The 106,345-nt window shown below is 35.0% G+C and overlaps 2 protein-coding genes across 3 annotated transcripts; both read right to left on the bottom strand.

Moving 5' to 3' along the window:
• Positions 1 to 2,707: 2,707 nt before the first annotated feature.
• On the bottom strand, positions 2,708 to 4,057 carry LOC117333952 (putative protein FAM47C). Its single transcript, XM_033893371.1, has one exon. It carries the CDS (start codon positions 4,055 to 4,057, stop codon positions 2,708 to 2,710), a length of 1,350 nt encoding a protein of 449 aa, XP_033749262.1.
• A 7,250-nt stretch (positions 4,058 to 11,307) lies between these two features.
• Positions 11,308 to 103,674, bottom strand: LOC117334350 (potassium/sodium hyperpolarization-activated cyclic nucleotide-gated channel 3-like). 2 transcript variants are annotated; one of them, XM_033893908.1, is made up of 10 exons: positions 103,259 to 103,674; positions 66,101 to 66,924; positions 35,652 to 35,815; positions 28,435 to 28,641; positions 25,459 to 25,556; positions 21,087 to 21,236; positions 19,904 to 20,122; positions 18,165 to 18,311; positions 16,567 to 16,810; positions 11,308 to 16,146 (listed from the first exon to the last, which is right to left on the bottom strand). In XM_033893908.1, the coding sequence occupies exons 1-10, from the start codon at positions 103,346 to 103,348 to the stop codon at positions 15,119 to 15,121; spliced, it is 3,171 nt and encodes a 1,056-aa protein (XP_033749799.1). In that variant the 5' UTR covers positions 103,349 to 103,674; the 3' UTR covers positions 11,308 to 15,118. The 2 variants fall into 2 exon arrangements, with proteins under 2 accessions (XP_033749799.1, XP_033749800.1); XM_033893909.1 differs by having other exon boundaries at positions 28,474 to 28,641; positions 103,259 to 103,673.
• Between the last annotated feature and the right edge of the window lie 2,671 nt (positions 103,675 to 106,345).

The following is a 106,345-nucleotide window of genomic DNA, read 5'->3' as shown; positions in this document are numbered from 1 at the left end:
ACATTTTAAATAACACTTATAAACATGAACCCAGAATTCCATGGAGTACAAGTCGAACAATGGATATCTTAATATAAGCTTATGTTAGACTCGAAAAGCCAAGAGGATGTCATATTCTTGTGTAAATTTAATAAAAAGATGTGCCATGCTCAAATCTTCAACAATATTATTTGTATTGAAGTAATTATTGTGCAAAATAAATAAATGTTTATGTTCTAGAACCTTTTTTTCTGAGTAAAAAGTAGTTGCTTGTACATATTTAAATTTTTAGGTCAACAAAGTCTCTAGTGAACTATTCTTATCGCCTTTTGTCCTCGTCGTGCGTGGTCCGTCGTCCCTCCGTAAACAATTTACATTTTCGACTTCTTCTCCAAAACCACTTAACCAAATTTAATGAAATTTGGCAGAAAGCTTCTATGGCTGAAGGTTAATCAAAACTGTGAATGATATGGTCCCCACCCCCAAGGGCCTGAGGGTTGGTGCCAAAAAGGGTCAAATTGACTAAAACTTCAAAAATCTTCTTCTCTACTCTCAGATGAGGTGGAATCAAACACTCTTCATAGATGGAAGGGTCTTATGGTGCTTTACCAAAATTGTGATTTTCATGACCCAGGGGTCTCACGTTCGCCCCTGGGGAGGGGGTAAACTTTACTATAGTTTATATAGAGAAATCACATTTTTGACTATTAAATATTTGTTGGATTTGTATTGGAACTCATTCTAACCTGGTTAACATTATCAACATGGGATAACAGTTTGATGGTAAGCACATGTTGGCCCTGACTGACCCCTTGGACTAATGGAAGGGGCCAAAAAGGGTCAATTAGATTAACTGAAATATTTCAAATCTCAGGTGACCGTTAAGGCCCATGGGCCTCTTGTAGAGAAGCAAATCAAGTCTGGACTTATTTATTGAAAACTTGGTTTCAGAGATGAATAGATGTATTTTATCAAACCAACCTTCTATTGAATTGGGATAATGCTACAATTTTAATGTATTCAGACTTGTTCACTTTGAAGTGATGCTTCCAATCCAGATCTTGTAGATTGATGTTTGTGTGCATTTAGTCACATAGAAACAAGCTAGTTCATACACTCTATTACCTTTTCCCATGACATTCCAAATATAAATTATCAAACAATTATCATGTTGCCATTGTTTATGATCTATTGTTCCCGTTTTGTCTGTCTATTAGTATTAGGGATGTATTAATATTATAATGGTATCCATATATGTCTGTTGTTCTAAAGTTGTCTGTATAATTTGGTTTGGTTTATTTCGTTTAACGTCCTATTAACAGCCAGGGTCATTTGAGGACGTGCCAGGTTTTGGAATTTTGGGAAAGCCGGAGAAAAACCATCGGCCTACGGTCAGTAACGGCTAGTGATAAAGTGTCTGGACTCCTTAACCGCTCGGCCAACGCGGCCCCTTGTCTGTTTAACCAGATATATATATTTGTTACCTGCTTATAGACTTAGTTAGTATATACACTCTTGTGATAATTTCTTTCTTTTTAATATTGCTTTTCAACTGTGTTTCGCTTCTACAAATACAATTGCAGGAACACACAAAACAAAAATAATTCATCCTATTCGTTTTTGTAGAAATCCAACTTTATCTCGGAGGCATATCGGAATGAAAGAAAATATTAAGATAAATAAGGAAATGACTTCAATTCTCCGGTCTCGTGTTTATGTACTGTAACATGCATTATGTTCACATTTGATGTTTGTCTTGCACGGATTCTGCGTGATCATACAAATGAGATTAATCATACAAGCAGAATCACATATCAGAACTGTATAATGTGTTAGACTAAGGTTATTTGTATGTACTTGTGTGGGCGTAAACTATAATAATTCAGAAAATAATTGCCATTCAAAGAACGCGGGAACGTGGATTCCATCTGTCGTTTAGATGACATATATAGCCACTGTCTCAATGTTCAAGAAACCACGTGGCAATTGCACCATGAGGAACAAAAGTGTGAAGTCATTAAAAGTTCTGAATTCACCAAGTATTGTTCCCTAGGAAATATTTTTTTGAGAATGCATGTCACATTTCTTTTTGTACAAGCAAGATTCAATCGCTGTATATTATTTAATTTCATTTGGTTGTCTCCTGGCTTTCATCATGTCACTTTATTGCTATTGCTGAAAGAATTTCATCACTTGACATTTAAGATACAAATACTAACGATGGACATTAACAAGTTATGACCTATCCTACATCTATAGCCATTTCCCTCGGTATTATAAAGGCTTGGCGGCTGACATTACCATCTTTGATATTTTATTTGTTAGTTTTTTTGTTCTCGTGGAAGTACAAGTCACCTACAGTTGTTGTCGACATTCTGAACAAATTGGTTTCCATATGCAAAATGGTCGTGACAGATGTTATTGAAAAAGAAACTAGTGTCAATGTTTTAAATCTGCTCAGTGATATGCTTGGCTATTTTGTTGTCACCAATCCGGTTCTCATTTTAAGATCTTTGCATTACTTGGATTTGACCTTTAACCTGGCCAGTGTTGCCAGAAAGGTTGAAAATAGACGTCGGTCTATATTTTTGTCTTAATTTAAGTTCAAATCACGTATACTACATGTGATGCCATGTACGTGAGCTTTCTCCAGAATCACATGTATTTGTATAACATATACAGTGTATCTACAAGTACTAAATGTGAATGGAATTTTGATATCGATTAATTAATAAAAGTATTGCAAATTATGTAATACAAAACTAGAGTCAAATAAAACATCTGTGCGCTTGAGACACGTGGCTGTAACTGGCTGGTTGAGTGATGATCTACACGGGGCTGTAACTGGCTGGTTGGGTGATGACACACGGGGCTGTAGCTGGCTGGTTGGGTGATGACACACACGGGGCTGTAACTGGCTGGTTGGGTTATGACACACACGGGGTTGTAAATGGCTGGTTGGGTGATGACACACACGGGGCTGTAACTGGCTGGTTGGGCGATGACACACACGGGGTTGTAACTGGCTGGTTGGGTGATGACACACACGGGGTTGTAAATGGCTGGTTGGGTGATGACACACACGGGGATGTAAGTGGCTGGTTGGGTGATGACACACACGGGGCTGTAACTGAGTGGTTGGGTGATGACACACACGGGGCTGCAACTGGCTGGTTGGGTGATGACACATACGGGGCTGTAACTGGCTGGTTGGGTGATGACACACACGGGACTGTAACTGGCTGGTTGGGTGATGACACACACGGGGTTGTAAATGGCTGGTTGGGTGATGACACACACGGGGCTGTAACTGGCTGGTTGGGTGATGACACATACGGGGCTGTAACTGGCTGATTGCGTGATGATCCACACGGGACTGTAACTGGCTGATTGGGTGATGACACACATGGGGCTGTAACTGGCAGGTTCGGTGATGACACACACGGGGCTGTAACTGGCTGGTTGAGTGATGATCTACATGGGGCTGTAACTGGCAGGTTCGGTGGTGACACACACGGGGCTGTAACTGGCTGGTTGGGTGATGAGACACACGGGGCTGTAACTGGCTGGTTGGGTTATGACACACACGGGGCTGTAACTGGCTGGTTGGGTGATGACACACATGGGGCTGTAACTGGCTGGTTGGGTGATGACACACATGGGGCTGTAACTGGCTGGTTGGGTTATGACACACACGGGGCTGTAACTGGCTGGTTGGGTGATGATCCACACGGGGCTGTAACTGGCTGGTTGGGTGATGACACACACGGGGCTGTAACTGGCTGGTTGGGTGATGACACACACGGGGCTGTAACTGGCTGGTTGGGTGATGACACACACGGGGCTGTAACTGGCTGGTTGGGTGATGAGACACATGGGGCTGTAACTGGCTGGTTGGGTGATGACACACGGGGCTGTAACTGGCTGGTTGGGTGATGACACACATGGGGCTGTAACTGGCTGATTGGGTGATGAGACACACGGGACTGTAACTGGCTGGTTGGGTGATGAGACACACGGGGCTATAACTGGCTAGTAGGGTGAGGAAATCGTGGATGAGTAGTTGTAGATATGTCATAAAACTTAAAATTTTCCGACTAGATGTATAAACATGATCCTCGTGACGTATAACGTATTTTCTGTTACTTGTGATGTCCTAATTCTGAAAATCGGAATCACTATTAGGCAAAAATGATTACCTCTTGCTGAATTCTGCATGGCTGAGACTATTGTAATCAGATGTTCTGTATGGTTACCTTCGTTTACAATGTAAACCCCGGGAGTATACGTCATGTGAACATACCTGTTTTTCATTTCCATTATTTAATATGGCCGCAGTGGCATTCTTCTGGTACCATTCCAGTTATATACGGATTTTTTTATGAATAATATTTTTTTTGGTATTCTTTGGGATTTATTCAAGTGCAACGTACTATTTAAATGATTGAACTGTAGGCTATTTTTCGGGATACAAAACATTACTTTGGCTGCGATAATTTCTTGCTGCAATGAACAACTTATCTAATTGGTTTGAATCCGGTTAGATTCTGCACTGGAAAACATCAAGTGTATGAAATAAATGTTGATTTTATAGCTGGCAATATGATATTTGTTTGCAAAGCTACCCGGCATGCCTTTAATACTATAACAGGACAGCCCAATGCTTATATATATGTCACTGAAAAAATGTAACAAACTTCCATTCATTCATTCATTCATTCATTCTTTAATTCCTCATAAAGAGATACATAGAAATTCAAATTAATAAATACATTGCAATCATTTTCTTTTACAGTCTATGGTTTTCAAGATTGAAGAGAAAAAATAATTTGTCGCGTTCGCATCGCGGAGCGCGTGTCTGCTGATTTAGTTTTGGTCGTTGGCTGCGATAAATGCATGTGACGCAGCTCTCAGAAAGCGAGTGGCCATTATCTGGAAGGTTTTGGAGTCCTCACTACTTTCCTGTTCTTGTCCAAAAATGATTTGGACAAATCCTTCATCTGATGTATTGTCTAGAATTAAAAACATTTCAATCCCACACAAGTCAAGCACGTCTGTCAGAAACCTGTCCCTCACAGAATACGTGGCCCCACATTGTGTGACATAATGTCGGATAAGATCTGTTCGTCTTTTCCCACATTTGAGGCATATTTGATCGTTATTCTGAGGCGGGTAAGTAAGTAGCTTCGACACAAATCTCGAGCAATTAAGGTCGGATGTAGATTTCGGGTTGACCCATAGCCCATGGGGATGGATATGCCGATGAACACATTTAAACCTGTCGAAATCGTTGTCTCGGTTCATTCTGTCCGTCCACAATTTTGTTTCGCGATTTCTAATGGAGGAATTTACAAACAGTTTCCATGATAATTTTGATGGAAATTCAGTCTTGGTAGTAATATAGTGTTCAAATAAGTCCATGAGGTTGTATTTCTTAAGGATATCAAACATGTCGGGAATAAAACCTTTCTGTTCATGAATGTCATTATAATGTAGGTATATTCACGCATCAGGAAGACTTTTTTGACAAGAAATTCATTTGGTAGCTTTATAAGTCGATAGAGAAACTGAAGTTTTCGTCTGTCGATTTCTGCGCGAACACGAAAGAGACCAAGCATACTCTCCGCGATATCAGAGCGTGTACACGTGCAGGGAAATTCTGTATTTTCCTGACCGCTAAGTGTTGGAAGCGGGAGAGTTTGTCAATGTCATTTTGTCGCATATTGTTCCACGTTTCGCAACCGTACAATATGGACGGCAATACAACTTTTTTGTATAAACTGAGGTATGTTAGTGGATTGATGGTAGGGTTATGTGACCCAATGCCAAGAACAGAGAATAGTGATGCGCGTCCTTTCTTACAGCTTTTTTCAATCTTTTTGGAGCATGATAAATTGTTTGAAATCGGTATCCCCAGATGTTCGTGAGTCTCTTTCACTTCCAGTTCTATTCCATCTAGGATCCAGTGAAACATATTACTATCGGAACGTCCACCAAATACCACTGTACAACTTTTCGTAGCATTGAAATTAAATTTCCATTGGAACGAATAATTCTGACAAATGTCGAGAAGATTTTGCAGCGCACGCGGTGATAAGGCTAGTAGGGTTATGTCGTCGGCAAGTGTAAGGTTGCCACAGCGGATGGCATTTAGTGGAGCACCATAATTAGAATCGGACAATTCGTTAAGGAGATCGTCAATGAAGATAAGGTAGTATAACGTGGACAGGACGCCCCCTTGTCTCAATCCGCGTTCTATGTCGACCCAGCGGGATGCAGTTCCATTGCATAAGATGGTGCTTTTTAGTCCTGAATATGTGTTCCTGATGATGGTAAGTAATTTCCCTTTGATTCCTTTATGTTTCAGTTTATACAGGAGTCCCGAATGCCACACGGTGTCAAAGGCTTTCTTTATATCATGGAAAGCCGCATACATTTTACTGTGCTGTTCAATATTTGCATACAGTGTTTCTTGGAGTAGGAATGATGCTGTTTGGCAGCCGATAAATCGTTGAAAGCCCTGTTGTTGTTCATTCGGGAAGGTTGGGCAGTTTTCCGCGAGCCACGAAGTGAGTCGTTTGTGGATAATACTTTCATATAATTTATACACTACCGGTAAGAGCGATATAGGCCGATAGTTGTCAGGGTCCGATCTTGGTTTGTTGTTGCCTTTATATATGGGTATGATGATACCCCTTTTCCATATTTCAGGAATATACGTACTACTTGTAATGAGGTTGAACAGCTTCGTCAGGTAAGTAATTAGTGTCCGTCCACCATACTTAAAATGCTCATTGGTCAATCCATCGATTTATTACTTTTCTGAATAGCTTCTACAATTTCACCGAAAGAAATTTCACGGTTAAGTTCTTCACACGACTCGTCCATCGATACTTCGGTGAATATTTCTGTGGGAGTACGTGTATCGGAATCAGGGAGAATGATATAATTTTTCAAAAAAGTTTGCAAATTGATTTGCAATACTTTCCGGGTCACGGGCTATAGCATTGTTCATTTTGATTTCATTACAAATGTTCGGCGGTTGTTTTTTCCGTCGTCTGATTAACTGCCAAAGCAGACGTATGTCGCAGTCGGCCGCTACATTCAGTTCCTCGTTCATATCTGTTTCATAGTCGGTATAGGCTTTCTCATGGAGTTCGCGAAAGTGCCTTTTTGCAGCTTTATATTCCCGGTAAGCATCATATTGATTACCTCTAGGTCTCCCAGCTTCTATCCATATTTTCCGTTTGGTTCAAGCGATTTTATGAGAAGTTCGGACATCCTTGGTCCAGTATGGTTTTAATACAGGATTATATTCCGAATGTGGAATACACTGTTTAGCGGCGTTGTTTAGGATAAAAGTCAGTTGTTCACATAGCATTTCAATGTGTGTACTGTCGTCAATACGGCTTAGATCAGGTAGACTGTTGATTTCAGAATTCACTAATAATTGGTACGCGATGAGGCTATTTATTGTTGCCTTTGTCCATGTAGGGTTAGGTTGTTTTTGTTTAAAAGTGTTGTATCGCGCAACTTCTTGTCTGAACTGTGCTGTGATTGGATGATGGTCAGATGCTATCTCGGTATCTTCAGTTGAGAATACTGTACATGACGATACGCAATCCACAAATGTATCTTGAATCAAAATATAGTCTATAGTTTGCTGGGTTACCGGAAACGTATGGTCATGTCCTGGCACACACCTTCGTTTTGTTTAAGGCAGTCATGGCGTGGTCCGCTGGGAATTTATGGAAAATGTCCGATTTCCGTTTTGTATATACTGTAGTACATGAAGCCGTTTCGTATCGCGCATTATGGTCGCCTGCTATTATAATATGCCCTTGCCCACTTAGTTGATCAAATATATCATCCAAGTTTTCAATTTCATCCATGTAATTAGAAATATTATTGTCACTAGGCATGTATACGCCGATTATAAATATACGTTCTTGTTTCTCGGTAAATAGTTCAACACCAACTATTCTATCGCTAAGGGATATTTCGAGATTCCTTGTTCGGAAGAACATGTTTTTCCGTGCTAAGATCGCTATCCCACCACAATTATGTTCGTTGAGTCCTATATTCGGGTAGGCAAAATAGTCGGAGTGCAAGTTATATAGGTACTGCACTGAGGTTTCTGTAAGTTTGTGCTCCGTTATTACGACAATATCGCTTTTCAGAGTATCTATTACGTTGCAGAGAGTCAAGGCAGATGACATAAGGCCGCGCACATTCCAGGTAAGCATAGAGAAACTCATGACAAATATTAGTAAAAACTGTGAAGGGTTTCGGACAAGGCGTCTAGTATCCATAGCTGGTCTCGTAATTTCCGTTGTATTGAGAGCTAGACGGGAAGGTCTCAGTGTTTTTCTCCTCTAATTTCAGTCTCCAGTCGTTTTCGTTTAGCCAACGTCGGCATCTAATTTTACCATTCCAGAAACCTGGTGATTCAATTGTTGCGGTGTCTTCTGGGATGACGTTGATTTTCGCCGATTTCTTATTCACACGATTTTCAAACATCACAATATGCGTAACTGTTATTCCTTTCTGCTCCAAGAAATGTCCTAGGCCGTTTTTTGTTGACCGGGGGTCAATATTGCTTATGTAATAACGGGCATTTCGTACGCGTCTTGGTGCAGCTGCAAAGAATAGATCGTTGGTCTCTTTATCAGAATCGGATATAGGCTGTACTTCGGACACATTTCGATCGATGCAGACGGGTATTTTATATTCTTTGGGCTTTTCTTTAGGATCCATATTTTTTGGGTTAGGAGAATTTGATTTCGTTGATTGTGTCGTTGTACAAGTAGTTTCATTACCTCGGACGGCCTCGGCGAATGTAGTGATTGCAGTGTCCGTATGCTTTTGGTTGTCATTTTCAGATGACCACGTGTTTGTGTTATTGTTTACATTTGGCTCGCTCGTGTTTGGTACACTGAGTTCACGACTGGCTGTTTGTCGAACCGGTTTTTGCCGTACAACGCTATTCAATCCGAAATCATTCGAGCGTGGCGTGCCATTCAATTGTGAAGGACTACAGGTAGGTGTTGCCGTCTCCTTGGGTGAGGGGCTACGTGAAGGGGCGGCGGAGTTTTTCGAGTTCTGTTTTGACGTCAAGCTACTAATTTGGTCAGATAATTTTTGTACAGTTTTCTGGTACACAGAATAGTCAAATTCACCAATAGCCCGAAGGTCATTAGAGACCCTTTTATTAAACGAGTCGTATCCAGCGTGCTTGGAATTAATGATTGACTGCAGACGATCCACATTTAGCTTCAGTGACTTATTTTGTTGTTCTAATTCCGTGATTTTCACTGACATTTCACTTTCGCGTTTTTTGCTGGTGACCATCGTTTTTTCAACTAAGGAAAGTTTTTCCGTTAGAGCATGGACAGTCGCGCAAAGTTCGGATACCGAGGATACAGAGGGGGTACGCAATCTCGTATCGTTATCCCCTGTTGTGGGCCTCTCGTTTGTACATGTACTCGGTCTTTGTTTAGATACAGGTGTAAACAATTCACTTAAAACAGATGAATCTCCATTTACAAAAGCTTGAAGTTTAAAACAGTCCTTTGCATATTTGTCTATGCTTGTACCTTTATTAGTATTCTTTCTAGTAACCAATTTTCCATTAGGAAAACCATCACACGATCTAGCTCTCTCAGCCAGTATATTTCTATATAACATGATTTGATCCTCAGAGTCATTCACCAAACATTTTAACTTTTCAGTGTATTGATCTTGTGGTATGTTCAAAAGTTGACTATCGAGATCAGGCAACAATTTATCAAGCTCTTTACTCGGTGATATAACTTGGGAACAGTTTTGTGAGCAGAAGATACTACCATTTTCAGCGATATCCAAGGATAGTGTCCGACTGGATAGTATAGGTTGTTCAGTGGGCTGGGGTAGGGTGAAAACAGGTTGGGACGAGTACTCGTTGTTTTGACACACATATGTATTGTCATGACTAGGGATATCATTATCCCTCACTTCACGATCACCTACGGGTACATTTGACATATCAGTATACCTCTTAGGACTATCTGATAGTCCAGTATAAGTGATTTCGCTGCTTCGGTCACACTCACCACCGCTAGTGTCCGCCATCTTTATGATATATTGTAACTGACTGGTTGGGCGATGATCTACATGGCGCTGTAACTGGCTGGTTTGGTGATGACACACACGGGGTTGTAACTGGCTGGTTGGGTGATGACACACACGGGGTTGTAACTGGCCGGTTGGGTGATGACACACACGGGGTTGTAACTGGCTGGTTGGGTGATGACACACACGGGGCTGTACCTGACTGGTTGGGCGATGATCTACATGGGGCTGTAACTGGCTGGTTGGGTGATGATCCACATGGGGCTGTAACTAGCTGGTTGGGTGATGACACACACGGGACTGTAACTGGCTGGTTGGGTGATGAGACAAACGGGGCTGTAACTGGCTGGTTGGGTTATGACACACACGGGGCTGTAACTGGCTGGTTGGGTGATGACACACACGGGGCTGTACCTGACTGGTTGGGTGATGATCTACACGGGGCTGTAACTGGCTGGTTGGGTGATGATCCACACGGGGCTATAACTGGCTAGTATGGTGAGGAAATCGTGGATGAGTAGTTGTCGATATGTAATAAAATTTATATTTTCCATCTAGATGTATAAACATGATCCCCGTGGCGTATAACTTATTTTCTGTTACTTGTGATGTCCTAATTCTGAAAATCGGAATCACTATTAGGCAAAAATGATTACCTCTTGCTGAATTCTGCATGGCTGAGACTATTGTAATCAGATGTTCTGTATGGATACCTTCGTTTACAATGTAAACCCCGGGAGTATACGTCATGTGAACAGACCTGTTTTTCATTTCCATGATTTAATATGGCCGCAGTGGCATTCTTCTGGTACCATTCCAGTTATATACGGATTTTTTTATGAATAATATTTTTTTTGGTATTCTTTGGGATTTATTCAAGTGCAACGTACTATTTAAATTATTAAACTGTAGGCTCTTTTTCGGGATACAAAACATTACTTTGGCTGCGATAATTTCTTGCTGCAATGAAAAACTTATCTAATTGGTTTGAATCCGGTTAGATTCTGCACTGGAAAACATCAAGTGTATGAAATAAATGTTGATTTTATAGCTGGCAATATGATATTTGTTTGCAAAGCTACCCGGCATGCCTTTAATACTATAACAGGACAGCCCAATGCTTATATATATGTCACTGAAAAAATGTAACAAACTTCCACTTTAATGCAATTCTATGTTTTAATGTGGACTTATTGACAAAAAACTGGAAAGAGTGCATATGATCATCTCACTTTATTTCTCTGAATCAATATTATGACAATCACTGATATTTCATTGATTTGAAGCAATATTTGTTTCACCTTTGCATATGACACATGTTCGCTACTGTATCCTATATACACGTAACACAGACCTGAGATCCAGTGTGTAGTGACACACAGTTACTGCTACAGCTAGGTATACAGTGTCCTCTAGTCAGTGGTGACGTCATATTTCTCACCACAAACTCACGGACATTAATACAATAACACCTCGTCTAGTCGCACTTCAGTAAATAATGCAAGAGCTGACCTACATATGTACACGATAAGCCGCAGTCTCTAGTGTAGAGATCCTAAACAAGTGGTCATTTAGAAATCTTTGGATCAGAAAGTTAGGATTTAATTAGTCAACACAGGTTTGGTTCGTTGACGGTGTTACCACATTGTTCGAAATATTGTAAAACGTTTCGTTTGAATAAAAAAGGTGACGCACCACTATATTGTATTTGGAATATTCCGATATTCAAAATATTTTGAATAGTATTTGATCTTTGGAAAGTTTGTGTAATTTTGCTTTTATTCACTTTTATCTCACTACGCAAACAAACTTCTTGGAAAGCAATCTAATTAAAATACCGATCCTCACCTATCATGTGATCGTAAATCCCCCGACTTCGTGTTCCTTCAGTTAAGAAAACATATGAACATCATTTTACTTATCTTCATCTTCTTCTAAGTCAAACACTAAAACAAGAATTTCCTTTGGTAGGGAGACCATCGTGAAAGTATCGTAGTTAGCGATATTCGTTTATTAAGTACTGAAGTTAAGCGATATCCGTTTTTGTAGCAAGGTAACATGACCATGTATATGAATGCCCTGTTGATACCTTTATCACAGACTGACGGTTACATGCATAGCACGAAGGGGTAAATATAAAGCGACACCTATATTCGTTATCTCACGTGATATCCTAATCCTAATGTACTTCTACTACGACTTCGTAATGCAAACGTACTATTATAATCACTTTGGCATAACACAGTCTAAATGATGATTATACAAATGTTTTGATAATAGAAGTATTTGATATATGATGTATCATACTAGTGTTATGTATCGCAGTATCCTTACCATACCAACATTAAAAGTAAGAAGTATTTTCATCCAATAAAATTGGGTGTGAATTTGATAACGATGTAACGTAATGACCATATTCAACTTCAGTTGAGATGTGAGATTATTTTTTTCAATCTATTACTTATATAGTATCCAACTGTTTTATTATGATACACCCATCAATAATTTCCAAAGTTTCTGAAATAAATAACATACATGGTTGTAATCCATGTGTAATTCACACATCGGAACTCATTATACTATGAACACATTTCTGTCGTATCTTTTAGATCAGACAAGTGTTGTAGTGATATAAATTATTTATGTCTAGGTGTATGACATGTTTTGGCGCGCTGATAACTATCCACTTATATGACTAATATAGATGTAGATGATTTGATCAAAATGACGGAATGACTCATTTCTGATATATCTCATTATATTCTATAAATTGTAACATCTTTTCCAGTTGTACATATCAGTAAGATAGGACCTTATTGTCACACTGATACATTTACTTTCAGAGTATCTGTCAAAATAAGAGAAATTTTAGTAAATAGGAACGATTCACTTATAGTATGTTTAAATTGCTTAATTTGAAATTTTACCAAATTCATATTTGGTTTCGTATACATTTGTAATTGATTTTGAATTTTAATCACTGTTTTATTAACAATTCTTCATCAATTTGATAATTTTTAAAGTTCAATTATCACCAACTTGTATATAAATACTTGTGTTAAATTATATCATAAATTAATGTGTCTTCCTGTCACAAAGCCTAGATATCTAGCCTACGTGCTATTTTGTCATGGCTTTGTTTCTTTTTTTACTTTGTATAGAGTCTATAACTGATATAACGAAAAGAAGCGAGTGCACACCATCGTCTTAAGTTACAGTCTATGTAGTACGTCAATACACACACACATATGGACAAATATATTTCTATTTTTATCTGATATATAAACAATTACATATTTTTTATCTTAATTATAGGCGACTCATTAATCTTATATACACATGATATACAAAATACAACGAACACATTCGCCTATATGAATACAGCTGCGCACATGGGACACGACATATGGACTAACATCGCACTGTTTGTACAGTCTACCATCAACGTATATAATATATATATGTATATATGCTAGGCCACGTATTTTGCATATTTTTTTGTGATGATGATACTTTATATTTCTAATGGTTTATTTTTTTGTGATCATGATATTTCTTCTGGATAATGAAATTAAATATGCAAAATATTTGGCCTAAGAATGAAAGACTAATGCATCTTGTATTAGTTGTATTAGATTCCCCAAGGTATGGGCATTGTATTATATTACTAATACTATGTTGTGTTTTATTATGAAACATAATACAACATCATTTTAATGATTAATAATGAAAACGAACTCATTATGATAAAGAGTGTAATTTTCATGTCTTCAGTTAATGAAACACTCGATACCTTTTTGATATAGCCATTCTTCAATTGAATCGGTATGTGTCTCATTTTGTTGTAGAATAAAACGAAGGTCTACTTCTTACAAGAACAAGTCTCCTATTTCAGATATATAATTTAGTAAAGACGTGTTTCTTTTGTGAAATCATGTTGTAAATTACGACTAAACATCATCGATTTTGCACATTCGTTGTCAATAACTAAAACTAAATTTGGCACATACTGAAAATGATATGTACAAACACGTAACTGACAGATTAACAGAAAAAGATATTTACATTTCTTTTTTAACAAGTATCATTACCAAATAAAACCCAAGTAAGTTATCTGAATAAAATCAACAAATCCAATTAATTGATTTATATAATCGATATACTTATACAAAACAACAAGTCTGTTTATTTTCGCGATTTGTTCGAAGTAGAGGACAATTGCTATCACACACGCTTTCAACGGTCAGTTTCGAGTAGTAGTGAGAGAGTACTTTATTGGAATGCTTTACCTGGAGAGTGAACCAACATCCATGATTTGTCATAATATATAGACTTAATATATAGATAAACAAATATAAAACAAACTTACAACCGTTCACTACAGCCGTCTACAAATGTCAATATCACACATTCCTATCGTTAATCATAACATTAAAAAACATGACGAAGTTTCGTCACCAAGGAGAGAAATATTTAAAATCTTACCTGATATCAGTTTAATCTTTACTGTACAAAAATGTTATTACGAATTGCATTATTTTGCTTCCCTCATAACTAAAAAATACCTAATTGTTTTTACCTTATAAACAAAATCACTGTATTGTGACGTTTTGAACCCTCAAAATCACATAATTGATGACGTTCTTTAACATGAGTATTTACATAATGTATACTGCAATGTCAAAACTAAATGGAACTCGGCAAAATAAGACATCAACAAGCAGTCTCCAACATCACAGCATGGACAGATGTCCCTACTACGAGTCTATAGTTACCACAAACCCATCAGATCAGTGTAGGTACTTAGGATGGGGAATTATGTACCACTCTAAAAGCAGCCACCGAGTTTTCAACTCCCTGATATGTGATGTAAGATATCGTGTCCTTTCATGACATGTTTAAACTAAATGCCTCTTATGTTTGTGCGAGTTTAAACAGTTATGTCATTTAACGACACTGAAGCATATATTACACAGCACACAGTGCACGGGGACAATTAATACATTATATCTAGCTGTCGGTGCATATACTATAATCGCGACGACTCTGGCTTAGAGTTGTCTCCCTTGGCAGCAGGAACGCTTAGTTTAGCAGGCTCGTTCACCTTAATCGTCGGACTTGGTTCAAGTTCGGTTGGACGATTTGGAGATTTTTCAGAAATTATTGGCTCCTTTGGTTGCGCCAAACAGGATGATGCTTTTGGTAGTTTATCTGTCGATTCCTCTCCATCGCCCATACTTCTTCGATGAATCGCAATATCTTCTTTAGTTTTTTGTTTTTGTTCCTTTGTTTCCTTCGGATCGGGAATTTTTAAGAACTTCATCGCACTTTTGCCTTCTGATGGCGGAGAATCATCTGTTGACTTTCGTTTGTCTCTTGATTTTTTAACCTTATGTTTTTGTTCTGATGGCTTAAACAGTTTCGTGCCCAGGAAGCTGGACCTTCTACTGCCGTCTTTGAGGTCCTCCGGATCAGAATCTCTGCGCGATTCATCTGAACAAGAAGACTGTTGCATTCGATTTAAATCAGCACCAACACTGCCTGAGCGCCGCCTTTCGGGAAAATGAGGAACTTTTAGTCCAAACAAATTAGGTCCGGATGGCGCCTTCTTCATTCTGCCCACTTTCCCATTAGGTATATCTAAGTCTCTCAAGCTTTCTTTCGATTTTGATTTCCTTTCTTCCGTGATACGGTGTAGTTTTCCCGTGAAGTCAAACTTAAATTTCCGCTTCTTTCGAGAACTTTTCGAGCTCTCTGAACTGTCATCCGAGTCCTTATCCTCGTCTTCACTAGCACTAGTCACTACAGGAGTAGATTCCATCACGATTTCGTTTACTAGTTTCTGGTCTTCCTCGAGATCGGCTCTACTGCTTACTAAACTGGGATTTTTACCAATCTTTGTCAAGCGTTCTGCGGCAACACTCTCCATTGTTCTACGCATGACTGGGTAACGTTCAAGCACAATATTGAAGTGAGTCACACATAATGAGTAAACACTGACATACGTCTCGGCTCTTACACTGGCAACACGTTTGGCATTGGTCAGTAGACAGATTTCTGAGGAATATAAAATGATAGCCAATACCAAACATATCTAGAATTGTCACAGGAAGCATCTAGTTAACGTATTTACAACTCATACCGGAGCGCTTAACTGAAGTTGAAAAGATTATCGCAATGAGGAATTGTCGAAGCCGCAATACATGTCGTAGAAAACTATAATCAGAACAATCATGATTTACATAATGAGAGGCTTGTCGCCCTAAAGCACTAAAATAAGATGGCTGCAAAATATGTATCTTTACTGTATATTGTTTGTAATTTTCGTCTTTCTTCTAATTAGTGAAACACGAAATGATGATTTGATATTTTATCATTTGATATAGATATTATTTATTTTAAGTAAGAAACAGAGATTAACGGTATTATAGTCATATGGTAGACCGTTACTTCAGTAATGGATGGAAGTTGACTCACCTCCGAAGTATGAACCGTCAGAGAGAGACGTTGCAACCTCATTGTCAATGGTGATAATGTCCACGATCCCTTCGGATATGAAGTACATTTTAGTTCCCATTGTACCTTCGCGAATGATATAATCACCAGGCTGATAAACTTCAAATATCAATTTACTAATCACTTCCGACACAAACTGGGGATCGGCATTCGCAAAGAATGGAACAGACTTGACAAGTGCCCTGCAGTTGTGGTTGATGATATCCTGGAATATAGAAAACAAAGAATAAGTAGAGTCTATAAAGGTATATGTGTAAGTAGACAAAGTACTAAAGGCTCTGTATTTAATCATGATTGAAATGTAAAATACTAAAATATGCTGCGGCGATATATGGGAAATTATTGAGGATTCTAGAATATCATCGATGAAACTGAGTTTCATGAGAAATTTCCTGTAGTCACAATTAAACTACCAATTCAGAAATCGAAATTATTTATTTTTCAAAGTTTTAGTATAAGATATTTTAGATTCAATTGTTTCAGTAACTTATACTTATAGCTGTTACTAGAGATACCAAAAATGAAAGGAGATAAAAGGTTATAGACATTTATGGATTCTCAACAAAAAAAATATACAGTATGTTGATCATATCAATTTAGCAACAGGAACTCGAGTAACCAATAATGTTATGATGATGGCTGTTTTGATAAATGATAATAATTATTGTCACAGCTGAAGTTTTAAAATTTAGAGGCTGATTTATTTTCAAAAACAGTGTTATGAAGATGGGCGTGCTTAGATTCACATGCATAGGTGGACTTTAATTTAAATTCAATTTATTCTTGACGAATGATTTCTACCTGACATGATTGAACAATATCTTTTTTGTGTGTGTATCCATGAACACTAATTACATAATGAATGTAAAATGGCGTTACATCACCAATTATCGATTCATGGACTACACGATATTCAGAAAATAGATATAAATTTTAAAATTCTTATTTAATATAGTTTCAATCTTGAGAAATAGAAAATATATGACACCTCCTACGCCATTTAATGTACAAGCAAAGATAAAATGATGCTACATTATTGTATACATGGTGTACATATGGTCCTCATATTATTTTAAGATTAATGTTGAATCCTCACTTCGTAAAGTATTAACATATTGTATATAATAAATGGGACAGGATATATTAAACAGATAACGGGAACCGATTAAAACCCGTCCTAAAATTGTTTCATTAAACATGTAGAAAAATAACATTTGTCGAAAACATTCGTTCATTAAACAGACAAAGGAAATAGTTAAAACATGTCTAAAACTTGCGTTCATTTAACAGATATAGAAAAATCAATGAAAACCATTCGTAAATATTCGTTATTTAACATATATAGAACATAAATTAAAGCATGTCTGAGGCATTCGTTCATTCAACTTGACATAGAAAATTAATTACCACCTACCTGAAACATTCGTTCATTAAAATATATATAGAAATATAAATAAAATTGGTCTAAGACCTTCTGTCAGTTAAACAGATATAGAAAATCACTTAAAACCCGTCCAAGACATTCGTTCATTAAAGAGATAAAATAAATCAATGAAAACCTGTCTAAGACATTCGTTCAGTTCACAGAGTATATTCTCCTCATCAAACATCTTTCCTTGGTATCGGTGTTCATAGTACTCTGATATTTTCTGACGCAGGCGCCGGGGTAACTTCCGGTATATCATATACTCCTCCACTTGTTTGAACTGTAGGATGAGAAAAGGTATATCAACTGTACATTTTGTACATTTTCACTTGGCATTGAGAACGTCTTTGAGTGAGATATTTTTGGCGCGGGAACCGCGTTCTTCGGGTGGACTGAAAATGTCGCCTAACACGAAGACCATCGTTAACGGACCAAATTTCACACCACACATTTTGCGAGAGTAAGGAAAAGATGGTCAACCGAGCATGGTCATGACTGTTTTAATCTAGCGGTTGGATTTAATTGTTCGTTTATAAAATAAGGACGGACCTGGTCATTTGATGTTCATTCAACGCCCGTTTTAACATCTGCCGTCAAGATATATGCTTAAACGTTGCATTTTAAAACAGGCGAACCGAACGAGGCCTCAACTGGTGAATTCAATCTTGTTTTTCTTGTTCGTCTTCACTATGTTTGGGAGAGATTTACCTAGGATGTATTTTTACACAGTCAGCTTAACGATTGTACACCCAAGGGCACGCGGTGACATATTCCGATGAAAGGGAGTGATAAATAATAAATCACATGAATCTGTAACGAAATTCCGCTTTATACGCTGTCGGTACTGACGCATATTGATAATACCGTTAGGAATTGTGTGCTTTCCGGTGGTGGTTTGATTTATTGAAATACGTTAAAATAAAACAATTTCTTTTATGATAAAGTAGGCTAGTTTCTATTTCATAATGTATTCGATCAGTTTGCTCTCGTGGGACAGTACATTATCACATTATTTTGACAGTTATTTAGCTAGGTTGATGGTGTTAATAGAAAGGGAGAGATACATGATTGTGAGGTGAGGGAACACGAATTGATTACTAATATGGATGAAATAATTGTAAATCTATCAGCAGTGCTAATGAAAAACTTAGTTATTGTCGTGAATACGTTTTCGTGGCGCAGGTTCTCGCTATGATTTATTTCACTGTATTTATAATTTCGTTTCACACTCCCTTTCAGTGTTATGTTAAGTGTCGTCATGATATATGTGTTTGGTTTATCACTATACAACTGTACAATATTACTCATATCGGCAAAAAAAAAAAAAAAAAAAATGTACAACCTGGCCATCAACTACTTTCCCCTGGATTAAGCATTAGAATGAATATATGAATAATTTAATTGGCACTCTGTCACCAAAGAACGTTTATTCGCTCAATGACATGTAAAAATGTAAACATCAACTTTTTTGAAAGGTGTAAGTGCACTACAACTGCATATTTCACAGGCAAAATGTAATAAAAAGAATTGTGGAACTATAACAGTGATAAGTTGAAAGAGACTTACATTGCGCTGATTAAACAAAGCACGCTTACCCTTTAGAAAAACCTGGTCTTTCTCTCATCTTTTTCTCATCTTTCTCTCATCTTTTTCTCATTGTACCTTTCTAATGGTCTGCTTGTATGAATATGTTTTTTTGCATGTTGCCTTCATTTTGTTAATTTGAGTTAAAATTATTATTTCGGTCACATATTAGTGTTCTCTATTTGTTTTTGTTTAGACATTCAGCTTCTACTCCATACTTTCCCAGAACTTTAATAATACATACATTACAAATAATGCATCCCAATATCATCACAAGATTGGTATTACCTTTTCATTGTAGAGTCGTCTCGATGTATCAAAGGACTGAATAATGGTGGTGGTGTGACCAAGGAATAGTGCATAGCATGTTGCCCCACTGAGCATACTCAGTATTGTCAACCAAGTGTCCGTCATATTCTGGGGTGGAAACCGGCCATACCCAATGCATAGCATATGGGAAAGAGCTTTAAACAAAGCCCATGTATATTGCTCTGCCCAATGAGCTTTCTGAAGAAATAAGAATATTATTCGACGGATTCACATGGAATAACAATTTATATGGCTAATATACTAACCATACTCATAGTCGTTCATTTTGCTAGTACTTAATATAAACTTTATTTCATTCATAATCTAACATTAACTTTATAACAACACATAGTAGAGTACGAAAGAATAGGATCCAGAAAAAAGTTATAGTAACTTGTATAAATCCGTTCCACAGTTTCCATTGCCTCAACGCGTGCCATTCTATTTATCTGTCATCCAGATTAGTACAGAATATGATCAACATAAGTTACGTTAGTATGATAAACTTATAAAGTACAAAAGCAATTACTAAAGATATACTGTAGAAATTATAATACATTTTTACATAGACCAATTGAAAGTTCACTTGTTCGATTATAGCATCGTTACATGTATTTGGTGCTTGTACATCTGATCTTACTTTATAATGATTGTATTTATTGTCATGTAAATGCAATCTGGGCGACATATAAATATAATGGCGCCCGTTGAGGCAGTGGGAGACTGTTGTGCCAAATGTAAACATTTTTCTTATTTGCCATTGTAATCGAGTGTTATACTATAAATTCGATATTTGGATTGAAAGAAAACATGTCATTTTAAATACATGTTTATATCACAAAAGCAGAAGCGTGTGCCAATAGTTTTCCTTTAATTGTATTCATATCTTAGAAATGAAATAAAAAATCCTCATGATCATGGTTACGTGTAAATCCAACAAAATAAAAATACGATGTATTACAAGGGTGAGGAAGAGAGGTTCTTTTTAAAATAAACAAAACCCATTCAAAACATAAATAAAACATATATTTAGAAAATATTTCGCTGATAATTGAATTCTTTATTATACATTGTAATTTACATCTATTGCCTAAAGGTATGATATAGCTAGATGGATGCAGATACACAAATAATAATATATTCCGTGCAAATCAATACAAACCTTCAGCCCTTCTATAGACACCCAACAATCGTCGGGATAATCTTGAAGCATTGGTATAAGAAATTGGAGACATCCATTCCAATGTCCCAAAAGGAACATTAGACATAGTAGGTTGAAAATCCTCATGAACTTCCCTGCGAATGCTAAAAACTGCAAAAACAAAATTTAGAATGAAATATGAACTTGTATTTCCTCTATGAATGTTCCCAGGAAAATCTTGCAGCATTGTTGGTTTTCTAGTGACAAATAGAGCTACAAAATTGAAAGTCTTCACAAACCTGTCTGAAAAAGGGAAGGAGATAATTTTTAGAAAATATAAATAAAACAGCTTAACTTTCGATAGTGTACCTGTAGAATTTTGTACATCTATAAATAAATATACCATGGTAAGAGCGCCAGGGGTTCTAAGCACGTTTCTTTTTACTTTACTAATACAAACATTTACAAACAAACACATATATATATGTCTTAAATGTTGACCTTTGTTTATCTATGCATCATATGCCATTTAATTTTAGGTAAAAAACCAAAATTATATTATCTTTTTACCTTTGGTAATTTTCATAGTAAAATCACAAAGGGGAATACAATTCTATCAAAATACATCAATCATTAATGAGATTGAAAAGAGATGAAACAACATTCAAGAGAAAACAGATTCTCAAAAGGGAGTAAATGAATGATATAATTACACACACAATTTCGAGTGATACACATATTTCAGTGAATAATTGATACATGGTTAGGCAAACTGAACAAACATATTTCAACAAAAGATTCGAAATTATTTGGATATATATATATGTAAAAAAAAACTGCTGACTCCACTGGTAACGTCATATATCTGTTACCAGCGTTTAAACAATGATTACTGTGGAAATGTTGGGAATAAAAAAACTATAAAGTAACAAAAAAGGTTATGGAGAATATATCAACAGTACTCATATAGAATTGGAAGTGGGCTGTATTTGTCGGACAATAGGCTACATATACTGAAGTCCGAGGGAGGGAAGTGGATTATCACACTTGTGCACTGTTATATATGTTGTTAAATACTGTGCTAAATTAATTATATGCATGGAAATAAAGAGATCATAGTTGAGGATAACAAATACAGCACATAGGGTTGGATATATCACAGGTTATATATTACGAACAAAAATTTGCAAACTCAAATTTCGAAATCTTATATATATAAATTTCGAGTACAAAGCAGAAACAATATATTCGACTAAACGTAACAATGAAATATACTAATGAAACTAAAAACATATAACGTACATATATTGGTAAGTTACCTCATGTATAAATATACTGACTATACGGTAATGACTTTTACTTATGTAGTACAATATCTAATTAATCTCAATCAGTGAACCATTGTTATCATACCATATAATAATGAAGTATACAAGTGTCCACAGTGGACGCATCACTAACAAGGCATTGGTTCTCTTTGTTTTCCTTTTCAACTGCTTTTATTATAAGAAGTTTTATTATTTAAAACATTTTTGAGGATAGAATATATCGAAATAAACATAAACGATTGATGAAGAAAGCGACTGATCCTTTCTGAATTTCCGCGAAATAAATTGTGTTGGTATGTTTTGAAAAAAAAACCATGAAATATTACTTTTACAGTATGACATTACAGTTGTTAAGAAATCGCGAGATCATTTATCGCGTGGGTTGGTATCGTGTAAATTGCGTAACATTGTTTAAGCCGTGTATACAGTTTAAACAAGTACACAATCCAGATGAGAGTAGTGTAGAAGTTATTTCATTTTTTTTTCAAATAATATTTGACGGCAATTTTGATATTCATTATGTTCTGTGCGTTGCAGAAAATGAAATGATATCACTAAGCTGGGATAACATGGACCGATATTTGCTGGACGGAATCTTTTAACTCTGTCATGCATATCATCACCAAATTAAGTTAGTGCTTTAAACACTAAACATGTAGTTTTTTTCTTTTGTTTTGAGTATTAATTCCGAAGATACCTTATAACATAAAACTTCACACTGTTCCGCCATCAGAAAATACGCCAGACATATAAAATGGTTTTACTCTGTTGAAAAACCTGTAAATGATGGTAGCTGAGAATGTTTGTCAGCCAGATCATAGTATGGCCTTGTAAATTAAATCTTTGAAGTAGCAAGTTATGTTAGAAGTATGTGCAGAATGATTTAGGTCTTGCTAACTGTATTAAGTTATTACAGGAAAGATCAAAAGCAACTACACTACTGTGAGAATAAATTAATATACCTACAAAGTTATCAGGGTGTTTTACGGACGTCAACTGACAGCAAGAAAGCTATCACCACAAACTAATTATTCCAAATAAAAAGGTAAAATAAATAAATAATAAGTTGTATTAAGTGACCAAATTAGACCGTTTAGACTAAACAAGCTGTATATTACCAAAGTCGTCTAAATATTTTACGCAATGAGTCTCGTATTGCTATTTTAACTACAGGGTACACTTCCACTACTGCATGATGCATTTTCGGTAAAAGATTACGATTAATTATTCTAAAGTTTTCAACATGTTTAAACGTGTTAAGCAACTTTTAAGCATTTGTGTATTTAAACATTTAATCCATACCCGATATTATGTTATATTCTAGTTCAGACTTATTGAAATCCTACAAAATTATTATTAAATCATGATTTCTTTTCGTCCCCCAACACGCATAATTTATCTTAATTTTATGCCGTGATATTTTAATACCGCTATTTTATTTTGCATGTCGTAGACCGTATAATTTACCTATTTATGTACACATGGTAAGGATGATATATTTCGATGAGGAATATTACCTTTAGTCACAATGGATTTGCAATACTTAATAAATATATGTGATATATTTTCCCCGATAATACTATAATAATTATATAGATGGTGTTGCATTTTTACATGTGCATATTCACTGTTTCTTTTGCATACTGTGTATCATTAAAAAAAGTAAATGATAAATTGCAAGCTCAAAATTCAAATACCTCGCTGTCTCGTGCAGCTACGTCAGCAGGTGTAAGTGCTAATGATAATGTCGTAATGCAAGCAATATTAATAATGGTGGCCAATTAAATCGCAGCTACTATGGAAAGCATAGATAAATTGGCCTGTAAACCACTCCTACTCAAAAGGCACTCACCCCGGGTCGTCTGCGACGTCCGCACATAGCGAAACAGGGGCTTCCTTCAAACTGATGGGAAAACAAACGTCTTAATGGCATAGCATGCTTAATACGAAGCATTTAAGAAAAGATACACTTAACAACAAAACGTTCAGTTAAGATGGAAATGGTCCAGTTATAACGAGATTTACAGTTAATCTAAAAGTTTTTGCACAAAATCATGCAGATAGAGTAGAATAGGCCTCGTGATTTTTTTTACAAGATTCATATTCATAGCACATCAATGGCTCACAATATTTTAAATGCTGCAAAATGTTAACTGGAAAACAGCTGAAAGTATTAAATTCTACAGGTCTAAGCTTATAGATATAGTTTCAATCTTGTGTGAGGTGAGTTAGTATTTTAATATCAAGACAAATAAACAATAACAAACCAGAATTCATGCGCAAAATATATAACAAAGAGACAATTAAGTACACCATGTGGGTTAAAAACATGCACGCCGAAACAGTGTGAAAGGTGCTCATAAGAGCGAGATTTAGTGTTTTGTAGAGAGACAGAAAAAATATAAGCAAACAATTTAGCATAGCCACTTCCCTCCCTTTGAGAACAAAAAAGTGAATAGATTCTGTGCTCCTGTGAATTCTAGGTGCCTGTTGTCTTGTTTTCAATACAAAAAAGAAGTGAAGTGAACAACGGTATAGATAGGGTTTCTATGGAAATATATCTTGTTTTTGTTTTGGGTATTATGTACTTTACTTTTTGTCTACATAAACATTACTACACAGAACACTATGGTGCTATTATACGTATACCGTACATTTTTTGCCATATGCTAGAATGAAGATAGAAAAAAGAATGAAAGAAATACAAAAATAAAGAAAAAAAAAAAAAACCCATAAGTTTATGAACTAAATATATAACATAGTCTTTCAATAACTGATTAGAAATATCAAAGTAAAAGACAGAGGAACAAAATCAAGACAGCTTCTTTTTTATAATTAGGACTATAAAAAATTATTTGTCACGTTTTATTGAGAAAGACGATTATTGATTTGTTTAATTCATTACTTATTGAATGACAACAAAATCAGATGTTTCAAATCAGGGACACTAGCATATATATATCACATGTACATTAGAAACCAAAATCATTGTATACTAATAAACCATAGTCGATTTATCCTGGGACGGCTGGGGTGTGATTGGCGCCCACGAGACCGTGTCTTACCTCCTCCCATTGCTGAACATAGCGCACAAGGCGGGAAAGCCTGAGGAGTCTGAGGAGGCTAAGCAGCTTTGCCAGACGCAGCATTCGGAGTGCTCTCCCTGGAACAAACCGATAAAGCACACCTTTGCATTGCATTAATATGGTGAATGGTGTTGCATCTTGTGGGTCCTGTTATTGATGTCAATATTGTTACAATTTTACAAATATAATGTGAATTAGTAAATATGAAATAACTATATCATGATTATAAACCACAGATATCAAGATACAAAATACTGCATCACAATATGAAATTAAAATTTAAAGAACATTACAAAAATCACGAATAGTTAGAGGATATATAAGAACAATACCTAAAACGCAATTACCGGTGAAGAGTTTGGTTGGAAATAATACATGATAATTGACCAGAATGATATTGAAATATATATTTATCTTCAAAATGAAAATCATGACAGCATACAAATATTTACGGACCGTTTTCTTTGAGTGTAATTGTAGCATTTTGAAGTATGGAATAATAATCCAAGCGATATTATTGGATTATCAAATAGGAATCGTTGGCTCCATATTTTGGCAATATGTATATTTAAACATATTCTTATATGTGTGTGAGCATTGGATACAAGGCCATTTTCGTAAAGGGTGTCTTTAAAAGCATTAATTTGCAAGTAAAGTACACGAAATACAAATATCAACACAACTTTTATCAACTTAATTTCGTCCTTGATATTCGACTTTATTAAGTGATGATTCGAGTTCAAATCAAACGCTCGTATGACATATACGGTGTGCGGCAATCTGATACATAGAGGATATCTAACAGTGTCTTCAGTAATACCAAATATATTTCACGAGTGGGGCTAATATTTTGATATTTTTCACGAGTGCGCAGCATCTGTTTATTACATTTTTCATCAACGAAAAACCTACCCCGTATGCTAACTAGGCCTACAGCGATAATTTGTAAACAAAAAAAGTAGTTCCCCCTGTCCAGGTGCTGACATATATGTCGGGCTTTCTGATTGGTCAATTATTTTTGTATTTTCTAATCATTAATTTGATTGGTCAAATCAGCAAAAGTGATATTTTTCACTAGTGAAAAATATCACCTTTATAGAATGAATAATTTTTGATATTTCACTGGTAAAAATGTAATAAACGCGTTTTCGTTGATATAGTCTAAGCGATGATGAAAATATACCTTAGATTCACCATCATTGGTCTACATGTATGATACCAATTATCAAAATTGTTGAACACTGTTTTGAATTGATAGTTGTTACGATTATATTTCTCATACTTGTTATATTACCTTTAGTTTGTGTCAAAGATTAACGTTACATGAAACAGAGAGAATCAAATCGGCATAGCAATGAAATCGGTGTATGTAGTGCTATTGAGGAGGTGGGAGTGCTTTCCTGTTTAAAGTGACTCATAACTGATGACTTCAATTTGTGAAAAGGACGAAAATTTGCATGCGGATTTAATGATTATAATACAGAGTGCATTTTACTACATACATAAATATCATCCCGGTATGAATGTCAATGGTGCACATAAAGAAATATATCAGCGATTTTAGCTTCATATCTATTGCCAAATAATTAAGTAATTTATTTGCAGGTATTCATTGAAATTGAAATTTTTCTTAGATATGATGAACAATGTTGATGCTTAGAAATAATAATAATAATAATAAGAATAAAAAAAAAATAATGGCAACATACAGTTTCGAACAAAACTAACGAAATTGACAGGTGACTCATGCTCAACGTGGACGGACCAGCACAGGCCATCACATGATACATTATAGCAAATGGGACGAGACACCAACTAAACATAAATCTTTGGATAATACAAATAAATCACGCTCAGAATGTCATTTTTAGGTATTAAATAAACAATTTACATTTTTTAACAAATCTGTAATGGCCCTTTGAGTAAATAAATCATGTGAAATGTGTTAAAATGCCACTGAATTATACAAATGATAATAAAACACACAAATATAAAACAACAAAATGAAGAGAAAAAAAATGATGATGAAACTGTAAGGCGACCATTCTCACATTTGCATATAGACGTCTGTTGACCTTTCTGAGAGGAAGAAATAGTAAAGTTATAAAGCGAAGCGCACATATAGATAAACATATAGACAGGACATCACTGGGGTATATGTACGGCGACGGGTATATAGATGCAGGATATGACACGTGGAAAGGTGCAAGCTAAATCTGTGATTCGTGGCAAATACTCATGGTTCGGATGTCTTACAAAGTGCACAGTGTGACTATTCATCAACTTGAATGCTATCATACGTTGTTCAGCATTTGCATTTTCTCTCTGCATGCTTTATCTGATAATGCCGTTGTACAATTTTTTCTTATTATTTGTTTTTGCTAACGTTTACATCTTACTTAATTGATAGTTAAAATTTGAAGGTGAGATTGACTTTAAAACATGTGGTTGCTTCCTTTGAAATATATAGTGACACTGATCTAGTAAACTACACGTGTAATTATATTATACTAATGTGTTTGGTTATCAACTATCTAAGTTCGTTGCTATAATTGCATTCATCTATTCTACGAGATTAGAAGAAATCGATAATTACTTAATGGTAAATTCAGTTTTTGTTATTATTTTCAAATATTCCGAACTTTAATACACATACAGTGCAATTAATAGCCATGCATACTGTTTCTATCAGTTCGAAGTCAATTGAAAGTAGCAGCAGCATCTAGCACGTAATTTAAGCATGAGTTGGTAAAGCAGTGACACTTACAACAGGCAGCGGAAACGTTATAATGATCGTAGTGACGTACACACTAAATATGTCTTTCAACAGCAAGCAATAACCCCACCCATGAAATGAAAACGGTCAAGTGAAATAGATAAAACAGGAACAAAATGTGAGTGGATAGCCTTTTTCAATTTCGCGTTGTTTGAGAGATAAAATACGAGAATGATCACCTTGCCAGTATGGAGATGGGCCCATTGAAGCAGTCGTACCTGCGTGGAAAAGCTGGTTGAAATCTGCTTCTGCATCCCACATAAGAAAAATATAGTCCATGGGAATGGAACTTATCAAATCCAAGAAAAACCAGGATTTGACATAATGTCTGGCGATTAGTTTTGGATCTAATATGATTTCATCAGCGAAGTCATTTAGTATCACACCTGCAAAGAAAAAGTGAAAATAAGGGTTACGGAATCATAAAGGATTGGCAATCATAAACATTTTGATATTGAACTTTGAACTAAACAAGTGTGAAGAGTAATGAAATCAATATAAAACAACCAAGCTACATAGAACATACATATATTACAAGAGCAGAAAAAGCTGATAGAAAAAGCATATACGTAATCAACATAGCAATATGTGCAATATATTTATTTATATCTCTGTATAAAGATATAATTTATTGATTTACATAAAAAGTAGGACTAGCGTATATAAAACAATAGATGAACTGCATTTAAAAAAAAAAAAAAAAAAAACATCATCATCCAATAGCAATATAAAAACAGAATGATAAACAAAAATGTGTGAATTATAGTTTCGATATCAAAATTCTCCAACAATAACATACGTTAATAATACAAGTAAGGTTTAGATAAAATGTGTCCGTCTATAATTTGATAACAAGGAAATATAACCACAATGAAGATTTTCATGAAAATGACAAAACATATATGGAAATTAAATCAAGTATGACATTTAATTACTGATTAAATTATATTTAGTAGTGCCATATTCTCTTGAAACTTGTACAAAGAAGATAACTAAATAAACATTAGATAATCATTAGATAATTATAATTCATTACAGCATATACACACAGCCTGCAGGTGTATTAGCAACTACACGCAAATAAATGGAAAGCATTAAATCTCATACTAGCACGTCATAGTAATGCCCGCATATACTTTGAACTATAAAAGATGATATAAAATCATGTATTATACCAATATATCTTAGATATTAGTTGATAACACGAAATGCATACACCGTATTTGATTGTAACGTGATCTTAGCAAATGCAAACCTATACGTAAATATATTCAATACATAGTACTAGAATTGCAAAGACATCATAAGTTATTATGTAACAATTAATTGGTCATCAGACATCAGTCGGAAGTGGCGACAAAGTAAAGACAAAACACGAATGCATCGAAATGCTTATCTGTACCTACCAGACGCCATTTTGCAATGCATCGTTTCTGATTCGCTTATTTTGAAACTATGTTTCATCTGTAGCTAGGACTTTTTTTATCGATGTAAACAAAATGAAATATCACAGATTACTTAAATTCAAATTAAGCGTTACTTGAGAAAGTAAAAAAAAAAAGACACAAATCACGATGCAATTGTAGTCAGCCATATGTTGTACATTGTATGTGATATATGAATATTCTACTCAAGTGTGTATGATGTGAATCAGAACCGAGGCTTTACCGAGGCAATGAATCCGAGTGTAGAATATGTCACATATCTACATAACGATTGGTTCTTTCCTTCCACCTTCTACACGATATTTTTAACTTTGTATTGACAACAAAAAAGCTATGATAGCCATAGCATTTATTGATAATGTACACAGAATCTCAGACTTTCCCCCAAGATCAGAAAGTAAAGTTCTAACTGCCTTTCGAAACAATAAGAGCAAACTAATGTCTTTATACAAAATCTGGTACTTTTTATGTCCCCATGAGTGTGTCAGGGAAAGAATGCTATGAACAGTTAAACGTTGACGGGTTTTCCCATATGACGACATTGTGAAATGTCATAATGTCAAATGCAATTCGATAGAATGATCCTGCATGCATATCCCACATACTGTTAGGTACATACAATTTACAAATGCAGAGTTAGGGGGAACTAGAACCAATCATTTGTCACATCCATATACGGACAATAATATTTGTACATTTGTTATGCTTTGTCCATATATGACAAGTTCTTATTGCAACAGTCGGCTTATATCACTTAACCTTAATTAATAGCCTGACAATTTTATATCTAAGCATTTAACACAAAATGAAAACAAACACTCTATCAACTATAATTCACACAATGTACTGCATTCATATAACCATAACACACTACTATATTGAACAATATTGGTATCATTTTAATACTACGCAGGCAGTATACATTAATCTAAATTCTAATAGGAGGGAACTACCTATCCTATAATCTACTTCGAGTTAATGAGTTTTAGCATAGTCATTGTTGCATTTTGTATTTCATTATTAGTTATTCTTTTTAAATGGCATTAATATGATTCTAGTTAATATTTGATTGTTTCTTCACGAGGGTGCATGGTCTAAGAATTATAACCATTCTCGTCTATTTTTATCAATGTTTGTGTGAAAGGAACTGTAGAAAACTACGGAAGCAAGTTGCCGAAAGGTGGCATTTTTCTATCCCAAAAGTTTGAGTTATTATCTCAAATGTCGAGAGTCTATCTTAACATTTTGATTTTGTATCTCACATTTCTAGTTATTTTATAAAAGTGTTTTAGTTACTCTCTCAAAAATTTGCCGAATGTAGAGTTGTAATCTCGAATTGTCGATTTATTTATTCGAAATTTCTACTGATTATTTCAAAATGTTGAGTTACTGTGTAGAGTGTTTGAATTATGAAACAATGTTGATATATTTCGAATAACTATCTAAAATTTCACATATTACGTAGTCGGAAAAGATAATGTATGGCGGAAACAGACACTTTTAATATCCTTAATCTTCAACCATACAATACCTTATTTTAAGGGGTTAATGATGTGTTGACAATGAGATAGTGCCTCCATAAACTTAATTTAAGGCTTTGCATTGAAAATGGAATATCACTTTTTGTGATAAACTGAATCTGTCAAAAATTCACTGTGTGTGTATATTGCCAATTTGAAAAATTTCAAAGAACAGCATTACACCAAATCAGAAAAAGGACATAATTTATTTTTTTATTATATATCAACTCGATATTGGAATAATAAATCAAAATTGAGTTACTATCTCGAAATGTTTAAAACAAATAACAACCTTGAGATAATAAGTCAAAATAATGATGTAGGAAAAATACATGGCAACAATACGCTTAAAAAACAAAACAAAACAAACAAACTTGCAACAAATGTTTTCAATTAGAAATATAAGGTCAGTAATGAGTGAATTATACAAATATTGATAAAAGATCAAACATCAAAAATTAAAAAAAAAAAAAAAAAAAAACGAAAATGTAAAATGATATGATTACAAGGAAAATGAATACGTATTCCAAATTTGGATAAGAAATATGTTCATACTTCGTAAAAGATTTTGTTTTTAAGGCACGATGTAATAGCATCCCCGCAGGGTTTTATATATGTTTTGTTGACTGAACAGTTTCCTACTCCGATCATACACAGACGATGATGTTAGTGTCATTCATGAACTGTCTACAGAACTGTTAAAATTGTTAATTATCATCCCAATACGTGTCTAACTACACTCTAGTGAAATTCAGCTATTACGTCACAAAATGCAGGTTTTGTCTTTTCCGTAATACACGTCATCTTGCCAAACCTTCAAGTGAATCGGATTGTTGGTATAGTGTAAATATGAGCAATCTTGTGAAAATACCTATATGTATAACTTACTGTTGACGTTTTCTTGGTCGTCATGGCTGATTTGGAAACCTGAACGTTACGTAAAATGACCAAACATGTTGAAGCAAACAATGTAGGTACATGTGTTTTTAGAAAAAAATAAAACTAACGGTTTAACTAGAATCAGATTAAATAAACTATTGAAAATACCTAAAACGAGTTAGTTATCAAATTTTGAAGTTAAAGTTCATTATCTTCTTAGTTTTGTTGAAAATTAAAATAAATGAGTTCATGTTTGCTGTCAAACCTATGATCCTTGACGGATAATTGCTTCATATGACATCAATCTCAGCATCGTTAAATCCTATTCCCAATGCAAGATACTGAACGCCGATCGGGAAAATAGATTTCATAATCTTGAAACTACATATTAGATTATAAGGAATATATTTTTGAAAAAATATAGGAGTTACGTATCGATTTCCGTTTAATATATCTGGATTGAATTCGATACAAGTTGAAATGCATGCGTTTTCCTCATATGAGTTGCATATGATAATATATCCGTCCAGGTTCATTCTTGCAGACATATGACAAGCGGAACATTAAAATGTAACTAAGGTTGTACCAATTCTTGTTTGTATCTGAGGTTGGACATTTGATACAAAATTATAACTCCGTACGATATAAACCTGGTACTGGAAACTATATATGTAGCTCTATTGATAACTGAATACACAACCATCATTGTAATTAGCCTCATTAGAAAACATACATGCCAACCACGAACACATCCATGTGATGTTTAATTAGTTATATAAATATGTGAATGGCAATCATTCAGTTCGAAAAAAAAACACCATTAATTTGGAAATCCTTGGGTCAAAGGTATATTTCGTACAGGAATCAAGAACACACGGGTGGATGTTTTGGTGTGTGCGTTATTAATAGACATATTAGTAACGTATTCAGGCATATACTAAAACACCTTATTCTCAAATAATGTTTCATCATGTGTTAAATCTCTTACAGTTATATATCAAAATAAGAACTAAAATATAAAACAACTGAAATGTAAACACAATTGTACAACAACGTAGGACGCAGAATATAACTAAATGTGTGTTATCAGCATCTAAACGAAAAACGGATTTTATTACAGAAACGGAAACCTAAATAACAAAAAAGAAATTATATAATGCTAATTCATGCAATACGGAAATTGCTTAAAATAGTTTAGCACAAACGACAGCGACTAGCTGCTTCAGACGTGCATTGTTTGTCGTCCGGAGGCTTGTTAGTAGTCTCGAGACTTTGTATCCATCATAATTGGTTCGATATCCTTGAATGTGTTATATAAGTGTATATTTTATAAATGCATTTATAACGTCACTGGGTACAGTAAGTGCATAATAGCGCCATTCTTTATCAGAATTAGTTTTTGAAATTTTATTACTAGTCTATAACCGCACGGTGATGAACAAAAAAGCAAAAGCAAACGCATATGGATATATAAATATATATATATATATAGATACAATGTGGTTTATATCAAACATTCACCACACTGGACACTGAGCAACATAAAACAACAACAGCATGCCTTCCTGATCTTTATTTTTGACGTGTGTACGTATTGCTGTTGTTGTATTTAAGCTCTTTCATTGAGTCATCGAATAATTGTTAAAATATGTGTCAATAGGAATAAATTATTCCATCTTTCCATCGATATTTTGACCGATTTTTCTCTCCCTGCATTGATTTAAGGTATCTAAATAAGAATAACAACATTTTATGTTATTTATTGTTTGACTGGTTTATTGATGTTATGATGTGAATATGTAAAGTAGAACTAGTACCATGTACATTGTGGTTACTTGCAAAAAAAACCTGATATTTACCCATTCCTGTTAGAGGTATAAGCGATATTAAAATATATGTTTAGATTTTTTTTTGAAAATTATCATTTTCAACCCCATTTGATAGAAATCATCTTCTAGTTGAGTTTTATTGTTTTGTATCATTTTTCATGTAATTTTAATCATATAACGTTGTATTTGTAAAATTCCATTTTATTCATAAAACAAAAGAAATAAAAGCATACATTTTACATGGATGAACGATAAGTTCTGATGCACCCTGTAGCACTAATACACCACGTCACTGTACCAGCCTACATTATTAAACACAAAAATAACATCAAATAATCATATACATATCATACGTGAACCTAGCGTATGCATATATAAAATTATCCAATGCTATTGATCGTTATTTAAAAGTAATAAAGCATTTTAATATTAGGTTTTGGTATCATTGAACTGTAATTTTGGAGTCAACGGTAGCAACGTAAGGTTAAGCGTAGGTCACGTGGGTGTAGTGTTGCCAAGCATGTGCACCTGACTACCAAATGTAGACTCCTTACCATTTGAAAAAGTCTGTTGTTGGGTATCTTTCAGATATATTGACTGAATGTAACCCCCGTCGTCACATATACCTGATAATGCACGTTTGAAGCGTTTAGTCAGATGTCTTATCTATAATACTGGCACAACCTACCCCTAGCGACGAAAGAACCGTGCTGACTGGCTTAATTCTATGCAAACCTTGTGTTTCATTTTTTACAATTACTTCATTTCATTTGACCAAAAAGAGTGATTGATCATGTGCATTCGTATAAAAAGTAATGTTGGTGTGCGATGAATTATACACAAGTGTCGTAAAATATTTTGGTGCATTCAAACATTAATACAAATATGCCAGTCAAAATGGTTCATAACAAAAGTGAATACATACATATAAACTAGGGGCAGACAACCAGTTAGTGATATAAAGAAATTAAAAAATTGAAAGAAGTGATTCAGCAAATATCAATAGGTGTTGCTAACATATCAGTTTCGCACTATTTTTTGTGTGAGCAGCGAGTGTTTTGTACATAAACTGCCAATAAGTATGCTCGCACTGGCGATATGCCGATTTTACAGCAAGGTTTAATTTGAAACTTTTTGTATAGTAAATAGGACTCATTTCACGATATTACTGACATTGAAATGTGATATTTGCCAGTAGCTTATATTGAAACTACAAAGCAAAAAAAAAAAAAAAAAGAAAAAAAAACATATCGCCAGTCGCCAGGTGTCGAAGCTTACGCTAGTTTTATTTAGCAAATATGAATAACATGAAGTAAACCTATTAGAATGAATCATATTTGGTGAAGGTATATATTATATCGGTTATTGTTATACATGTTAATATATATTGGATATTGGATAGGAATGTATGAATACAAGCCTAAATCAAAATACATGACTGATGTAATTAACTACATTACAGAAGGGTACGGTTGCAGACTATATATGAATATCAGAATAAGTATGTTTACATTTGACTTTAAACCACAAACGTTCAAGCTTAGCTAAAGCAATAAATGGTTGTAGATTTATAATTTCATTATCAAATCCATATTTCAATACACAATATATTACTATCATTTCATTAAAGCGAACATCAATAGTAAAAATATTTAAACAGCTTGTTGGCTGAAAGGTTCACACGGTCATGCTCGGTCAACACAAAAGTAAGAGAGTTACTCACCCGTTCTGAAATTGATAACGATATCTAGAAAGAAGACTGTGTCAGATATACAGTTGAAAACAATCCAGTGTGTACTCAAGTCGTCGTTGAAAAACGATATGGCAACAGGAAGTATGATGAGATTGGCGATAAGAAGAACTAGCATGAACAGATCCCAATAAAACCTGAAAAGAACAAAACAGAGTACGAACATAAGTTACATAATGGATAACGAACCAAATTAAACATGGATAGCTTTATAGAGGACAAATATGAGTAATGTCGAATGATTCACATTAGTCTAAACGTGTGATCATATATAACAATTGTTGTTAGAAAAATAGGCTAATTGAACACGACCAAGGAAAAAGTTAAATTCTATTTAAAGTTTGTCAATATTTTAGTTACCTGACAAAACTTTAGACGTGAAGCACATAAGGTTATGTGGATTTCCAGACGTCTTGTACTGTTAGCTTAGAACAAGCAATATGAAACCACATATATGTGCCTTTTTCTAATTAAATACGTTTTAGCATAAAGCGCTCTAGCAGTGTGCTTGTTTGTAAAAGTCAAACACATATGACGATGTGATATATGGTATTTGGTATGTAAATAACACTTTCTTCTTCAGACCTAGGTTTTACCAGTGCTCATTCCCATGATCTTTACCCTCACATGTTGTGATATAATTATACTTGAAATATTACTACCAGCATTTAACATTGAGTACTTTAGCTGTTAGTGTTACCCGGCTTTTGCACTTAACATTGACCACTAACTGTACTTTTCACTTAACATTGACCACTAACTGTACTTTTCACTTAACTTTGAGTGTTATCTGTCCTTTGCTTTGAAATTTGAGGTTACGCCTTCTTTGTGTCCTAACTATATGATTGCTACAGTCTTAATTAACCCGTTTAAAAGGTTGTGTGTTTCCAAGACGTCACATAAGTTCAGAACTGATCGTGTGAATAACAAGTTTCAGTGACCGGAAGTAAAAGGATCTGTGTCTTCTCAGCGGTTATTACAATTTCACAGGGAATGGAATGAAACCATGTGACCGTGTTGCAGTATTGATTAGATAATCAACCCGGTAGCAAATTAGACCTACGAGAGATTTCAGAGGGTTTGATGCCGACATGTCTGTCACGAGACCCAAATGAGACCAGAGGTTTATTGTCAATCACTATTTCTAGGTCAAATGATAATGTGCAATGGCCATGCTAGCTTGTCCTTTTAAAGTCAGAAAATTGAACGAATTTTAAAGATCATCAAGTGATCTTACGTTATAATGGCACAAAACCCTTTCTATACAGCCTGTTACTATATTAATTAAATAATCACGAAATCGTCATGTTTAATAATGATTTATGAAAAAGTAATCTATTTAACCTTGGTGAACCCTGCTACTGTGAAGGGATACTGTTGCGGTGGATATTGTGTTGTCATAAAGTTATCGCCATATCTCCTACAATTAGTGTTTAAGATATAATTTCTCTCGTTTGACAATCCCTCGGGTCCGTAAAATTTTATACTTCAAATTAAAGATTTGTTAGTTATAATAATTAGTTTTTGTCCTACATTCATGGAATTGCCTCCAAATTTATTTGTGCAGGGTTTATCTGTCAGCCCGAGGATACCACATATTGAACGCGCCGACATTTTGAGAAGGAAGTCGGTGAGGACACAATGCGTGAATGACATAAGCGAATACTGAAATATCTTAAATAGTTTAAATAGTCTTGCAGTAGATTAGAGTTTAAGAGGATCCCATCCGGTCATGAAATATTGAACCGAATATCATGAAAATCAATTGATCTTTACACCATTATATGATTTGTTGCAAAAATTACTACTGTCTATGGTCGTCGTGAATGAAATACTGTATACCTGGTATTTTTCGCCCCAGCTTATTTTCGCCCTTGAGCAACACAAAAGATATTCGCCCCGTTTTAATTTCGCCCTAAACTACTTTTAAGAAATGTATTTTACTCGTTCACAATCGGAAAATTCCGTTCGGAATTCTTGATACAATTGCACTCGGAACACTCGGGATTTATCCAGTTCCCCAATTTTCTTTTCTTTGCATATCTCGCTGAGGAGTGAAATGTAATCAGGTGTGAAATATACAACGTTTACCTGTGTTCAGATTTACTTTTAGCCTATATTGATTCAAATAGTATCAGGTATGCATGGTCGATTTTAAGCAAACACGATGAGTGGTAAGTTCACCGTGCCGTGACTAATTAGAAGTCTACTGACCAGTGTTTTCTTTTGTTCATTTGTCATCGATTGAAGCCACATGCGACGGTGAACTCATAAAATCAGTCTTCACAATGGCAAGAAATTAATGCTAATTTGTGTGCATCATTTTAAAAAATGATTGGATTTTTAAAGTTACTTAGTATTTATAGCTTTTTTTTTAAATCAGATATACTAAACCTAGTACGATGTCTTAGCCCATATTCTCGATTAACTCCACGTGATATCGCAAATTTACTAGGCCTAAATTAATATCTAGATTTTATTTCACATGCATAGATTGGAATAAAACAATAACTTATTTTATAAACTTAGTGTAAATATATAACACGTGTTGCTTGTAAGTGTATAGGATAAAGCACACTTGAAAAGTACGAGGCTATGTTTTGGATCCGACTACAAGTAGCCTATGTACGATAACTTGTAAATCCTGCAATTGAGCTTGAAATTTTCGCCGTCATCTTAAATTCGCCCTATCATCAAAGGGCGAAAATTAAACGGGGGCGAAAATTACCAGGTATACAGTAATATAACAGTTTTTGTAGTAATACATGTAGTTTATGATCAATATGACATTATGGAGGAACTCAAAACACGACCTTACCATGGAAATAAAGAAAAATGGAACACATTGTTGCTTGTTTTCTTGATATCACATAAAGGGGATGATGTATCTAATTTAATTACTCTGCAGTTTGCCTGGTGTCACAGGCCAACATGCCTCCTAGTTACATCAAATATGAATCAGTGCGCATGGCAGAGGACTATAACAAGCTGTTACTTATAGGTTGGTGTGATATTCGAGTGGAAACCTTTTTCTTTGGCGAGAGCATATTATGAGTGTTCCATATCCAATACTTTCATCTAATTTAAACTTTGTATTTGATATAAGCATCCTCTTGTGGAATGTAAATTTCGAGAAATCCATACGCTGTGTACATTTACTTTCGATGGTGAAATTAGAAGAAAGGAGGCGATAATAATTCCATATAGTCACAATTATTTCCTTAGTTTTATCTTACTGAACCATATTCATATTGCTGAAGACAGCTAGCAAAAAGAAAAGACACATCACATTACATAATCGACCCTCGTTATCTCACAATCTTTGCCCACCAAAGAGCCGTTATTTTGTGTTCAACCTTGGCAGATTTAGCTTTGGTTTTTTATTTCCCTCGTCTGCCTATTGTAGTATAACCTATTAAAACTTGTTTTTATGATTGCTCCAGCACTGGCCTCCTATGTCTATGCCTTAGTTGCCGTTTACATTAAGCATATAGTCAATTAAATCTCTCCTAATTGATACAAATACAGAGATCATTTCTCCAAATATTAACTGTTTTCCACAAAAAACTGACGTATTGGACAAATCAACTCGGTGTTGCCATAACTACTTGCACTTCGTCTCCCAGGGCCCCCGGGACTTGCCATGAATTAAAAAAAAAACAGCCCAACCAATTGGTAATACACAATTTCATTGAATATTCTAAAAAATGGACACACGATAACAGATAAAGAGAAAATATTTCTAATTAAGTAGGATTTTTTAAAACAACATTGCGAAAGTAACTCAACACTTGGAGATCTGAAATAGAACAATAGAGCAGTTTATTTGAACCGTTTGGCAACACACAACCGATGGATTGGAAACCTAGAAATATATAGATTTTAAGTGCTATCGCTTTACACATTACTGACAAGAATTTGTGTTTAAATGGGAATTGACAACACAACTGTAACATATTTCATTTCAGGAAAAAAAAAACCCGTATTTCAGGAGGAAATTAAACAAAGGTTTTATTATATTTAGCCTATTAAGGCTAAGTCATGAAAACGTGAATTTAAAAAATAAAACTTTGGTTATTGAAGATCAAATGTTGCACACTGGACTTGAAATGACACCAACAGAAAGAAGCAAAAAAGATTAATAGAATTGTGTTTTTCTCACTCAGTCAATTAAGATTAACTGTACAAGTGAAGATTTTTAAGGGGTTGGGGGAGTAAAAATCCTTTCAACAACATTTTAATTTACATAATACTAATCTGGTTTTTGACAACTAGTTTTCAATATCCATTGTACTCCACATCATGTTGTTTGTTGACATGTTTCTTTTTTGATCAATATATGGATTTTCTGATATCATGAACTTTCTAATGTCTTGGTTCCTTCCACTCAAACATTAACAACATTTCATTCAATTTCCAAATCTGTAATTAAAATATTTGTAAAAAAAAAAGTGTTTTCATACATGTATTACCATTGGTGTATCTGTCTGAAAATACTTGTTGACATGATACTGCAATAGCTTTGGTCTTATTTCAATAAAACATATTGTATTATCAGATCTGGCAACCTCAACTTCTTACAGTAAAATACCATTGATGAGACCCATTAATAAGTAGCCAGAGATTCCTCTGGCTCCAACGCTGGGAGTTAGACACTGACAAGTTCTCTAACAGTTGTTGACTGGTTTAGGAACACATTTATAAATGACAGATAATCACATGCTAAATTCCTGAAGGGCTGTGCCCGTTTTTTTTTCTTTCCTTTACATCTTATTATAGGAGTTGGCTATTAATATTTTTTCAATTGTTCTGCATCTTATTATATACATCTGATGATGTCTGAAAGTGCTGGGAAAATGAAATTGGTTATTTTGTTCATTCTAATTGACTTCATTTCTCAAATTCAACAAGTTCAAGAAATATGGAATTTACAAAAGAAGCGAAACTTGACAAATTCATTTTAGTTTCCATGTAGGTATTATTTTAATACGTTATTGTTATGTTTGCATTAGTTTCCATTGGGGAGGTTGGGGTCTTATTCATAATCAATAAGGTTTTTTAAAGATTTTTTAAAAGTTTTTTTTATACATGTACTTTTATATAACAAGTTTAACACTTGCTTATTTGTATACTTATTGCTTTTCTTTCTTTTGATAATATACCTGTGAGTTATAGACCATGACATGACTCTTTACATTTCCTTCTGTTAAATAACTTCAAAAGTTTTTTTCTTATTCTATAAGTTTTCAGTTTCCTTGGGGTAAAACTAAATTGTCATATTGAGATGAATTTTGATAATTGGTTGTTTTTTGAAATTAGCTTTTTGTTTTGCTATACATCAACACTTTGTATATCTTTATAATACTCTGCCACTTTCTTTTTCAATTTAAGTGAATTTTCATGGTCACTGTTAACTAAGATTTTTTTTTTAATTTATTTTTTATTCATTTTAATTTTTGTACAAGACATGCAATAACATAATATATACATATGGGGAAGTATTACATACAATATATACCTTATATCGACATTACATTCTCCCTGGTGCTATACAAAGTATATTACGATATACAAAATGTATTAGATTAACTAAATGAGGTAGTTGGATTTATTATTAAAGTATACTGACTTTAACTTTGATTGAAACGTTATAGAATAGCACAGAATGTAATAGACTGGAATAAGGATGGAGATTTCGAGAGAGGGGGGAGGGGGGAGGGGGCACAACAACAACAATGAAAAAATGAGCAAACAACAAAAACAAAATGGATTTCTGTATACACACAAAGACATATGGACATGGACATTGTATACTGGTCTAACAAATATCAGTGATTTAGTAATTCGGTTAAAGTAATTGTTTATAAGTTGCTCACTCTACTGACTTCTTATATGGCTTGTTGCACAACGTGCACATTACTTGTAGGTATATTGGAATGTATGCACTCAGTGCTTTATCAAAGAAAGTCTTTGCATTCCCTCGATAAAAAAAATATCATCTCACACAAAATATGTTTATTCTTCAATGAACAAGGGGGTAGATACAGCAGCATTTAAAATAGATTAATATATAAATACTTATTACCGGTTAGCTAGTAATAATAATAATAAATAATTATATTCGTATTGATAATCATAGTTGGAAAGATTAAGCTCTACTTTCACAATGTGATCAACTGCTGTGTAGATACTGGTCGTCGTTAAAGGAACTACAATGCGGAAAGGCCAGTAAAACTAACTGCACATTCTTATTCACAATAATAGCATGTTCATTTCAACACAGAGAATCGATTGGCTGGCAGCACAGATTCACTTGCCTAGCGATAACTACTGTACAGCAGAGAAGAAATTAAGAAAGTGTCCCTCTGAATTTACAAATATTGTTCCGTATATCATGTTGTATTGATTTGAGGCAAAAGCAGAACATCACACAAAGACAATAATCATAGGAATGATATACTAAATCACCACACCAGTCCAGCTCACCACTGCTATTTGCACAAGGCGTTTTTGTGTACGAATGGAACAGTTTGGGGGAATTGCCTTGATCAGCATAATATTGGTTACCTTAGGCTGGGAGCATTTTGTCTATATACGTAAAACCATCATCAATTTAAAGTAGATTGATAGTCAGGGCCTACAAGAAACATTCAATTGCTCAGATGTCAAAAAAGTAATCTCGCTCCAGCTAACCATTACCATGGGTCATATCCAGGGAGCGGTAAGACAAGAGGCCGTTTCCAGGGCTACAGCTATATTGATCTCCCTGGACTCTAGCAGAAAGACAGTTGAAATAGAAACTAGACAGAAAAAATAACAGTCATGCGTTAACTCCGGTTATCCTATCGGAATGGCCCCTGACATCATTTTTAGTCAGGATCATTACGCCGACGCACCTCAGTTTGTAGTGAGTTGATATTTGTTAGGGTATTAAAAATAAAAAGTCTCAGGACTTTGTTGATGTTTCGAATAAGAAATAAAAATGAGTTGTCTCGACATGAAATTTATTCTAAAATTTTCATTATGACATCAAACACTTAACTTCTTTTTAATGAACACCTGCGTAAGTCTTAGATGTGTTCTTACCTCTACTTTTGGTCCAATTACCTACCATATTGCATCATTTTATAACATTTTATTAATCATAAACCCTTAAACCAATTAGAAGCATATCGTTTTCTACAGAGTAAAACTCGCACGTCCGTTTAAATACTAACTAGACAATGACCTTTGTAGCACACGTATACTATAACTAAGTATGCTTTGTGTAGTTGTATGTGCTATCAACCAGTCTGTGCATAATAGACATGAATTGGTTAACTATGGTCAAAATGATTTCGATCAATCTATAATTTATTTTTGGGTTATCATGGCAACATTTTAGGTAAATATAAAATATTTGCAATATTTGTCGATCATCACACTATCTTTTGTTGTCATTAGATTATGATTGTTCAACAAAAAATAGTCCAACTAGAGGTTTTAGTTCTCAACAAACAATATCCCTTACTGATCCCATGCCAACGCTGAAAGACAGGTGTAAATAGTAAAATAATTATGATCCTAAAGTAGTATTGAAGCATATTAAATCTAAAACATATTGAGTGACAAATCAACATGTAGAGAAACAATACCTATATCCTACGTTTATACATGAATTTTGTATACTTTTCAATTTGCGATCCGGTAGCTATTTGTTTTGCATATCAGTTTTTTTTGCGAAATCGGCCTTGTAGTTCAAGAGGAACATTTAATTGACCTTTGATGGCAATTGGAATCCTCGTGGTAGGGTAGCTGAAATTGACTTTTTCCATATCCTGACAGGGATTGGTCTTGGTGCAAGGCGAATGTTTTGTCCACTACAACAGCAACTATCTGATATATTCAATGTTTAATGCATTTTATTGTTTCATACTTAAAATGAATAGTTTATACATCGGGCTCTTCCAACACAGATTTTTTTTAAGATTTGCCTTTGTAGAAGATTTTTGTTATTATTTGGTATTAACGAGTAGCACAACGCTTTGAAGTAATTGCAAAGAAGGCATAGGCATCACCATTACCCGTTAATATTTTGAATTCGATAGATATTTTGTCACTACAATATTTTAGAAGTAGTCTTGGTAATATTGCAAATAGTACGTGTTGACCTAATAAAGCCAATAAACTAATAAGCCAGCATCTAAAGCCAAAATACCAAATATGCAACAGTAATGATAGCCGAAAACTCATTTTACTACAACACCCCTGCAATGGTAACACCTATATTGCTCATTCAAAATAGTGCCCAAAAGGCACATGCAAAATCATCTAGTATTTCAGCTGATTAATCACCATGTCCTTGATTTAGCATTAGAAAGTCTAGAACGTGGCACACGCAAACATAAAACTCGTATGCTCGCTTTATGAGCCAATGACGCTAAGCAGGGACGAACATGATGAACATCGATTTCCCACCAGTTGAACTTTTACTCTCTGTCGCTTTTCAGAGATTTTTAGTGGCATTGACGTTTTCATTATGTATATATAATATCATATCCATAATCAATTAATGTCCTCAAAGACTTACATACACATTAACGTAGTCTTAATGATAATTGAGATAACGTAGAATGGTCAGAAATGTCAACAAAGCACGTCCACAGGATGCTAGAGATCAAAGTAAGTAGACTCCGGGGTCATAATAAGGCCATCTCTAGCGGCCTTACATCAGTAACAATGTTTCCTTAGTAAAACAGAAGAGAAGTACATTATTGTCTATTTAACTCGTAGACCGTTCTGCTGTATACAAAGATGTATATATTAGTCCGGCTATTTGACATATACATGTATATTGAAAAAATATAATCAAGTAACGATGAAGCATACAATAATATTACATCATTGTATAAGCGAAACTATTTTGTTTTGACATATTTGATGTTAAAACATTTGGTGGTAGACTTTATAAGGTAGAGTGCAATCCGAATTGTAGCACCCATGGTTTGACCAAAGTTTGTTTGTGTTTCTCTCGGATTTTTCCATTTGCGCCAGTTATAGATAAAGAGACTTGGGGAGGATCTCGCTGATTTTAGGCAACACATCCAGCCTGCAAAGCATGTTGTTATCAGTTGCTAAACTCTACGTCTTTTTATTATATTTTAAAGAGTTTGTTTGCTTTCTATCACAGAAACAGCGTAATAACATTATGAGGCCCATGGGGATAGGAATGCGTCTCATTACATTTTAATATCATATTCGATAAACAGGAATTCAAAACTATTCTATCGAAAGAAGGGAGGTAACTAGGAGAGGACAAAGACACATCAAAACACTATAACATTTCTGAATGTCATTTAAAAGACAATCAATATTAACACTTATCTTAGCTCACAATGCTTAGAAGACTAATCACGTGTATCAATTATTATATCGCTTGTTATTCAAATACATATATGAAAAAAATGTTCTGTATAAGGAGAATATTAGAACAGATTCGATTGAAAATATGGATTAATGACAACATATTTTGAGCAGTGTTAGCATCTGGCTGATTAAAGTAAATGCCATTTGAAAATGATTGGAAACGGATATATATAATATACTGTTTATAACATCAACAAGATCATTCGCAAGCATTCAGTAACACAGCCTGTATTTATGCTGATTTGAAATACACTCTTTTAATTCGTAATTTACTCGCGACCCCTTACACGGTGTGCTTACTATTACTAAATAAGATTTTACTACATTTGTGTAATGAGATAAGAGCTCTGACGACATATGGTACTGCCAATATGTCTTACACAACATCAATGTTGAGAAGCACTATTCCATTTATATATACAATATTTTTCTGTATGCAATACCAATAAATGGTAAATTTATATTGTAACAATCATATTATCATTACCGGGCTGAAGGGTTTCGCAATCGATGATGCAACACAAAGTATATACATTACTCATAATACTGCAATTAGCTGTGATTGTATGGGATTCTCTGTTTGAATTATTAACGCTATCGGAGAATGGTTCTTGCACGGGCGTGGACGTTGTGCAGACCATAGTATTGATTAGAGGCCCTACACCGCTAGTATGGGAACCCTTCCTTATGGCCGTCTCGTGACTGATTAGGCCAGACTCACAGGTATACAATATACTACAAATGTGAAGTATGGTTAGGAAAAACAGTTGATTGAATAATAGTTGTCTAAAGCATGCATGTCAGGTTCAGGATCGCGCAACGAGGCGGTTTATCACAGTGGCGACATGTTTGTATGGTAACCAGTTTGGTATGGCGTTTCCTAGAAAAGCACAAATGATTAGGATTACAGCTAAGTGATAAATGTCGTCTGGCGGACGATACGAAGAGGTCACACGATCTCGCCATCCATGTATCTAAATAGATTTAAATCGATTTGCCGTTGATAATAAAGGACCGCAATTTTACTTGTCAGCAGTATATTAATAATTGAAGTTTCGCTAACACGGTTCTGCTTTTATCTAAAGCTTCATGAATGTCAAAAAGACATAATACTTTCTCAGCAACAATATATCCCAGTGGAACGGAGGTATCATAGACAGACACTAAAAGTTATATGACCTTTAGATGTCAATCCAGTGATAAAAGCAGTATATTTTGGCGAGGAAAAGGGACACATCGCATTCTAGAAAAGACAGTAAACTAAATATTGCCTAAAACTATGTCAAAAATATCAATGGAGATGTACCAAAATCAAATTTAATAAATGTAATACTTTGGATACTCGAAAGGTTTACAAGAAATTGATGTTTGTGTTTTAGAACTAAATCAAACTTCTTTAAATAATAATATAAACCTTTCCACCGGACTACATATATAGAAGATTTATGGGAATCGGAAATGATTTCGTTGGGATAATTGAGATTAAAGAATTTGCTAAGTTTTCGACGATGCACAAACGTTGTGATTTATGACCTGCATTCGCCAAACATCGTTTATAATGGCCAGCGCGTACTAGCTTAACAGCCAATAAGATTGTTAATATTGAAGAGTCAGATTCGAAAATGAGCCTTGTTTCCTGTAGTAAATTTACCAGACATGAACATATAGTTGAAGTGGTTTGGTTACAGTTCTCCACAATGGATATTGACTGGTCACACATGTTCTTTGATTGATATACGTCAGCCCACGCGTGTGATAAAAGACTCATTTATACAACCAACATGACAATGCACTGTACTTTACGTGCATTTACTTAAGAATGGAGAGTAACATATCAACATCAACGATCTTACAATTGTATATTTGGGATATACCATTTAGCCAAATTGATAATTAAATTCCGTTCCCATTGCAGATTTATCGCATAAATATACGTAAACAGAAAAATATACTTCGAAATACAGAATAAATATTACCTGTCTCCTCCATGAAATGCACACCGTATGGCATTGCTTCTAAGGTCAGTGACGCAATATATACGGTTAAATCAAATTTAAGCATACAAAATATATTTTAAAACAAGAAGAAGAGAATGGTAGATTTTTTCCTTTTTTTTTTCTTTTTTCGCTTCCGTTTTTTGTTTTTGCTTGTTTGATTGCTATTTTTTTTTTCATTTGTCATGGAAAATGGAGTTAATGCAAAAATAGCTTTTGATAACAATGACACAATACTGATAATGTAAAGCTCCAACCAACAGTAAATACGTAACTATGGGAATCCGTACGGTAGTTTTGTGTCAACTAGTGAATGCACTATTCTAGTACTGAGGCGTTGGCTAATGGTTAATTGTCGACCTTCCACTATTATAACTATGAAGCTAGGCTTGATTAGTTGGCAGCCTTTCATTGGTTTATTCAAGCTGTAAATTGCAATTCGGGGGAGGATAAATCATCTGATGACAATAGGTCAAAGGATTTCCATCATCCATCTGACAGGTGTGTGAGTGATGAGGACTTCGACCTACTATTGTACATCAGAACACGGTGAGATACTCGAAGGCTTGGTCGTTATATCTAACTCGTAATTGAGATTCCGTGATAATGAAAATAAATGATAACGAGAAACGCTGCAAAAGGAAATTATCGATGGCAACAAAATATGATAAATCACATGCGATAATTGATTGTGTGCAGCATGCATGTAATATTGAAATATTGGCAACATATTTGGGATGGCGAAGTGATGACATATTATTTCAAGGTTCTTCGCGCCCAAAGATGTTTGCCATCTTTCAAAATCGTATTTTCTTTTCATCTGGTCTAATTGAAAACAGATTTCCAAGGTCGTTTGTATCGCAATTATCATTAGGGATATGACAAAAACTCTGTTTTATATTAAGTTAAATATCCTCTCTTACCTAAAGTGTCACTATTTATAAAATACAAATACTTTTTTGCAATGCTGTTTTGAGGACCTTCAGAATTGATGGTAAATTCTACCGAAACTGAAACAAAAGGAACTGATTCAGTATCTAATGTTAATGAGGGAAATTTACCAAACACTACTTGTCAAAATAATATACTCTGCCTTGCTTTTAAATTCTTGAAACCAATGTCACAATCCCAGCTTTTAAATGCTCTTTTGACATTTGCTCTCATAAAACTGAGAGAATAATTGTTCCTGTCTAAGGAAAAGCTGCCATCTTCCCTGTTGTAAATTAGACGGATAGCACTACGTGGCTCTAAAAGGTGGAGTGTTTACATCATAACAACCACATCGTGTCACTGGTTAGACGCTGTAAATCTGTATCAGTTTACAGTATTGCTCTTGGGTGTATATTCAGTAGATCTATCACTTTTAGTCTGTATATATTCCAGTACACACTTAGCTATGTGTAATTGGCAAGTTTGTAACTGTAACCACTGTGACATCGTAATAATGAAGCGAGTCAATTTCATCCATACACTTCAGAAGACAGTTGTGTTCTTCTGGTATAACGTGTACTTTGGAAGACCTCTGAGAATTGAACGTTCCGTTTCCTGTACCGCAAACGGTCTCAAGTGCGATTAAAAGTTCAAGAAAACAGATTTTCAATGAAGGCCTTTGTAAAATGAGGGCAGGCGTTCCAGTAAAGTTCGCGTGCTTCATCTGCTTCCTTGACCACATTCGTCAGTTATATCCAGGTAAAATCCAATTAATTACACGTTCTCAAAAAGAACATTCGAAGCGGCGACAGTAAAATAATATTTACAGGCACCAAACTCATGAAACAACATAATGCACGAGGAAAGAGAATATTTCCAGTAAAATCATGATGTCAACCAAAACCTCATATTTAATATATTTGATGTGCCCTGTTATATTTTTCTCATGGACTTATGGATTAATTCAAACGGACTTACATTTTATATGATCTCTTCTTATATGTTTTGCATGGTTAATATATTTTTCTTATTTTGCATTGTTTTTGCGAATTTTTTTTCTAGATTTCACAAAAGGCCAAAGTATCAATTAAATAGTAAGCACATGAATACATATTTTATCATTACTCACTAATTGATATGTTGTACACTACTTGGTATGAACCCACTACTTGGTATGTAAAATACGTCGTGTGATACTACTTATTAGGTACATTACTTGGTATATACACTACTTGGTATGTACATTACCTGATATGTACGCTAATTGGTATGTAAACTACTTAGCATGTACACCACTTAGTATGTACACTATTTGGTATGTACAATACTTAGTATAACACTATTTAGTATGTTCAACACGTGGTGTGTACACTACTTGTTATTTTCACTACTTGGTATGTACACTACTTACCATGTACACTAATTAGTATGTAAATTACTTGTTACTACACTACTTACCATGTACACCACTTGGCATATACACTACTTGGTAAGTACACTACTTGATATGTACACTACTTGCTATATACACTACTTGCTATGTACATGTATTAGTATGTACACTACTTGGTATGTACACTATATTCGATATGTACACTACTTGGTATGTACACTATTCGATATGTACACTACTGAGTATGTACGCTATTTGATATGTACACTAATTGGTATGTACACTTCTTTGTTTGTAGACTACTTAGTATGCACACTACTTGGTATATCAAACAGGCACATCATACATGTTTTAATATAAATAATTAGAATAAGGAACAGGTGATGTTTCCTATCCGTGAGGTTGCATTTTAACAGTTATCAATCATTTTAAGCACACTTTATTTAAATGACTTATAAAAATGAATTTATTTATCTGGATTCAACTTACAACAACTTTGAATTACATAAATGTTTACATTTGCGATTTACCGGAACGCTTTCCAGATCATATAGCAAAGTGAAAAACCGACCTCTTGAGATAACGTAGCATAAACCAATGGTAGAATAAACAGAGCAGGTATGTATACTTAAATTGTCTTTATCACTGTCTAACAACATATAATGCGAATATCTGTAACCGTATCCATTTTGAAACAGAAATAAAATCCCGGTAATATTTTCTATATATCCACCAGAATGAAAGATAACATTTTTATAGTCTTGATGATTCGACATTTCGTACTCGTAAACATTCAATGTATCTGGACATAAAGCTGTCTTCATCAGGAGGGTAGTAAATAGGTAGATAAAGTGGGTGTGCCTTACTCCAAACCCGTTTATTGTCATGGTATCAATATGACATTGCATAAACTGTTTTTTTTATCTTTATGACTTTTGCAATACTCTTACAACATGGAAGTTATGCGAATTTAATATCCAGCAGTAGATGCTTGTTTCGCTAACAATTATTTGCATTTAGAAAACCTTCCAAAAATGCGGGTAAATTATCCTCAAGAATCTTGACGTCAACGAGTCGTTTGGGAATATTTCGTTACCCTTTGATGACGAAACCATTCTCACTCAATAACAAAAAATAATGTAAAGCTGTCAGTTTCTTTGTGAATTAAATCAGGGCAGAGTACATGCAATGCTATTTTTATATTGTATAAATAACACATACAATATGACATGTGATAAGCAGCATACAGTCGACACCCATTTAAATAACATCAGCAAGTGTTAAATGAATTAATGATTCAACGGGCTCCGAATAATGAATCGAACTGCATCATTCAGCTGTTTCGTTCTTCTGGAACACGTCAGTGATACAAAATGAAATGTAGCAGGGAAATGGCAAAACCATCAACAGCCTCTAAACAACTTACTGCATATATATATATAAACACCTGCTTGCCTGTGTATGAGGTTACATGAGGACACTGAAGATTTAAAAGCAGAACTTGTAATTGTTTTACCAAACACGTTTGCGATAAGGAACATACGTAGAATATTCTACATGTCTATTATATCAATGTTCGCTGTTGAAAGATATAGGTCATACATTTATTACCTTACTTTGCTGTAACGAGACTATGTCAGATTATACATTGCATGGGGATACATTGTTAGGTGTTTGGTTAGAGGGTCTTTCAAGAAACAACAAAATAACAAAACAAAACAGTAATCTTAACTGTAATACGATCAAAAATATATATTGACTTGAAGTATAAGGAGAATGAGACCATGTGTTTCAAACGGGAAAGCGTCTTCTGTTTTATCGACGACATCCGGCATGCATACCCAAATGTATACAAAATCATAATTATTTGTCAAAATCAATAAACATATGTATATGGAAATTAGAACAAAAATAGAGATCTACATTGATATGCAGGAACAAAGTTTAAAGAAAGCAACACCAGGAATTCTGGTAGGTTAGAAAAAAAGTAGGACAAGAAAAACTAGAAAGTGTCGACGTAACAACCAGGTTATCAATTGCATCGACTAGGTTTATTTGATATCGCATAAGGGAATAGATGAGATCACGACGTTCACCATAAAACTGTCCCAGTCATTTATCACCGCGTATCTTCCCGTTAGCAGTCGACATCTGCCGTCCACCAAGGTAACAGGCATGTGTTTAATCAGTGATTGTATAGAAACGAGAACATACCTAATACTTTAAAAGCCGGTCTAGAAGCCTTGTAAAATAACAAACAAAGAATAGTCATAGCAATATTGGCCAAAATACGAACAGTGCCGGAAAAAAATCTACATATAATAAATGAATTTAATATGAAGACCTTTGATGGTTACATCTAATAAAAATCAAACGGTGAAAAAGGGAACCGTTACGAATATATACGTTTACAAAAATCAAGAGAATATCGTTAACATCGGTATCGGTAATTCTAAATAGAGAAAACGGGAACAGTATATAAAAAATGTATTTGTATGTAGACCATTGAAAAAGTACAAGGAGATTGAGACCAGGTGGTCTGGACGGTAAACGTCTTCTATTTCATCGACGATGCACAAGCATATCTACATGTATTTGCTAAAACTACCCATAAAATCGTCTTTACTGTCAAAAAACAGCACGCTGTAGATGCTATGTATCAACGATAGTTGATCCATGATTCTGTTCTTCGGACGTAGATATTAATTTTAAAACATGTGACTTTTGTTTTGGCAGGTAGTGCTATTTTTGATACACCATATGTAGTAATTTTAGGAAAGGTCGATAGGTCCTGCAAGAGATACAGGCAAAGCCAACTGTATAATACAACAGCCCGATTAATCTTTTTTCAAGTCAAATTGTCCGAGTAAAACAGCTTTGAAATGGTATAACATGATTTGAATTATGAGCCCAATGCTAAGCAACGGCAGATATGTTCTCTTGGCGTGCTGATATCGTACAATACATCATTTTATAAAATCAAGTTTTGTTACCTAGAACACCAAATTGTGCCCAAGGTATCCATGCTAGAACATGAAAGTATACTATATACTTTACACAACATCATTTACGAAAGGTTCATTCCGGTTCAAAAGGTCAATGGAGTATGTACAGTGCATACAAAGGGGGCAAACTCGTTCTAAAAAGTATTCACATTAATAGTTGCTATTAAATAACCAAAGCTATTCAGCACTAAAACATACAATAAAATGTATAAACTGACAACTACAATGCATACAATTGTTAAAATGATTCGATACGAGATAATGAACATACACTTTGCACGTTTCAACGCTGATATAGGAGTTCACATGTTCGTGTAGAAGTTGTAAAACCTTCAATATTAAAAACGTATTGTATGGATATATCATCAACATAAAAAAAGAGTATATTTCATATCAAAACATAAGCAGGAAATTGTAGATATGACATCATAGCAAGCACTTGATGATACAGATGTTCATGAAATACGAAATTAGCTTTTAACGTTAACGCCAGCTAAATACCAAAAACAAAATGGCATAATATATCAAATCATTGCGTAAAACATAAAATTCCTTCATTACTAACACCGTTATTTCTTGCTTTTATGCAGCTATATACTGACATCTCAGCGAGGCATTTTGTTATTTGGAAACAACACAGTAGTCGCCTCTACCCATCACATGAAGTAGTGCTCGGTGGTGTAACATAAAGTCAGATATAACAGACGGAAGCAGTGGAGTAGACGCTTACCCTCTAGGAACATCTGACCATGTCATCCTGGCACATTTCCATTGTTCCGGAAGCCCTTTTCCATTTTGTGCCCTATTCTTACTGATTTTGTGAGATTATTTTCGGTGTTTGGTTATTTGTGGGCATTCCATTGCTTGGTTATTTATGAACGTACTATGTAATATTTGCGACAACATATAATCTATAAAATGATAAATCAATGTAAATTATATAAATATGATTTGTTAACCATTTTAGTCTTTAGTCGGTCAACGTTTCAGCATAGAACATACAACCGCGTGTAAGTTCAGAAATATTTAACTAATAATTTTTTTTTATTGATTCTCTACGTTTAAGTCATGACATACTGGTGACGTCTTGTCCTTTGAATTTAAGGGTTTTGAGAACTGCTTTCGTTTCTACATTTTTTTCTGTCCAATCTTTAAGGAATTCCACAGTATATTGCATTAATGAAGTTAGCTAATTGCCAACTTATGTGAACTGTGATGATAATTTTAAGAAGTAACACATTTCCCCTAGTTAAACGATGACTTCAATTGCCTTTTTCGTTTTTTGAAATCAATGTGTGATTTCACATAGCGTCCATGCTGTGTTTCTGTGTTTTTCCTGGAAAGATTATAATTATTTAAATCCACGATAAACATGTAACTTATTTAAACATGTCCCTATGATATCGAGGATAACATTGTCACAGTTCGTTTCATCATTGAATCATTATTATCCGAAAAAATACATATAGGCTAGAAGCACACTTTTTACATGAAAGTCGTGTGATATGTTCTTTTGTTAATGTACATGACACACACGTTACATAGTAAATATGTTTATGTGCTCATGTTTACTAATTAGCATCTTTATATATTCGAGGAGTATAACGTGATGTTGATGAAATCCATACACATCAACTTTAGTTTAATTTTCATTAAGAACAGCGCGTCCTTTGTCTTTAATAAGGCCAGCTTAATGGTTAATGTATACAGTTACACCATACAACTATTTCGTCATGGAAGGATCCTGGTATGATTCAGGTGTGATTATCACCCAGGGCCAATAGTATAACACTCCAGATGAAAGTCGAGGAATGCAAAATATAAAACAGGAGGTCGATATCCTCATAACGTAATGATAATGACAGAACACTGAACATGTGGGAATATTCATGACTTAACATCTTAGACGTAGTTTGAAAAGTCGAGGCATATTAAAGGGATGTATCCACGAGTAGAGCTTACCATGGGAAAATCGTAAGGAATTGATTATTGGACAATCGGAAGGGATTGTGTATCAAGATCACAGTTTGGCGAATTCCATAATAGAACACACCCAGTAAAGAAACGAACGCGTATAATACACCCGTATAATGCAGCTGTTTGCTTTTCTATGCATTGTGTTATCACTGAGACAGTGGAAACACACTTGCCTTTCACCTAGGCCCGAACACGTGAATTTCTCGAAGTACACCGGTTCCCTTCAATAGTTAAACCCCTAGATCACAACCATCCGAGTCAGCAAGCGTGACCACGTATTTATCAGTATTAACCCACGTGACATTGTATGATAGATTGTCATTATGTTTATATAGATCTAGCATTATATACATAGACGAACATAATTAAACTCTTTTTGGGCTTCCAGTTTTAGATACTTACATATACATGTATGCAGATGTAGATTGAAAGCGATTTCTTTTGAAAAGTGACATCGAACATGAATATGGTACGTGGGTAGTATATTACTCCCCTATGAGGACTAGATCTGCGTCAAAGACTAAACACTAAAAATAAATAAATAAATGGATAAAAAAATCAGTAGGTTTTACTTGTACTTATTGAATGACGTCACTATTGCTGGACTACCTAGACATTGCTATCTTGAACATCCCTCATCTGCCGTTAGGTTTAATAAAAGCGTTGACGTAATAGACAAAAAAACGAAATACTTTTCAATGAAAGGCGGCAATGCGGCGAACTTGTTTTTTTAAACATCTTAACTTCATTATAAATTATATGCCACGCTCTTAAAATACCGCCTTAATGTTTTCATCTTCAACCTTTTTCTGAACAACCAGAATTATCGATGGGCACATATGGTTTAGATGAATTGATATGAATTGATGAACTATCGTTTGAATACCTACAAAATAAATTCCGCTTGATTTTCAGAAAAACAATAACATGGACTATCACAACATGTAGCATTAACGGTTATGTAAATGCATGCAATAAATTGCATCATCTTATTCTAATGTGCATGCATTATTCTAATTTACATGTACGGACTAAGCATTAACGGAATAAAATATATAATAATATCTAGTGTGAAGAGGTAGACAGCTGCTATTAAAGTGATTACGGCGTAGATTGTAGGCCTAGTTTGTAATGTAGTTTATAGAACAAATTCGCAAAATACATGAATAGAATAAAATTGATTTAAGAACCGAAATTAGTGATATTTTGATCACAAGATCTACGCATGCGTACATGTTCTGTGCATGTGTAAATGAATGATAACTCTCATCAATATAATCAATGTGGATGCTTATCAAAACCAAATGATTTCCCAGTTTCCTATCACATAGTGTAGATGGACTTTTGTTGAGTTGGACGTTTTATGTCAGCGCACATTGGATATATTGGACCATGAATTGTAAAAATTACGATAGTCTAGATTAGTTGAGCTCTTAAATAATTAGCGAGAAAAACCAAGAACGGTTACAGTATGGAAAACAGAATAAGGCTATGAGTTTATTACTCTCGACAGCAATTACCACACCTATTAGTCAAGGTCTCTCACGTTACAAGGCGAACCATAGGGCCTAGGCGCTTCCGTTACAGCTATAAGCTAAACAATTAAGTGGTTAGTGCTAGGGTAATTTACTGTTGCTAGTTATCTACAAATCATCACCTAGTTATCCCCTTCGGATAGCTATTTAGACGAGATTCAGAGAGGCGATTGGGAGGAGATGAGATAACTGAATGACGTATCGGGCAGCTTTTAATTATGTAAACAGGGGAGGGTAGGTTTAGTTTTAATTTTGTATATCGTATGCTTATCCTGTATGATAGAGAGATCTTGACATTAGATTTATTTAGATGATTTTAATTGCTTCAAAAATCCAATATTGAAAATCATGAAATTAGTTAGTATGGGTTCACCTTCCATCTAGATATTGATATTTTCAAAGAATAAGAAGAAAGTATTTTTGGTAGCATCCTATGAAGTTTTAGGTCCTTAGCATCATTGTCGAATCCTAAAGTAACGAAACAGCAACATGATGCAGTTCAATTGATTTTGGTTATAACTGTATCTTACTCGATATTTGTGTCTTTGTACAAACAGTATATATATCTATGATACAAATATACAAATATATAGATATATATATCAGGATATAATAATGCACGGCTTTTGTGATGTAGTATAATATATCTGGTCAGAAAATATGTATTAATACGGTAAATAGCTGTGAATATGCGATGGAAACAATACAAAACGGTGCATCACATTGTCTGTACTTGAAAGGCGTGTGTTACTTCGAACTAACTCAACTGGTGACACTTTCATATCCCGAGATATCGCAGCAATATAGCCGTCTCAAAGAGGTTTAAAGATAAAAAAAAAATATCTGTGGTTATTCGGCCTTTCGCAACCAGCCAATGTCCTTCTCAACCCACTGAGGAGCATTCAGCTGGTGGTGTTATTCTAACGCTACCAACTTACATGTGACATTCCTAGTATTGCCCTATCTTGATAAGGAACACAACACAGCGTCCGTGCGGTAACTCGAACAAATGACCATTCGGCCACATAACCCTGCGTCCTACTAGATCACCGTAGTTAATCAAATTGAACAAAAACACCCATACTGTAAGTCTTGTAGAAAATATTCAAATATCGGTACCCATAAATATTTTTTAAAACAGCAGAACACACTTCAAAATATAATATCGTGGTCTTAGATTTTTCTCTGAATAAAAGTTATGAAGAGACTTAACAGAGAGTTTGCAATACATGTTGATTTAACCAAGATCATAGTTCAACATCGCTATTCCCCTGAAGGACTTCCTGTCTGGTTTCTCTGTGATTTTCCTACTGTTTGTTTCATGTACACGTGCAAGGGTATACTACGTACACATCTGGATGCTTCTATGCTATTCTTTTATACTAGCTGGAAGCTATAGACGAGTGCGTGCGATATGGCCCAGGAAAGCCTTGCATGTATGTAATGCAAGACATGCATGAAAATACTTCAATGCACCTGATATCCACAGAGACATGATCAAACGAATTATTCATTGTTATCATACCATGCTTCAGTGATTTTACCCGATAGAAGATTGAACACTACACTAATAACGTTTTCCTGGTTAAAAATAGAATATATACGGAAGTCTTTGAACAAAATTCAATTAAAAAGAAACCTAAAGCGTAGCTTCCCATCGTTATATTGCCATTGAATGTATACGTAATCTTAACTTAAAGAAGATTGTGTCACAATATAATGATTGCCTTCGTTTCAACCACGCCTGTGTTTTCCCTTCTTTGAGTCTACGTGAATCAACATCGGATAATTACACGCACGTGCAACTATTTAATGCTGTTCGATAAACAGATTGTGCATAGAAATAGATTCACTGTTGTCTAGACATTTCGAGGTAAGACACTAATTGATTAACAGTGTCTTATATTTGAAAATTTGATGCGTTTTGATATGTCAAATTTAAAAGTTGTTTCCAAAGTCTGAGAAAATTTAACAATTCAAACGTGTGATGGGACAGCCGTAGTAAAAATGCTGGCAAAGTGAAGGGAAACCAATAGTGTTTCACATGGCGATTTTGTGGCGGAGTTTGGCAAATAAACAGTCTTTAAGTTGTTTGTGACAGGACCGAAGATGCATAAAGAAAATTGTATCTTGTCTATTTTTTGTTCAACCCTCTAAGAATGCAGGTAGTAGACACTGCTGACAGATTTTAGTCCTTGAGGTTTACTGTAACCTGAATGTTACCAGGTGGTAGATACTGCTGGTGGACTTTAGTCCCAGAGGTTAACTGTAACCTGAATGTTACAGGTGGTAGACAACGTGGACTTTAGTCCCTGAGGTTTACTGTAACCTGTATGTTACCAGGTGGTAGATACTGCTGATGGACTTTAGTCCCAGAGGTTTACTTAACCTGAATGTTACAGGTGGCAGACAACGTGGACTTTAGTCCCCGAGGTTAACCGTAACCTGTATGTTACCAGGTGGTAGATACTGCTAGTGGACTTAAGTCCCCGAGGTTTACCGTAACCTGAATATTACAGGTGGTAGACAACGTGGACTTTAGTCCCTGAGGTTTACTGTAACCTGTATGTTGCCAGGTGGTAGACAACGTGGACTTTAGTCCCCGAGGTTTACTGTAACCTGTATGTTACCATGTGGTAGACAACGTGGACTTTAGTCCCCGAGGTTTACTGTAACCTGAATGTTACCATGTGGTAGACAACGTGGACTTTAGTCCCCGAGGTTTACCGTAACCTGTAATGTTACCAGGTGGTAGATACTGCTAGTGGACTTAAGTCCCCGAGGTTTACTGTAACCTGAATATTACAGGTGGTAGACAACGTGGACTTTAGTCCCTGAGGTTTACTGTAACCTGTATGTTACCATGTGGTAGACAACGTGGACTTTAGTCCCTGAGGTTTACTGTAACCTGTATGTTACCAGGTGGTAGACATTGTTGGTGGACTTTTCAGTCCCCGGAGTTTACAGTAACCTGTATGTTACCAGGTGGTAGACACTGCTGTGGACATTTCCGTCCCCGAGGTTTATCATACAGGTGGTAGATACTGCTGGTGGAATCTAATCCCCGGGGTTAACTGTAACCTGTATGTTACCAGGTGGTAGATACTGCTGGTGGACTTTAGTCCCTGGGGTTAACTTTAACCTGAATGTTACAGGTGGTAGACAACGTGGACTTTAGTCTCCGAGGTTAACCGTAACCTGAATGTTACCATGTGGTAGATACTGCTGGTGGACTTTAGTCCCTAAGGTTTACTGTAACCTGAATGTTACCATGTGGTAGACAACGTGGACTTTAGTCCCTGAGGTTTACTGTAACCTGTATGTTACCAGGTGGTAGACATTGTTGGTGGACTTTCCAGTCCCCGGAGTTTACAGTAACCTGTATGTTACCAGGTGGTAGACACTGCTGTGGACATTTCAGTCCCCGAGGTATATCATACAGGTGGTAGATATTGCTGGTGGAATCTAATCCCCGGGGTTTACTGTAACCTGTATGTTATCAGGTGGTAGATTGTAGTTTCAGAACTTACCTGTATGACACGTTTGGATTCGTTAGAAAAGTTACATTATTCCCTCAGTCGCCCCCTAGGTATCAATACCTTCAGCAATTAACATCGCTACCGAATCAAAGAAAGACGAAACAGCTGTACTGTACAGTTAAAATCATTTATAGTTTTAATGTATCTAAACCTCAATTTGAATTGAAAGGTGTTTATATCTTTTACTTGTATATCAAAAACATTACTTATCAAATGCTGAACTACTTGAAATACAATTGCTGAAGACATCATCACAGGACTAAACTCTACAACAAACACAATTTTGTGAAATATTTTTCGATTTTGTCCAAGGACTATGACATTCCAAGCATGCCATAATTGTAGTTTCAATATAAGTAAATTCCTCGGAGAAATAAAATTATTCCAAGCAATAAATTAAACCCTAGAAAAGGAGAACACAAAAACCATGTATACATGTTCTTGTGCATTACATTTTGTTTTATCAGGAGCTTAAAGGACGTTTTGTATATCTTTGAACGATATGAAGCTGCACGTGTTAAACACGTGTTGATATATCCACTGGTTCTAATGTCATCACCACAGTTCATTTTTAGGACATGACTATATATGGATTTGACCTGTATTTATGTGGCCGTTGTAGTCGGTCAAACAGGAGACGCGTGGCTATGGTATCACTTTTTGAAGGGTCCCCGGATAAATCTACACTTTGTTCGTTTGATTGTATTGATTTGTAGTTAGACTAACGGTTTCGTTAACATGCTGGTATTCTCCTGTCTTTACGTCAACACCGTGGTTTCTCTGATCAAGTTATAATCCTGTGTCTGTCGTCGTCGTTTCCACTTTATTGAGATACATCGTCATGTAATTAAGTAGTATACCGTCAAACCGTACGTTGGTTTGTTGTCCCAACGCCATCCAGGTAGGCCTAGCTGACCATGTCACAATTCCGTCGATAGCATTACAGTAACAGGATATCTCCCCTAGGCAAAACCATTACTGTACTATTGTATTCAAACCTCTAAAATATAAATGGATGAATGAATAAATGAGTAAATAAATAAATAAATAAATAAATAAAGAACAGTTCCAAGTGCAATCAGGACGATAATTTAAAATTGATACAAGTACACGGTATACGCAAAATGTAAAACCTCGCAACACATTGATAATATGACCCGGTGTTCCTAAAGGGAACGCGTCTTCGGCTTCCTCGAAGACAATCACCATTTGAATATGTCCTGTTCATATGTGTGGCAGAATTTAACTTCACAGATTGAATAACATACCCTCAAGATTGCTTTTACTGCGTTTTAAAGGGTGTTTATGAACAGATGTCTAAGAATATCATGGCGTTGATTATCTAACGTATTTTAACTTGACATTGGAGGAAGGAATCTGTCAGCAACCTTATCTGTTCCAGGACATTACTCATATACAATTATACAATTTACAGATTGATATAATATTTGTAGTAAGAATAAATAAACTTCCGTGATGGCGATAAGTTGATGCTCGTTTACAACATTGCCTTTACTGGATGATAAAGTTCCTTTAATCATGTTACAGGGGACTCCATTAGGCCAAACAACGTATTGTTATTTAAGCGTAGTGTTACCAATTAGGATGGCATAATATATTGCTGCGAAGTTATTTCCACGTCACTTAAAACATTCTTTATTGAGTACAAACACAAATGTGTTTTGAGGAGTGCTGATAAATACTAAATCTTCATCCAAGGACTAAGTCATTAATTCTCTATTTTAAAATGTTTACGCCTAATAAGACAAGTTCTAAATTTGCTATTGCTATCTTGATATCGGTTTTGACTAAACACTCGATAATTTGTATTAATACTCCGAGTTGCTTCAGTTTCGATTTTTGCAGTTAGTCCTTTATTAAGACGAGTGGGTTTGTACACAAGCACACGAACGAACTGAAGCTTCCAGAGAACCCGACTCTCAAGTATCCTAATCACGTTGCCCTAATAGAAATGAGTATTGATGTTTTTAAAGGGATCGCAAGATGGTAGTTTTAGATGCTAATCGTTTTAAGATTATAGAAATGAAGCAGTTGTGGATCTACATATATGATTAGATAAATGGGAACAACACAAATCCCATCTAACAAGTATGATGCATGTTATGTCCTGTCATTATTCCTCCCTTGGATATTCCTGATATAATTGAAACGGTGCCATCAATTAATTTTGATACAATACCTGTTTTAGATATGATGTCATATGTATAAACGACATATCTGAAGCAAGGTGTTACATTTCATGACACTCAAACAATATTGGTTTGAATAGAGGGCATAACTATCTCGCACACATTGATCATTACGAAAACATCATCTACATATATGTACATGATGTCATCAACTGTTTTACTTGTCTATTTCTGGTTATACATCCTTTCCTTAACTAGGGCCATTCTTGATAAGAAAATGATACCAGATATCATGAGTATTGTTAATAACGTAAATTTGATCATTAGAATATTACATCAATATCAAATATTGGTATGTCAGTATGGTAAGATACCAATGTTGCATAAAATCACTATTTCGGCTCGTAGTTAAAAAGATATGATACAAAAAGATATTACTACAGCATTCATTTTATGAATATCAAATAGTTCATACGTACAACATAATTGCTAAGGAAACATCGCGCAAAAGATATGCTTCTAATAACATTAGTATTCTTTGTACTGATTATTACTAAAAACGTTCAACAAACCGTTACTTAAAGCCTATATAATGACTATCTGTATACGAATACAGAGGGCAACTAAACCTCATTAGAACATTTCCAACAAAGCCAATGCATATGATATCGATCACTTCATTGATTTGCTTGCTCATAATTGTTTGTTTTAATCCTAAACATGAAAGTGCATGGCTTCGTCTGTACATGCATGTCTGGTAGACGTATACTGAAGAATATAATGGTCAACAGAAAGATCGAGCGGTATTCGGTCAATATTGGCTACCTGTAGCGCCCTTTAGCAATGGAAACGTAGTGTAAGTACATATTGACAGATATGACCATCGTAAAGGTCAGAGGAACTCTAAAGTGTACCTCATAAAACAATAGACGCATCAAAATAAGAGAACTTAGAATTACAAAAACTGACGAGCGGAAATCAAACGAAGCATTGGTGGTTAGCTATAATGTGAGGAGTTTCGTTCGACGATTTGTACATCTATTGGGCAGTAGTGATGAATATTTAAGCAGCATTCTCACCTTATCGCCCATTTTTATACTTAAGGAGCGATCTGACATTTGATTTAAGTTAGAACGGACGGTAAGAATCGTAGAGAGCGGCGTTACATAACATGAACCAGATGAAATATCAGCTGTTCCATGCCTCCTGATTAATTGCTTCCTAACAGCCTGGCGATGATCCAGATGCATTTCGGGACTTTTTGCGGGGAACAGGTACACGACTAATTGATCAGGTCATTACTCTAGTGCTCCGTATTAAGAAAAATACTTTTTAAAACTCAAAATCACTGTACAACCAATTATTACACACAATGATAAAGTTTAGGTCGCAACGATTTTTTTTTACATTTAATATACAATATACATTAAACTTACGTCTAGGAAGAAAGTCTGGTATCTCATTCGTTTTGTAAAGCTATCATTGAAAACTCTCAAAACATTACATAGATTTTGCATTTCAAATTAAATCATGTCTTTCTTGTTACTAAGTACTTTCCACTCTTCACTTTAAATGCCATTTTTTTCAACCTTGGTTTTTTTTTTCTAATTGGTGTCTGGAGCGTATTTGTTTTTTGTTGTGCCGTTCTGACATTATCCACCGTCTGTTCTGAAAGCTTCCTCTCAAAGCAACATGTTTCCTCTATTTCATTAGGTTTTTGCTTTTAGTGGAAATGTAATATATATCTTTTCAAAATTTGAGACATTCATCTCTGTGCCTAGTGATTATTCAACCTCATACAACATAGCGAACATATTATTTTAGGATACTATGAAGTAGGATCTTCAAACAATTCATGCATGACATCAAATTGTTTTTGAGTGCGGGACAGGGATTGTGCCCTAGTGTGTGTGTATGTTGACATTTTACTTAACTTATAATTGAAGTAAAGGAACTATATGAATATGAAACATTGTCCATGTATCATGCATGTCTGATGGGAGGTCTATGTTATAATTAAACTTTCCACGCCAGCGATTGGTTTTCCCGTTATTGTGCGAGTAACTTACGTGTCCCCTCTCATTGCTGAAGAAAGATCAGTCATATTTGTACACGGTAATCCCATACTATAATGTGGGTCATCGATATTATATGTTTGATCTACATGATACATTCAAGCAGCAATCTGGGTACATTTTATGTACAGATACAGTGTACGTACACATGAGTTACATGGCATACGACCAACTGGGAATACATAACTTACAATCATGGCATAGTTGACACTGTTTTCTGTACATGGCGTATATGATCTTGCCATAGTAAACTTGTAATATTTGGCATTCATCTTAGCAACACACAAAGCTTTGTTTTATATACTAGAATGTTAGATATAGCATGTCCTTAAAAAAACGTATTGTTTTGATGACGTTACCATGTGATTCCTATTACATAATGTCATTACATTGCTCCTATAGCGGTAAACAGTTAGTTCAATGTGTCGATGATTGCATTAATAATCTGATACTTCATCATACGTTGAAACTTCTATAACAAATGTAACATGTTGAAGTATAATTTTGTAAGGTAGGCATTACTGTACATTATTTGTATAAAATAATATTAAATCGCTTTATTGGATTTAGAATTGTCATGTTATAATCAGCAAGTACATATTGTTTTGTTTAAAACGTAATAGTTATTGCATAATGAATACCAGCTAGAGCATAGTAGAAAACGTACATGTAGGAGAAAACGAGTATGTATTCGATGGATACTTTGTATATTATATGTAACTTCAATTGTTTTCATTTCGTCAACAAATAAAACAGTTTAACCATTCAATGTTTGGCATTTTGGGATTTTATCTCTTCATCAATGTTTTCTTTGAACATATACGCTTATTTACCGGAAGAGCTCCCTAGATATCAAAATCAATAAAATGATTGATGCAAACCTATAGCATGTGTTGGCGTGCAAAGCGTTTACGTAACAAAGGTTAATATGGCGCCGAAATGATCATTATAGTCATATAATATACAAAGTATCCATCGAATACATACATTTAACATAGGGTTAAATGAAACTGCAACGCAAAATGTAAATGATTAATACTTTACCGTTAGTGTCTAATAGAACAAAAAGTCAAAATTATGTGACATATGCTAGTCATTATATGGTCGTTGTTAATCACTGTATATTAGAAAAGAATTATTTCATGACAGTTAATGTTTATTGAAATCAATATTAGTTTTTAGATGGTTGAAAATATTAATTTCATTTATTATAAAAGATAAAATCAGTCGTATGATACATATCAATTATGATACTCGTGTACAAGTACCACGATTACTATACCGTACAGCCATTGTACTGGCTATACAATATAGTACATTGTAATTATGGTACTGGTACAAGTGATGTACTATATAGTACATTGTAATAACGGTACTGGTACAAGTGATGTACTATATAGTGATTATAGACAACTAAATGAAATGTTTTGATACTAAACAACAAAAGTCAAACTGTTTAATGACAGGAAAGTATAAAAGTTATATCAAGAAATGTTACTATTCATTACTTATTTTATGGTAATACTACGGTAAGTTGGAGAGAATGGTATGGCCTACATTACAGACCAGACAGAGGAGACCTTGCTCTTTATACCTAACGTTTATAGGCTTCACTACCTGGCTAATATCGAAATGAAACGTCTTCGATTAGAAAAATGCATGCACGCGTCACACGTGGCCCATAACTCGCCAGCAATGTTTGTGTAAAGCACGGGCAGATAAGGGCGGGCATGAAGAACACAACGTTGGTTCTGAGACACACCATATGCATACACAGGTTTCCATTCCATCTGGTTAGATTTCTCTATATTGTAAATGACCAGCGGGATGCTACACTAAGTACATGATGTATACACTAAAATGTGTGTTTATATGATATAACGATATTAATATTTATATCATGGACACGTGCTATCAGGCCTTCAAATAAATACACATTAAAATGATGTAGATATAGTAGATATACCAAAGTATTTTGATATATTATTTCGATATATACAACGTAAACATCCACTTATGTTGTCAAAAGATGTCAAGTAATATGGTCTGTAGCACATATTCTAGCTGATGATTCGTATTTTGATATATTATTTCGATATATACAACGTAAACATCCACTTATGTTGTCAAAAGATGTCAAGTAATATGGTCTGTAGCACATATTCTAGCTGATGATTCGATATGTCAATAACATAGTGCCGTTTTAGATGTGTCATTTTTAAGGAATATATAACAAAGGTCTAAGTAATTACGCTGTAAAATAAAGTTCCTATTGTAAACAAGTATTTCCAATGAGAAATTAATTGGTTTCAAAACAGCTACATTTACAAATTTTAATATTTGATTAAAAAAAACACTTGCTTATATAGTATAACTGCTGTAAAAGTAAAAAAGAAAATATGAAAATATTACGACTTACCTAAAATTGCTGCATGGATGTATAACCCAGTTCCCTACTCTTTTGTGTCGCATCTTCTCCCTCATTAAGGAATTCCTATTTCCAAACAATTTCATGGCTAACTTATTATCCGAGGGTTGGAAAAAAGAAATGAACTGTTCTTTCAGGTAGCTTGTAGGACTAGTCTTTTGGTCTGTGGAGGAGGTTTCCCCAGACCCAGGTAATAACTCTTCCTTTGGTGTACCATACAGGGACGTTTCGTCCCCTACAAAGTGAACTTTAATATCATTATTGTAGTTCATGTCTGGACTGAGATAGTCACTGTATATAGATTCCTCGTCTGACTCTATAGTTATAGTGATGGAAGGATTAGTAGGACGATTCGTACACTTAGGGAGACACGGCATAGTTCCGTCAGCCTTATCTGAGTTCACACCGAGGTTCATACGTTTGAGCTTCAAACTTGGCACTCGTCTGGACGGCTTTGGAGGTGTTTGGGAACTGCCGATTGGATGTGAGCTCTTGCGTCCGGCATTTCCATTGGCTGACTTAGAAAACTTTACAGAGTCCGACCGGGTTATCTTTGGAGAGAGATGTACCTGTTGTAAGGTGCTAGCCTCGCTTTCTGTGACGCTACTCGTTGCTTCACTGCCTCCCTTAGATCGATGTAAGGCGGGAGGAGTGCGGGTAGGCTCGGGAGCTCGGCGGTAAGGTGAGTTCTGATTACTTGACGACTCCTCGTCTGATGAGTAAGATACCGGGCGATCATGCTCCGATATATCGATCAGAGGCTGAGAAGAGGGGTTCCGAATGTTGGCCATTCTGCTGGTATGTGCTGGTGGCACCTGTAAGAATCAACATCAAAGAGAAAGTTAGTTTCAGGTAAATACAAAGTATTATTGTTCAAACACGGCATGCTGAATTATTCCTTTCGTTTGAACTGGTAGTGTTTAGCACGCAAATAGATTGTGGTCTATAAGAGCAAACCACGAGGTAAAAGTCATTTTTAAGTAATACAAAGTATTATTGTTGACATGGGGCGTGTTGATTTATTCCGTATCGTTGGAATAGGTAGTGTTTTAGCAGGAATACAAGATCACATCTCCAGTCTATCTACCTGCCTAAACCTGCTACTCGACCATTCCGAAAGATCGATAAGACTCCTTAATCCAATATACTCACATGTTTTTATGCCACATCGAAAAGACGTCCGTAACAAAATATCCTTTTATTTCGAGTAAATGTGTTTCGTTCCTTTAACAAAAAAATGTCGAAACACAAATCTAATCAAGGAGCATTGCTAGTCTACTGTAAGGCACCTTCGCCTTTGTAATCCCCTCTTCTACAAGGACGCTGATAGCAGGCACTACGAACGACAGCAACACCTACTTGTTGTCGTCGCTTTATAGAGACGGCTGGGGAGGGAGGAGGATGGGCCAATTCCAAGCATTAAAATTGTGCGCAAAATCGTTTACTCTTATCCTCTAAGCGACCCTTGAACACTATGAAGGAGGCAAATTGTGAAAGCACTAGCTCAAGGGAGATACTTGAACTTTTAATTGAAATTACATCATTGCCACCAAGTCAACAAGAAATGTTTTTATCAATCTACATTAAAACGAAATATGAAAAACATGCAGCAAAGAACTAATTAAATCGGATACTGTTATTAAATGTAGTTAAGTCGTGTACCGAAGGTGGGTATATGGTAATATTATGAAGGTATAACTCTATCTTTGATTAATTGTCGATAGTGGCAATGTTCTACTACCGACATAACCGTTTACAATGTTCACTGCATATTAAGAAATTTCGGAAGTTTAAATAATAAATCATTTAATTTGCTTAACATGAATGGTTAGACTGCATTTAGCGATACGATAGTGTGGTCATTGTCCTTTATAGCAAGCAGTTTCCTCCTAATTTCGATAACCATAACTTTAAAAAGTAGCGAGAGTAATGAAAGCTAGTGACTATAAAATAAAAAAAATCAATAATAAAATGTCGATTACGATCGTTATTGATCTCAATAAGCTGCACTGCGATCAAAAGGATCATATCAGTGTTCAAAGTATTCCAAAATAAAACATAATTTTTTAAATACTGAAGAGAAAAAAAGATACCTGATGCCGAAAAAGATTTTGTAAGATTCCAAAAAGATAAATCGATTATATTCCTTGTGACTATAGATAGTGTATATCCTTACAAGGAATTTTTGTAAATCTATGACTTTTTTCTTCAAAAACGTACGTTTACTTAAAAAGAACAGGTAAATAATGTGTTTCCGCTACCGACACTGCTTCAGGGCAAGTGGGTCGTGGTTACAGTTTAATGTATTTCTAATATAAGTTAGTACAATGCACAGCTACATTTGTAGTTTAATTTTCCGTACAACGTGTGATTGAACTAAACCGTTATTTTCCGATTGATCTACTCATACAAGAGATCTAAGCTTTGAGAAAAGAAAAAAAACGAGATCATGGTCGCGTTGTCGTGTGTTTAATCGCACCATCAAAGGCTCTGATTATTGTAATTAGGGAAGACACTAGTTAAGTACCAAGGACTAATTTCTAGGACAGGAATTCTAGACGCGAGCACCTGTTCTGATCGAGTTCATCGGTGGCTGCGTGCAGTGTAAAAGACATGTCCAGGGACGTACAAGATGCGTTCGTGTATGTCCCCAGTGTCGTTGACAAGATAACAAATCTAGATGTCGCGAGTCCAGACACATACGTGTCTCCGAGGCGACGAGGTAGGAACACTGAAATGACACGCCGGCGTGAGGATATATTAATCTAATTACCTCGGTGGACGAGGGAAACGTTTATTGAGTTCTAAATCCATCAATCAATTCACACGGCGAGCATTCGTTAATAATCCCATGCATCTACATACATATTGTCAAGCTCAGCTTTCTAATTTCCTCCAAATTGTTTATCTTATTATTGATAATACTCAGTTTATGTAAGAGTTTGCACAGCACGTGCTTTGAACAGCGCGTGTGTAGGGAACACTGATTAAATGCTATAGACTGCGTGGCTGTTTAATTAGACAACCAGCTTACAACACAGTATCTAAACTTTATTGGCACCGGATATTGGTTACCATAAATGCAAACAAAAAAATGTTCTCTCTGACGGCTTTTATGTAAACAGAAACATTTTCTACGTGAAAATGCATACCGAATCTTGGAGAAAATACAAAACCAGCAACGCATGATTTCGCATTTATACACACAACAATAATATATTGCTCCTGGTGATTCAAACAGTGTTGATAAATCATGAAGTGACATTAAACACAATCTCTATAATTTAGGGGAGTGATAAAATCCGGATTTAGAGGCCCGGATATACCTGCTATATTTTCTGACATCATTTGCATTCTTCAGCTACATTTGAATGCTTTATGTGAGTGATTCAGTTGAACTAGAAATACAAGTGATGAAAGAAAATATCGTCCTCGAACCAAGATATCTAGCACTATACCATGCCAGGAAATGCCACAGATGTCTAAAATGTTTGGAAACAAAATTACAAATGTAATATTAGTTGATATTTCTTCTCGATTGTACAAGGATATGCACATGGAAAATTAACTAACCAAAAAAAAACCACAAAAAAAAAACAAACAAACAAAAAACATTCCCTGTTGAGGTTGGTTTCCAGATATCTTGAACAAAACATTATTTAGTATATTGGAATCAAGCACCTGCTAATTATATATACAGATCAGAATATCACTGACCTATAATCCATCGTTTATAATGACTGTCTTCACTGTTCAAACACTATATTAAAACGTGCCCAGTAATCGCGTGACCGGGAATTTTGAAGTTAACTATCTACTGATTGTATAAAAACACAAAGAAAAAATGAATATAAAAATTGTAACATAAAACTGTTTCGTTATTTTAGGTCTCGTCGGTGATACTTGGCTCCCGGTTGTGGAATTTCAGAAGAGAAATCAGGAAAGTCAAACTGGTCCTAGATTATCAAAGTGAATTAACCTGAATCTTTAATAAATTTCGTAATTTGTTCAAACAATGTCCTGTGTATGTTTACACTCGTCTTTGCCATGCGAAGTATACCAAACAGACAACGGTAATACCATGTGCTAAGTTCTTCTGCCAAGTAACCACACAAAGGCATATATTGTAGAAAAATGCATTTCTTTTAATCAATATATATATATATAGTATTTTTCCCCATTCAGTTTTTTAAGAGGTTCATACTTTAAGAATTATATATTCAACAAATGCTTTGTATGTCTGATGATATCGAGCGGAATAGATTTGTAATGTGTAAGTCGACTTCTGAAGTCGAAGTCGAATATCATTTTATATTAAAATGTAATATGTACAACGACTTAAGAAATATCTATAGATATGGCAACAAAAGACACAATGGCTGATAGCTGAATAAACAGGAATGAATTGAACCATAAAATGTCGTTTGTAGACATATCTAGGTTTCTTATGTATGTCATAGCCTCCTTTACGTCCTTGTGTGTATGTGGAACCAATGTAGTTAACAACACCCCTGGATCGAGAGGTACCGTATCACAAAGGTTCAAAGATTTCAACAGCTATCATGTTATCACATTTACTAGTCAAGCTATATAGAGGTTATTAAAACGAAGAAACGAGCGATACGAAAGAAATGTCTTTTCGGTTCTGATACATGTATGCGTATCTCTCAAAAGAGTATGGTATCCTAGCAACGCGGCATGTGTAGCTTGGCATTAGGTCCTTTATTGCCTGATTGCATGTCTGTTTTTGATGTGCTTGTGACTCAGTAACAAATCCACGTAATTCAAGATAGATCGATAGCATTCCGATTAAAAACCTTTTAAATGCAATATATGAAAATAACGAGGGCCAATTGTATATACCATTGACACTATCATGAGTTATAACATCTAACTTTAACGTTTTCAGACACTAAAATTTGTTTTTTTTCGCTTAGAGGAAATCACACAGTCCTAGCATAAGTGCATACTTGAAAATAAATATTTCAATATCTTGCATAAATATTACAATATTAAGTATATACATTACAATATTTTGTGTGTTTTATTGTGGTATATATACAATGTATAAGCATTTTGATGTGACAGTATGTTGTAATAGTATTAAAGAAATACTGTGTAGCTGATGATGTTCACGGAGATTTAAATTTAACCATCTTCGCGATCAATAAGAATACTTAAAATCATCTTACAGCTAATGTTTCACCTTATTATATAAATATATAAAATGACCCATGCAGTTTCTTTATATCAGGTCAGTGAACTTCTGATACTCACTAGATGTCACGATATTTTACATTTTAATTTTTTTTTTTTTTTTTTTGTATTTAGAAGTAAATGAAACTCAGAATAATTCTGATGTATGTTGATAACAACATTGATATTGAGAAAAATGAGTAAATTTTATTACTTTGAAATGTGAAATATTTATCGAGTTATACAAATCTTCCTCATTGGTCTGTACTCAATACATGTGTTTGAATGACATGAGTTCATGTGTTTCATTACAGATATATATATATAAATCTGTCGATTGCCAGCATGCTCACAGACTCGTAAGAGAAGCCTTCAGCCAATCACAGCTGCCTGATCGATAAAGTTCCGATTACGGGCGTTTGTCACCCGCAGAAACAATCCAATAAGAGGTAATCGTAAATTTATTGTTTTCTCCGACTGATCTAGATCCCGGTAACATGATTAGCTGTGGAATCTCTCAGACGTCAAACTGCAGCAAGGGACACTGCACTACTAAGATTCGAGCTACTGACATAGAAAGTGTCAACCGGGGAGGTGTTAGGTCAAATTAACTCATTCGTGTAGTCACTAACGACCATGCGTTGAGGCACATATCCTGTTCTCGGGGTTACATTTGGGAGTTTTGTTACTCCTGTTTATTGTGTACACACGTAATCAGTTATAGATGCAATCTTCGTTGTTAATCGCAACAGGGACCTGTGTCACTGAGGGTTACGGTGGATATACGGGTAGCAGTACGGCCCAAGTGATTCGTGCGCGTGACCTTAGAATTACGTAGGCTGTGGGAACAACACGAAAAGTACAATGTATTCCCAACCCTGTGTGTCACAAAGTCCAAAACTTATTGTTTCCAATTGAGCCGTATACGACTATTTTAGGGTTAAATCTGCGTCATTTGACTTGTATAGTGCATTCCGAATAAAAAAAAACCATATCTAAATGAATGATGAAGTATATAATCGATATATGTCCGACACTCTACCTTTTGCATGCAATGTAGCTCACAGATTTATCTCATTTTTTGCTTGGATGTTTGCCGAGTGCTGGGAAGCCAGACTCTTACACGAGGATTGAGATATCCCTGTCCAAAGAACAGACTCATGTTTGATTATTTTTCTCACATACTAACAAATAAATAAATCCTAGTCGGAATAAACATAGACCTACTTCACGAATTGTACGTTAACACGGAATCAATTTTTCAATGACGTCTATGGCAAGCCGTTTGGGTTTTTACCTATTGAAATGAAGATATCTCTATTTAATTAAAGATATCTCTATTTAAAATGAAGATATCTCTATTTAAGTACAGATATCTGTAATTTAAATAAAGATATCTCTATTTAAATAAAGATATGTCTAATTTAAATACAGATATCTCTATTTCTACTGAAAATAGAGATATCTCCTTTTAAATTACAGATATCTCTATTTCAAATTCAGATATCTCTATTTGAATTACAGATATCTTTAATTGTAATTGATATATCTTTATTTTAAATAGAGATATCTTTAATTCTTGTCGAATTAAAGATATCTTTATTTAAAATAGAGATATCTCTATTTGAATTAAAGATATCCCTATTTTAAATAGAGATATCTTTAATTTTGTTTAAATAGAGATGTCTTCATTTTAAATACAAATATTCAATTAAAGATATCTCTATTTAAATTAAAAATATCTTTAATTTTTATATTAATTATGATATCTTTATTTTGAATACAGATATCTGTATTTAACAGGTAAAAACCCAAACGGCTTGCCATAGACGTCACGCTGACAATTAAGTCATGCATTACAGCAGGTGTCCGCTTTCTTTACATCATCGTATGGATTTCTAGAAAGACATGTAACATTGTTCCATTGACAGGAATCTCTCAACCAGAGTGTAAGAGTTTTTCTCGTCAGCACAAGGTTTTATTCATAAATTATATCATTTCTGTTTGCTTTAAGCTTTACGTTACTTTCCTTTTCTGTAATGTTACCGGGCACTCTGGAGTAGTTATACTAAGCCCACTTATTTAAAGAATGTCGAACTGAAAACAATCAACAATTAAACTCGGACCTTTGCCCCTTTTTTGGGAAACTCTTTGTCTAGTGATGTTTGTTTGTTTCTTTGTCGTCCTATTTACAGTCCGGATCATTTAATGACGTGCCTGGTTTTGGAGGTGGAGTACCCGGAGTATATAACGATGCATGAAGTGTATGGTCTCTGCTTACAGTCTAAAACATATCGTAAATATAAATATGTATTCAAAATCGACAACGCATCAAGAAATCTGAAAGCAAAATATGTAATTAATGTATAGCTTTGAAGGAGAGAATATATTTAGCTTCATGCTGTGAACCAGCCCGTTCTGAAAGGTTTCCACATGATAGATACAAAAGGAAATCTATACGGCAAGGTTATGTTATAAATCTTATCAATAATTCATCGGACTTAAAATCGATTGATAGGCATTCACTTTACTTGAAATCCTATCTATTGCGAAGCTCACGGTACAATTTGGAGTATCTCTGTACAGTCTCAAGGTATTTGCCACACGGCGGCAATTCGCACATGCTGGTAGCCAACAGCCTTTATGTTGACTACAGTTAAAAACACCGATCCCAATCTCTAGTTGCCTCCCTTGGTATTGCAACAGCCGTTTGCCTGGAATGTACAAGATATCGATCGCTGTTGGATACGTCAGGTTTAATTAATAAGGTAATGAATAGAATTGGTACAAACATGGATCTGTATGGATCAATGAACAGTTCATTAGTTTCCGTATGGTGGAGGCAAGTCTGGAGGAATTTCACTTAGACTGGTTACATTTTTATATTTATGTAACACGTAGCACACATTTACATTTTGCAGGATACGAATTTCGAATATGTTAAATAACGGAGATCGATAAAATCGTGGTTCGATCCAAGAGCTCCGCTGTATGTCAATATGTAATACCTCATGTGCCACTGGATTTCAATAATTTTCAGTAATTTAATTTTTTTTCTTGTGATTATTAGAAAAAAATACATGTCAAATTTCGGAAGGAATTGGGGCACTGTAAGGTAGGAGACGGATTGTTATTATTATGGATATCTATAGCCTTATTCATTGTGTTATTTGAACTTAATACAACCGTATACTGTAGCTCTAACCTGGTCATGTGTAAGGTTGAACCTATGTATAGTGTTTATACTCCTCGACTGTACTTTGCTAGTTTGACCTTGTTAAGTTTGACCTTATAGTGCTAACACCCCTTGCCAATGCGGTGCTAGGTTGACCATGCTGCTGTTACAGTATAAATGTGATGAAACTGGACAGACGACTTCGTGTATATGGGGCCGCAGTGGTGGAGTTGTTAATGTGTCCTGCAATTTATCACTAGCCCCCCGCCTCTTGGTCGCGAGTTCGAAACCAGATGGGGCAGTTGCTTTGTACTGACCGTAGGTCGGTGGTTTTGTGGCCATCCTCCAACTCTAAAAGCTGGCACGTCCTTATTTGTTACTGGCTGTTAATAGGACGTTAAACTAAATAAACCAAATCGTGTATTACAAAGAACATGAACCAGTGGTTTGGTCGCTCAAAAACCAAACATATTGATAAGTATTCAAAAACTGGAAATATATTATGTTCTTGAGCATTAACGGGTGAAGTAGAACGAACCATTACATTGTACCGTTATAACCTATTGCTTGTTTTCATGTTAACATAGTTCATCTTATCGAATATATAAAAATATGTTAATTCATTATAACAATTGATTCTATTGGTAATGCAATATATACACATGCTTTTATAGTTTTAACATCTTTCAATCAATATTTAGACTTAGAACTAAACAATTAAGTGATTAGATAAATGCATACGCATCTTTAGACCTAAGCCCATTTATTTATAGATGTTTGGTTTTATAGGTATACAAAAAATATACAGAACGCCGAGCTACGATAGGGAATGTATGGAGCTCTAGTTCTGGTATTTGTTTTTGTCAAAAATACCTATACAACTGTGGCGATACACGTGTTTTATCTATTTTTGTTATTAATTGGCAATTTATCTAATGTGACGAGGAAATATACCCATTACCCTTTTGGTGCCTCTCGACGACAGATCTCCAGCCGTGACATGCGAAAAATGATAGCGTGCATATTGCGTTCAGACCTTTATTGGGCCCCTTACAGTCATTGTAGATTGATGAAGCATGCGCTATTTAATCTATCAACATAGGAACCTTACATTATATAGATATTTATTCGCGAAATTAAATATCAGAGATGATTTTTGTTGGGCTGGTGGCCGTGTATCAACATCCAGTCAGTAAACAATGATTGGATATTGTTTACCAGTGTTTTGATAGAAGTTGAAAAGACCGTTCGCTTCAATTTCCAAAATACACGTACATAAGAACTTCAAACCATCTATCAGGCGAAAGAAAGTCTTATTGCATATGGAAACTTGGTAACGTAAACATCATGTTCAATTAATAAACAGATATAGATATGTCGAAAATCCAATTTCGAAGTACGAAAGGGTAGGAACTATGGTAACCGATGGGATCCAATATGACAGGCTATACAAATAAAACAAACAGATCGAAATATCTGAATCAGCAGAGATGTTAGGATCAACACACTTTGACAGGCCAGAGTTGAGTATCCAACGTAAATTGATCTAACCAACCCTGCCATTGAGCTTTTCACCCGGAACACGACATTTCCATGCCGAATGTTGTTTCCAAACGATAGGATCAGTATTGTTATCACTGGAGAGAAGACCGGATTTCACATCTTCTTCGGCCCTCTATGAGCGTGGTTGTTCTGAGATGACAGTTTCAATGAATATCTAGACTAATTTAATTTCGCCATCGGTATTTAGCCCTTCTTGCCTTCTCAAACTCCTATGTGGAGGTCAGCTCTGTATCATAATGTCAATGTACTTAACATGTATTTTTGTAAGTCACGACGTCGTAACATAAAATGCTTTGATTTGACACGAACACAAACATAAGGCAAAACAACTTCGTTATCGTGACTAATATTTTTCTGGAGCTAACGTGTGGTAAATGTTGCCAAATAGGCGTACTAGTGTACTGTGTAACTCTATGAATCGGTGTCAGGTTAAGAAACCTTACAAGCCAGACTATTACGCCAGTAACCAATTAATCTATTGTTTGTTTTGCTGCTTACCTGTTAGTATATAAAGGAATGACTATTCAACCAATATTTAAACGTGAAATAATAGCAGAGCACGGTTGTCAATCTTTGTTTTTGATGGACAAGATTTAATACACTTTAGGTAGATAAATATTGGCCACCGCGGAATATCATGATGGAATCTGTAATATCATTTGACCATATGTTAGTTGTAATTATATTTGGATTACACCAACAAATATCTTATCTTTTATAATATTCATTTTGTGCGTACATGTATTTAGTTTGTGTTTGAACATTTACATTTTTATCTATATACATGTGTGGACTCGTATACCCATACATACTATTGGTATCACCGGTGTGTTATATCGTGGTGACAGTTATACCCTATACATACTATTGGTATCACCGGTGTGTTATATCGTGGTGACAGTTATACCCTATACATACTATTGGTATCACCGGTGTGTTATATCGTGGTGACAGTTATACCACATACATACTATTGGTATCACCGGTGTGTTATATCGTGGTGACAGTTATACCACATACATTTGTACATACTATTGGTATCACCGGTGTGTTATATCGTGGTGACAGTTATACCACATACATACTATTGGTATCACCGGTGTGTTATATCGTGGTGACAGTTATACCATATACCTACTATTGGTATCACCGGTGTGTTATATCGTGGTGACAGTTATACCCTATACATACTATTGGTATCATCGGTGTGTTATATCGTGGTGACAGTTATACCCTATACATACTATTGGTATCACCGGTGTGTTATATCGTGGTGACAGTTATACCACATACATACTATTGGTATCACCGGTGTGTTATATCGTGGTGACAGTTATACCACATACATACTATTGGTATCACCGGTGTGTTATATCGTGGTGACAGTTATACCACATACATACTATTGGTATCACCGGTGTGTTATACCGTGGTGACAGTTATACCCTATACCTACTATTGGTATCACCGGTGTGTTATACATACTATTGGTATCACCGGTGTGTTATATCGTGGTGACAGTTATACCACATACATACTATTGGTATCACCGGTGTGTTATATCGTGGAAGACAGTTATACCAGCGACTCAATAACAGAATTAAAGTTTTAAAAGATATATTTCCTTTATTAGCTAGGCAACCGTACATATGCATTTGACATAATTGGAAAGACGGAATACAGCATGCAGTTAATCGTGTTTCTGAATTATAGAATTTTAGATTCCGAAACTTTACATGAAGCTTTATAATTACTATGCGATAACTGGCTCGGCTGGTTGATCAACCAAGTCTTCGTCTATTGGCATGTTTTGCCATTTATTGTCCTGAAAGCATGCGCGGTTGTAGTGGTATTGTGATGTATGCAGTTAAGAACAGGAATAGAAAATGGATTTCAACAATAATTATCAATCTGGAGGACCTTTTTGTTCTCTTAGTACCTAAGTTAACTTTTCTAAGGCTTATGCATAGCGATGTAAATGTTTTCAGATTCAGATTCAGATTTCTATTGATCACTTAGATACACACACATGTACAGTTGAGTGTAGACTAAAGGTTACACCCAAGTGCACTCCGAGTGCACTCCGTTTGGACTTGGAGTGCACTCCGTTTGGACTCCAGGTAAACTTGGAGTGCACTCCAAGTGGACTCCGAGTCTACCTGGAGTCCTATAAGACACCATGTCTGCCCCGGGTCTATAATCAGACTATATCATATATAAATATTAATACTTTGATGCTTTTAATATAATTTATTATAAATAAATAGATTTTTGCAAATTACTTTTGTTCTGTTTATATTACTATTTACATTTGTTTAGTCTACTAGGAATATTTATTTTATTGTTAATACAATAATGTACATGGTAATAATGCCTACATGTTAAATCTATATTTATTAAGATCCATAAAATACAGTTATACAATTTATGCTATAATCAGGTTTTTATGAAAGTTATTATTTCATATTTTATTAAAATGTTATTAAACTGTATTTCATTTTATTAAGGAAGTAAAAAATTATTTCAATTAGAATATTTGTTTCTGTACACATATCATGACTTTAAAGGAAGTTTAGATGATGTATCCATATTATGTTATTGATTATTCAAAATATTGAAAGTTTACAGTATTTAATGACTTATGTGGGTTTTTTTAATAAGACATTCTCTACATGAAAGGAAAATATTACTACAGATATGTACTCAGTTCAGGCAAGTAATTATAAAATAAACATAATCAATATAGTTTATATAGGTTTATATTTTTAAATGTATTGTTAAAAAATATACATTACAACTGTTAATATTTACGATCATTACCTGGTTAAAATTATGTTCTGACTTATAATGTACACACAAGTATTAAGTTCTGTACTACCCATAATAAATGACAGTATCTGTTATAATTGCTATTATTATTGGCCATGCATGACTGACTCTGGCCTGACACACCTGAGAACTGTGCCAGGTGAGTTTTAGTAGCCAGCTACAGGTACTGTCCTAGGTTCACAGAAATACCTATGTCCATATTTGTTGTTGTATGGCTTCAAATGATGAAGCTGTGCAAAGCTGGGTGTGTAGCCTCAGGCCATCAGAACAGTAAGATTATCTCCTGACCTGAAGGAAAGCATTGTAGCTCTCCATCTGAGAGGCCTTAATCAGACCAAAATTATAAACGAAATACCGATATAATTAAGGTGGAAATGTCAAAATAAGCTGTAAAACCATTAACAAACTGGTAAACAGGTTTTAGAAGACCAACTTTATTGAAATGAAGTTATTCTATACCGAAATTAGAAAGTAAAAATAAGCTGTTTCTTATAACATTGTAACCTGTCTAAACTGTAAGTCATTGAGACTAAACGTATTGGCCGGTTTATGCAGGTGTCCGGTATGTAGAGGTGAAATGTTGAATGATACAAGTTCAGAAAAAAATAATGTAAATCAAATTAAGAAATGAGCAGTTCTTATCTTGTTATATTCAAAAATATAAAGACATTGCTTTAAAAAAATATTTGTAAAGAAAGAGATTAAAGTAAAAAAAAATCAGTATAATTCCCAATGGTATAATAAATGTAAATTCACCATTTCCCAAAACCAACCTATAGCGGTATACCCGTAATTAGTACACATTGTTCTCGTCCAGGAAATGGGATCATAATAGGAAACAGGAAACTGCCTGAGGTACAATTTGCCCCGTGGCAGTTGGACACTGGCAACCTATGTACCATTTACCTGTAAAACTTACCTGTTGGAACTGAGGTACGGACAAAAGCCCCCCCGGACATTAGCCCCCCCGGACATTAGCCCCTAGGACAAAAGCCCCCCCGGACATTAGCCCCTTCACACTAATCAAAAAGTGGACAAAAGCCCCTTCATAAAAAAAAAGTATATTTTTTTTATGTTTTTATTTATTCATTTTTTTTTTAAAAATTACAATATATGTTTTAGCAGTGGTTATATTAAGTGCTACATATATATGTAAGTGACTTCAGTCACCAGTGGCTTCTGCAATGTAAACAACCAGTTCGGAAAACAACTACTTGAACTGTTACATAAACAATAAGCTGTTACACAGGTGTTTGGTAGGTTTTCATTGATTTTACTGTTACATAAACAATAAGCTGTTACACAGGTGTTTGGTAGGTTTTCAAACTTCCAGACATTTTGTTTTAAATGATAAGCTTTCCTGAAATGTTCAGCTTACTTAATAATATAAAGTTTGAACAAATAAATTATGATGTTTAACCACAGACATATAATGCAGCTCTGACATTGAACCAAGGACTTTCATTTTCCACACAATTATTCTCCAAATTTCAGAGATAAAAACAGCAGTATATATACAGTTTTTGTTTTTCAAAAGTACAGATTTATATAAAGTATACCAGTTAAATTTATAATGAAGGGGCTTTTGTCCGGGGGGGCTAATGTCCGGGGGGGCTTTCGTCCGGAGGGGCTTTTGTCCTAGGGGCTAATGTCCGGGGGGGCTAATGTCCGGGGGGGCTTTTGTCCTACACTCGTTGGAACTACGTCGTTTTCTATTCCTGTGCAGTCAATATCTATCATTGATGTGTCACTCATACATGTAACAGATACCGGTCATGAATGTACAATGGTTGTTGAAGACAATTATAAAATCATAAAGTTAAATGTTTAAACTTTAAAAAAAAATTCATAAGGTAAGCTGCAGTTAGTGTATGGAATGTTTGATAAGTATTTACTTATAACTCAAACATGGAAATCATATTAATCTATGGTGATTTACATTATAATTGACTTCTAATACTCTATACATACTTACATTAGTATATCAAAGACACAAAGTAATATTACCAGTTTGAAATAAAATATCTTTTGTTATGTGTTGTTTTTTGATATATATATATATATGATAATGACTTATAACTGTTGTTGTAATAGTATTTTAATAGTAATGAACAATCATATCATTTCAAAAGTGTCAGATATAGACAGTCACAAGTCACAAGTATATATTCTATACAAGTCTGTACCTATATTCTATATGAACGTGGTATATAGGTTAGCCCGAGTTTCCTCTGGCCCTGACACCATATACCCCAGATATGGTGTCAGGGCCAGAGGAAAATCAGGCTAGGTAAAGGTAAGGTGTGATGGGGGGGGGGGGGGGGGGGGGGGGGGGGGGGGGGGGGGGGGGGGTTGTATCTTACATAACAGTTAAAAGAACTCCATGTATGACCTGGATTTAATTAGGCAAGTATAACAAAACAAAAAAACAGTTGGTTTACCAAATGGAGATGTAAGTCTGGTGTTAAACTCTAAACAAAACTAGACATTGGATCCAGAATATGCTATCAAGGTGATAAAAAAACAAGCTTTCTTTTGTATTGTATGTTAAGTATTATGAGTGTAGGACAAAAGCCCCCCCGGACATTAGCCCCCCCCCGGACATTAGCCCCTAGGACAAAAGCCCCTCCGGACGAAAGCCCCCCCCGGACATTAGCCCCCCCGGACAAAAGCCCCTTCTTTATAAATTTAGCTGGTATACTTGATATAAATCTGTACTTTTGAAAAACAGAAACTATATATATATATATATTTGTTTTTATATCTGAAATTTGGAGAATAATTGTGTGCAAAATGAAGGTCCATGGTTCAATGTCAGTGTATCATTATATGTCTGTGGTTAAACTGTTGGAAGTAAAGTATTTGAAATGTTAAAAACAGGTGTACTTTGAGTACAAGATAGTTCCAGTACAAATTCAGACTCTACATTTTGAGAGACCACAACAACTTGCCAAATACATTTCTGTTTATTCCCAATTTCTATTCATTTATGGCGTGGCTTGTTAAAATTCTTCAAATCAAAGGAATGCTGTCATATATTTTTCAACAAAGTGCCATATCTATTCAGTCACTTATACAGGGTTTTCTAATAAAAAAAATCAATTATATTAGATGCATTGTTTGTTAACCAAGTAAAAATGAACCAACGAAATTATATGGTATATACAAAGATAAAACAGTAACACATATCTTATTGTTACATGTTTTAGGAGTCTTAATTGTATATGAGTATACATCTATATATAAACATTATGTGTATATGTACTTGGTTACAGGTACATGTGATACATGTGGACCAAGGTAGAATTGGGGCCTGAAAGGACTCCAGGTAAACTTGGAGTGCACTCCGAGTGCACTCCAAGTTTACCTGGAGTCCAAACGGAGTGCACTCCAAGTCCAAACGGAGTGCACTCGGAGTGCACTTTGTGTAACCTTTAGTCTACACTCAACTGTACATAACAGGAGAAAACTACACCATACCAGGTACAAATGTACATTGTATTATACTACACCGAACCAGGTACAGTGTATTATACTACACCGTCCCATGCCAGGTACATTGTATTACACTACACCGTCCCAGGTACACTGTATTATACTACACCGTACCAGGTACATTGTATTATACTACACCGTACCAGGTACATTGTATTATACTACACCGTACCAGGTACATTGTATTATACTACACCGTACCAGGTACATTGTAATATACTACACCGTACCAGGTACATTGTAATATACTACACCGTACCAGGTACATTGTAATATACTACACCGTACCAGGTACATTGTAATATACTACACCGTACCAGGTACACTGTATTATACTACACCGTACCAGGTACATTGTATTATACTACACCGTACCATGTACATTGTAATATACTACACCGTACCAGGTACATTGTAATATACTACACCGTACCAGGTACATTGTAATATACTACACCGTACCAGGTACATTGTAATATACTACACTGTACCAGGTACATTGTATTATACTACACCGTAACAAGGTACATTGTATTTCGAGCCTGTGGTCAGTGTTGGCTATAGTATTTGTGTTTTCTTAACAGTTGGAATTTAAGTACTCATATGTAACCCAATTAGTATTGCATGCTCTGCTTGATGTACCAAATCAGTTTAAATGTACAATGTATTTGACGTAGACTATCGTTGTACTCCAAATTATTGAAGTCTTAAAACACTCCTAAATTATTTTTTGTGTGTGTTTTCTGTATATCAATGCACGCTGATACCAAACATGGTTCGATTTAGTATGAACCATTTTGTACAATGAAATGTCAGTGATGATGTTAATTTCATTAACTACCAGCAGGAATGCTAGCTGTAGTCTTTCTGTCCATGCTGTATGCTTATAATCACATCGTAACAAGTAGGTAACAAGGTCCTGTGTCGAATAGTTCCCAGTCCTAACAGGTACCTGTGCAGATGAAGAGGACACCAGGAATGCTGACGACAATGTTCTTTTTAATTAACAAGATACAATTGACCTGACTGGTGAATAATTAATGATGAAGCAGTTCGAATTAATAAGAACCCGTGTCTATGACGTCACCTTTTAAAAGGTTTCCGTGTCAACGAAAAGGTTCTTATTGATATTGATGTCTGAAATATTTATGATTCATAGCACTGTGGAAACTTCCTCACAAAATAGCGCCAGCTGATATTCATGACAATGTGCTAAGCTAGCGTTATCATTTAACTGTCAGTGGTATATCGCACAGCCACTAATGCCGCTAGGGACATATCAGACAGTTTCTCGCCATCTCAGTGATAAGTTTACCGCTGTAGACATTCCGAGAAGGCAGGGCAAGTCATCTTAAATTGCGATATACCCATAACTCCGATATTGGAAAGTCCAGTCAAAGCTAGCGCCGGAACAGATTGCTCATCCGGTAAGCGAAACAATGTTAATGTAATAAATCTACTGTATTGAATTTTCTAATTCGAACTCTCAGCTTTAATCAATGGTATTTTTGATTTGCTGCAGTCTTATTTATCTAAATCATATGCAAAGGTTGATTGCATTGCTATGCAAATTTAAAATGCATTTATCTCGAAAAACTGTTTGACTTAATAACTCTGACCTATATTTGTGGTTATAACGTGGGAAACACGCCGTGTCTATTATTATACATTTTTTTCTTGTATATAATTATATCAATAATCACTGTCTTTTTGTAAACATTTAGTACATTACGTTGTAGTTGTATAATTGTTTTAACACATCAGATTGGTGACCCGGAAAAAGAAGGAAAACAGTACAGAAATGGTACACAAATATACCCAGTACAGAAATGGTACACACATAAAACAGTACAGAAATGGTACACAAATAAAAACAGTACAGAAATGGTACACAAATAAAAACAGTACAGAAATGGTACACAAGTAAAAACAGTACAGAAATGGTACACACATAAAAACATACAGAAATGGTACACAAATAAAAACAGTACAGAAATGGTACACACATAAAAACATACAGAAATGGTACACAAGTAAAAACAGTACAGAAATGGTACACACATAAAAACATACAGAAATGGTACACACATGAAAACAGTACAGAAATGGTACACACATAAAAACATACAGAAATGGTACACACATGAAAACAGTACAGAAATGGTACACACATAAAAACAGTACAGAAATGGTACACAAATAAAAACAGTACAGAAATGGTACACACATAAAAACAGTACAGAAATGCTACACAAATAAAAACAGTACAGAAATGGTACACAAATAAAAACAGTACAGAAATGGTACTCACATAAAAACAGTACAGAAATGGTACACGAATAAAAACAGTACAGAAATGGTACACAAAAAAAACAACATTCATCTGTACAGGTCAGCAGGGAGATGTATCAAAATATACAAGCGGACATATAGTCACAAAGCTCCATAAATACTCCTTCATACTTTGTACTGTAACAGATACATGGGTGCTATTAGCTATCACAAACTTCTATGCGGTTTTAAAATGTCATTAGGGAAAACGTTAATATTGATATACATGACAAATAACTGTAATTCTAGGAACTACCATGGTCAAGAGTCATTAGAAGATACTGGGCGTACGGCTCTAAGCTCTACATCATTGCATGATTCATTAATGAGGCAATGATACACAAATACATGTATGTCAAATTCTATCAGAGACTCTTTTCGGGTAATGATTTCGTATTTCGTATCCTACCTTGGGGACTATGCTCTTTAGTATCCTTTTACATGTATCGGTTACATGATGTCTTAACGTAAGAGGGATTCAATTAATCCATATCGATCTTATATACCGATGAGATTGAAACCAAGGTCATGCTGACCCTTCTGCAGCAGCCACGTAATGCGATCTTCACTTACATCACCGCCATAAAGGACAGCTTAGGACTAGTCTATATCATCAATTTATCTTCCTAATGAGACCTTTCCATTTACTTATAGTATCATACCACCTTGTCAGAAATTTTCACAAGATGGAATTTGCTCGGTATTTAATGGTAGTCGCGATGTATATCAACCAACAAGAAATGTAATATACAACACAGGGTGCTGAGAGGTTAAATATGATAAAGAGTAGCCGGGTGTTTTTCATCAATCGTAATGACCCAATTAGAAACATTGCATTTCCATGTACAACTTAACGTTCGACGTGTTTATGCCGTGGTTCCGTTATTACTATGCCACATGAATATGTCCATGTTAAAATGTACTTACTATATCATGCACTGTTTATGATTGCAATGAATATTTGTTTCCATTTAAATCACTTTGCAGTCTCAATTATTGGTAAAACTAAATATATTTGTACTATTTATGAACACTTTCGGACAATTATTTTGTCTCTTCTCTTTGAACACGCTTATTCTTGGTAGATATTGATGGCGAGGAATGTAACTCACTCTGAAAACCATTTTGCTAGCAGTTCTTGATCTCAATATTTGAAACAGAATTTTTGGAGGACATGTTCGTTTAATTCTGTTATATTTCAGAAGGGGGGACTTTTCATTAGAGAAGTTCTTAGGTTGGACAACATCTGTGAAACATAAACACTGTACCTAATATTTAAATCATACACATCTGCTCTCTTTGATATTCGTTATCAATTCAATTTCATCTTCTTTATTTATATATAATGACATTACCCAGAATGTGTTAGAGGTAACTGACATTGCCTGCGGCCGACACAAACAACACACTCCCCTAACATCAGTGTCCTGACAGCTATAGTATCGATATGACAAGTGCTATAACTCTAGTCACAACGCATCCGGAATACATCAGTCAATTACGTAAACTCTAGATCAATGTCAATCTCCATCCTAATTTCGGATTCACTAGGAAATGGAATCTGACTGGAAAGTACATTACATATATAAATTAAACTAAGTCCTGTCAGGATTTTGAAGGCAAACCTGTGTATATGTGGGCGTCTATTTAGGTGCATTATTTGTTATTATATTATGTACCTAATTCACTACCGTAGTTTTATCTGCAAATCACATCTCCATATGTCTGATGCACTATCTGGCAGTGCGAGGGCGTTTGATCACAGGTTCACGCGTGCATGCATTCCTAACGCCAAATCTTAAACATAATGGAAAGGTCACCGCGGGCACCATCTAGTTAGACTCCTGTCAGACGGAGAACCAGGAGGCTGGAAATAGCATCCAGGTTGAACAAGATAACACGTATTTTGCATTGTTTTATCGCTGAATTTAAAAGATAAAATGTAAGGTATAGTTAAAATCGTAAAATCGTTGAAAAGGTTCAAGGTCGATAGGCAACAAAAGCAACCCGACACTAGAATTGGAGTCGTTTTCAAATACAACATTAAATGAACGTAATTAATGACGTCATAACGCAACTTCATAGTCAGACTTAGATTGTAACAAGAAAGCACTGTATTTTGACATCATATTTTTGATTACGATGACTGTGTCTGTGATATAAAGAAATAACAAATCTGGTTTTAATTGTTGTTTTAAAGAAAATGGTTCTTTTTTATCATAATATGTTTGCATTTATTGTAAAAATAAAAACGTAGAATACACTCAATATCCAATTTTGTTTATTATTATTCATACCAACTTCATAAACAGCTATAATCCGTTATTGAAGTGCCCTATTGGTAACACAGCCTGTACTATGGAATACAGGAGCAGGCGTGTGACTATGTACTCTTTGATACAAATGACTAGGGGTGTAAATCATATAAATTTATTATGACTCTAAATGTATATTATGTTTGAAGACTTTATTATATAGAGACCACGTGACATTATAACAAGGCATATATCACCCATAACACACCGAACACACTGTATGTCCGTGAACCCTCTGTTATATCCAATCCCCTTAATTTTCTCGGCAATCGGATATCATTCCTTACACACATTTAACGAAAAACTTTAATTATGGTAAATATATATATATATATATATTAGGTACACGACGTATTCTAGCATCAGAAAACACGGGATCGATGCCACGTTCTTTAAGCTGTAATGAAAGTACCCTTGACTGCCCCTGAGAATGGTAGAACAGGGATCAGACAACAAATAATAGTTTAATCAATAGAGATATTCTGGGTTACCTTGACCATCTCTGGCTTTGAAGCCTCACCACCGACAATAAAGGACCGTAATCAGTGTAGTAAACGTCGCCATATTTATGTGTCAATTTGGGAAACGTAATGGAATCATATCTGTTTGATCGTTTGAATCAGGGACTAATGGATTTCAATACATTCGCTCTTATTCGTTAACGTTTACTCTTAAGTCTTGGTTTGTCTTTTTCATCTCTGAATTTGTACTTATACACCGTGAGCTCTCACAGCAGATGTTGGACCAACAAAGCAGTTTACGTCAATAACAGTGAAAACAGTTTCTCTTCTCAGCAGCCTATTACCATAGCAACCAATTTATTGGGGATTTAGCAGTAAGTATGTAGCGTTTAAAAACAGGTTAATTTCACCATCTGCCGTGCGTGCTACATCTACATGTACACCAGTGAAGTTCAGGTGAAAAAAGGCGTCTGGTTTGGTTGTGTTCAGACTAAATTACTTAATTTTCGGGGGGAATGTATGTCCATTACAAATCATAACATGGGTAATAGACAAATATATATTTGTGAGTTATAAATGTTATTCTTCAAAGTTACCATAACACGTGTCAGCACTAAACTGGATGCTCGAGACATTACAATGAAAATCAGTGATATAACTGAAACATTAACTTTGTTACACTTGTACGATTACAAAGGGGGTTTAATGCAAAAAATCCACATGCAAACTAGATAGTTAGGTCACCTAAACTTTCACATCAGGTAGAACCATAAGTCGTGTGTCAGTTTTAGGTTGGCCTCTCATCAGAGTAAATTCAATGTATTCAGATATAAAATTCATGCTAAACATAGTGCTTTGTATTCGAAAAAATAAATTGGACTGTATCGTATCCTTCTAGCATAAAATTCGATCGCGGATAGTTGAAACGTGCTTACTACAAATAAATATGTGACTAACTAAGAGAAATAAAATGGTATTACTTATGCAATTTTTGTCAAGTTTTTGTTATATTGCTTTTAAACAGTGGACAGTTAAAGCATATGCAATATTGAATGATCTAATTCGTTCGACTGAAACTGAAACCAAAAATATTGAAATTCTTATCAATTGTGTGTCAAACTATTTCACCATGTGACTGCCGTATTGTTGTCGTTCTTGTTCCTTTCATCTAATAAAGCAATTGCATATTTTGTTTGTTACACACGTGTTGTGATTGTAAGATTCCGTATGAATTTTATTCCTACACGTGGGAACGATATGGTGCTGCTCAGTGTTCGAAAACCCTAGCTCAAGATGACGTTATGCTGGACAACAGAAGCTAAAGATCCTAGGAAATAAGTACACTCTACATATTGAGGACATCGATTTAGAGTTTGACTGTTCTGAAGGCGTGTTTCTTACCCCAGTAACCCAAGGCCTGATGTAAATCACAAGACCACAATCGGGTACAACGATAAATTCTAATGGATGATCGTTGCAATAATAACTTTGTGAATAAGCAGAAAAAGCAACAGCGCTCTGTCAAAAACTTCATACGATTTGAAGCTTATAATTGAAGGAGAGGAACGAGATTCATGAAATTCTCCAAACCCTCCTCCGAGCTTGCTCCATATCTGTGCGAGATTTTGATAGGAATTCCAAAACAATAAAGGTATAATTATGAACCAGCTCGCTAAATCTAAAACTAAATAAATCTGGTATGAAGGCAAACTCATGTCATGTCATTTATGTGTCCATTGATGAGCCACTCTGTATTCAAGCATGTCATTTCCTAGTTTCTCTTAATAAAACAAATATTTTTGAAAAATGCAATACAGCAATACAAATGGCTGAATGTTTAGTGAAATCAATAATGATTTGAAAGATAATAACTTGGAGTTCCAAGTCCTACTGTATCACGACAACATAACTGTTTCAACGCGGTTCACGAATTATTATCCGTGTTTATTGGCCGTCATTATCAAGCCATCCGGTTTACGAATTATTCATATCGGCGTTATCAGCCTATACAAAATATATCCTGTACTACCACATACTCATTCATACTAGATTGATTCGTGTGGAAGACAGATTGAACATGTCACACAATAAATTTAAGCAAAAGTTATTTGTGTCATAATATCAGATTAAGAAAACCGTGTTTGCTTCCAAGTATATTTAAGGTATTTTCATAGTCTTGGTTGCTGCTCGAACTGTTATATCAGAGTTGAGACCCCCTGTACTCACAACGCTAATACTCTTCTCGTGAATCTACCGCGTGTACTGTACGACTTTGATCTTCAAACCAGGAAGCTGGTGTTTGTAGATAATGATTCAGAAGCATTTGATGACGTCACACGGTACATGCAATTTGCACATTAGCATTACTTAATTCTATCCCCATTAACAAAATAGTATTACATTTACCGGTATATGTCAGGCGCTACCAACTTCCTTGACGAAGAGCGACCTTTGATGCTTTTAAAATCGATCAAACTTCTATTTTGATGTATAAAGACGTACATTACTAAGCCGTTAGCCTCGTTAGGATTTTTCCGTGATGACCCTTTTGCTGTCAATGGAACTCTTGGCAGGAATAGCCGCACACGACGTTTGACATTACATGTGTATGCGATAATTCAAGTATCATTAATAGATTTTAAAATATTCAAATTATGCAATATATTACTGGCGTTGGTAACGTTGTAAGTAAAGATCAAGGTAAGCGGACTGATGCTTAATCTGTTATCAATAATTCGTTTGTTAAAAAAACACAATCAATACAAAGTTAATACAATTTTAAACAAGATGTCTGTGGAATTAATATAAACAACACATACGCATTACAATCAGTCAATGCCGTGGTCGTGTTAAACACAACACTCCCATACTAAAGCATTATATAACTTCATGTATTAAATAATCATGACCAATGCATGTTCTAAATTATCAATAACGAATAAAATATCCTAAAGTCAATGCGCTCATATGAAATGTTAAATTATATTATCCTCCCAAGATTGTATTTATCCGTGTAATAGAAAATGTCACAAACAAATTGAATTAGAGGCCAACGCATATATAAAGAAGAGTGCTGCTCAATGACGAGCAGAAAATAATCATTAGGCAGTTATATGCATGCCTCTTTCCATGCACACTTTATTGCATTATCGGTGATAAGAGGAAAGCATTGAACATCTGTACTACATGTATAGAGTGTTAATCATCATGCGGTTTACGACTAAGAAGAATGCATGTGAAGACACTGGCCAGCCTCAGTACCTTGTTTAAGCGCCCCCTGTTTATGTCATATCCGACAAATTTTATATCCGTTCTTTTCTTCATGAGCTTTCTTTATGATCATCAATTAATAAAGAAGTACGCTTCAAATGCATTACGTCTATACAAATTTTACACATAAGGCTAATAATTTGACGTAGATGACCAAACTATCACCTAAACTGTTTCTGTAGTAGTGGAGTTGATCTGAACAAGCTCCCACAAAAAGGTTCTGCACATAAAATCCATATAATTTTTTGGTCCGATCTGAAATGATGGTTCTGCAAGTAATTGGTGTCGAGCTAAGAGGGGAATCGGGAGAAGTGACTGCTTTGTTTGTTTGATGTTTTGCTGGGGAGCTCGCCTGGCCAGGTCCGCGACTGTCAGATTCGCTTTGATTACCAATATTGACTCCATACAACATGGCTCCTATAATCAATAAAGAAAACCAACCCGCTCACAGCTCAGCGTATGCATACCAATGAGTTTTATGTCCTCTAAAATATGAGAGGTCATGCAAGGGACAGAACAGACAACCTCGATGCACATTTAATGTATAGACTGTCATTGTTTCAAGAAGGTTCGTATGATTAAATATCACAATATCCATGCTAGTTTGGTTTATCTTTCAATCAAAATAAATCAGGTAGAACATAACATACCTCACGATGTCAACAAAACAAACATTGTTTATAGCAATAGCACTTAAAGATGATCAGTCTATGCAAGATATATCTCAAGAATCATTATTATAAAGTCGAGAGTGGGCGCAGAGGCACAGATATATTCAAATGCACAAGAGAAAGTAATGATGTTCGGGTTCTTATTGTACCAGAATTCGTGCATAATCATGAGTTCGATTTGATAGAAAACAACAAATCTACAGATTATATTCATCACAACAAAAACCGCTCCTCCGCATAACCTTGGTCATACATATTACACAATACTGATTAAGGCATTTTGGACAGGCGATTTATGCATGTTATGGTTAATAATATAATACTAAACACCTAATCTGTTGAAAATTTTAGAAAATGATCTAATTTTGTGATTAGCACATTGAAATACTCATAATTATGAAATGAAATATAGAATATCGGCAGTATTGTGTAGAAAGGCTCAAATATTGTTACCGCTAAACATGCTTACATCATATGCAAATGTACTGTACATGTAAAATAATAGCAAGGAATCGCTGCTAAACAGATCACAATCTATATTTGGTACATTGATCTGTGTATTGTTTGATAGGTTTTGCTGAAATCTTACTGAGGACAACACATGCGTCAAGTATCTACACTACTGTCCCTCCATAAACCGTTGCCAAAGGCTACAGCGATATACATAGCTCACCAATCAACGTTCAGTCTATGCGACGGAAATTGGAAATGGTCTTTGCTCGAAGAAGAGACCTGAAACGGTCTGAGTACTAATCTACCGAATAATTCGAGTGTGAAATCTCGAGTTTGTATCCCCTAAGTGTCTTTTCTTGTTCATTTCGTGTGCATTATGACCAACAAAAGACCGTTTGTGACCTGGTCTCGGATACTCGTTTGATTACGTGATTTAACGTTATTTCCCTTCAGCGAAATGGGACATTAATTTCTTATTATTCGCGAAAGACTAGATTTCTTACTGAGTAGGGATTTTAGATTTAAGCAGAATCACGATCAAGAAACCTGGACGTGGTGGGTCCATCTATCACCGATCATGTTTTTGATGTTATTTACGGCTAATATCAATAAAATATGCAGTATTATAAAGCTTTTGTTGTATCAAGGGAGTGCACGGTCCATTTCTGAAAACCAGCATGACCTTATTCAAGTTCAATGTTGTCCTTAATACGTGCCTTATTGTAATCAGCTCTATCTGTGTATTAATTTGATATTTTGTGTATTAATGTATGGTATATATTTGATATGCTTGGAATGTAGCCCAGCTTTAACACAACGGAAAGTGAAAAAAAACCTGTGATAATTTGATCCTGAAGATTTGGCGTATCGGTGCAAAATCGGAGAAACGGTCGCGTCCATAACCCCGAGAAATAAAACGACAAAAGTATAACTGCTAGAGACTCTGTAATATTTGCAATTGTTTTTCAGCTATATTCTCTAACAAATTCCTTTTCCCTAACACGTTCCTTGGAAATTGTTGTTAAACCCCATAGTAGCGGTACCGGTACACATGCATAATCACTTAAGAATTATACACGAATTGATATCAAATCGTGAAATAAAATTTCTTGTAGTTGTTTCGTCTTCATGTATTGATCTAAAGCAGTGTACATTTTAAATGCATAAGAATCAAACGTAGAATGTCGAGTTAATAAAAATCCCGAGAATTCAAATCAAACAAGAAAACTTTTAACTCAATCTCATGGAATTGCATAAATGAAGAACAGAGGGACGCTATCGTTCAATATGAATCTAATAATGATTTAAAACAAACACATTATCTCCGTAGAAAAAATCCAAGTTAATCACGCCTTTAATGGATAAACCTAAATCAACGTGTTTACAAAAGGAGAAATCGATATCAAAATAATTCAACGCTACAATATTACAAATACGGAATGAGTCTGAATAAAAAAGAATAGAGGCAATCCATAAACGTATCAGAACGCCATTTCTGCTGCTAAAATTTTATACAGAGTATATTGATCTGTCGGTGTATTCGTGTATTCTGAAAGCAAAATATACTAAACTATTTCTGTCTATCATCACAACGTATATTGAAATATATATTTACAGTATAGTGTTTACAGTGTATATTGAACTTCTGTGTTTTCATGTAAACAATAAATATCGAACTATCAATCAATGATGTATGGGTTATGTATTGAACTGTCGATGTGCACTGCATACAATTCGTATTGAATTGTTTTTGTATGATATATACAATATATATTGAATTCTCTGTATGCTTATAAACAATGGAAATAGAACTATAGATGTGTATACTGTATACAACATCATATAATACCCTGTCTGTATTTGATGTATACAAAAATATAAAGGTTTTATAGTTTAGGCTAAGCTAATATGTACAATAATTCTAGAATCAATTAAACCATAATATCAAGGATAGTATGTGGCTTTTCATACCAAGAACAATAGAATAGAATGACTTTTCCTTCTGGAACGGTGTTGTCGATAGATGACTTCAGGTTAAAGGATTAATATTGATTGCAGTTCCAGAATGTTATATCTGAGCTGTATATACATTTGGCTGAATATTTTATACACAAAGACACATCCTGGATAGTAAAACAATGAAATGACCAAGTCCTCGACAGTTGTTTTCGTGGCTAAATAATTAAAGATACTCCCATGTTGTGATCAGCGATATATTCCCAAAGTACTCTCCAAAGTAGAAGGTTCCTGTGTTTTCTGTTACCAAACAAGATATTTTTGCGGCTCATTAAATATATATTAGGTACCTGGATACGCGTGCTTCTACATACGGTACATGGAAGTCATGCTTAATTGTGGTATAGAACTCCGATACGATCACGTGATATATCAAAAACATCGGTGAACAAGCGCGATAGCGCTTTTTAAAAGCTTACTTGCACTTTTATTTCACATTCAATTCATGTCTGACATATAACAGATTTACAGTATTATAAACACACGTGTGTTGTAGGATCTCGTGACCATTATTGTGCAATACACAAATCGATAAAGGAGGACGAGTGGGGTACTCGGACTCTTACATGTTGATGTAAGACAAAATGATAATTACAATGGCGATATTATGAAAGCTAAACGCTAAATTCGACAGGTGTTCGATCACGGAAATTCTTAAAGTATATCGACAAATAGAATACACTTTTGAGAAACTCTAACACGAAAACGGTTTCTGTTTGGAAAGTAATTGGAGCGATTTTCATCGCGATACGTTCCCGTATAAATCCTTTTGATACACCGAGCTCAAGAAAAGGATTTTTTAAACACTACCCAAAGAAATTAGTTATAAAAATGCCTCCATGATTAATATTTTTAACACAAACGTACGCACACGTTTAGGTTGTACACATATTATATCGTTTTTGTCTCCCTAGTCACATTGTTAAATAATGATTGCATTATTTTCATTCCGAAAATTCCTATATAAACAAATGTGTGTAAGCCTCTGACAATTCGCCTTATTGTGATTTTACGATGATATGTATACTTTTTTTCTAACTTTCGTGTTTTTCTACATACATCTATGATATATGCAAGACAACAACACAAATGTATCGGGATTATAATTGAACTAGGCATTGTATTGCTTACCAAAGAATGATTTAAGTCCTGAATATTGAATCTGACTTGTGCACTCTCAACGTTTAAATGCATTTACATAGGATGGCATACACTTTTCTTTACAATCAATATTTTATAACAATCCGTGTAATGTGATGTATTATGACAAATTACAATAACAAAAAAGTATGATCAAAACATATAATCATATATGCCTATCCGAATCAAAGCAACGGCGACCCAATCAATGACTTCTATGTATTTCTCCGACCAACTATCGACATTCTATCAGCAAACTCTTTAAGGCATGAAGCCTTTCAATGAATACTCTACATAGTTCCCGAGCGACCGATTCAATAGTTCACCTTTGAATGTGTTTCCAACCCAGTAAATGATAGGTTCGTCAACACTTGTTCTGCTGGTTGAGGTATTACTGTAGGGCGATATCCATTATGTTGTTGTATTTTACTGTATGTTGTGGCGTGCTGCGTCCCTCGCGGTTTGTGTGAGCAGTTTATGGGTTTCCGTTTAAAGATATATGAATAACATCACCAATTGTACCAAAGCGTGTTGCATTAACAGTTTTTAAGAGTGATTCCGTTTCATTCAGTATGACTGAATACAACATTTTATTGTTGGCAACAAGTGACACTACAATTACTGTCTATGCCTATAACTTTATCTGATTTAGTATTACATTGTATTACATGTAGACTGGTTATTGTTTAAAACATTACAAATGGTCATTTGCATTTGCCAATTTATAGAATGGCATATATCATTAAAATATTTCTCTTTACAATATTTCCCTTCAACCATGGGTGCAAACATTAATGTCATTTGTCCCCTTTGTATTGTGAAGTAACGAATTGATAATATCAGTTCAGCTTAACTCATTATTAACCTTTCTTGATCATTCTTACAGTATGTTTGTGTGTTAACTTTATTTATTTGACAATAATTGTAAAATAAGTTATATCAACTAACATTTATCACTCTAACTACCACGGATGGAAACGTGAGAATGTTCTTAATGTGGGAGGAATAAATCCAGAAAACTCGGAAAACCCCAAGTGGTCGGATTGATGACCCTCGTGCATGTTTACGCCCGATCGAGGAATCGAACGACAGTCGCCTACGCGGAAAGCAAGTGTGTTGCTACTGTGTCCCGGCCACCTTTACAGCAAACTGATTATTAAAAAAGGGACTGTACACGACACACAAGGTATTCACCAAATTCCACTGACGTCATCAATTTGTGGTCAATCGTTATTGAGAGAAACGACAGATCAACACACTAGAATATGATAACACCATCCAACAGAGGAGTTATGGAGCTTTATAGCTTTGTAAATAGAACAAAAGGGAAAGGCAACCACATTGATTTGGACCCAATCCATAACTCAACCATATGATATTAGATTATTCCTTCTTCTATGATGTGATCAATCATATAACGTTAGATATTATACATGATTTTGATGAGCTTAACTTTGGCATAGAAGTGTTGTTGGGTGAACAAGGTACATTTGTATATAGATCTGTTTGTGGTCTACCTGCTTCTTGATTTAAAATGTCAGAAGAATATAACTGGCATGCATTTTACCATTTCGCCACTGATTCAATTTACTGGAAAATGGTAATGTTGAGGATGCAAATATTAACAATTGGCCTCAAACAATAGTGTATTTTCAAATCGAATTCTTTTTAGATGACGTCTTTATAATGAATCCAATGTATGTTTCGCAAGGTCATATCATTGTGATGCCATTTTTAGGTTGAGGAGACTTCAGGGATAGTTTTATAAATTTTAAATACGGCATGAAAGGAGTGGAGTTTACATTATTTCATCTTGTTAATTATCACTTTTTTTTTATTTTATATCCGTTCGTGATATAGTACATTTCCCTGAGTTATCAAATATAATAACTTCCTTTGTCATATATGAGGTATTATTCGCCCTAGGTAATCTACCATTGCCCTTCCCACGGATAAAAATAATCAACTGTCAGAATATAATATAAATCTGCACATCTGCCAATATGACGTTGCTTGTGTTCATTAATATAACCAGTTAAGCCAAAGACGATACTTATAAGACATATAAGATATATAAATAGATAGACAAATTACCTTACGTGATGACGGCTTATTAAGTATGATGAGGATCTGCGGATCAAGAATCATTAGTACATGCTAAGTTTCTTCTTTGACTAACTGGAAACATTAATGTTAAGCTAAATGTTTCGTGTAGGATCGCTATATGAAAGAGGGTCAAATGTGTTGTGAAAACATAGTGATTGATTCGGGACTGGGAAAATTAATCAACATTCGTTGCCTGGTGAACGACTTAATCTTGGGTGAAATTTGCGATGTATATCTAGACAAATTGGTATAGGCCTGTAATGGACTTGTCAAGAATAGTGTGTAGTGCTACATACATATTAGTGATTGCGTGCGCTCGCGCATTCTGATGGACGTTCTCCTGGCTATACCAATAAGTCAGATTATATTTAGACAGTATTAAGTGAAGCAGATATATAGGCCATCCCGTATTTACTGTTTAAATGAATAATATAGCTTTCTTACACTGTATGCATGTGTAATGTATTAAGATTCAATAAGAACGTTTCCTGCCAACACCATTTTACGTTTTATTTTGTAAAGCCAATTTTATCATTCAGAAGGCGTTCAGAATAAAAACGATTATATTACTGAATATTGATAATTTGAAGAACAGAGCGACATACCTTATAGTTGTTATACGTATATTATTCTTAAGATTAGAGTAAAGGATGATCAGATGGAATGGTCCAGTTACGTTGTGAGGGAAAAGGTGTTTCTCATCATCTTTAATTTGAGGTTACCCATAAATGTCTAAATATCCTTACCAACCAAACCCCAAAGCCCCGTCGCTAGTACAACATCAGTCTTGATAAGAATTGAGAAGAAAACGATGTTGGTCGTTTTATCTATGTCATGCACGCACGTTCATATGTTGAAAAAAAAAAACAAAGCATTGCAACACTGTCCAGGAGTATAAATATGAAATTTATTCCTTGGTTACATTGTAGTTCTTTTGTGAAGATATGAAACCACAATATTTTCTATAGAACTAAGCATGGAAGTTGCTGTTAATGTGCGTCAAAATGATTTGGCGGGAAATGTTAGACATTGTGATAATATACACATTATTGTATCTAAAAATGTATTAAGGTACGCCATTAGTGATATGAAGGTATGATAATCAAGCATCAATTTGAACCAGGTGTTTATCTACATGTCATCGAATAAAATGCACATATTACATGTAGTATTTTTGTCGATGTAATGAAACTGACGCATAAACGACACATCCCTGGATAACAGGGCCCAGTTGTTCAAACCGTAAGTAGGCTAATTACAGTTTAGTAACAAAATCCTTATAATCATTTCTGGTAAAACTTTTATGACACTATACCACTCCTTAGTCTCGTCCTACCTGCATATGTTAAAGAATAAAGAATAATTACACTCAGATATTGAAATAAAGGAACAATTATATTTTCACTAGTAAACTGATTAAACTAATTATATTTTGAACAACTAAGCCCATGTGTCCATACATAATGATTTAGCCATGTATATGATATATGCTGAATGTCGCAAAAAAGTAAATGATGGAAAAGGTGAACGAGTGTGTTCGCAATGAAAATTAAACAATTTGCGATACATACTCTATACATTAAAGTTTCTTTGCTGTGTTGTAATTTTGTCGTTAGTGATACATTAACATGGTAATTTTTGTCAGTACGTTCTGCTAGTAGACTTCAACTCCTGAAGGTTTAAGTATTCCCTGGATATCACTTTTAATCATAATTGCAATATTAACATTTATTCAGGAACCTGTTTTTTTGCAATCTAATCCATAACATTCACAGCAACAAATAGAGACGAAATCAACACGGAAACAAAATGATTGATCAATTGCCAGTTTTTTTTGTTTTTTTTTTATTCCATAAATAGTTCCAACTGAAATCGCCAATTCTGGTTCAAGTGATTATTTCGCTGATATGTACCCATCAGTGTAATCAAAAGATTTAGGAATAAAGTATAATGTCTGAAGTTTGCCAGAACATGCAGCTATACAGCACACTGGCAAATGTGCCCATTAAACCTTTCTGCTATTAGGGAAACAGCATTTGGCTCCAATGGCCAGACTAAATTCAAGCTTAAAAGTCACCGCAAACTTCGGTTATTGATAATTTACCACCTAAGCCGGAAGGCCTATGACGTCATCATTATGGGAACTTAAAAATACCTTTTTTTTATTACATTTATTTATCTATTCATTTTAAATTTTTTTTATAATACTCTTATTTATTGATTCGATGGAGACAGCCATATAAAGTAAACAATTACCTCTGCATATGGATTTCTGGCGAAAAGGAGATCAGCAGTGTTATTAAAGAACAAAAGATAATGTATACCTCTTTAATGTATCAAAAAACATGTGTCGAAACACAGATGGATGGGGAAAATTACGCATAGTTATTCATAACGGTGCATTTCTTCTACTTTACTGAAATCAAAATTATTGACAATGTCCTACATTCGTGTGGAGTGGAGGAAATACGATTGGAAGGATCAGATAATATTGTGTAGCAAAAATATGTCATGTTGGTTTTCATCTTTAACTAAAACTTAAATGCTGTTTTGAATGCCCTATGCTAATGTAGATGAAGGAAATATGGTTTTAAGTATCATATGCTATTGTGATTGCATGCATTATTGGTTTTACCATGATTTCTTTATTCAACCGTGTGACAATTTGGCAGCGTTTTGGTAATGCTAAATTATAGAAGATGTGGTTCCTTATATTTAAATGTGGTTACTGGAACAGCATGTATAGTCATGGTTGTAATTATCCTATCATGTGTTCATAACCTTGATAGAAGGCAGATCATGATTTTTTTCACATTACATTTTTATATCATGGCGTGTTCCTAAGAGGCCTAGGTCATATGTTCACAAAGTGGTATTGCGTATGTAAACGTAATGTTTAAACGGTGACAGTATCTACATCATGTATTTACTTGATGATAATATCTACATAATGTATTCACATGATAATAATATCCACCTCGTGTGAATACATTATGATGGTACAACACTACATGTGTTCACGCGATGGATAGTATATACATGTACATCATGTATTCACGTGAAGATAGTATCTACATCATATATTCACGTGAAGATAGTATCTACACCATATATCCACGTGATGATAGTATCTACATCATATATTCACGTGGTGGTAATATCTACATTATATATTCACGTGGTGGTAATATCTACATCATATATTCACGTGGTGGTAATATCTACATCATATATTCACGTGGTGGTAATATCTACATTATATATTCACGTGGTGGTAATATCTACATCATATATTCACGTGGTGGTAATATCTACATCATATATTCGCATGATGATAGTATCTACATCATATATTCACGTGATGGTAATATCTACATCATATATTCACGTGGTGGTAATATCTACATCATATATTCACGTGGTGGTAATATCTACATCATATATTCACGTGAAGATAGTATCTACATCATATATCCACGTGAAGATAGTATATACAGCATGTATTTACATAAATAACTGACAATGAGTGATTGTATTTCCCCTCAATATTCCGATCAGGTAATGAATGATACAGAGATTTCGAGACAGGATGGTAAAAATGTTCAAACAATATAATGGTCGCTAATTGGGTATCATACATATATATATACGTCCTGTTCAGTAATGCGATCCAAGTTCGATATTTTGTATTGTCGTTCGGCTACTGGTTTTGGTTTTACCATACTGGCTGTAAATTCTGAGAATATCATATTTCCTAGATATTCATATACTTGTTATAAAAATCAAAACGTTTAAACTTCCTATGAGCAATGACCGTTTAATTTACGTGTCTGTAATCTTTTGTTTTATTAACTAGTGATAAATGTGATAACTTGATAAACACTTTTCGATTAACCTGGACAGGGATATCCAAAAGTGTGAAATATTCTTATATACCTTAGGCTGAGGCAAGTTACACTTGCCCTTTGCACGTTTTCAACAATTGTATTTCGTCACGTCAACAATACATCGACGTTACGTCGACAATTCGATCACGTTGAGTCAATATTTCCTTGCTTTGATGTAACGTCCATATTTGACATATAACAGGGTAAACAGAGTAATAGAAACATAAGCATTTAGCCCAAAGGAAGTGAGACGGGGAATCTCACATCTCAGAGTAAGATACTTAAGCTTGTAGTAATACAACTTTGGTTATGATCAATCATCAGATTGCGAATTCGACGAGTTGTCTGTATTGATCATGAAATAATGGTAGAATACGTTGTTTTATGTTTGTATACAGTACAGCTTTGAATAACATACACATCTAAAAATATTTTGAAAACAAAAGTTGCTAGGTTTCAACAGAACCAAAAATGATGTTAACCAACCTATTCAAAATGGCGTCGTCTTGCGAACCATTACACGGCGTCAATGACTATGTTCTATGTTCCCGATCTTTTTCAATATGATAGAACATTTTTTTCTATTTTTTTTTTTTCATTTTTAGATATGAAATAAGTACATTTGATAGGTGTCAAGTTGAAGTAAAAGTAAGAAATGTATGGCCAGAATGTCACTTTGTGCATTTTAGAAATTATGTCTATATAGAACATTAGCCATGACTAGTCAGGGTAGTATTTATTTAATCTGATATCTTGTACCTATGCCGTCTGATAATCACATATGATTCACTCGACCAAATGACCAAAGATATATTCAAATATACCAAAACCTTGTCATAAAAAATAAGATATGCCGTAATAATTACCCAGTCGTACCATTCAGTACATAGAAACTGATAACATGAAAACTGTATGTCAGACACGTGGTTCCAATTAACCATGATTCATCCTATAGCATAAACTCATTATACATGTACAGTGTTAACGACTTAACTAGCGCGCCCACTTTAGATTAAACAGAATCGAACTTGTTGATTTGCTCTATATACAGGTGGTATAGAGCCATATCATCAGTTTGGTTTTATTATAACAGGAATCCCATGTTCTCATCCTTACCATTCCATTATACGGCAGCAGTGTGACATTTAAAGTTGCCTCTGAAGAATTAACAATGACATTGATTTCCATGTCAAAAAACGCCAGCTAGAATTAAGTATGTCGCCGATGTGATTGTGTGATAAGGATAGAAGACGAATCCATCTCTGGGTAAAATCTAACTCTACTTTAACAAACAATACGTATCAAATGCGTCTCCATTTTTCCTCTAGGATCGGACCACCACCGATAACCCAAACCCATCATAGGAATCATTGATTTTGCCATTTCCGTTTGTTTACTGGTCATATGTATACCAGGGAATATTATCATCCATACATAAACACGAAATTATTTGTAATACAATTGGTAGATTTGAAGATTTAAAAGTCAAGACAAAAACATAATGTTATAAACTACCATTTATCACGTACTCGAGTCCATATACACTTTGTCCTTGAAACAGATAATAACTATACAGACAACAGTGACATGACCTTTAAACCCACACAACAAATAATCGTAATGACAAAGATCGTAACGAGACAAACACATATCCAGATTATTTATGTTAAGCTCTGGAATAGATCTATGTTTTAGTATTTCCTGGTGAAATGTTTTCAAGCAAGTATTATAATAGCTGAAATTGTGCATTTTGGTTTAACTACTGAAATGGTTACACAATTGGACAAAAACATACACATTTCTATAAAGGGTTGTTTTCTGTATTTCATTTCAATCAATATCACTGACAGACATTAAAATGAATACATAAATGTTTATTTGCTTTTTTTATGATCATATTACTAGTATATCAAATCAATGATAGCTGTTTTGTGTACCATATACGGGCCTGTGTCGATAGTTCTGCCACATAGATACATTATTCGTATTGTGTATTGACGAATCAGCCACACAAGATGGTTTACGTTGATATTTATACTATCATCTCCTAGGTACACACCTAGACGACACAATCCCTTCCTTATGTGCCCGCATGATCACCTAAGGTGTGTGCGTTTGCCTGCCTTATCAGGCCGCTGCCATTAGCTACATAAATACTGAGCTTACCTTATCAGGAAGCTGACACAAGTCACTAAGCAAGATAAAAACACAAACAAGCCTTAGCTAACTCATTACACTTACCTGTGCGGTCTCGTCATCACATGGGACCGTGCCATCCATGTTGGCCATCCAAGCTTCCAGGTAGTCCATTTTATTGTGTGACAAATCCATGTCCCCTATACAATGATCATTTTACAGGAGGTATCATTCTATCAGCAGCGGTCAAAAGACGTCCGAGCATTCCCATAGACCCCAGCAGATTGATGTTTCCCTCTACGCTCACGTGTTACAGTGCATATGGTAAATCAATCATTTTCCCCTCTCTAAGCAATTGCACGCTTATGGAATATTATGCAGCAATACGTTTTCCCCTATAGAAGGTAATGGATCAAATCATATGTTGTCAGTACTTTTCATGGAGATATTCCGGGTCTAGTAAAGCCCGGAATCAACTATTTGTACGGGGAAAACATCAGTGCGTATTGGAGTAAGCGCCTGAGGTTGCAGCGTAAGTCCCGTCTGGTTGGCTAAGGCACAAGGTCGGGGATATCGACAGCCGTACAGGCCACATGAGGTAAATCAAATATGGGCGACTCATATCTTTCAAAAGAAAGCATATGTTGGACATATTCCAGACTGATGAATTTACTGACTAAATGGACCATTGGCTGTATATTTATTAAGTGCTACTGAGAAAGCTACCATAGCAACTAGTCTTTCAGGACTACGTCACTTTTGCTGTGGACTGGTTCGTTGGTGATTCTAACAAATGGTGAAAGCCAAAGAGGGTCACCAAGAATCATGCATAGTGTTTTGTCAACAAAACGAAAGATCGATCAAAAACTGCATTCAATTTCTAATAGAAATCTTAGCAGCACTTCGCCTAGACTACGTTTAGTTGCAAGGTTAATTAGCATTATAACATAGACATGCAGTCAACAGCAGACATAATATGCCAGGGATTACGACTGACGTCTGGTAATTGGTCACGCTTGATACACCATGCTATAAATATATTAATTATTCAAGATTCAATATAACCTTGATTACAACGGATGATTTATGGAAATGGATTTGATAGTATCCCCTCGCCAATGAACCTACCGCATTGCCCATTTGTGCTGAAATTAAGTTGGTTTCAAATGTAGAATAACGTTCTCTTCTGCTCATAGGACACATTCCTTGAACCTTTATTATTAACATGATTTCACGTCGAGAATGATGTTGTGTTCGCAGTACATAATTCAAGATTATCGGGCGCTGGCATTAACAGGATATCCAGTAGAGGTCATAGATACATATAACACCTGTCTGATGCGGAGAGATAGAATCACAAGATACATACATAACCATGCGTACTGAACCTTATAACCCAGCACTAGTGGTGATAACAAAGTAAACACATCACCCACAGTTAAATATGCATGTAATTGTTACAATGCTAATTTACATATACAATACAAATACCCATTATGAGTATGGGGAAACCGATCGTAAGCATATATAACAGAGCTGTTTTCCAAGGTTGCAATTGAATTGTTATCACGAAGGGAAAATCACATACAATAATACTGCTCATAAACGAGATAATATATTATAACATGTAAACAGTTCTTACTATATATGTTAACCTTCACATTCATGCATAATGCATTGGAGGTATTTGTTATTTTAGACTATAGTGGAATTTAGTGATACCAGTTTACCAGAACAATTCAAATTAGATAATTAAATGTATAAAAGACAGGTCCAGTTTTTCGTATGATCGCAAACCAACAGAACGAGAACCTATAGCACGTTTGTAGTTTTCCTATCAGTGTTGTGTATTGACCACTGTATTGCATCATCGCACTTTTAAGTAACGTTAGACAGCGGAAGAAAAACAATTATCGAATACAATTAATTGCAAAAAGGTCACAACGTACAGTAAAGTCAAAGCAGATTTTGCACGACTCCATTTTAAGCCCGCGTCAAAATACCCTTATCAATCATTACAGGCATACAATTCACTCTTTATTCCCTAGATCTTGCAGCATATTGTTTCGTTTGGTTTAAATTGATATTGCATGTAACTTCATACATATGTTTGCTCGAAAATATGTTGGCAGTTGCATGCTTTTTAATATTTAAGGCCGACTTGTTTATGTGACCATGTTTAAAATATGGATTTTGGTAAGACCAGCTGGTTTATTTTTGTTGATCCAAAAAGAAACGTGGAGATGCTGTCGTGTTCTCTATGGTTTACATTTTTTTTAAAAAATTTAAAATGCTTTTTGTTATTTCTTTTTGTTTTTTTTATTTAATTTATTTTACAATTAGAGAACATGTTCTGTCAAAGAGGAGTTCTATGAGTTGTTGCAATGTGCTGCAGTTGGGAAGTTTTTTGTCACCGAAGACACCGGCTGCCATTGCACTGGTTTTCATGATTGCTGGCAATTTGTTGACTGCAGTCGGTTGCCTTTTAAAACATTACTCACAGATTTTTAATTCATTTAGCTTTGTGAGGGTGGAGATGCAAAATAGGTCACCGATATTACTGACGGCAATTTAGCCTATTGTCACTGTAAAATGTGCGCGGGGCATCGATCCAGAAATTCACTTTTGCTGTAAGCTTAATATCATATTGAGTTCTTCCTGTGTATTATCCCCCCAGTCCTCCCCCCCCCCCTACCCCCGCCCTCCATCATCCCCCAGTCCCTCCTATCCCCGCCCTCCCCCCTCCATGTTTACATCACGTCGGTACACAGACCTGATATAATGGAAACCTAAAGTATACAGTATGCAATATAAACCTACAGTGTATTAATGCTGCTAATTGGAGATGGGTCCCCAGTTGCTTCGTTATCGTAGTCTAACTAAGAATATGGTAGTGGGTCTGTTTTCATCAGATTGATTTTGATTTTTACTGGCATGTAATGTCGTATATTTGGTGGTTTCTTTATTTCACATGAAACTATAGCTCATCATGTAGATAAGCCCCCGATAGCGGCAAACCGTCGTCTGTCCGTGGGCATCTGACACCATTTCAACCAATAAATTCAAAGTTTACTGGTCGTCTTTGGGCAAACCAATTTCCATGTCAGAACCATTAATCTTAACTATATACATCTAACCACATTCTAACAATCCTACAACTAAGGCTATCACCATTCGTTGTATGAATGTCTC

Source organism: Pecten maximus, chromosome 9, assembly GCF_902652985.1.
Source record: "Pecten maximus chromosome 9, xPecMax1.1, whole genome shotgun sequence".
NCBI lineage: Eukaryota > Metazoa > Mollusca > Bivalvia > Pectinida > Pectinidae > Pecten > Pecten maximus.
The sequence above is the reverse complement of the archived record's forward strand: the minus strand, read 5'-3'. Positions and strand labels throughout refer to the sequence as shown.

What these genes read in the sequence shown, in the direction of transcription:
- LOC117333952 (XM_033893371.1), bottom strand. Translation starts at nt 4,057, where the DNA reads ATGACATATCTACAACTACTCATCCACGATTTCCTCACCCTACTAGCC.
- LOC117334350 (XM_033893908.1), bottom strand. Translation starts at nt 103,348, where the DNA reads ATGGATTTGTCACACAATAAAATGGACTACCTGGAAGCTTGGATGGCC. An exon ending in CATCCATGCAGCAATTTTAG is followed by an intron (nt 35,816 to 66,100) that starts GTAAGTCGTAAT and finishes TGTTCTTTTCAG; the next exon opens with GTTTTATTGGGATCTGTTCA. An exon ending in TGTCTATAGAAGGGCTGAAG is followed by an intron (nt 20,123 to 21,086) that starts GTTTGTATTGAT and finishes TTATTTCTTCAG; the next exon opens with AAAGCTCATTGGGCAGAGCA.